General features: G+C 41.5%; 6 protein-coding genes and 1 long non-coding RNA gene across 12 annotated transcripts; 4 read left to right on the forward strand and 3 right to left on the reverse strand.

Moving 5' to 3' along the window:
• Positions 1-35195: 35195 nt before the first annotated feature.
• agtr1b (angiotensin II receptor, type 1b) lies at positions 35196-41341 on the forward strand. Its single transcript, XM_020087343.2, has 2 exons — positions 35196-35570; positions 39661-41341. The coding sequence occupies exon 2, from the start codon at positions 39768-39770 to the stop codon at positions 40854-40856; it is 1089 nt and encodes a 362-aa protein (XP_019942902.1). The 5' UTR covers positions 35196-35570; positions 39661-39767; the 3' UTR covers positions 40857-41341.
• A 534-nt stretch (positions 41342-41875) lies between these two features.
• On the forward strand, positions 41876-47058 carry cpb1 (carboxypeptidase B1 (tissue)). Of its 2 annotated transcripts, none has more exons than XM_020087448.2 (11): positions 41876-41987; positions 42540-42615; positions 42916-43040; positions 43122-43221; positions 43310-43411; positions 43494-43598; positions 43688-43798; positions 43937-44027; positions 44532-44734; positions 46349-46433; positions 46695-47058. In XM_020087448.2, exons 1-11 carry the CDS (start codon positions 41923-41925, stop codon positions 46880-46882), a joined length of 1251 nt encoding a protein of 416 aa, XP_019943007.2. In that variant the 5' UTR covers positions 41876-41922; the 3' UTR covers positions 46883-47058. The 2 variants fall into 2 exon arrangements, with proteins under 2 accessions (XP_019943007.2, XP_069369162.1); XM_069513061.1 differs by having other exon boundaries at positions 41924-41987; positions 42916-43044.
• LOC138405327 (uncharacterized) lies at positions 44617-49123 on the reverse strand. 2 transcript variants are annotated; one of them, XR_011239045.1, is made up of 3 exons: positions 48982-49123; positions 48610-48755; positions 44617-44754 (listed from the first exon to the last, which is right to left on the reverse strand). It is a non-coding gene; the product is annotated as an uncharacterized lncRNA (long non-coding RNA). The 2 variants fall into 2 exon arrangements; XR_011239046.1 differs by having other exon boundaries at positions 48610-48798; positions 48982-49119.
• On the forward strand, positions 49025-60374 carry LOC109629669 (glycogenin-1-like). 2 transcript variants are annotated; one of them, XM_020087446.2, is made up of 8 exons: positions 49025-49158; positions 51700-51835; positions 51941-52115; positions 52203-52365; positions 56940-57066; positions 58218-58434; positions 59303-59341; positions 59560-60374. In XM_020087446.2, exons 1-8 carry the CDS (start codon positions 49152-49154, stop codon positions 59707-59709), a joined length of 1014 nt encoding a protein of 337 aa, XP_019943005.1. In that variant the 5' UTR covers positions 49025-49151; the 3' UTR covers positions 59710-60374. The 2 variants fall into 2 exon arrangements, with proteins under 2 accessions (XP_019943005.1, XP_019943006.1); XM_020087447.2 differs by lacking the exon at positions 59303-59341.
• A 980-nt stretch (positions 60375-61354) lies between these two features.
• Positions 61355-65253, forward strand: bdh1 (3-hydroxybutyrate dehydrogenase, type 1). Its single transcript, XM_020087442.2, has 5 exons — positions 61355-61810; positions 62408-62518; positions 62988-63129; positions 63208-63360; positions 64084-65253. Exons 1-5 carry the CDS (start codon positions 61487-61489, stop codon positions 64548-64550), a joined length of 1197 nt encoding a protein of 398 aa, XP_019943001.2. The 5' UTR covers positions 61355-61486; the 3' UTR covers positions 64551-65253.
• A 1589-nt stretch (positions 65254-66842) lies between these two features.
• nck1b (NCK adaptor protein 1b) lies at positions 66843-94634 on the reverse strand. Of its 3 annotated transcripts, XM_020087444.2 has the most exons (5): positions 94330-94634; positions 83030-83083; positions 82292-82532; positions 70770-71524; positions 66843-70677 (listed from the first exon to the last, which is right to left on the reverse strand). In XM_020087444.2, the coding sequence occupies exons 3-5, from the start codon at positions 82515-82517 to the stop codon at positions 70477-70479; spliced, it is 1182 nt and encodes a 393-aa protein (XP_019943003.1). In that variant the 5' UTR covers positions 82518-82532; positions 83030-83083; positions 94330-94634; the 3' UTR covers positions 66843-70476. The 3 variants fall into 3 exon arrangements, with proteins under 3 accessions (XP_019943003.1, XP_069369163.1, XP_019943004.2); XM_069513062.1 differs by lacking the exon at positions 83030-83083; XM_020087445.2 differs by lacking the exons at positions 82292-82532; positions 83030-83083; positions 94330-94634 and adding an exon at positions 78602-79276.
• Positions 94635-97140: 2506 nt separating this feature from the next.
• On the reverse strand, positions 97141-100673 carry slc35g2b (solute carrier family 35 member G2b). The gene is made up of 2 exons (XM_020087253.2): positions 100258-100673; positions 97141-98899 (listed from the first exon to the last, which is right to left on the reverse strand). The coding sequence occupies exon 2, from the start codon at positions 98870-98872 to the stop codon at positions 97622-97624; it is 1251 nt and encodes a 416-aa protein (XP_019942812.1). The 5' UTR covers positions 98873-98899; positions 100258-100673; the 3' UTR covers positions 97141-97621.
• Positions 100674-120689: the final 20016 nt, after the last annotated feature.

Here is a 120689-nt window from a genome sequence, read left to right on the forward strand (position 1 = left end):
CACCAGGCGGAAAGAGAAAAGGTGACTGACTCATTTATTCCTAAAATAGCCAACAAGCCAGTGAAAAGCCACGGCTTATTCTAAGCATCTGTAAAAACACAAAAATCCTTATGTTTTACTTCCTTTGCCCCCCCCCCCCCCCCCAAAAGATTCAGTGTCAATATTCAGGGTGACTTTAATTGCATCATGCTGAAATGGCTATTTAGCTGCTTTTTACTCATGCAATCCTGCAACTTGAATCAAGGGTTGTGTAAGACATGAGAGGCCTCTACTGGCTGCTGAGGTCCTCACATCTGTCGCATTAGTGGGAAACAAACCACATCCTACACAGGGGACTGTGACATAAGAGGCGTTTGGAGGAAGCAGCTACTGTAAAATAAACAACAGCAACATCTGAAATCTGAGCCCAGCTGTGTGCGGCGTGGTTTATAGGCAGAGAGCTTATTAAAATTCAATGCACACACTCTCTCATGGATATAATCTGAGAAGGGAAAAATTCTTCTTCCTCTCTGTGTTTAAGAGCATGTGTCTAAATCCGTTCAATAAAACAGTCAAAGGCTTCACACTGTTCACTGAACAATAGAAATCGATACCATTAAACACTTCTTTAAGAAACCTTAAGTGTTTCCCAAGAGGCCTTGTCAGTTTCGATGTATCATCTTTTTACAGTCTTTTGTCAATAATACATGGGGAGGATCTTAAATTCTTCATTACATCTCCGAAGCAGAGGTGTCCACACATCTTTTTTTTTTCTTGCATCCCTCCTCTCAAGCGTTTTTGAAGATTCAGGTAACTGATAGATCAATGGACGATATTCTGCAAGGAGCGAGTATACCTTTCATGCAGCGCTAACTTGTTTCTTCCTGCGCCCCGGCTGTCTGGTGCACCGGCCCAATCAGGAGGTTCCAGTAAGAGTCGGCCCGCCCGCCCAACCGACCGCGAGCCCGATGGCTCGCTTCCTGAATGCATTCCAATTCCTTCACAGGCGTATAAGCAATTTTTACAGTAGTTAAGCAGAGGTGGAACTGCTGCACATAATCTCGCTCAGACCGTCTCCACTGTCGGCCCAGTGACAAATCATGTTAAATCCCAGGCTGAGCTCAAGCACAAAGTGGAATAAGCTTTTTTTTATTTTTTTTATATGGCAATAAACACGCGTGTGGGGACAGCGCAAACACTCCTGCGATCAGTGTTATCCATCCTCTCAGTGCAGAGAAACATCGTCTACCCGGCAAGTCACAGCTTGAGGTACTGGATGTTTAATCTGCGTCCCTTTTTTCAAAATGTAACCAAACTGTAACTCATTGCAGAAACAGGATTTACAGTTATGTTGGACTGGATTTCGATCAGTGATGTTATAAGTGATCTCAAGCTATCAGGGGTCATGCTCTGTGTGATGCCCCAGGGTGTCAGCGGGTCAGTTAACTATTAACCAAGTCAGTTTCTTTTTTCTCCTCTATTACCAATTTAACCATTGGTCTCCGTGCCTAACTTGACACTAACTTGACTCTAGGGAGCAGCTTTAATTGTTTAACCTTAAGCTGACCATGACAAAGCAGCCCTGTCCAGCCAAGAGGCTTATTTCCACTACAAATAACAATGTTGCGGTAAGAAAAGCCTTAAAAAACAAACACATGCAAACCCACAATTACATAAAACACAATGATTTGTGGTTTGATGTCTGTGCATCTCTTAATCCATCGATACATGTATTTATCTCACAGGACGCACATCCTGGTTATAATTAGCAACATTTCACACTGATCAGCAATCAGTTAATCGTTTATCAAAACATCAGAAAATAGCAAAAGAAAAAAGTGCAAATGACAGACGTCCTCAAATCGCTTGTTTTATCCAACAAACAGTCCAGATTCAATTTACAATAATATAACAAAGAAAAACATGGTTGCTTCATAACCGACTTGACTGATTATTGATTATCACAACTGCTGTCATTCATTTTCAATAAAGCAATTATTTTAGCTCTGACATTTGACAGCAATCAAATAAGAATAACAGAGAATTTCAAAGCGACTTTAATAAATTAATAGTTGTTAACTTTCTAACCTGGGGTGTTTATGTTATTAATGTTATGTACACCCACAAACTTTGATTTTTTTTCCCTTGTCCACTCCTCAGACTGACTTTTGACGTTTCTCCATGTTGGGGCCCTTTGCGGACCGTGGCATGCATCCCACCCCCAGCCTCATCACCCGTCCTCCCCTTCCCTTCCCTCGGCCCCTGTCCTGTTTGAGCTTCATCAAAGCAAAAGTAGCTCAAGGATTGCTAACGCTTCAGATGGTAGCACTGGTTCTAACAACCCAGAGGTTGAGGAATTCTTTGCAGCAGGCTAAGGTCATTTTTTGCCCCCCACCCCACCTCTTTCTTCATTCTCTCCCCCCTTTCTCTCCCTTCACTTTCTCTCTCCATCTAACCTCCTCTCTTCCCCCAAAATGCTTTTCTCTATTAATCAGAGCTCACAGCTCAAACTGGTCTTCAACTTCCTCCCCAATCCTCACTAAGCCTGTCATTTCTGGCTATTATTTACTTTAATGGGCTTTGGCTGATCCCTGGCGAAGCCTTGGATCTGAGAATAATGCGGCTGAGGGTAGCAGGCCCAGACGCAAGCGCGGGGCTGCCTGTAGATTAGCTATGGCAGATGGGCTTTACAGGGGCTTCCTGTGAGCAGGAGTGTTGATTGAGAGGGCATAATGAGAGAGGTGGTGTCCTCACAATGGACCCAGCCACCTCGCTGCACCTCTTGCGTCCAAACAACCCCCCATTCTCCGAGCCCCTTGGCGCGCTCTCCCTCTCTCGCCATCTCTCCCCCTCCCTCTATCTCCCCCTCTCTCCTCTGTGTGGAAGTCGGGAGTGCAGAAACAAGTACAAAAGCAACTGTAAATAACCATGAATGTTAATCCAGCATTAATTGGTTCCCTCTTAAACTGGGTGTGCACTTTCACAGGCCGGGCTCCTGCGCGGGTCATTAAAGCCATAAACCCCTTCTCATTGTTCACTTAACGAGCTTCTTCTATATTTCAAGAGACAGACTAATAAAATTGACCATGGCTACAGTATCGTGATGACCTCACTTGATCATGTTTTGTCTGGGGGGAGAAAGTGTAAAATCTGTTCTTTAGTGTATGTGTTTTCTCACAGTGCCCCAACATTCTTTAAAAATGCTCCCCAAACTTTCTCTGCACTCACAAGAAACGTGGAAAAAACTGTAGTTCCGTCATTGTTGTCCTGACTTCCTCTCCAACATTGGCCCCTAACTTGCTTCTTTACACACTGTGCTGTTGACACCAGGCCCTGGGCCACACTGGGGCAAACACTGGGGCAAACACTGGGGCAAACACTCTGCAAATGAAGTGTGGAAAACCCTGCAGCAGTCCCCGGGGTCAAGTTTGTGTACAAGAGTTAAAATTTTGTTGCGTCCGACTCTCTCTGTCTCCAGCTCTGGAAGTTTCCACACAAGGGCCACTACACAATCCACAGACTCCAATTATCCCCTTCCTCTGAGCGCCTTAAGCAAGTTTTTCTAAACTCCTTTCACTACGCTCTTGTCAGGCAATGAAAGAAAAACTAACCACCATGTCAAGAGAACTCAGCTGCCTAGCAACAGGGCCACAGTTTAATTCTGATTTGCTTCAGGTTTTGAGTAATGGGAATTGACAATGTTAAGCCAGTCACAAGTGTTGTTTGTCACCTCTGAAATGCAAACAAAAATGCATTGTTTTTTTAAAGTATTGAGCATGATTGATGTTCAGACTCCACAATGGTAACATTCATTTCTCCCCTGTGTTTTTGCCAGGATTGATGTCATATCTTTTCATGGCAAGTTAAAGGTTTTGAAGGGGCATGAAAATGCACAGCTTTTCATCTCGCAGCAGACGGCAGCGCGGCGCATGCATTCCTATAACTGGTGAAGTTTAATGATTCTATTCAGCCTCTGTTCATCTCACCCAGAAATAATTTAATAAGAAACTTTGCCCTTTAGAAGTCTCTGTGTTCTGTCACAATAGTCGTGGGACGGACAAAAAGACAACCTGAATACAACAAAGAGAAAGTCCTGACTAAGAAACTCTTTGATTCCCTTCATCTATTTGTTCAGTGCTTTTTTTCTTTTTGTAGGATTTGTTCTTCGTGACAGACTTTCATGCTAAAATATTTTGATTTGCAGCTTAACGCTTGGTTATGTGAGTGTCAATGACAGGATTTCACATTTTCAGTTTGGATTAGAGCGGAAAAAGTTTAGCCTTGGAAATTTAAAATCTTTGTGAAACGTGTTTTGATTTGCATTTCGAGTTCACACAGAACAGTTTTGTATCGTGGATGAACATTTATTATTTTATCATATACATGTGATTGTAAAGTAAATGATGTATAGGTGAGTGTTTGAAAGATGATTTCTTGTTGTATTTTGTGACTAAGCAGTTTTACTTTATCTGAGCCACAAACATTGTGTCATGTTTAATGGAGTCCAAAAGTCTGAGACCACTTTCCCTTTTTTCTTTTAATGGAAATTAATGGGAATGGGAATATTAGAACTGGGAAACTATTGGGAATACACACTGACTTGCTTTTCTAAAAGTAAATCAATCCAACATTCATACATTTCATTTATATCTTGAAATAATTTGGCCTATCTGTATCTTTAATGTTTTTTTAAGTCATGTTTAATTTATTAAATGTTTTAAATTCAAAGCAATAAAATCACCTTGAAACCCCTAAAATATCAATTTATTATTTCCCTCCTGGAAATGTACACCATTTTGGAGTCGTCTGTGTCCTACCCACACCCTTTTTTCTCTTTTTCTTTTCTTCTGTGCTTGATTGTACGATTTGGAAGCTGGTAATTTCTTCTGCTCCAAGGAGCATTTTTCAAAAGGAGCAAATGACACAATAAGAAAGCCATCCATCACAATGGAAAATTAGTGTTGAAATAAATGGCAGTCTTTGCCTCTCTCCTCTGTGTCCCATGAAGCTTGGATGAATATTGAGGCAGACAGCAGAGAATAGTCAACAATAACCTCAGTGACATCGAAGGGCCAGACAGTGGTACTGGGGGAAGCCCACAGAGAGCCGGAGACTAAATAAACAGTGGCTATGTCAGAGCCCACGTTTCCCCACCTACAACTCCCCCCTCAGACACGTTACTGTTGCAGGTCTCCACAACCGAACCCCTGTGTCCATGCTGTTGTGTTTACGCTGCCGTCTGCGATGGATTGTTGAGCTCAGTCGTTGCTGCAAATAATTTCCTCCCACCCGGTGTTACCACTGGCCTCGGTGATAATGAAACTTCTTATCCTTTAACCAACAAAAGATTTAATTTTCTTAATTGTGGAAAAACCCCACCGCTCACTCTGTGCTTCTCGTCCGTGTTGTCGTTTCAAAGCACGTTTTCAATATGGAAACTGTAATCTCCCACATTTAGATTTTTCTCTTTCATATGCAGCTCAATTCATGTCATACAAAGTGACAGTGGAACGCATGTGATATCAGAGCAGGAGTCATGTATGTGATTTCACAAGCTTGCATCAAAACCGCTTCTATAGTCATTTTGTCCTCAGTGATCTTATCACAACACATGCTTCTGTATTCATCATGTAGCTGCTTTGTTCACACATATAATATTTTGTAAAAAGGGTCTTGTAGTGATCAGTGATGTTACTTGACAAAAAAGGAAATGTGGCGAGATGATGAAATGTTAACAAGCCTGTCATCTCTTACACACACAAAAAAGAAAAAAGTGTTCCATAGATTCATACACAGAACAAATTAAGAGAAGCCTCTGCCGCATCTTTGGTCGTAGCTCATTTATAATCATCAACATGCTGAAATAATCAAGAACTACACCACCACAACAAATAGTGCTTGGTGTGAAAAACATATCTGGTGTCTCTCAGGTTCTGACATTGTCTGAAATGTCTTCCTGCATCCATAACAAATGGCTTTTCGCACTCATGCCATCTGTCCTTAATGAGTCCATTTTCTCTCAGAGCCATTTCCATACTGTATTGTGCATTGCCTTACATGCATTTGCATAATTGTTCAAAGATTTTGCGCCAAAATAGATATGCATGCTGGGAGTGTGAGAGGATGAAGCCGGTGAAGAAAAGAAAGAAAGGGGGAGAAAGAAGGGAAGAGTGAAGATGTTTGTGAAATAATGTGCAGAGAAAATCCATTTTTTCCCTCTAAGCCCCACAGTAACCTAATCAGGGTTTTTTTTTATCTGCTAATCCACATTTAAACTTTAACCTGTAGGGGGGCTCTTTGTGTTAGTTAATGTAAGCATAAAAGCAGAGGCCGGCCTGAATGACTAATCAGATCCATCATACATTGTAAGACTAAATAGCTTTTCCAAAAAAGGAAATCAGAATTAGGGTGACTTCCATCTAAGGAGAAGCAGCGCAAACTTTAAATGAAGACAATGCCCATGTAACAAAATGGTGGAGTGGAATAAATTAAGTGTTCAAAAGGCAACTTCTTAATCAGCTCAGCTGTCTGAGCCACACAGAAGCAGGGATGTCGGGTCATTTCAATGAAGGCATGGAAGGGCAAACCTCAAGATGCAGATGGGCAGCTGCTGGAGCAGGAAATGCAACGGGAAAGGACGGGCATAGGAAGAGAAACAAATGGTGGAAATTTAATTTTAAAAAGTGATGTGAAGGAGGCACCCAGGACGTGCTGCAGCCAAGATGATAAATGACAGTCGTGACAGATGACATATTAGGGTTTTAATATTTCAGTGTATAAAAAGAATTAGAAGTTTGAGCTCGAAGCGGGACGTAAATGAGATCAGCCAACGACAATGGTTGATTCATCGCAGTGTTACATGTATCAGCTGCTGAATTAGACGACCTTTATATTGAACACATGCGCCAGATGAAAAGAAGAGGGGATGTTCAGAAATTTGTTTTTATACTAAGAAAATGTATTTTCTATCAAACTCATCATGTGACCTTATCATACATGCGTTTGTTTCATGTCTGTTTTTACGTCATAAATTACAAATATTCATAAAGGCTCTGAAACAATGCAGTGTTTAACATTAAGGAGTAAATTACCTGTCCCAACTGCTACATGCTAAATGGTGCAATTCACATGAGGGATCAAGATTTTTTTTTTTAAATCTTCGCAGCATTACACATTCGTTGACAGAGTTCATGTTTACTCCTGAGGGACCAGCACTTAAATTTGTTTTCCTTCAATCTTACATTACGTTGCGTCAAGATACCGAATCCTCATCTGCACAGCACTGCCATATGGAGCCTCTGACATAATGTACATATTATTCAAATACACAAAGTGCTGCTAAAGATCTATTTCTCTACCTAAACCAATATAATTTGTGCCTTTTTTGACTGTTCTATCCTTTTGGAATATATTGTGTTGATATCCAAGTAAAACCTGGGCTGGTAATGCTCTTCAATTTTTTTTTCTTCTTTATCCACCATTAACACTAAAATGCCACTCTTAGATTCAAAGCAGAGAGAGGATTAAAAAGAACAGCTTGTCACTTTCCCCTTATCAGTGAATCAAACTATATAATTTTCTCTCCATTAGAGACTGGGACATGCTTCTGTATCAGCATTATCATATCACACAGTAAGGCATGCCGTCAGCCCCATTTCATGAGGCATTTGATTTCCCTTTTTTCTCCCCTTTGCTCCATCTCTGCCTGAAAAGAAAAAAAAAAACTATCCCCTGAATCGTGATAATGATGGAGCCTGTGATTTAACTCACTGTAAAATTACAACAATCTGAAAACTTCTCAGAAAATGTAGGTTTTAGACATTATTTTTGGTAAATTAACAAACTTTAAATCTGCAGGGAGTTACTGCAGAGTTTTACATTTACAAAGGGAGCAGTGTAGGTGTGAAAACAAGTCGTTACTGTTCATTTTCTAAAATTTACAGCAAGAAAACAAAGCCCTGGTCACACAGAGCCATAAGCTGTATGGGACAAACACGATCTTGGGTAATTAGCTCACTCTATGAGAGGGGTTGAAAGCTGGGGGATGCACTGAAGGTGATTATCATTTTCGTTTTAATAAAAGGTAGCTGCTCCCATGGTATGTGTGTGTACAGTCTATTTATGAGACCAAGCGTGCTCCTCGAGCACCAAACACGACCAGGCCACTGCAAGATTGTGCTGTGGTCTCTGTGCAGGAACCTATGCATCCTCGCTTCCTAAGGTCTGGGCACATGAAGGGGCTTACATGTCCTCCGCCTCACTTCTGGTGTTATTGTCTTGTTTCAGCCAAGGTCCCAAAGCTCTTCTGTAGGATCTAACTCCATCTAGTGGCCCTGAGGGCTCTCTTCAGCATGCAAGCCACTCACAACCAGACAACCAATAGCTGTATGCAAACCACTTCACCTCTTAGACACTCTGAACTATTTCAAAAATATGTTAAACCCTTGCAAAAGCAGTCTATACCTCAAATCCAGAGTTCTTTGCATGTTCCAAACCATCATACATTAATCAGTTTCATTTATTTTTACGTGTAAATAAGAGGGGGCACTGTGGTCGTGCTTCTGCAGGACCAGCGTGCCAGAGGCTGGGGGTAATAAAACAGTTTTCAGGGCCAACACTCAAAGCCTAACAATAAAAGAAGGCATCTCAAGGGACATGTAATCTTTGCACATCCTCTAAAGCTCATTATAACCATAATACCACAATAAAGTTGTCTCTGTCACATTAATGTTTTTTTTCAGAAATTCTAATGAAGTTGTCCAGTCCATTTTCATTTAGCAGATTACGATATGTAAAGAAACAATAAGCAAGTCCAAGGCTTTGCAACTGTAATCACACAATTTACCACCACTCTCAGGTCTTATATGACAGGCCAATTTCCACACTTATTAAGCCTCTGACACACTTGAAATAATCGTATTAGCGTTTTTTTGTGAAATTAGCCCAATTTCTGGGAGACGTTCTTGAATCGGCGTAATAGACTCTTATACGTAACTTGTGATGTCTCTATTGCTGCTCAGCACCAGGCAGGGGGTGGAAAGGCCGGTCCTTAGTCAGAGCGATCAGTCAAACCCCAGCCTCTTCTCGGCTCTGCTATGTGCAGCACCTCTTAGTTCCTGTTTTAACATTTCTAATCAAAAGATGTGGTGTTAAATGATTTCATTTGCTCCTGGGAAGAAAAGATATGGAATATTTTAACACGTCTAGTTACTCCATGTGGAGCAGGTCAGAGGCAGAGACCTCCGCTCCTGCTGGAAAACAACTTTCCCTACTTGTTTTTTCACCCGCAACGTTTAACACGCCTGATATCTTTGCCTCGGTGCCACTGGTAAACACTGCCAAAGTAGCAAGCACGAAAGTTGTGGTGTCATAATTCACCACCGCAAAATGAGGCCGCTCACTGGGAGCAGTGGAGAGAAGAAACACAAGGCGCACACTGCTCATCGCCCCCCTCCAGTGAGGAATGCACACACTGCAAACCGGTCTCTAGTACGGGGTACGCCACATCCTGGTACTTTTATCTTTAAACCCTGACCCCTGGCACATCTGGAAACATAGTTGGACGCAAACATGAGGAAGTTCTCTCCTCTCTTTGCTCTGAGTGGTTATGGAAGAGAGGCTTTTAAGTTTTTTCATGCAACACCGTTGACATAGCTTTTCTCATAGCAGGGATGTTTAATGGCTGCACTAGCTATGAACTCTGGGATATTGACTGTTTTTTCGTGGTGAAGTAGGCGAGCATGGGACTCTGAGGTGGTGAGAAAACACTATTGTTGGCCGGGTGGCTTCAGGACTTGGACACAGATAAACATCTCAGCTGGAGCTAGACATCTTTGATGTTTGAGGATGATGATCTGGACACTGAGCTGGAGCCAACGCAAACATGCCAAAGCAGGATATTCTGAAGTAACACAACAGAGACACCTTTTTTTCTTCTCTTTGGACCAACTGTTTCCAATCACATCTTTATTACGTCTTTTGTTACTGAGCCTCAAAGCTGTTTTCTTTTTTTTTGGGATAGGTGGAACCTTCTGATCTTTGTTTTCTGATGTCGGCATTTGTGTTTCGCGGTTTCTTGGAGACAGACTTTGTTTGTGCTCCCTCTGTTTACACGCAGCACATATCGTCATTCTTGTGGAAAATCATCTCTCCTGGTAGTGTTTGAACTGATTGGGCCTCTTTGATCGGCGTGAGTCAGCCTGAGGGTGTCTCAGGGCTATGAAAAATAATCTCTCCCTCCTCTGACCGTCTTTGAAACAAAACAGCAATCAAGTGGAAAACAATTAGAAGAAGAATTACAGGTATTTATCAGCTAATTATCTTAAGAGGATGTGTTAGAAATGTCCACATCCTCATAAGTGCAAGAAAATATTTGTCCACCAGTGTTTAGGGACTTATAAGTGAGGTTATAATTTGATGATCCAAATCGTTCGGCTGAGATTCAACCTCTTAAACTATTATGACTATTGTTGTTTCAATGTTGCTGGGGGACGGGACTTTATGGCCGTAGTCCTTTCTGTTTAGAAGCACTGACATTTCCGATTATATGCCACTGCACCTCTCTTCTTCGTCCAGCTGTTTTCTCCACAGCTGCTTTTTTAATATTCCATATGAGATGAGTATTTCAGAGATAACACAGGTGGAGCAAAGAAAGGGATGACTGCAGACAGAAAGAGTGTTTAGGGATTTTATTTATTTATTATGTTTGAATATGTTCAGTGTAGTTTCAAAGAAAAACTGTATATGTTAAAATCATTTTACACTGATCTTTCACTTTGTCAAGGGAGTTAAGGTCTCTAGGATATAGTTTTCATCCTCAATTGTCCTGACATGAAGAAAAGTCAGATGTTTTTCTTATTTATATATTTGTTCGCAACATCATTTTATTTTATCTAACCTTCTAAGACCTTGAATATGACAAATAAGAAAACTGACTTTTAACTAATCTGTCTGTTGAAAAAAGAAACTTTGAAAACAAAAACCCCCTTCGTGCGAAATAAATGTATTTAATGAGATATGAAATGCTTATAAATGTCTTCTCCATCCACGGTTAATTGCAGCTTGTCACCCTAAAGCATTCAGTGATATATTACACACAGCAGAGAGCTCTTGTTTTCAGTGTATGACTTTTATATCACGTCTATGCTTTGAGCAGTATTTTCACTTGTATACACAGTGTCACTATTGCCTCTTCAGATATGTATATATGTATAATCGTAATAATTATTGCAAGTTTAATAGGTCGGCTGACGTCATTTAGCGCGACAAGACACCCAACAAGCCCGGGGTCGTAGTTTCATAGTTTTGAAGAAAATCAAAGTGAGCGACAGTATAAAAGCTTTTCAACCTTGAGAAAAGTGTGTGTAAGCTGCAAGTAAGGCAGTCGCCTCCGCCATTTACATCAAAATTCACCAATAAAGTCAGCGTGCTGTAAAACAGGCCACATTTTTACATCTGTGGCCCTCGCTGAGCGAGACTTCGCAGGGAAGACCATTTCACACATCTTACCACCCTGTGGTTTCCTGGCTTACAGTCTCAGGGTCTATGTTCCCCACATTTTCCTGTATGCTCTGCCTCGTTAACTCTTACTCAGACCTGATAGTGTGAAACAACATTTTGTTGTTCTTGATTTTTATCCATCAAACTTTGTTTAGTAAACTTTTGCAGAAAGAAAAAAAAGAAGTTATGAGTCATTTTTACTAGTTGATAAAGTGAGAAGAAAAGTATCGACTGCTGCTGAAGTATTTCATTTCGCAAGTGTTTCCTATAAAAGAAAACGCCAAAGTCTGACCTCCCTCTTTCTGTAGATAAGATACAATGCCAGAAAGAGATGGACAGAAAAAGAGATTGAATGTGGCAGAAATAAAAAGATGAGAAGTGCTGACTTCACAGAAACATTTCCTTTTACATTAGACCCGTGCATTCGATCAGTGGGAACAGATCAGCAGTCATCAGAGGCCAGTTTTACGAGGCCAGATGAGATATTCAGTAAAGAGTCTGGGAGGCAACAGATTAGAGGAGGTCACATCATGCTAATGAGAGTCATTATATCACATGATAGCCAAATAAACTAATTGCCAGTTTACTTATGAGACAGTGTGTCCTAAATCAAAAGGTTAATTACATCTGAGACAGAGTCCTTCACTGGAAACTGACCTTTAGATTTTCTGTTTCCTTGCTTTGTCCTCCTTCATCTTTTCTGTGCAAGAGACAAAAGGCCACATCCAGATAGAGTTGCCTGCTTGTTTCTTGATAAGCTTCAGGCACAGACCCTTGCCCATTACTTTGTGTTTTCCCAGGAAGTGCCTGGCTGCGTAATTAGCAAACATCATCAGACAAGACTTGGTGCCACCGAGGACTTTATTTTTCCGGAAGTTTCTGCGCCCCGAAGCTTTCCCCCAGCCACCAAAGAATGTTTGTTCTTCTTGAAATTAGATGGGTTTAATTGCTGCGGAACAACAGCAAAACACCCACCCCCCTCCAAACACACACACACACATGCATAAAAAGTCTAAGATCAGCCTGGCTAATTATGCTAATAGCCAATTGTTCAACCATGGTGATATGTTTACTGAGGGACTTGATGTGTTTCCTTTTGCTTCGTCATAAGCAGCCATACGGGTCCTCTGTGAGATCGCTGCACCTGAAGGCAGGAGGACTATGCCCTCATCCATCCTGCCTAACCCATTACCCTTGGACAGGGAAGAAGATAAATATTGTTGCAGATGCCGAACTCTCTGCAAATGAGATTTTTCAAGCCAGATTTATCAAGCCTTGGCGGGGTGTTTAAGGCTCCAAAACTTGGCCCTCGGCATGATAAAATGGCAGCACATGTTTCTGAATCACCCACCACAGTGTTGTTGCCAAAGGGTTACGATGATACAGTCAACTGCTTTTTTCCTGTTGTGCATCACAGCCTTTGAAGGTCTCATATTCTATTTCCTCAAAGCCGACAGTCTTAGACATCTTAGATGTAGAGGAATATTAAAACTTGTTTTTCCCAAACATTCATGGTGCAATATTTCTTGTTAATAGCATCAAGCGACAATCTTTATACAGTGTAGTCTTCTGCCACATATTTCTACTCCTAGTAGATTTTTTAAAAAGCTTGATTTAACAAAAATGCATTAGCCTCATATCGCTATCATGTGGCAAATCCTTGATATGTAGTGTGTAAAATAAAAGTCATGTTGAATCAAGACACAAATCTGCTTTACCAGTGAATTACACTGTTAATATGTTAAACAGCAATGTATACAAACAGGCAGAGTAAGTGTTCTTGCATGTTTAAGCTCTCAATCATCTCCCATCAGCATTAGAAATCCAGATTTTTTTTAAAGGACACAGTATGTGGCTTCTTCTCACACCCAAACATGCCGAGAAGCTACTGATGGGAAAAATTCACAGGGCCTGCAGTAAAAAGTTGTGTATGCGAACCTGTTGCTGCCGAGCCCTGGTCTTAATGACCCTCCGTGGAGCATCCCATGGTGAAGTGCCATATTTATGTTGGCAATATATGCGAAAGAATTAGGATCATAAAACTCGACGGCCACACAAAAGCTCTCAAGGACCACTGTTTTGTAAGCCGAGGCTTTATTTATGCAACTGCAGGCCGAAGTCAAGTTGTCCGCTTTTTCTCTCGTTCAAAACAATATTTCCTTTGTAGCTGCAATGACTGGGCAAGATTTACAACTCGAAAAAATGTCTTTACTGTTGCTATCGTCACTGAGAAATACTCTTGTTTAGTTTTAGTCATTTTTTTTCAACAGGGTATTGTTTATTTTTGTTTTTTGGCACAGTTGCTGGAATCCAGCCACTTTGCACAGCGAGCGTTTGCAACGTGGCATGTCTCCTGCAGTCTGTCATCACCTAAAAGATGCAATAAGCTGAAAAACATGCCTGAAACATTTGCTGGGTCTATTTTTAGAATCGCGCAAGACTGAATTTCTATTCGCACAAAAATATAAACAAGCTTTTTTTTTTACCATCATCCCATCAAAAATGACTGTGAGTGTTTGTACTGCAGGTTAACCTCTACTGTACGTGAGAAGTGGAAAAATCCACCACTGTACTGAGTAATGATCTCAGCACTCAAGTTCCACCAGTTACTCTCGGCCTCTTGGGTGACCAGTGGTACTTAGGTGTTGAAAATGACAAAGTTCACAGCCAACTAAGCCATATATCATATACACTTTTTCTAGGGGAGGGGGCATTTTGGAAATTCAAACAAGCTTGAGTATACAGTATTTTTATTTCTGCTTGAGCATGGATTCCTGTGCAGCATCAATTAATATGGTTAAAAGACAAAGCATCTTTTTAAGCTTTACAAGATGGTCTGGATGTCATAAGGACGTCACCTGATGATAATTCTGTCAGCACAGGAGGGAGGAATTTCAGGAAAAAACTAAGACTAGGGTCCAAGAATACTGTAACTTTAAACTGGAAAACATTCACTCCCCACCCACCCCATCATCCCCACCTCCAGGGGAGGCTCTAACCAGCAGCGGTGGCAGTAGGGGTTGCTCGTAAAAATAAACACAAAATTCGGGCTGAAGACTTTACCTGCCCTTTGAGCCAGGAGAGGAAATGCAGACGGCTGCTTTTTTACCTCTTTTCCCATCTTCGCTGTGGGTAGGGGAAATAATAACATTAAAAGAATATTATAATGTCAAAACCTGAAATGAAATCGCAGAATAAAAAAATAAAACTTTTACGCACTGGAGACACCCAGGGATGGACACTCAATTAGTGAGCTGGCACGGTGTGTCGCCACAGAGGTGACCTCTGACATCGCATTTCCACCCCAAATCAACACTCAGCTCAGGCCAACAGGGAGCCTGGAGTTTCTGCAAATGAACGATCTGTCAGGAGGCTGTTTATATCCCCTCTCCTGCTCCTTTATTTAACACTCTCGCATTAAAAGGGAAGAGCTTTTTAATTAGCTATGGACTCTCCTATTTTAATCAACTCACAAGCGGAGTCCAGCTGTGACAGCCTTGACAGGCGAAGACTGGTGACGTTCCGACTGCTGACTTTCCTCCCGAAAAAAAAAAAACAGAAGAGGAGAATTTGCAATCTCGAGCGGAAACCACTGTTTAGCGAGATAGATGGGTTTTGAATTAAAGTGTAACAGGCTGTCTCTTTCCAACAAGAAGACTGTTTGTAGTCATTTTTAATTGAGTTTTTTACTTCTTAAATATACACAACTTGTCATACTGTTTCCTCTGCATGAATGTGGAGGTATGCCACTGACTGACTGTCAGACACATCACATACCAAGCCTTTGAAACCATTGCATTCTGCAGGACGTTGTGCCAAAATGTGCAGATTGTAGCACAACTTGCGACATGAATTAACTGGCATCATCAAAATCATGTGCTTAGTCTCCCCTCACTTCGGCCTCAGACTTCCACCGAACTCTTTTGTCCCCGCAGCGACTTTAAACTCTCGAGCAAAAGCACAACAACAGTGAAAACTACAACAGAGGTTCTTGTTTCAGCCATTTGATGTAGCTGCCAGGCAGCCAGTGGGATACTTTGAATTTAATTTCCTCTATTCAAGACGCAGCTTTTATTTACATGACAAGACTGAACAGATTGCATCGGCCTTGGAAAAGATAAATGAAAGGAGGAGAGAAAAAAAAATTGGATAAATTAAAGCAGATATTTGCCAAACAATTTAATGCAATTAAAAAGGCGAGAGCTGTCGAGTATGTTATGTTAGTCCACTCCAACCATCAGTGACTTTTTGATCGTTTATTACACATAGGAGAGTAGCCTACTGCTAAGACTATGATGTGCAATCTGCTCACTTCTCATATTGTCATGCAAATACATTAGCTGAGGAGATGCGTCCCTCCACAGTGCTCTCAGTGGACAGCACTCATTAAACTAATTACACATTGATCCTAAACTGAGTGGAGCATAATGAGGTATGTGATATTCACAAGGAACTTATGCCACTGGGATTGTGCCAGCGAAAATCTGTGATGCCACCGTTACACACCTGCCGGAAACTGACATTTTCACTGAAAATCATAATGTGCTTTTTCGAACCATCAGAGAAACTGGTGTAATCTGCTCTAACTTGTCTGCTAGAGGGGAGAATCCAGAAGCTTACATATTTTGTATATAAAGGTGAAAACATATTGAGGGTTAAAAAATGTAGGCCTTCCCTGCAGTGCCACGGCCACAACAATAACTTTTAAACCCAGCTGAAGATTCCCAGTCAAACTGAAGCTGCCATTACAAGTGTATTTGCTGATAAGGCAGTGTTAAATAAGGTGAGAATACTCAATGGTGCTAAATAACAATTGAAACAGCTTCTTTAGAGTCGATAAAAAGGAGCAAACATGCAATTTGGTGTTCAGTGGGTTTACATCCATGGATCTTACGGTTCTTTACTTAAAAGTAAAAAGAATACAACTAACAAAATGACAAAAACTACATCACACAGACTTTCCTGAATCTTGATTAGGTGCAGAGTGAGTGTCCTGTGCCTCCCTCGCTCCTGGGCTATCAGCGGGATTCTGGACAAGGGGAAGTGACATTTCAGATCGTCTCTCCATCTTATTATAGGTGCGAGACACCAGCAATCATCAGAGACCTGTCATTTTTCAATGGCCACAACCTTTACTTGTCCATTAGCTGGATCTCTTTGGCTAAACAACATTTTGTTTGTGTCCCAAAGTACAGAGACATGTTATTATGACCCATCACTATCAGAGATGCCAGAGGGAATAATATGTTCAACCATTCCAGGAGTCCTCCTCTTCAACCAGCTGGCAGAAGACGAGACAGGCTGGGTGGCTGCACTGTCATCCAGTTGTGTGATACATGGATGCCAAAGGGCCAATGTTCCCACTGCTCTGGTGAATCCAGAGGGTTTAGATGTGGTAATCCACACACAAGGACGGCTGTGTGGCGAACGAGTGATTTATGTTTTAAAGCACACACACGATGCATTTACTGTCCATGTAAATATGAAGGAACTAAGAAAATCCCTCCCTTTCCTCAACACTCAGCGCTCCATTCTTTGTGCGCTCCATGCAACCTCCCAAGAAGCATGAAGAATTAATTCCTTGCTACTTTTATACATTGCTAATAAATTTGTACTGCTATTTTTATTACGCCTCACACTGAGAGGAGCATATCACATTTCATTGGGCAGGGCTGTTTGTTAAAATGTTTTATTCCACTACAAAGTCTCTAATTCTCTGGCATTAGTTCCTGAGCCACCCCGCCTGTTTTCACCCCCCCTCCTCACTTCACTAAATGTATCCAGACTGGCTGTGATGGTGCACACTGGAAGTTTTCCATGCATCATAATTGTTTTGCTAATTTACTATGCTAATTGAGTAATTAATTCGGGAACAGGAGATTAGACGGGGGCAAAAAATACAGAAATAAATAAACAAGTAAAGCGTTGAGTGTTACCGCCGGGGCTACTGTTTTGTTCTGACATTAGGGATGCAAACTGACTCAAACGCGCCAGCATGTTTGCTTCCTTTGCCCAAGGCTAGCTGGTTGATGTGCTTGGTGTGCAGGCTCAGAGTTAGCATCCCTAACTTCTCACCATGGGACTTGCAAACATTCAGCCGCTGACTGCACGCTACGACGCATCAATTGAACTCCAGTGGCGTGGTCAAACCTAATGGTTATCACTGTGTACACTTCCAGTGATTTAGCTGCCACTTTACTGCTGAGCACCTTAAAACTGAACGCATTAAAAGGGTCGTCGTTTGTGTGTCACCATCATTTCAACAATCCCAGTTGTGGAGAAATTTGATGGAGCAGAAAAGTACAGAGTAGCTTAAAGTGTGTGTGTGTGTGTATGTGTGTGTGTGTGTGTGTGTGTGTGTGTGTGTGTGTGTGTGTGTGTGTGTGTGTGTGCCTTCCACGTTCTAACACAAAGAGACTATACAGGCTTGTGTTTCACTACATTGGTAAGAGGATCATATATTTAAGAAAGACAAGGTTATAAATTAAAAACACAATAAAGCTTAATGTCCAACATAACTATGATAAAAAACAAATTTGACTAATCTTTAAAAAAGAAAAGGAACATCCCAGTGGCACAGGTGATTTGCACATCTGCAACACTAAACTCACTCAATCTGGTTCACAAAATCTCCCATGGCAGTGCCTATTATCAAAAAAAATCTAAATGTTGAGTTAAAGTTTATTTTAAGGTAAATTAAGTCACAGTACTTCAGTTCACTGCCGTAGATTCTCTGTCTAGAGTCTCTGAATTGTGTAATAGACTCTTCAGACCACAAGATGGCACTCATCCAATTCACATCTTAAAATGTAATGTCTGCTTTGCTCCATATTGAAGAACAAGCTGCTGAGATACCTTCACGTTAAAGATATTGATTCCCTTATGAGAAGTCTTGTTTTAATTGATATTTACATAGTCAGGCAACTAAATATAGGGGTTTACCTTGTGGCAAATGTTAATGGCGACAATAACCGGACCCATTTGCTGATATCATTCAAGTAACCTGAAGAGATTTTACTGTTTTATGTATTTAATTGAAAATAAATTGCACTAATCTTTAATATGACTACTTTTGAGCATCAGACACCATTTTCTATCATTTTCAAAAGGAAATTTTAGGATTTTGCATTTCTAACTTCACAAAATCAGATCAGTATCAGCATTAAAATCCAGAGCCTATAAGCTGTTCATTCATGTGTCCACCACGGGGCAGAGTTGAGACGTGGGACAGACATTGTGTGCCAAAGAGTGGAGCTGGTTCATTATCACAAATAATTCATCAAAAAAACATCCAAAATGTATACTGTATATTGAACAGGTGAAAAATACACTCTCTCAAGTAAGCTGTATGATTCATATGATCCACACGTGAAAAGGAAAGACGTACACTATAAAAGTCATCCAAATAAAACCGGGCACATTGTCGACAATGTGGAAAATTACCAGCCATGACTGGAACCTATCCAGTGTCCTCGCTCCCACCTATGAAAACAGCACAGAACTCTCTAGGAGCAGTGATTCAGTCGAGAACAGTTTACATCCTCCGCTGTGACATCAGCACAGTCCGGTTACGCAGTTAACAACGTGCCTGGTGACGCCTTTGTTTCTCTGTGTGTCAGCAGGCTCCAGATGAGTGGGCTTAATGGATGTAAAGCTTCTTTAAAAAAAAACAGTATGGCCCTTTCATGTGGCAGACTTAAAGGGCCTCTGGACGATCAGCAGAGTCCTTTTTATGATTGTGTACATGGTCGGAGCAGATGGCCTCACCGAAGGGACATTATGGTACACTGTGTATATCGTGACAGAAATCTAGGGTCACGCAACAGTGTTTGACATTTTGTGACGATACAATTTAAATATTTAGCCTATAGCCATGACAAAGTAACCCTGAAATAGCACATTAATGTACGTTATGAAAAGTGACTCAGTTTACAGAAACGTCCTGTTCATCTACAAGTATGACATCATTTCATATGAAGCCTCACAAAATGGCTTTGAATCACGGTAATGACAACGAATAATCAAGTGAGATGTGTCGCACTGTACATTAGTATTTATTTTCTCTCATCTTCACCTCCTTCCCTTCAATCCTTTAATTCTTCCTTCCCCACTTATCTCCTTTCCTAATCCTTCCTTCTTTCTCCCGTCCCCAGTCCCTTCATTTCTTTCTTCCTCAACGTCTTTAATTCTTTCCTTCCTGAGTTGACTGATGTAATTCTTACTGATTTCCTTCCTCAATTTCTTGCTTCCTTAATACCTTTATGCTGGATACTTCCTTTACTAACTGCCTAGTTCCGTCATAAACCTTCAGATCATGTAACTTGTTTTTGGCTTTATGCAATCACAAGCAGATTAAGGACACATCAAACAAAAATAAAAAGCTTCAGAGATTCCTGAAGTAATTGATCAAACTTAACTTGAGCTTGAGACATTTTTGTAATTCATATTTCGTCATGCAACCTGCTGGAAGCACACAAACTACATCTCCCCTGCCCCCCACTTTTCCTTTGTACAAATTGCGCAACACACATGAGAATCAGGACTGGGAAACTTCCTCTTTCAGGAAGGGGGGGGGGGGCACTTTCTCATGAATGGTTAACATATGACCTTGACTAAATGCAGAGGTTGTGCTAACAAGTGCAGCCGAGTATGGGAAGATGTCTCTCACATGTAACTTCAGCACAATTATTGAAAATTTGGTCAGAGTCATTTGCCTCGAGAAGCGTAAACTACACTTCACATAATGTGAAACAGATGTACAGTAAAAAAAAATAAGCCATGAGATGAAATCACCTGATATGAGCCCATTTTGGTATTGGCTTTCATATTTGCCAATATGAAATCATTTGATGCAAAAATATCTTATGTTAGCATCAGCCTCCAAATATTCAAATTGGTCAGGCTTTGTTTTACACCAATATTCTTTATTGATTATAACTTTTCAATGCAGTCCAACAAGCTGCCCCTCAACAAAGCAGGTCATAAATAAAGTTTGAAAATGGCTGAAGGCTTAAAAACTTTCTAGAAACCTTAACTGATTTGCCTAAAGCTAAGATGTTAAGATGTTAAGAAACCAGGCCTTTGGGAAGTGAAAAAATGAATAAATAATGGATGGAAAAGATTGACATGCAATTGTTAGCCTGGGGCGATTAAATGTACCTGAAGCAGGGGCTACATTTTTAATAACATATCATACAGTAAAAGTAGAACATGCAATACACATTTGTCAATATTAAAATATCACAGTTACCTGCTAAACTTCAGGGTAAAACAAAACTATATATAATTTATGCTGCCATCAGTGGTCGACACTTTTCATTGTCTGCCTTGTTGTAGCTGTTAAAGGCTCTGAGTCATTGCAAATTAATATTAGTGCCGTTGTCCTTTTGCTGATGGAATCAAGCAGACGACAGACAAAAGGCTAACGAGCAGCGTCTGTTGTTGGGGAGGTCAGTGACAAACTAAGCCAAGATATTCGGAAAAGTGAGAAAGCGTGTGTGAAAGAGATAAAGAGACGGGTGTGTATGTCTGTGGTGTGTGTGACGATCTGATCAGTAGAGCAGATGCACTTGGGGATTGATGTACCACCGTGTCTCATGTCCAAATCTATATAGCCCTTTTAATCCAATGAAAAATGAGAAGTGTGCGGTAACTTTGTTAGAAGTGGGTAATGCAGCCAGGGGAAATGGAACAGGGGCCAGATTTGCAGGCCTCCTCCACATTCAGTGTAAGAGCTAACCTGATTTGCACTGTGCTAGCTCTGAAAGCAATATCTCCCTGCATCACCCAAAGCCCATCAAGAGTGATTAAATAAACATGATGGACAGTTTTCTGAAAACCTATTAACTGTGACGTCTGTTTAGTATGCACTTGTGTAAACAAGGAAGACACTATTACTATCACATTTAGGGTTTTACTCTCTCGAAACCTTTTCAAGGCTTAAAATATGAAATGTACAAACTTTACATATACTGAATAATTTGATAGCATGCAGACTATAGAGGAGACTGGAAAAGATGAGGAAAAGATGAGCGGTTTCCTTCAGGTATGACGAAAATTGCATCCATCTGTGGTGCGGCTCCGAGTTGGCTCATGTGGAAACTCGACCTCATCAATCAGTATCACTGCCATCAGTAAGTAATGCTTTTCAAATAACCAGGATGACAGAAGGGGTTTACGCTCCGTGAAACTTTGGGAAATAGATTCAACAGTTTCCTCAGCAAGACTGGTGCATCTCACCAGTCAAACATGGATCATGTGTGCGAGTGTGTGTATTTGTACTCTGTCCAGGGACCATTCCAAGTATATATCTGTAGCAAATTCAGTGTATTATTTCAATTTCGAGTGCGATGATTAATCTGTAGCAATAAAATCTGGAAAAACGTTTCAGCGTTTGACGGTTCTGTATAACTCATCTTAGCTCTGCCACATGCCCAACACAGAATCTTCTTTATTAAAGAAAACAACATAATATTATAATTAAAAGGTTGGTTTCCCCTATGTGAGGCTGTCAGCAGATTTTAATGGTAATAACTGTGTCTATTGAGATATTAAATATTTTAAATGTCTGTTTGGGAAAGAAACTAAAACAAAATTTTGACTCTCAAACAGCAGGGTTATAATAAATAGTCACAGCGTGATAAAAAATAATGTAATATAACGTGGGTGTGAAACAGACTTACTGAGGTTGAAAGATAAGAGCCTATGTAAGCACGGATATTTTTTCCCATTTACATTCACACAAAGGCAGCTATCCTTTGAATACATATGGTTAAATCCAAAATAGATTGTTATCTGTGGTTAAGTTACATCACTGTGGTCAAAAAATAATTTTGTAAAACTGCTTAATGCAAAAAGTTCAATTTACAATTATGATATGCAGCATTTTAGGTGTTAAATTCAGTGGATTTACCAAAGACAAACATTCTTATCTGGTCATGTAATGTTATTCAATTTCCCCCCGAAATATATGGACAAATACATTTTTAAGTATTAATAATGATAATGGTGATAAAGGTGCCATCTCTTCTCATCCAACATTCTTTCATTGTTGACCCTGTGTTAACTTGCACGTGATAAATAAAACTTAAAACCTTGATCATGTCATAACATATCCATTACCCAACTGCACCGTGACCTGCCTATTCACACAGCAAATGTGCTGAGGCCAATGTTTACCTGCACTTAAAAGTCAGTTAAGTTAATTAACAAGAATTAAAGCATTTAACTAATTTCAGATGTAATCATAGGATCAAATAAACCCAATTACTTTTGTTTATTCTAAGGCTGCTGGAGTATATTCCATGAATTTCTGCTTATAAACTATCTGATAACTAGGTGACAGTAAAGATGAAACTAGGTATATTTTTCTCAATTAATCATCTCTTAAATAAAAGGAAATGGTGAAACACAACTATATAAACCCCAAAGCCATGTCTTTTAAAATTGCTCTTATACTAAAATAAGCAAATTTAACAATCCTCCTCTCAAGCTGCAACAAGGGGATTTAAAAACAGAAATAAATGATCCACACACTAAAAGCCTTGCCACCAATATAGTGCAACACAAAGGCTATTTTTACTCATCTGTCCGAGTCGACGACGGGACAGAGTTGCATGCAGAGTGTTGATATGGAGAGTTTCCAACAACAGCCATGTGTCCACTTATCCAGCTCCTCCCGTCTCAGCCGCTCTCCACTCCTCAGTGATTAATTAGTCAAGTGAGTGGAATTAGTCTATCAACAGGCTGAGGGAGAGGATGAAAATATTTACAGAGCTCCCAGGAAGGGATTTCATTAGGAGTTGCCTAATGGCGAGTCGCCTCCTCTCTCTTCATGCCGACACAGAGTGGGACAACTCTGAAACTTGACCCTGAATGTCAAGTGACATGGTAACCATGTTAACAACCATAAAGACAGAGAGAGTAGACAGGCAGAGCACAGGAAACAAGATGCTCATTCACTTGCAGATTTAATCCTGCCATGTGAGAGTCAAACAAAGCAGAGTCAAGCTTGACCGTCACTCAGTAGAGTCCATACCTCCGCAAGGCCCAACGGTGCCCATAGATTCAATCAAGCAGCACCAAATATTACACACTCACAGATATGAGTCCTCTAATTATACCTGATTTTTTATTTTTATCAAGATCAGTTGTTCTAGACATTCTCCAGAGTTTTTCCTGTTGGCCCTCCTAGTACAATGTCCGTAGAATGTCCAGTGAGCCTAAGTTACAATAGAGCAATATACTGTCCTCAAGAGGATAAGAGAATGAGATCAACAGGATACCAGAGCATTTTTGGATTAGACCCTACATCAAAGGCTATGTTCTGTTAACAAAAACATGTGATTACTGAAGCGGAATTCATACATTATTTCATACAATCTCCTGCTGCGTTCTTTATAAGTAAAAGGCAAAGTCCGAATAATGCCTGGACCCAATTGTTATCATGTCGGGATCAGCCACTTTGTCCAGATTCACGCCAAAAATAGCTAATGTCCAATCCTCCGACTAAGTTTCACAGTAAATATTTTCAGTAGCTGCTGAAAAACAAACAAACAAACAAAAACAAACCAACAGACAGGGGTGGAAACAATGGCCGGGCGAAGTTAACAATTATGGAAACACAAAAGCCTAAGAACGTGAGCAGCTTACGTCGAGTATATAGTATATAATATCTGAGGGACCAAAGCACAACCCCACTGAGATGATTCGATTCAAGCTTTCATCTCAAGGGTAAAAACATCAAGCCACACAGTATTGGGAAAAAATTGGTAAGCACCAGTGTTTTGGCTACAGTGTTTCTCGCTTTTCTATATGCTGATTGGCATGAGATACCCCGCTGCTGTGTCATTTCCTCTGGCTCTGCTCCTCCTCCCATCCACTGTAGCTCTCTCAGCGGGGGTTAACTGACCTCACAAACACAACGTACAAGCTTGCATGGGGCAGCTGAATGCTCTGTTATTTTCCCCTGATAATCACAAAGTACATGCTTCTTATGACCAATTTAGGAGCCTGGGATTCCAATCCATAATAACAGCATATAGTATGACAGCTATTTTTCAAGCTGTTGGGTTAGCATCTACGGCTATTAGTCACCTCTGAGTCAAACGATTTGCACAGATAATACAGTATTTTCATGTGCTGGAGTTTAAAAAGGCTTGCCAACAGGCCATTAAGGGTTAATCTAAAACAGAAAAGCAGGGATATTTATGGTGAATCGATAGAAGAAAAAAAACTTTAATGCAACATCTTAAAGGTCCAGTGTGTAAGATTTAGGTGAAAGGGAACTATTGTCAGAAATTTGATGTAGAACAATTCTCATGATGTTTTCACTAGTTCGTTTCATCTAAATTGTATGAATTATAGTTTTCTTTACCCCAGAAAAGGCCCTTTATATTTAAATACTTTATATTTACATCGAGGGGACCCTCTCTACGGTTTTTTTTTTTACATGAGTCCAGACTGGACAAACTAAACACCTTATGAGTTTTTATGACAACTGAAGCTACCACAGGTTCTTTTTCATGTTTGGAAGGAGAGGGTGAGGTGAGGGGTGTTCAGCTGCAACATGCAATTTCAATACTAGACATCACAAAATTCTACACACTGTACCTTTAAGGACTTTATTTATTCAAACACTGTGCGTATATGTGTGCAACATTTCAGTTGGAGTCAATTGTTTCATTCATCGGTCTTGTGTTTCAAAGTTTATGGGTACAAACTGTAAGCATGAGCAGTTATATTTATTTAAACATCTAAAAACATGAAAAACAAAAATGTAACCCCATATGAAATATTCAGGGTTTTTCCTGCAGAATAATAAAAAAATGTCAAATGATTCATTGAGACATAGTCTTTGTAGTGTTCAGGAATACACAATATGCCCGCTATAAAGCTCCAGAATTCCTGCATGCTTTGGTTTGCAATACCACTCTCCTCTATTCACTTCAATTAATAAAATTAACCTTGTACGCCCTTTGTCTTGAGAACATGAAACATGTTCGCCTCCCATAAGATGAAGTACAGGTTCATGTAAAGTATGCATGCATTCAAAACCTACTTATTTTCTCACTGTGGGATTATTTAGATGCTGTTCAATGATCGAACCAGCACTTTGAGGCAGACTGGAACTTAATATTGTTCTTTATGTTAATCCGCAGTTAAATACTTAATATCATGTTTGAATACAGCCAAAATCACTTTTGCATAATGTCACAATGGACCAATTAACATTTGAATTTGGTTTCCATGAAGCAATTTGAACTGAGCACTAAACTTCCTCTCTTACACACAAAGAAAAATACAATAACTTTAATACATTTTGAAACATAGGGAAAGATGTTACCTATTTTTTCTATGATCATAGTTTAGTCTCTAAAATAGCTTTAAAAAAAACTGCAGAGATCGTGAACACAGATTATCTGTGCTAAAGATGCCATGTTGAGGTCCTAGAGGCTGAATTCTTTATTTCTCCCTCCAGATCACAAAGGTGTGGGTGGAGACCAAGAGTCATTAGATGTTCAACTCTGACAGACTTTTGTTCTCTAGGGATTCACGTTCCCTGTTGAACACCCAATTCTAGGCAACCAGGGAATTCATTCCCTGAACAGATTATTTTCATCCCTACTGAAATTATCCCATGCCTACATATTCCTCCAGGACATATTTCACATTACAGGACCTATAAGATGTCCCCTTAAATTAAAAAGAGCATGGAAAAGTAAACTGGAAACCAAATTGGGCTCCTCCTTTCCTGGGACTATGTGCTGATTACGAGACCTTGCATGGTGCCATCCAATAACTGGCACTCCTTCAAAACACAGTCAAAACAAACTGCCCAGACAAGGCCACCTCAGCGGGAAATGCTGGGAACTGAAGGGCAGTCAAAATGTTCAAAACTACTGTCTTCTTACAAGTCAGCAGACAGAACAGAATCACACATCTGCATCTCCATCAAAGTTATTAAGCCGAATCATAAACGCACAGTATTTTATAATGTGCTTCTATCTGCAGACCAGAGCACGAAACAGGACTGGAGAGATCGGCCAGTAGACTGTTCAGAACTGAAGTTCTTGACCTGTTGCTTACTTTAAGGTCAAGTGAACTTGGCGTCCCAGAATATGCGACCAACTTGCAGGAACCTGATGACGAACAGAGAAGAACTGAAGGATGCAAGTTCAGAGCATTCTGAATCTGGTTTTCTAAATATAGAGTTGATATCTGTGCTTATTCCCATGCAGAGCAGGAAAGGAATCAGAATACAATAATACACAAAGGTGTTGTAAAAATGTTTTATTTAGTTATCACTTTATAAAACACAAGGGATAAAGGGACTGAAGATGGATAAATTATGTTTTGTATGATGATAATAGTGTGGAATTTCCCCCTTTCAATGTAGCTTCATTTCATAAGGCTGCTCATAATGATGGGTTCTGAACTGAATAAACCAGAATAATAATAAAAGCTGTGATTTTAAATTTTCATTGTTTTCCTAACTGACAGTATTTCTATAGGATGTCCATGAAGAAGCTACAGCATGCAGCAGTGGGGACTTCAAGCAGAAGAGTTTTTAATATGAGGAAACGGATGAAACATGGTCACACTTCCAAACTTGAGATCGAAGCTATGGAATTAGCCCTATTTTGGAAATATGACTAGAACATCATGAGTATATTTGGGTGGAGAACAGATAAATGCATCTTAAATATTTTGATGAGTTCCTCAACTGGTGTGAAAACTCATCACTAATAAAAATAAGTTTTCAACAAAAAAAAAAAAAACATGTTAAAACAAATACAGTCTGTTTATTTGTTGTACCAGCAGGTTATAGAAGACTGAGCCATTGCCTCCGAACACGTCTGTCATAGACTAATCTGTTTGTTACTACAGAGATGAGGACATGACAAAACATCGCCAGCATGGCGCGAGTCACCCTCTTCCCGCAGGACGGGGGTGTTTATACGGTCTGTAGGGCCCCAGGGCTATTGACTCAGCTGAGCCCAAATTCCCCAGCAGTCCCAGAGAGAAAGTGCATGGCCGGAGGTGGTTTGAGAAGGGACAGTGGGTACAAGCTGTGATACGGTACATAAAGTCTCAGATATATTGAAGCGCAGATGCATCTTAAAAGCAGAAATGTTGTTGTATCAATTTGAATTTACTCCACAGGTCCTCAGTAATGGTCCCCTGCCTGGTTATGAATGTTTTACAAGTGAGGGTCATGGGTGAGAAAGAAAGCTCAATGCTGTTCACATGCTGTTTACATAAGGAAGGCCTGGCTGGGGATAAGAACAGGTTCCAGACCCTTAGTGCAGCCTTGTGCGGATGAAACTTTGTCGTCTTGCACACATCCTGAACTTTACTACAGGAACACAAACATTAACAGCCGAATAGCATACAACCACAGCCTCATAGGGCTTTTTTTTTCAATAATCAATAATCAAAAATGAATTTGAGGTGACAAGATAAGAGCCTTCAACTTGTTGTCATGGAAGAATGAGGTAATTTCATGGGACAAAGTTGACAGCATTTTTTATTCGTTAATTTGCCATCTACGGTGTAAAACACAACCATTTAATGCACACCGCTTCGGATGCTTTGGTGTCCATGATTGTCCACTCAGACTAAGGCTTTTGCGTGCTAGCATCTTCCATTTTTGAGGCTAAACAACGTACAATGAATAATAATTAACACAATAGGTCATGCTGATAGTATCGCCCTCTGCTGGATCATGAGGCAAACTTCTTTAGACACTATGTTCTTCTAAAAAGTTAATTTTGGATTTGCCACCAACACTTTCAGATAGTTTTAAAAAACACTTCTCACTAAACTTAAAAGAAAATATAACCGACGTAATGAAACTGAGCACTTGACTTTAATAACGTGTTAAATAAGGAACTATTAAGGAGGAAAGCACATAAAGGCAAATTTATTTGTTTACACTCTTCCAGCCTGTGTCTGCGATGTCTGAACATAATGACGAATCGCTTTAATAAACAGAATCAAACCTTGAGAGCAGCAGCACTCACTTCCTTGCTTGAAGGCAACACTGCCTCTTCCTCCATTATCTCAGTCTTTAATGCACCTTCGGCTCGACAGATCGTACCTTAAGGAAGCTAAATACGTCTGAACGACAGCTCATTGTCTCATTTAATACAAAGGTCATGCGACTGATAAACCTTCCAGGACCAAGACGAGAGGAAATACAAATGCCCATTACTTTTTCCTTTCTTAATCCACTACAGATCTAATAAAGGGCTTAAAAATATTCACGGGAGAGGTTACACTGAAATGGAGCATGCCTCCCTCAGAGCCTCCCCCCCACCCCTCCAGTATTTTCCCGTCCCTCCCTGTGTGTACATGTATAACTGCAACCTTGGGGAGCTCAGACCAAAACAATGTCACTCTTAGAGGCCTGGTAGAGGCCTTCCCACCACTTTCTCTTGCAATCTTTTAGACACTTCCTGTTTGTATAATAGATTTGTCTTTGACATATCTGTTCTTTTGCCCCGATGGAGAGGATTGCAGCAGCCATATAATTTTACATCTCCGGGGTCGACCCCTGGAGGTCGGTGATTTCCGTGACGCTGAGCAGGAATTGAAATTCAATCAGGCAAAAGGTCAAAGCAAAACTAGAGTGATTACAGGTTGTACACGTATTCCTCGCTCCTTACTGTAACAAACAGGAAAAAATACACAGCTGATGTGACAAAACGTTTTCCGTTCTCTTACTCTTTGTTCACGTTCCCTCTCGTCCTCCCACATAAGTACAGTTTTTTTGAGTGCGGCGGATGCGGACAGCAGTGCTAACAAGGCAGGTCCGTTCAATGTGTGAGATGCAGTAAATATTTTCTGAGCCTTGACTGCACCAGAGGGATGGTGCGAGAGTTGTCCTTGACACCTACACAGCACACTAAGAAAATAAAATGCTTGTTAAAGTCACATTGGACAGGTCCTTTATGGGCCATCACAGGGTGATTTATGTAGGGCTGGATATTTAGGCCTGTCAAGAGGCCCAGAAATTAGTTCTGTACAGATGGATGTTTGTTATGTCTATATGAAGCACGACACAGTGTCCACTGAATAAAATACACGTTCTAAAAAAAAGTGTTCTGGTGGTTTATCTGAGTCCAGTCTCCATTAGCTACAAAAAAGGATATTTAATGAAAAATAATTCTCAGTCATTTAGACTTATAGCCAGATGTACAAAATGGCGTCGTCAGTAAAGACAATCCTAAACATGAGGCTCATATGTTCTGAACACTACTGCAGAAGTTTGTGTGACAGATACAGCTGATAAATAATTAAATTATCATCTATTTTCATGTCTACATGTTGTTGTCCACGTAAAAAGGGTGTGTCAATATATGGTATATATGTTTTGGCATTGATTGATTATTTTTAATATATAAAATAATGTTTCCCCTGTCTTAATGACCTGTGAGGAGAAATGAGGAGTTCTGTACCCAAGTGACAAGACATGGATTCATGAGAATACAGAGTTCATCTCTGGCATCTACACTCTGACCTCATCAATCTCTGCAAGTATTCACCAAGTTCAGCAAAGCAGGGGATGGGGAGCAATGATAATAATAAACATTCCTAGTCACAGCAACACATGGTGTATATGAAAAGCTTCACATAGTTTAGATTAACAACAACATATTTAAGTGAAAAGATGCATAGTGTACACGAACAGCCGCTGCAGGAGACAGTATTCTCTCCGTTTTAGAGTTTGCAAATAATCAGAAAAGCAATGCACAGACAAATCACTTACAAAAGGTTATTCAGCAGCAATAAGAGTGTTTTGACCACCAGGACAAGTATGCAACCAGCCAGTGTTGCAACTGCTTAAACCACAAGCAGGAAATGAGCATGAGAAGAAGAAAAAAGCAAGCTGTCACATTAAGCTGTTTTCAGACATGACCTGAGGAGTCCGGAGAATTGGATATGGGATTTTAACCTCAATCGGACGCTCGGACATTTTGCTTTCACACGTGCACCTCCACCGGAAATAGTGTGGAGACTCTCCGGAGTTCAGCGCGTGTCTGAAAGCAGCTCTCTGCGATACCCAACATTGCAATGAGAGACAAAATGCATTGACATAGTGTCGCAAATTTGTTGAGTGGGAAAATTAATATGAACTTCACCTCAAGACTCGGAGCTCTTACAAACAATAAACACCAGACTTTTTCTATGATCGCACTTTTTCTTTGATCGTTGTTATTATACTCACATTGAAAATAGGCGTCAAGCTGTTCCAATGCCCTAAACACATAAACACAACACAGTTCAACCATGTCCATGTTGTTTTTCCACAGCGTGACTTCAAAACACTTGAACACTTGTAATCAGAACAACGACTTCACAACATGATGAAATGGGAGCATGCAAATGCAAAGGTGCAGCAAGAAACCGTCAGCAAAGCAGCAGCAAAGCAACAACAACAACAACAACAGCAGCAGCAAAGCAACAACAACAACAACAACAACAACAGCAGCAGCAGCAGCAGCAGCAAAGTAGCAGCAGCCAACTCAAACATGAGTGTTCATATATTCCACCAATATGCAGAGCAACAGCATCAAAGCTCAGCCAACAGCAAACTAAAATAAACCAAACCACAAAGACCATGAGCACAAACAGACAGAAGCTGAACGGGAAAGTTCAGCAGCAGCAGCAAAGAAGCACAAACACAAACAGAGCAAAGCCAGAGCAACGAATCACATGTTAGCAAAGCAGCCAGCTCCTTACCGTGGTGAAGCAGGAGCTAACATCGGCGGCTGGAAACGTCCTCCTCCGCTCCGGAGCTCAGGTTGGAAGCCGACGAGAAGAAACCCTCAGTGGAGAAGCAACAGGCATCAGATGTTTCCTGGAGCGACGAGGTGGCGAAGCTGTCAGGAGAGTTAGCTCATGATAGGCTACAAACACACGGGGCCAGCGAACAGCTGTTTGCATCGCCGCTTCCCGTTTCTGTCATGGCGAGAATGGGGGCGGGGCTTAGTTTAAATTTCCCGCCTTACGTAGAAAGGTGCGTTCAAGGTGGGTAGTTTCTTTGTGTGTCGTGAGGCACTGCCAGGTGTGTGTCACATGCGTGAGGGTTTTAGGGCCAAGCTAATGAAATGATGGAGGGAGAACAGGAAGATCATTTCTTTGACAGTGTGTCGAAATGTTTGAGAGTAAAGTCTCCATCTTAAGTCCAAAAGCTTAAGAGTTAAGTAGAAATAGATGGATGGATAGATAGATAGATGGATGGATAGATAGATAGATGGATGGATAGATAGATAGATAGATAGATAGATAGATAGATAGATAGATAGATAGATAGATAGATAGATAGATAGATAGATAGATAGATAGATAGATAGATTGATAGATAGATTGTTTTATTCATCCCCAAAGGGAAATTAGGTCATCATAGCAGTCCGGTATTTGGATACAATAAAAATACAATAGAATACTGAAAATAAAAACAAGAATAAAAACACAGAATAGGACAAGGACACAAGATAAATAAGTAGATAAGGAAATGATGATAAATAGGTCGAAATGTTGAGAATTGAGTCAAACTAAATCATCACAGACTTTTTTAAATCATTATATCGAGAGTAAAGTCAAAATGTTGAAAATAAACTTGAAATTCTCTATAGTTGTCAGTCACTCTTCTATTTGAGTTCGATCGACCTGAGCAACATTATGACTTTATTCTCAAAACTTAAAAAAATCTAATGCCTGACCCTTCTACTCTTCCGTAGCCTAAACTTGCTTCATAGCATTATTTTGTAACCACGTATCAACTTTCTCTGATTTCTTCGCTTGTCTCGGTCTCTTGCGTGTTGTCATTACATTGGATTCCCTGAGCCAGCACGTGTTTTTGTGAAAAATAAATCCCAGTGGATCAATGAAAAAACTTTGGCAATACCTAAAAAGGTAACGTTGAACAGACCTTTTCCCTCTGCATGTAATATAGCCTGTCAAACACAGGTGTATCTAATAACCCTATGAATTGTTTCATGATGTTGAGGTGTTAGCTGGAGCGCAGCCATGGTTAGTGTCATTCCTCTGCAGGTTTCTTTTTTTGCCCTGATTTCCACCGAGAAAAAGTTTCATGTGTGCATTTTGTTTGGGATCAGTGAGGATTCAACAAAGGAAAACTGGGGGAACCCAATTTAAAAAACACGGCAGCCAAATCCTAAACATGTAGTCAGGGTTGCTCTCAAGTTCGCTGTCTTATATGAGGAGAGATCTTTGTGTTTGAAAACACTCTCAGTTTGTGCAACGCTCAATTTTGAAACTAATGAGCAACACGTGAGGGAAAAAAATGTTCCCCCACGTGATGATTTTATTTTAATCAAATTCAGCCTGGCCCCTTGTCACTAGTTAAAATGCAATGGATTCACACACTGGTCTTTTGATGGAAACCATGCAGCACTACAGACTTGTAAACATGTCAAATATATTTATAGGCGTATTAAGATGACACAGCAGTCAGCATTGGTCAGCGGTTTACAATCCGAGCCCCAGACCTCACAGAGTATTGTCTTTCGTCAGCAGGTGGCCGTGTGTCAGTTTGGCATTTTAGAGCCTGTGCTGTCGTGGTGTAAAAGGTGCATCCTTCCCCGCAGTGCTGTGTGCTACCAGTAATTACCCCAGTCATCAATTCATTCAACTACAGCTTAAGTGTTAACACAGCTAATCTCATTACATGAATTTGATTGGCAAGAACATCCCCCACAATCACAGCTCCAGGGTATGAGCACTTGAGATGAGGCCTTGTCCTTTTTCTGGCCTCACTCACCCAGAAATGACGTATTACCCAATACATGATAGATGATCATATCCCTTGGATTCTGCCATCGGATTCCCAAATGTTGCAACACAAACATTCACAAATACTCTTGGAATAGCTATGTATGTGTTTTTTTCAGAGTGAATTATTGAGTTCATTTTCAGGGCATTGAGTTTTTCACTTTGTAACCCAAAACTTGAAATAAACACCACCCATCCATTCTGAACAGGTACAGTCTCAAAGGAAATGTCATTTCCCATCTACCCCCCCTCCCCAGCTTCTTTTTTTAAATTGTCAAAATCTGTTTCTGCTTGTACCTGAGGAGTGTGAATCAATGTTGTAGTGCGGAGTGTTGCAACAACATCCTATCCCTACAGGGAATTATTTGTTTTGTGGAAAACACAGAGGCAAAGCTTGACACATAACTTTCCTCCCTTCCTGAGAAGTCTCATGGCTCAGATATAGATTGTTGATTATTCTTGTGGTGGCGAGAGCGAGGCCGTGCAGATGATATGATACCATACAGATTTTCATTGCTGTGACAGGATATGCAATAAGAAAACATTTGCCTAATGGATGATTCTTATCATTCACAGTAACAGAAGACGTAATGGAGCAGGATCATAATCTCCTGGAGGTGTAAATGGCTCTGTTGCCGTGCAAAGTGAGTTACTCTCCTCCACAACCTGCCCCTCCTGAGCAATGACACGAATAAAGAGTGAGCAGCATGTCATGTATTTTCAGAAAGTTTGCCAGATCTTTGTACCTGTTGCCTTTTGACCCTGTGTGACCTCCGCGAGGCTCAGAGCCACAGACAGCTCGGTAAATGTGATCATTCTCAAAAGACTCGGTCACACCTGACTGAGCAAAAGCCACCAAACAGGACCTCCACTCAGCCTTAAGTGTTTGTTTTTCCTTTCTTTCCTTGTTTGTCTTCATCCCAGGTGATGACTTTCTTCACCGTCAACACTGCAGACACTGAAACTGAGGGGGTTTAGGGGATGACAGCCACGCCGCCTCATCCATCACTATCCATCTCCGTGACAGCTGCAAGAGAGGTGAGGATGTGACCCACTTCTCAACACTGTCAGGACCTTGAGAAAGAAAGAATAGTGAGGGACACGTAACTATAGCACCAAACAGTGTGTGATGGATGTTTGGCGTTTCCAAAAATAGTGATGCCTTCTCATAACAGCTGCTTTACACAACCGCAGAGTGAGCACGCTTCGAATACCTTCCTTTCCTTGTCAATCAAATTCTTTAATCACACATGAGATTGTTGTTTTTAGTAACGTTAAACCGGTCACATTCAGCAGCAAGGGCCTCGGTCACACTTAAATAGTCTGGACAAAGAGAGCTTGACCGTGGGGAGTTGTCAGACACACACACATTCACTCACTCCTAACAATATACATCCACCTTGACAAATGAGTGACAACTGAATCACACACTAGAAATCGGGAAATAAACGAAAAGTCCACGCTCCACCCTCGCAAGCTCCCCTTTGCTTCGCCCCCTGATAGACCCTGATCCAAGCCAAGGGCGAGCTGGAGGCAGCTATTAATACTGTGTGTCGACAGGTCCAATCACAATCAGAGCCTGGACATCCCTTTCATGCTGTGCAGACGACAAGCGACAGGGGACTGTCATGGGATGAGAGATGATACTAGTGGAAGAAGAGGGGTGGTCGAGATAATAAAAGTAAAGTTGCCCAAAGTGCAAGGTGCGAGCGAGTGTGTGTGGTTACTTAAACTGTGTCGCTGAATTAAAAGCACTCAGAGGGTCGTGCAGCACACAGGCCCAGATGTGGCACTTTAATCAGCGTTAACTGTCAAGAGCAGCAATACATTTCTTTGGAAAGAGAGAGTGTATGTGATTAAAAGCAGACATTAAGAGAGAGAGAGGAGAGGACAACACGTACTATTGTGTAAGATCTTGTGTGAGTTTGTTAATGCGTGTGTGAGTGTGTGTGTAGACTCTTGGCCAGAGAGAGTTGGGCTGGGACAATGCGTAGCTGACTCCCTCCACTATAATTCATTCATTATTGTGCATGTGTGTGTGTGTGTGTGTGTGTGTGTGTGTGTGTGTGTGTGTGTGTGTGTGTGTGTGTGTGTGTGTGTGTGGGAGAGAGAGAAAGCGTAGTACGAGTGGGTGGGTGAGTGTGTTTGTGTGTCAGACGGTATTCCTGCTCGTCTCGCTCCACCAGTTAAGTTAAATCAGAGGCGGTCACTGGCACACTGCGGTGGTCTCTCTGTCTCCCTCTGTCTCTCTGCTCCGAGAGCATCAGCAGCCTCCTGGTTCAGCACCACAGGTAAGATCACACATTACTTTATTCTGAGAAATTGAATCTAACCCACTTTAAAAAATACTTGTTCTATTTTAGACATCTCAAAATGTTTCTGTAAATATTTATCTCATAGGTCCTTCGCTCAAAATCACTGATATTATCTCTGGAAGCCACACTTGCATGGAATGAAAGCAAGAAAACTAAATTGCACATTATAGATGCATTCAGCGATTGTCCGCTGCCACCTGTTGTTGCTGTTTGTTCAACTTGTTCAAGTGAAAGTCCTGTGTGTGCAGAGCCTTTAATGCAGCTACTGTAGCTGTGCAGCAGCGATGGGAAAAAGCCCTGGTCTGCTTTGTGCACACTGTATGAAGAGAGGGATGAAGGTCTGAGCGAAAAGTTTTACTCTTACATGACCTGGTCTCATACGGCTACAAATAACTGGATCCACTTCCTGATAAACACTTGCTCTGCGCTCTTTGAAAATCCTCACTGATGAAAAATGTAATCCCCGAGACAGACGGGGAAAATGGGGGAGAGTGAAGAGAGCAGTGGAATAACAGTGATGGGAAAGCTGGAGAAAAGAAATTACATTTTCAGCCTCATCAGTGAGAGAGACTGTTGAAGAAAAGAGAAATGATACGTGATATTAGAGACTGAACATGTTGAGAAAGAGAAGGAAGGAATCACACACCAAGAGTTATTTATGTTTCCCTTATAGGTGCTTCTTTTCTCCACTATTATTTCAATGAGTTGATATATTCTGTTGTTGCTGTTCATTGCATCACAGGAAATGAGGGGAAAGCTTCACACACAGACTCCGCTGCTGTTTGATTGTGCAAGTCACATGAACGTGGAGTTTTGTAAACAGAAAAATGAAGGCATGGTGTCTGAAGCCAATGCTTCCATTAGCTCCTCTCCTGCAGAACACTGTCCCCCTCTCTCTCCATCACACACACACACAGACACACACTTAATACACATGTGTCAAATCTACAGATGTTTAATGAGAAGTGTGTCGTTGCATCGCACTTCTTCCTGTCTCGTATCTTACAGGGAGTCACTTCAGCTAAAGAGTTTTTGAAGTAGAGGAAACTTGACCAACAGCAACTTCACTAAACTGTTGTGGTGCCATTCAATTAAGACGTCTGCAATTTCTTTTAAAAATGCACCAAACTGACAAACTTGTCCTTTGAAAAATATGAACATTACACACATGCCTCTCTGTCCTGCAGAGGAGATAATGAAAATATTGGCTTCAGTAACACACACTTTACACATACAGTATGTGGTGTATCTATGTTTTGTAAATGAGAAGTGTGTTGTTTGGTGCATTTTTAAAAGAAGTTGCAGCTGGTCAAGTTTCCTACAAGCTGCAGTGACTCCGTGTAAGATGAGACAGGAGGAAGTGAGATGTAGGAGGCTACACATGAGGCGCTCTGCACCCTCAGGGTGATATTATACCTCTTCAGGGAGTGAGTGAGAAATTAAGTTTGTTGATGTGGGTAGATAGGTGTTACATTTGTATTCTGGTAATTTGTCAGAAGATACAGGAAACTAAAGGTCCAGTTCAAAGCAGCACTTGTTGCAGAACGCTGTGTTGACCTAAAGGCCTAAAGGAGCGAGTGATCATGAGGCGAGCAGCGGAGCTGGTGTGTTCCCAGTAAGATGAACCTCACTTTATAATGGGCTGATATAAATCATTAACTCCATCAACCAGACGTTTTAGTGGCTTGCTCTCAGGCCAGCCAGATGGTGGTGCTCATGTTGGAGCCGTCAGGTGCTCAGGCCGCAGATAGCTCTGTTGATGGGAACTCAGACTTGTCTTAAACTTTTCTAGATTTAAAAAAAAAAAATTTATGAAATCACAGGAAGTGGCTGTTTTTAAAAACCCCGGAGTGGGATTATAGCTGGAATGTTGCTACTGCAGTGTCACTCAGGACTCGGCCACCGCATGGCTGCAGAAAAACTCCCTGTACTTCCTTCTAGATGTGATCTTATTCATTGTGTTTGCAAACAGCACGGGGCCTCGTCCATTGTCTTGTCCGAGAGGATGCAGCTTGGCTCGCGGACCTTGTGGAGTTACCTTCCTGTTTGTGATCACTCAGGGTTTATGGCTGTCGTTCAGTAATGTGCGAGCTTACCGGACGAAATCACCTGCTTCTGCGTCACCTTCTGCCTGTGCCACCTCACCTTTATTACCGGGCTCACTTACATATATATGCAGCAATAACTTTCAGCTGTGTTTATTTTCACTCACGGCACACATCCAATCGTCTCGAGCATCTCCCTCATGGAAAAATACTAGCGTGCTAAAATGCCAAGCCTTCCAATAATGGTAAAAGGCATGCAGCGTCCATTTTCTGCCATATTTCCATTTGTGGTCACCTGACGTCTTCTATAGCAGAGACATTTTCTCAAATCTTCAAATTACGATATGTGTTTTGTTGCTCTCGTCTGTGGGTTTAAATTTACAGCCACCCACTGTTATAATCATTAAAGAGAGAAAACACACGTACAGCAAATCTTAGCAGTGACATCTGTGTTGGTACTTTACCCATACACCAACTGCACTCTGGCCTGTGCAGGAAACTCTCAGAGATATTTCATTATTGTGTTGCCTTTGGCACCCACACATCTTCCACACTCAACAATCCCCACATCTGCAACCGATACGGCTGTTGCTTTAGTGCAGTGAAGGTTTTTTTTTCTGTTTTAAAGAATTCATCCACTGCAACCTTGTGGAAAATGAGGAGATCTCAGACTTGGAGATAAAATAGTTCTAGTGGAGGGGCTCAGACTGAGTTAATGCCAACCAGAGGACAGCAGGAATGCAGACCGGGACGTTTTTTAAAAGGTATTCATGTAGTCATCAACAGTAGCAGATTTCTACTAAGGGAAAAAGCAACTTTTCAATATTGTCAAAATAAATATATATCTTTCCTATAAGTTGTAGATTATAATTTGACTTTAATGGAAGAGTAACATCCTGATGTTATGATGCCATCTTGTGGCTGGACGCCTCCTTAGCTCAGTCAAAGTGGTGGTTCTATTTCTATTCAAATTAAATAACATCAAATAAAATAAAAAAGAAAATATCCAGCTTCCTATTCTAAAATCTATTCTAAAATCAGCATAATATGTTGTATAATAGGTATGTCCATTTCTGAGCTCCATTATCAAAGCAGGTTTATTTGATCTTAATATGATCACAAAAGTGTTTTAATTTTCAAGTAATTAGTGACTTTGCATCCACAGCAACATTATACATGAGGCTTATGCTAATATTATTACATCAGCCCTGCTAATGATGCTCACTAAGCTGTTCTATTAAAGATAAAGACTCTAAACAAAGGGGAGAATTTCATTCCTTTTTTTTCTCCCCATTTCACATTCAGCTCATACAAATGAACCAAAAACTCACCCTGAGGCAGATTTTCCGCAGCACGCAGGTTTTATTTTCTCACAGAGCAAAGTTTCCACAGAGCCGAATCCCTGCTGTCCTGTTTGTTTAGGTGTGTGCTGATTAGAAGTTCTCATGCTGGGTACAATGTATCTCTGCACACCGAGGGTTTGAAACGTGACATGTCTTTTTACAGTGACTGGAGCCTCAACCCGTTCTTTCGCTTTCCTCCCTGCTCCCTCAGTACCTCAGTGTTTAATGGCGTTGTTATCCAAGCTCTCGCTTTGCCATGCAGCCTTCATTAACGCAGGTCATAACACGAGGCATAAACGTTCTCCTTCCGGGTGCTGACAGTCCAGCCAGATGGACGGACCATTTGATAAAACACTGTACAATTTTACTGTTGCCGTTCATTAGCCAGAGAGACGATTTAAAGAAGATGGCAGCGTGCAGTCTGTCTGAATAATGACGCTTCAAAGTGCATTTTTGGAATATTGAATAACATGCAACATCTGTTTTTCATGGCTTCTTATTTTACAGAAATAACATAAAGCGTCAGGATGGCTCTAATGTGCAGGTCTTTAATGAGCTGGTGTAGGACGAGCACTTTCATGGGTGCTCGTGTGGATTAGCGTTTATGGGCCATGCCAGCGGTAACGACTGCTCCTCTCCTAGACTGCCTGTGACATTTTTGTTGTGTTTCTTTTATAGGACTCGCTGAGGCCCTCGCCCAAGGCCTGTATCAGTCACCACAGATGCACCCTGCTGACACGTCCCTCTGTTTAAAAAGTTCCAGGATCTGGCACTAAAAAGGGAAAATGCAGAATATAACTGCAGGAGCGAAGGACTGGATAGAGTTGGATTGTGGTATGTCTGGAAACCACAAATTTCTTTACACCCTGATACCCATTGTCTATGGCTGTAACTTTGTCATCGGCATTGTCGGAAACAGCATGGTGGTGGCCGTCATCTACTGTTACATGAAGCTCAAGACCGTGGCCAACATATTTGTCCTCAACCTTGCGGTTTCTGACCTCACCTTCCTCATCACTCTGCCCATGTGGGCCACCTTTGCCGCCAGGGGCTATCAGTGGCCTTTTGGAGGATTCCTGTGCAAGGCCAGTTCCGGGCTGGTGATCTTTAACCTCTACACCAGCATCTTCTTCCTCACAGTGCTCAGCATCGACCGGTACCTTGCCATTGTGCACCCAATGCGATCACGCAGGTTCCGCACTGTGGTGTACGCACGTATAACCTGCGTAGTGATCTGGCTCTTTGCCTTTGTGCTCAGCTTGCCCACAGCTCTTACCAGGGATGTCTACAACATCACGAGCCTTAACACTACAGTGTGTGCCATTCTGCATGGGAATAATGAAACCATGAGGTTCAAGGAGCTCCTGCTCACCATCAGCCTCATGAAAAGCTTGCTGGGCTTCCTGGTGCCCTTCATCATCATCATCACCTGCTACTGCCTCATTGGCCGTGCGCTGAAAGCGGTGAGACACATCCAGAAAAGCTCCCGTTCAAGGGACGACGAGGTCCTGCGCATGCTCGCCGCAGCTGTCCTGGCCTTCTTCCTGTGCTGGGTGCCCCATCAGGTGTTCCACTTCATGCAGGTGCTCACCCAGCTGATGATGGAGAAGGATTGTGCCCTCTTGGAAATCATTGACACAGCCATGCCCTTCACTATCTGCATCGCCTACTTCAACAGCTGCGTCAACCCTATCGTGTACGGCTTCGTGGGGCACAACTTTCGCAAGAACTTACTGCGGCTGTTGCGCTGCTCTCCAGGGGGACCCACTGGGCCTCATCCGAGCATCAGCTCCAAGATGAGCGCCCTGTCCTTCCGTGCCTCAGAGGCGCTGAGTCTTACAGCCAAAAGTAAGGCCTCCTCTGACGTTAAGTGAATAAAAAAAAAAAAAACGAAAGAGGGTGGAGACATTCCATGTTTTTAAAACCCCCAACTGTATTAACAAGCACTGAACTATGGAGAATGTCTGTAAAGTTGTAATCTTTCCCCTCTTACTACGTCACCACGAACACTTATCACATCCACGCAGGCGAACATTTCTGTCAGTGTCACAAAGAAGAAAAAAAAAACAGGAATTGGGCACACAGAGAATTTCCCTGCTAGAAAAAACACCTATAGAATCTATAGATGATTACAGTTTGCTTTCACCATTATTTATATATAAGATGTGTATGTACTGCAGGATTTCATTACCATTATACCTTGAGGATACAGTGCCGTAACATATTGTGCAGTGATAATCATTCTGTGTGCTCCTCAGGTCCTCAAACTATCGGACAAGTTATCATGTGCTCACCACTCGTGCGTGTTCTGCCATCAGTTGTGTACAATGAACAATTGGAACTATGTAGCAATCCATGATGTAAAATCGTCCCTGCTGTTAACATATTCGACAACTTGTGCCTATATGTTAAATAGTCCTGTCAAATCATGAGCTCTGAGTGAAAATGTATGAGTGTTTATAACTCCCTGTAATGCTGTTTCCATGTAACACACAGTATGAATAAGAGTGACACACACACACACACACACACACACACACACACACACACTCCATGTTGGGTAATCAATGTTAATATCTATGGTGGTTGTATTTGTCATATTTAAACATGTTGATATTTTTTTTCTACTCTGTAAGTGTACAGTTTGTGAATATATATGAATGAAATAAAAAAATATGACAAAAGTCCTGATTCTTTAATGAAATAGCTTTGGATCCACGTTTTCCCGAAGCACCTCTCAGATAAATTAATCATTGACTATGCATCATGCAGGACCCCCCCCCCCCTTTTCCTCCACCTAACACCTAAAAATAACAGGTGCACATTATGGGGGGGAGGGTGTATGACACATTGCTGCATCCCAGATGGGGATTGGTGGATGGGAGACAGGTCAGGGGGTTATAAGAGCCGTCCAGGGACCAGATCAGTCTCACTGACAACATGAAGGTCCTCCTGCTCTTTGGATTGGTGGCTGTTGCCCTGTGTGACAACGCTCGCTTCGAGGGGTAAACTTTGAAAACTGCAATTCATTCTCTTATGTGAATCTATGACTGTAATACTGTGTTTCACAGTAATGTGGCTAGACTATATTAAAGCCAGCATTCACATTCAGTGCAATTACTTAATTCATTTAAATTGTGTAAACGTTAATATTTGTGCACACTGGTATTTAACATGTAACATTGGTCCCATCAGCTGAGAGGAGGCCTTCCAAGAAAGACTGTAGCTGTAATTTTTTTTACTCCAATTCACAAACACTTATTTATGGAAGTTCAGAGGTGGAATTTAGCATTTTAAAAATAAAGCAAATAAGAGTTATTAGGCTTATAAAAATGGTGCAGGGGTGTGACTCAGACTTTTGTGTATAGATAAAACCAAAAACCTCTGCTGCAGTGTCATTAAATAATTGAATTAATCAATCAATCCATTTCCCTCTTCCCACATTTTTACAGGTTTTTGGCTCACAGTATTTTCATAGTATCATTTTACTATTACCTGTAGTATAAACCATCATTTCTGTGTCTTCTATTTGTGATCTTTGTGTTGTTATTCACCAGGGAGAAGGTCTTCCGTCTGAAGCCTGTGTTTGACGAGCATGTGACGCTCATTAGGGACCTGGCTAACAGCATCGAGGTACCTGCCATGCTTTCACACACTCACCCCCAACCCAAACAGCTGCTATCCTCACTCACTGCAGGGGTTTCACTGATCTCCTAATGGTGGAAGGGGCGAAACTGGACCTTCATTCTCCTAATTTACTCAATGAATGATTTTAAATTTCGTGCATGCTTAGATCAAATGATTAATCTGGTATTTTGACATTTAATATGTCTTTCAGTTTGTGAAATGAGAGGCTGAGGTGACGTGTTTGGATTCCATAGCCCATAGAGTGTTGCAATGTGTTCAAGTGTTTGACTTCGGCGCCATCTGCAGGTCGACTTCTGGAGGCCCGAGAGCTCTCAACTGGTGACAATCGATATTGATGTGGACATCCGTGTGCCCGCCATCTACCTGGATATGGTTTACACCCTTCTGCAGCAGAGTGACATGGAGCACGAGTAGGTCACAGGACAAAGATCCAAAAGATGCATCTAGGTTTTACACATAAAGTTAAAAATAAATTTTTAATCCCTCATCAGGGTCCTTATTGAGGATCTGCAGTCTGCTGTTGATGCTGAGGCTGATCTGAAGCCCTCTCCCAGAGCCCACAGCTACACCAAGTACAACAACTTGGACAAAGTATAAAGCACAAACATTATCAGCCAAAATCTCGACCCGTGATTGTTTGGTTTTATTCATATCTCTTATTTGTCTCGCTTAATTTCAGGTCCAGTCGTGGATCGCCTCTATTTCCTCCTCCAACCCCGATCTCATCAGCAAGCAGGTGATCGGAAACACCTACGAGGGACGTCCCATGACCGTTCTCAAGGTATTTGAGGCATCACGTGATTAATGTTTCTAATTTTCTGTGTAATTGCATCTAATGCATGTTTCGTGATTGTGTTTAACAGCTTGGGAAAAAGTCTAGCTCCACGAAGCCCGCTATCTTCATGGACTGTGGCATTCACGCTAGAGAGTGGATCTCTCCTGCTTTCTGCCAGTGGTTTGTCAAGGAGGTAAGGAAGACACGTGGATGGACATGGCAAGCATTTATCCAGATGCTTCCTCTGATTACAACACAAACCTTTTCCACAATCCTCCCCAGGCTCTGTCCACCTATGGCAGTGATTCTCAGATGACCAGCCTGCTCAACCAGATGGATGTCTTTGTCCTGCCTGTCTTCAATATTGATGGCTATGACTTCACCCACAAGAGCGTATGTTCCAATTGCAAGCGTATATATATATTTATAGTCCAACCCAACAGAGACTGTTCTGTATTGTTTTCTTAGAGAATCAGTTGATTTGTTCAATGCAAGTCTGAAATTAGTATTTTATCCACTTGGTAACTTTAGAACAGGATGTGGAGGAAAACTCGTTCCAGGAAATCTGGATCCAGCTGCATTGGAGCCGATCCCAACAGGAACTTCGACGCTGGCTGGTGCTGTAAGTGTAACATATACAAAGCTATATCTCACAAGGGAGTGTTGCACTTACATAAAGTGGGAGTGCTACATTTCCTAAAATTCAATTCGGTTGCATCTTTGACTTGAATGGTACTCAGTGGAATGGTCTGCTTAAATTCAATCATGCTGCAACAGATTACACATACTAAAATCCCTAAAATCAAGATCCATGAATTATTTCCAAAGAAAATGGTGAAAATGCCATGTTAAAGAAAGTGTTAAAAAAGTCCTGGATCAGTTCCCTGTTCCAGATCTGCACCAAAATTGAACGGATTCTTTTCTGGCTGATTTCACATCCTTCCGCCAAGTTTCACATAATCTTGCTTGCAAACAAACAAACAAGCCAAACAACAAAAAAATGTTGCTTTCTGTTATAAATGTATCGTCTCAACCAGAAACTGTGAGAAACCTGACGACAGCACAATGACAGATTTTCTCAGACTTTGACATTTACTCTTTTGCAACGATGCCTTTTTAATTTCAGCAATGGGGGCCTCAGACAACCCCTGCAGCGACACCTTCTGCGGTTACACTCCTGAGTCCGAGATCGAGGTCAAGAACGTTGCCGACTTCATCCGCAGGAACAGGTCCATCATCAAGGCCTACCTCACCGTCCACTCCTACTCCCAGCTGCTGCTCTTCCCCTACTCCTACACCTACCAGCTGGCAGCGGACCACAGCGAGCTGGTACGTCACTAACGTACTGACTGTGTTAACAGACAAACCTGGTCAGTCACAATGACCATATAATTATTCTTCATGGCTGTGTCACATGCATAACTATAGTGAGCAGCTATACACAGCCGTGCTGGAAGTGTTTACATCTGGAATAATAAGAACAGATTTACAGCATCACACACGTGTATTACATTTCTGATGAATCTACATCCTCATATTGTATAACCAAAATATAAGTAAGATTATGTCTACATCCTTGTTTATTAACTAATATTATATATATTAATACTAATAATATTAATACATTTAATTTGAATAGCACTGTAGACAATTTTCAGACAAAAAATAATAAAATCAAATAACTATATATATATAAAAAATCACATATTGAAATAACAGATTCTTGAATGCAATAAGAACAGTTTCACTGCGTTGGGTATATCAAATTTTAGATTAATCTGCCTCCTCATTTGTATAAACATAAAATATTAAGCACTAATATATATATATAACATTATGTCTACATCATTTGTTTGTTTACTAATATTATATAATATATACTAATAAAAGTAGTATTGTATAGCACTCCTAACAATGCTCAGACACTTTACATAGAATTAAAAAATAGGCAAAAGCAAATAACTATATAAATATATATGAAATACTAATAATCACACATTGAAATATAAGAGTCATGTCATAAAGCATTTGTGAAATGAAGAACTTTGTAACTGTGTTTTGAAAATTGGTATATAATTAATTAAAGTATATTCTTATCAAAATTATTGACATAAATGAATTAAATAAATTAGACGCAGAATTAAAAGCATTGGAAGTGTCTTTATCATAGGACACATGTGCATCTTGATTTAAAAAATATCAGCTTATCAAAACGTTCTTATTTCAATCATATAACTAACACCTCCCAGCACCAAGGTGTTTCCAAAAGCTGAAGCAGGAATTCAGCCCATTATGACTCTTATCTAAAGGACACACTTAGCTGCTGCAAATCATTTACAACCCTGCTCTCATGTCTCATTCTCATGGCTCTTTTACCTCTCACTGGGGTGTCCGCGGGGCTGCGTAGTTAACACTCACCCCCCTGCTCCGGCTCTCTCACACCAACTCAGGCATGATCACATGTCTCTGCCCCCCTCTATTATTCCAATTACTCACTGGTTATTTTATTCTCTCTGTCCTTATGCATCACAGAATACAACAAAAAAAACAAAAAGAACTCTGGGGATACGTCATAACTCATCTGTCCATCCAGAAATATCATTTCCTGCTCGTGCATTTCTCTGAGGGTTTAATTTCCTGCTGGAACTCGCTGAAGCTGTTTACTCCTTTGCTTCAATATCAGCAAACATGTTTTGTTTGAAGCGGAGCAATGCACGGCGAAAGCTGCTGTTGCTCAACTCATTACACGCAGGTGTTCTGCTTGGTCTGGTATGAGCAGCATCTGATAGTCCCTCACTTTAGATATTGCTGGGTAACTGTTAGGGGCCAGTAAATTCAGAAGTACAATTCTGCGGTATATATATATATGAATATATCTCGGTTTTATATGTTCAAAAACCTGGGGGTTGGTTTTGATATTTGTGTTTTCTGTCTGTGTCGTAGATGAAGGTTGCTGAGGGAGCCTCTGCTGCCCTGCGTAGTCTGTACGGCACCACCTACACCAGTGGACCTGGTGCCACAACCATCTGTAAGTACAACTGCATTGCTCTCCTTAGGGAAATATTGTATTGAAAAGAACCTTGATGGTCTATTTTCACTTCTGCTATTATGCATTCTGATGTGTTCATACACGCACCCTTTGTTGCCTCAAAGGAAATCAGGAGTCAAGGCAATTTCCAGCAAACAAAGGATTTTTTACCCCCCAATTTGCATAAAAATGCACCCAGACTGACCCAAGTCATCAGCATATCCCACTCTGAATAATCCCTCTCTGCTTGTCTGCCCTCAGACCCTGCTGCTGGAGGCTCCGACGACTGGGCTTATGATCTGGGAGTGAAATATTCGTACACCTTCGAGTTGCGTGACACTGGTCGTTATGGCTTCCTGCTGCCCGAGTCTCAGATCAAGCCCACATGTGAGGAGACCATGCTGGCCGTCAAGTACATCGCCGCCTACGTGCAGAAGAACCTCTATTAGAGAGCAGAACTGCCAGGACCCCTGCCAACTCAGCTCCTCTGTACCAGCCCCATCCAAGCTCTCAGCCAATCTCGAGCCCGTATCCATGGATACGGCCACCACCCGCCATGTTTCCTTGCTGTGCTTGACAGAATGTCAAGATGAGTGCAAACAATAAAATCAATGATCCATCCCCACATGCTGAATCTAATTTTTTCATGTGTATATGACAGCGTAGTGTCTGGTGGAGTGAGTATGAAAATATGCAACAAAACAATGAAAGTTACACCTCATCACAAACAGGCCAGAAAACTGCTCTGCTGCATTCATCGAAAATTATAATAATTCACTTATTTCATGGTTTGGGAAATCATAGTGAGCCACTGAATTTTAACCAAGCAGTGGGGCCCTACAACTTTCAACGTCGAAGATTTAAACGAGTCAATGCTTTGAGAAACAAAAGATTCCCACAATTTACTGTATCAGCCCCTTTGAACCCCGGTGATCCCTCTTGTTCAGCTGGCTCGGTTCCAGTAGTGGATGCTGGCTGGGCGGGGGATCAGCCTTTAAGGATTGTGGTCCAGCAGCACAGTGTGTGACGACCACAGAGCACGCATTGGCAGCGTATCCACTCTACCAAGCATCTGCTTGAGTGGAGAAAATAAAAGAGCCAAGGATCAGCGGGGAGTTTAACTGCAGTGGCACAGAGTCGTGTGGCAGAAGGTAGAAAGGTAAAGTCTTTAGGACAAATGCAACTCTGTAAAATTTAGAAAGCTTTAACAATTAACAATCTTTAAAATTCAGCAGAGATGAATGTTTTTGGGGAATGTTCAAACAATCATTAATTATACACCTAAAGTAACCAAAACAGAATGAACCTTGTAAACAAATGAAAGTAACACTATAAATATCATGTTCAGTTTCTGCCAAGAGATCCTCATAAGTCCTTCACACTGGACCTTAACCCTCATGTCCATTCATTCATCCATTATCTATGACACTTGTCCTTGACCTGAGTGTCACGAGGGGAGCTGGAGCCAGTCCCAGCTGACATAGGTCAAGAGGGGGAGGTTCACCGTGGACAGGTCGCCAGCCTATCACAGGACCAACAGAGACAAACAACCATTCATGCTCACTCTCACACCTACAGTCATTTTAGAGTCTTGGCTTAACCTAACCTCAGTCTGCATGTCTCTGGACTGTGGGAGAGAGCTGGGGAAAGTCCACACAGAGAGGCCTCACCCAAGGGATCGAACTGGGAACCTTCTTGCTGTAAGACTACGTTTTAAAGTTTGAATTCAAACATAAACACTGTAGGACATAGTTTGTCCCCTCTGCTCTGGTTTAGACCTGTGTCCAAAAGCGACGCTACACTACTTGAGCTAACCTGCTGGTTTGTATTTGCACCACGAGATGGCGCCAAAGTGCCAGATGTAAATTAAGGAACATCTTGTTCCGAATGCCAGGGCCTCATTGCAGCATCACAGAACAGAGTTGAATAAAAAGGCATATATTGTCATTGCACGGCTGTACAACGAAATTCAGCATGTCTCCTTCAGTGTTACACACAATATATACAAAACACACAACGCAATCAGAATGCATTGCAAGTCTACAGTTAAAAAACAGGGATGGACATAAACAATAAATGCACATATGTATATTAAGAGTACTTATAAAAGTTGTGTAATTCTACGAACAGTATATTGTATTGAGACCAAGATGTTGCACAGTATTTTTGCACTAACCCAGAGATGAGTGACTTGAATGAGGTAAATTCAGTTCTTTGATGGCATCATCATCATCATCATCATCATCATCATCATCATCACCATCATCCTCATCCTCCTCTCTGTATTGACATCTTGAGTGAAGATGTGACCAGGCAGGGCAGCTGCATGGCAGATGATGAAAGGTCAAGGCTGCATGCAGATGTCCTGGGATTGTTATATATTTTTTTAAATATTTATCCCACTTATAAACAAAATATAACTATACAAAATAATAAAAAGCATGTTGACAATCAAAAGCTAATTTTTCTAATATATCTTTGTATACTTGTGAATAGTTGAACTCTCTGAACTGCTTGTGTGTCCGTGTGCGTGTGTGTGCAGACTCACGCCAGGGGTAGGTGGGTGTGTGGAGGCGGTCACGTGACGCTGCGTCTTGCTGCTGTCACCCTGGTATAAATCACCTCGGTGAATCTATTCAGCCCTTCTCTCCACGCCGAACTGCTGCGTCCCGTCCGGGCTACAAAGTAGCTTCGACTCCTTCCTCTTCTTCTGCAGTCATGGCTGGTACGTAACATTCTAATATTCCAACATTTGGAACCTTCTGCTCTGCGCTGTCCCGTCTTCAAAGAGGAGCTGCTCACGCGCTGAAACGTGTTGCCTTTGAAGTTTTTGGAAAGTCTCGCTGACTTATAATAATCTATATGAGGTTAATATTGTGAAAAAGGTCGTTGTAGCCGGTTGCTCTGACTCAATGTGTGTGTGTTGGGTAACAGTGTTTGCGCAGCAGCAGCCTCCTCTGGTGTGCAGAGACTCACACTCTAGTCAAGTACATTCTGTCTCCATCTGTGTTTTCCTCTCTGTCATATTCACCACACAACCTAAACTCATGAAGGTGTCAGCCATGTCTGAAATATGATGACCACGTATGAAAAATGACAGTGGAACTTGTCATTTGACTTCCACTTGGTCTTTTTGTCAGACTTTTGTCATATGAGCCATGTCTACCTGTTAACTCTGTACTTGACCTTAGGTAGAGAGCCTACTGAATGTCACCATTCTCCATAAGTCAACTCCCACTTGCGGTATAATCTTACAGGGAATTGTCCCCTCAAGTCAAAATGGAAGGGGGACATTTGCAGCCTGTACTGTCAACTCACTGAGCCATGGCTGTGGTTGAAGTGATCGCCTGCCGTCTTTAAAGCAACACTATGTCCCTTTTTAACTTTTAAATAGCTGCTTCAAGTTCAGTTTGATGATTCACAAACTTCGAAGAGGCAGAATGCTGCTGCTTTGATTCCCACTCCTTACCCTTAATGTCTGTTCATGTTAGTGTGAGGGGGTGTGGTCTCCTGCAAGAAGTGTGTGGACTCATTAATGCGTAGCTCTAGATGCGTATACAGAAAAAAGACGGAGGCGGCTGTCCGAACTCTGCGGTTTATATGTCCGCATTTGTGCACGTCTTCTGAAAGGTTTTGGATACAGAGGAAACCGAGCAGTACCCCCTGAAATAGTAGGGGGCACTGTAGCCAATAGTTCAAGCGAGACGATTAATGGACCCGAGAAAGAAATTTCAACAATGGTGGAACTTTATGAGGAGAGACTTTTTGAGTTGAAACTTCAGGGACAAACTCTCTTTTTCCTCTAAGCGATACACGACAACCTCTAGACTCTAAACTCTTAGCTGCCCTCTTGTGGAAGTCTTGCTTAACAACCACGCCACCCTAAAGGCACTTGGAGGTACATGTATGTGGGCAGTGACAGTTACATCTTTTGAAACACATGTATTTTTTTTTTCTTACGTAAAGCATAAATGAGCCATATAACAATAACTGATATACATGAAAACCACTTAATCGCTCGGACGAAGAACCCAACAGAACTGAGCACCAGGTGTGGCTGCAGAGGGCGCTGTTGCTCAGTAAAAGTCGCATAGTGTTGCTTGGAAGTTATTCCTGTGTTTCATGCAGGAATACTACAGCACAGATTGTACCAATGGAAGAAGGGGGCGTGAGGGAGAGTAGGTGTGGCAGCAGTGGGAGAGAACATGTTCTCCTGGCAGCTCTGGTGGCTCCAATTTACAGAAACATCAAGCTCTTGAACATTTTGTACATTTGTTGTGTAGTTTATTTGTCCATTGAGTCACAAGGTTTTGATGTACAACTCATGTTGGCCCGAGTCACACGGCCTCCCCCAGCAGCCACTCTGATGTCATCATTGAGTTTAAATGTCCTCTCACAGGCAAGTCGTTGTTCAGAGACGGGACCTGGAAGGTAGCTGACAGATTTTCCCTCCTGCCGAGTACAGAGCAGGCTTCACACTGCAAATAAAATTCACTTTAATGAGACATTAAGTCTGTTTCACAGTACTTAACTATTACTTTTCTTAAAGCAAGTGAGAAATCCCCTTGTGAGGCCAAAACTTATCGCTTGTGGAAATAAAGTTTTTTTTTTAAAGCAGTTAAAGTGACAGTTGTCTTTAAGCATGTGAATTGATTGGAACTAAGTAATTAAGTTGCAGGTTGTTTCAACTGCAGAAGATGCACACAGAGCCATTTATATTCCTAAAGAGGGAGCAAAAGAGATTGCTGCTTTGGGCTGATTTAACTGTTTATGTTCATTAATCCTGCAGATAATTTGGCAAACATGGAAAATGTGACGTCATGCCAACACATTTTCTGCACTGTCACGATTTAAAACATGCATGTCCAACTTTAAGTTTTCAAATGGTCAAAGAACAGCGGTTACTGGTTTGAGATCTTTATGTAACTTATCTGACCTGGAGCTCACAACATTATTCGACATACGTATCGTACTTTTGCACTAAAACATATTTCTGGAATATTTTCATATTTGTATGATATTTCTAAGGGAAGTAGTCGGATTATATTTAATTAGGACAAAAACATGACGGAGACTTTCCATCAAACACATTCTTTAAATAACTGAATGCATGTATCTAAACTTTCGGTCTTTTCTCTTCTGTAGTAAAAAAAATTTGCAGCACACAACAAAACAAGTAACTGATTATGATGTCCCCCCTACGCAAGAGTGTGCGAGTTTAGATTCACTCGCACTAAACTTCCCTCCTTCTTCTTTTTCTTTGCAGACCAAGCTTTTGTGACGTTAGCCACCAATGACAACTACGCTCGGGGAGCCATGGTTCTGGGCAAGTCCCTGCGCAACCACAACACATCCAAGAAGCTGGTGGCGCTCATTGGTCCACAAGTGTCCGAGCCGTGCCAGTAAGTAACCTTATTCCCCACCATTGAACATTTCTGAAGCAGACAGGCAGCTCCCCCGTCATGTTGTCCAGCTGCACTTGTTCATTCAGTGTTGCGAATCATCAGGTCCGTGCTGAAGAGGCTCTACGATGAGGTGAGGGTGGTGGACTTGCTGGAAAGCGGCGACACAGCTCACCTGGCCATGATGAAGAGGCCTGACCTGGGCGTCACCTTCACCAAACTCCACTGCTGGACCCTCACACATTACTCCAAATGTGTTTTCATGGACGCAGACACACTGGTGAGATGAAATCAGATTTTTTCACTCCAAGATGCTGTACAGTATATTATTGTTCTACTCGAACATTTATTTGTTTCTGCGTCCCAGGTGCTTTCGAATATAGATGAACTGTTTGACAGAGAAGAACTGTCAGCTTCTCCTGACCCCGGATGGCCTGACTGCTTTAACTCCGGTGTGTTCGTCTTTTGTCCTTCGATGGAGACTCACGGCAAACTGCTTCAGTACTGTACAGAACACGGCAGCTTTGACGGTAAGCCGGGAGGGACCCACTTACTTATCAAACTCGCTGCTTTTTGTGTGTGTTCATAGTTTTGTTTTAGTCAATCTAATTTAATTGTCAAGTGAAATGTTCAATTTATTTTCCCAGCTGTTCAGGCGTCCGCAGCTATCTCAGGAAGGCCTGGAAGGAATTTCATTACATCTTGTACAAACGTCCACTTTAACTCAAAGATGAACCGAAGTAGAATATGATGGTCAAAGGTCAAACGAAAACAATTTTTGGCCATGACCTGTGAATAGTAGTACAACCACAACCTGCTAATTCTGGTGCCAGTCACTTTTTCCAACAAACAAACGATTTGAAATGAAACGCTGACTTCAGAGATCATTACAGTTTGAATATGAATAAAACGTGAGGATGAATTAAATTTAGGGTTTTAGATTTTCAGTGGGATAAATCAATGACACCACTTTGGCTTTTAATTTTTCCTTTTTTTATATAAAACATTAAATTGAGAATGGATAATAGTTAATAATAACTATTTAATGTGGCCATACTTTATTGAAAGACATTCATTGATTTGGGTTAGATAAGAAAATCAATAAGAAAAGAAAAACCTGCAACTCTCAGTGAAACAAAACGCTTGTTTTTATATTCTAACAGTATTTGTATGAAGACGAGATGTATAGAGAACTTATACTTCTACTACACTAAGTTTCCCATCTACTGGCTGTAGCTCCATATTTAATAGACTGATGAGAATATCATCAATCTTCTTATTTAACTCTCAGAAGCGAATAAACCAACATCCCTAAATATTCCCTAACTTCTCCTTTTAGTCAACAGACGTATTGGTTGTTCTTACTGATCTATACGTGCTGGTATTAGATACGATTTATTCGTGTCCTTTACAAGTTTCCCTCAAAAGACATCACCGAATGCATTACAAGAAAGAATTTGACATGTCAAGGGTTTGTGGTTTACCGCTCAGCTGAGTTTGGATGTCACTGGTCTTTTTTCAGTCGTACTCAAACATTTTGGCTTTGAACTGTTTGGACTAACACTCGGCTCTTGGTAACGTGATGTTAAACTGAGCGTGTTTATCTTTCGCTGTAAGTAATGTCTTTGTTGAGCCCGGTGTGCGGACACAAGGTCCTCCTGTCACACACCGTCTGGCCGAGTTATTCTCAGGGGCTCGATGGGGTGGGGGTTAAATTTGAGAGGGCCTGTTTTGCCCCGAGCGCTGGTTGACATTCAGCAGCTCCTCTCGTTGAGGCACGCTGCAACTGTAACTGAATCGTTGTCGTTGTTCTGCTTCCATGTCGGGTCTGGTCTCTGCTGAGCGGCTCTTGTTCAGACCAGTGGCTGAAAAGATTATTGGTCCACATTTCTTAAGAGCACGTGTTTCTTCTTCCCTGCAGGTTTACTGACTTTTGCTTTTGAGGAACTAAATTACATAAAAACCTGAATCAGCCATTAGCATTTAAAAAAAAAATGGCACTATGGACTTCTGCCAAGGCCCAACTGTCCCCTTATGGAACCACATTTAAATTCACTAGATCCATATTTTTAATTGTATCTGCACCAAATTGCTCACACTCATAAATATCAATTGCCTGAATTATCTGCTTGTTAGGTGTGACATAATTTTTTCCAGCTGAGCAGAAGCACGCATGACTCGACTCATTTGTGCCCAGCTTAGTCTAACTAGCAAATGTCATCGTACACAGGCAAAAGAAAACGTTTGTTTCGTGTGGTATTCAATCAATTTCACCATCTGAGATCCAAAATTACAGCAAGTGACTCAGCGACATCTTGAAACCAATAGAACTTGGACATGGACATCACACATCGTGACATAAAATCAAGGAAAATGTTGTAAATGCCATATTTGCAATGTTAAAGAAAGTGAAAAAAAAAATCCTGGATCCTCTCTCTGATCTGGATTCGCACCAAAATTGCATCGGTTCTTCTCAAACCCGTATCACATCCTTCCACCAAATATCGTGATAATCCCTCCTGTAGTTTTTGTATAATCTTGCTCACAACCAAACATACGAACAGAGTTTAAAACATAACCTCCCTGGCAGGGGGAAAAATCATTGCACTACCATGACATACACTCATGGTAACCTTTTGAACCAGCTCAAGTATACAGTAAGATAAGTCTAAGAATGACCAGAATGCATCATGCTTATTATTTGATCATCTAAAAACCAGCCTTGAATCTGCTTAAAAAATCTGGCATGTGAGTTTCCTCTGGGTGTTTCGACCTCATATATCCCACAGAAGGAAGCAGCTGCAGAACAAACGATACAAAACTTCCAGTAAAAGCTTGAAAAGCCGGGGCTTGTCCTTTTAAAAAAATCAAATGACAAGCTGTTCTCCCCTTGTGATGCTGTGAAAGAGATTCCATCCGGGAGAATTGGTTAAAAAACCAATTAGTTTGCTGACGAGCGGCCAAACGCTTTCAAGCTCCGACTCATTCTGTCTGCAACAAGCGTTTGTTGGCAGGAGCTTCTCCGTCACAGTCACATCCACAGACAAGATGTTATTGTCTTAATTCTTCCAGGTCTACAACAACTCATGTCTTTTTATTGTTTATTTCTTAATATTGAATATTCCAGTGTGACACCAGTGTCTGTAAGCCTGATGGTATTCTAATAAGTAAAGCTGTCTTATTTATAGCCAGGGACGTTTTTTTCCTGCGCGCTGGAGCATGAGTTGACTAGCTTTGACCTTTAGCATTTCAGTCCCGCTCTGCTATAAGGAAACATGATGTACACATGCACCTCTCTCTCGTCTTGTAGGTCATGAAGGAAACTGTAAAATACTGAAAGACGACAGGAAAATACTTTTTCTGCATCTGTGCTTCCTCTGTTGTCCGTTGCCAAAACATGCTGGCAGAGTTAGATGCACATTCTTGCCGAGCTCTGCTCATCCCCTCAAAATGAAAGATACTCGCTTCCACGTGAAGTCTAGAAACCCCCCGGTGGAGGTCGCGGGTTTCGGCCATGTGTGTTATTTTAAACTGCAGCAGTCTGTGGGTTTCCAGGCACAGGGCAGTCCTGTCCTCGTCAGGAGCTACATCTGAAGGTCTATAAATGGCTGAAATCTCGGCTTGTGCCAGTGACAGTCCGAAGACTTACTGTATGGTTTGTGTGTAAAGCAATTCGGTAGGAATCAGTTTGTGGTTATTAAGCTTGCGTCAGGTTTTCAGACTTCATAACTGGTTGGGTCAGCTGCAGATTTGATGATGTAACAGATGCTCGAGAAAAAAAAAATTCAGTTCTTTCTACTCGAGGTTTCACTGAGCTACTCGACAGCAAACGTCTTCCCACACCCCAAATTGTGTTTACATAATCCACCCCCTTGATGAGGTCCACTTCTGCACCAGTCAAACTGAACTAAGCGGTGCATCCCTCCAATCAGATCTCAAATACTGGAGGCAACTCAAGCGCAAACTTTTTAGAACAAGCCTGAGGGCTTAACGATAATTCACATCACCAGCACAAAGAGAGATGGCATTTTTTAAATACTTATGTCTAGTTGTGTTATTTGAACTTGACTGGTCATCAATAGAGCTAGGTATCATGTGAAATTTGTACCAGTGCAGATTTGTGCGTTTCAGTGCAGATACCGAAATACACAAGGAGACAAACTCAAACTGAAGCACAGGACATTTGTGCAGCAACAATAAATCAGGGTGCAGAACAGTTTGGAGCACGAGCTGTTTGAGAGAGGAGAGGGGGTTTTGAGAGAAAGACCTGGATGTGAAATGAAAAAAACAATTCTCTCTAAATCAAAGACCATGCTCTTAAAATTTAGAAAAAGAAACTCAAGACTTGTTTGGCCTGATCTCAGCTGCTCTCTTCTCCTGATGAACGTAGACCAACGTGAGCAGAAGGATTCATGAAGCTGTCAGATGTGTGCATATCATTTGACTGCACTCAGCTTTTCCTGTTTCACCGAAACCAACCAACAGTTTCTCACTTCATCTCCACACTAATAATACAAATCAACTCCAGATACAAGCTCACCTAATCTTCTAACTTGACATTTACACTTCATAGTAAATGCCCATTCCTGAAAATCTTTTAAAATAAATGCCCTTCAGAGGAAATTTCCCAACATGCATCTCACAGTTCTGTTCACTTTCATCCTGCACATTTACAAGCTTCACCTGCGGCCCTATATCTGATTGATTGACCGGTTCAATATTTAAAACAAATCAAAGCTATTTGAAAAGATGGAGATGTCACCATATAAACATTCAGTTTGATGTAAAATAGTTTTTACAATCCATGTAAAGATGATGGACTGTAAACACTCACTGAAAGATAGATAAATTATTCTAGAGTTCACGTGGATGCATGATTTTTCTGAAACTTCAGGTTTGTACCAACTTGTATAAAAAGTACAAAGTTATAAAGCGCATTTGTTGATATTTTACTACCAAGGACAGATTGAATGGACAGATTAACTATGTAGAGGGATGCATTATGGGTCAGGGTAGAACCCATTCAGTTTTGGGGCAGATCCAAGAATAATGATGAAAAAGTTTCCTCATAGTTCAGTTTTTTTTCCCTCCATCTCTGTTGCAGGTGGAGATCAGGGTGTTTTAAACGGCTTCTTCAACACTTGGGCAACAGCTGACATTTCGAAACACCTCCCCTTCATCTACAACCTCAGCAGCATAGCCATCTACACGTACCTTCCAGCCTTCAAACAGTAAGTGTCTGCCAAGGTCGTGCTGTTCTGTGACGTTCACAGCGTAGACAGATGTAGGTGTGATTTCGAAAGTTTTATTTTGGTGCGTTTCTACTTGCACAACACAATTGTATTATACTCCGGCAGAGAGACACCGAGCCAAGGTGGAAGCCGACACTCGATCACATGAGCGTGTAGTGACATCAGGTTACGAGCGAGATGAGCAGTGAGATTCCAGCAGCTCTGCCCGAGAGTCTCCCGGCAGGCCGTCGTCTCTGGGTTGGATATCCACCCTGAGCTCCCAACAGCTGATACCAAACCCAAAAATAGAGCGGTTTATTTAAAGACCTTTTATGTTGGCCTCTCAGACCCGTCATTGTGCATTGCGTCTTAAGCTCCCCCTCCTCCTCCTGCCTCTGTGCGTCTGAACTGCTCTATGTGTCGAAACATTCCTCATCAACAGGCTCAAGTTTGGCATTTCCTGGCAACCGAATCAGAGCGACATGATAATAAACATGTATTCAGTTGTTGGTAGGTGTTGGTACTCAGAGGACAAGTTTATTTATGTACGTGATAAAAAGATTTTCACATCTGTTGTTGTCTAATACCTCCACAATAACAACAACGTTCTCCAGTACTTATATAGATAAAAACGAATCTTCTAAATGTCTTGACAACGAGACCTATTTCATATTCTGTTGACTGTGTATTTACAATATCCAAAAAAATGTTTCCAGCAATGTTCAGACCCAGAGAAATTCCATTCAAAGTAACGGTACATTTCAATATTGTCGCCTTTTAATTGCATCATATCCACTTTCCCTGTGGTCTCTCGCTCTCTCTCTCATTATATTGTTAATTACAGACACACAGTAAGAAGCGGTTCATCACTGACAGAGCCAGTAACTGTAAAATCTTAGAACATGTATGAAACCACCAAACAGCATTTGTATCGGAACGATTCCGTGATTCTTCCACTGTGTTTTGTTAATTTTCTTATGAAGAGCCCCCTGGTGGGCGAAGTTGCATACTGTACATAATGTGTTGTAATCCTGCACAAAACACAGGCCTCAGACAATCTCATGATTCTAAACCACGTAAAAACTTAAAGACGTGTTGTTATTAAAATGATTTCACATTGGAATCCTCATTTACTGTATTTCTCCCTCCAGATATGGTGGCAATGCCAAGGTGGTCCATTTTCTGGGGAAGACCAAACCGTGGAGTTACACATTTGACACCAAAGCCAAAAAGATCACGGGGAGTGTGCACGAGGACACCGCACATCCCACCTTCCTCCTGGACTGGTGGACCCTGTTCTCCAGCGCCGTGGTGCCGATGCTGCACGAGCAGTACGGAGAGCAGCCTTTTCACTCCGGATGTGTGGAGGTAATTAAACGCAGGTTTTACTGCTTCAGTTCAATTACACCACGAACATTACGATCAATCACTTTATCTGATAAGTAAAGAGCAATCTTTTTTTTTTGCTAGATTTTCCATTTAAAGCAACACTTTTTTAACCTTCGCCCGCCCTCCTCCCCCTGAACTGTTCTTGCTCTACATTACTTTGTTGACGGGGTACGATCTCCTGTGAGGAATGTGTAACGGACTGTGGATCGGTTTCAAAGACTTCAAAGTCGTTTATCTCCATAATTCAGCAAGAAACTTTTAAAATATGAGGAATTCAAAGCAGTTTGGTTTATTTGTTACAGCAGCAGCTCCTCTGGTTCAGGAAAACAGGGATTATGGTGTAATATCCACTGTTCAGTTGTTTCAGTAGAGTGGGCCAAGAGATCAGTGGGCTTTGTTTTTTCTCTACATAAAAAACGCTTCATCATTCAGATATGGAGCCCAACAGAGTGAGTCACCGTGTGTGGCTGCAGAGGGCGCTGTTGCTTAGTAAAAGTTTCTTTAAGAAAACTTCACCATAGCTTAAAAATATTGACAAAGTCTTCGTCAAGTATGGAAACTTTGACCCAATGAATCTTTCTGATTTCCTGTGTAACTTTACTTTTCACACAGTGCAACTTTATTGACCATCGACTTTGACCAACATTTCTAGCTTGTTTAGCTCTATAGGAAATGAAGGGATTGCTCTAAAACATATCTTTATAAAGTTATTGTTCGGTTTTCATATAATCCCTTGTTTTTTGTTGTCACATTTGTTCTTTCCACCTTCATTTATTTCACTTTTTACCATTTTGTTCTGGTTCTGGATGATATACATATTTTCTGTCTTTCTATTTATGTCAAAAAGTTCCAGTATTGTGACATTCTCACTTTTGAGAGCGAACAGGTACGGAGATAGTGATTCTATGCTTTTTATAGCTTAGCGGTCAATAACGGTTTGTTGGCACCTGGTTTAACGCTACTGCTCCCGTTCCTCTAAAAGCTGAAGCTTCTGCGTGTGTTCGCCTGCAGCCATTAATGTAGAAAAGCTACGTATGGCAAATTCAGCACTTAACAAACTTAACTCTTTTTCGTGTATGATTTTTTTTTAATATTTCTGCACAGGATGAAACCTTGTCCTCACACGAACAAGAGCCACAGCTCCACATGTCCTCAGAGGAGCGCAAGGAGAAGTGGGAGCAAGGTCAGGCAGACTACATGGGAATGGACTCATTTGACAATATCAAAAGGAAGCTGGATAGTTTCCTCAAATGAAGAGCAGGGAGATCAACGGAGCACTCGCAGTTTAACACACTCACCACGTCTTTGCAAGAAAATACTCGGCACGTTTTTCCTTCCTGCCCGTTTCCAGAAGAAAATGAGTCGAGTCTCTCTCTTCACCAGCAAAACCTTCAACGCCATTTAAATATTATGAAGGGCTTTAATTATCTATGCAAGACTCATTATTGAGTTGACCCTGTCACAGGGATCTGTTGTGCTGCACTGGAAGAATCTGAAAAAACAATACTAACATGAACTCACTTTTTCTAGGTATTTTGATAAAAGCACTTTTCTTTTTATCTGAGTGTCCTTTTTTAATAAAGGGAGATGACGACAATAAAGAGTTGAACTGGAACTCATGTATCTGTGTTACTGAGCACTTACATGTACATTCTTCTTTCTTTTTCTTTTACGACTGCCATCTAACATCCCCTGATTTAAATCTTAAACATGTTTACAGCGCTTCTAAAGGCCGTAGTGTGGTCCTGTAGTCGCCATAGATACGCAGCAGATCCTCAGTGCCTTCGTGTCTCGCGCTCTCTGCTGCCATCATCCTGTCTGTGTTTGACTTTTTAACTGTCTTTGAGTGTAACTTTGTCCGGGATGTTGACTGTACCACAAACACTCTACACCTGGAAACATTAAAAACATGAAACGTTGTGGACTTGTTCAGGTGGTTTTTCTCCTACATGTGAGTTCACTGGGGTATATTCATTGATACTTGTGAGTAGAGTTAGGTTTTAATGATTTAGAAGCACATATTTAACATATTTCCTGTGCATACTCATCAAGCCCTTTGACCATATTACTGCATTCAATGATTGCTCAGTAAATCATGTACAGAGCTCAAGAGTGAGGTCACAGTTTTAGGAGCAGCTCTGTCAGCGCGAACATTACCAGCATTTACAAATTGTTTTAAAATGAGCTCATTCTCTTAAATGGTAAATGAGTGCAGGGTTAACAGTAGTCCTTTCTTTTTACCAGTGTCTATATTTTCGTTTGTATTCGAATGCAGTCAATATATTACAACTAATTATAACTAACTAGCTAGTAGATTATGTCCATACTGAAACCCTGCCATGGTTTAAAGAGGACAGTTCCTCTCAAATTCAAAAGTGGCTGCAACTATGTCTTTACAGCTCACACCCCCCGCCCCCTCCTTTTTTCATTTCTTTTCAACTCATAACTTACACACACAAGTTCAATCAACATGTACAGATCTGATCACATTTTCAAATAGTCAACACAACGAGTACCTGCAAGTTTACCTTTTGAAAACTCATACAATCGAGTTCAAAATCTAAAACTTGTCAGAGCTCTTTGAGTTAAAGGGAAGAAGTAAGTGGACATAACTAAATAAGGCTGCAATGTTTTACAGTGTGTGTGTGACAAAGACACACAATGGCTATTTAACAAAAATGCATTTCTACCAAAATGGTGTCAACTTTTCTCCCTTTCTCTCTTCAGCACATCTCAAAACTAAATGAGGATGTGGAGCTCGGCGTCTGTGATGTATACGAGTGGTTCCTCACTTACACTGCCACACAAACAAGCAGTTGTGTTACTAAAACTAAAACGTTGTGTTGCCAAACATGCCATGCAATCTCAAAAAATCTGTGGTTTTAGACACATACAATAATAAGAAACTTTATTTGTACAGCAAGAGAGTTCACAAAGTGGTTTGACAGAAAAGAAAAGTAAATGCAATGTGAAAAGAAGTCCAGACAACTTTGAGGGCGTGTTCAAATTGAATAAACATAAATGTCACGTGATGAGTGGAACACAGAAAAACGTTAATATTGCAACACATGACTCGAGGTGCCACGCCCCCTCGGTTCTGCAGCCGAGCGTCCTCGGACGTAAACACACCACAAGACCCAAGATGGCGCCTCAGCCGGTGTTCCGCGCGGCCCTGCTCGTGCTGCTCTCGGTGTTCCTCACCGTGCTGCTCGGGGTCGGGCTCCCGGCGCTGCTCAACGGGCTCACGCGGCTGGTCGGTTTACCGCAGACCAGCGTCACCGAGTGTGTGGTGGGTCTGTACTTCGTCTTCGTGCTGTCGATCGCGACGCCTCGGATCCCCAGAGGAGTGGAGGAGGTGCAGTACCAGCATCACCATCGTCACGGCTCCGTTTCTCCTTCTTCACAGAACAATAACACAGCTTCAGTTCAACATGTCATAAAACTAACAGGAGTAATTACTGAGTACCAGTCTTATAAATACTGCTGTTCTATAACTTTACTACATGATTTACTTCCTCAGGTTGTATTAACACGGTCATATACAGTATATCCTGTAATGCAATGATTTACTATTATGTAAAGATAATATGTTTAATACATTAAATCAGGATCTGGTTTTCAACATACACGGAATTTGCTCTGGGATGTTTTGAATAATATAACAATTATTACTAGTGTGTAGTGAAAGATGTGTATTTCACATATTCTCTGTACTTTTATTCAATTCTGTTTTTTATTTTCTCTTTTATTTGATTCTATTTTTCTCACGTGTTCTTTTGTCTGCCTCATCACACACTGTAATAAGTAAATTATCTTCAGAACTAAGTATTGTAGTACAAATCCCGTTTATATGTATTTAACACTGACACTGTGTAAGTTTTTTCCATTCTTCTCTTCTGTGTTTTTTCTGTTTCTCTGTGTTTGATATGTTTTAATGTTTCCGTCTCTGCAGGCGAACGGTAAAGCCGTGTTCATCACAGGCTGTGACAGTGGATTTGGTCACTCGCTCGCCAAACATCTGCACAGGCTGGGCTTCACCGTCTTCGCTGGATGTTTCCTGAAGGTACGACAGAAACATTTACAACTTATATTCCTGGATCACCAGCCTCAAAACTGCAAGAGAGCAAAAACACTACCAGGAGGGTTGTAGTCATTGTTTTCCTGAGAGGTCATGGATTTGTTTTGGAGGCGGTTCTCTGTGGTGCTGTTGAAGTGCATCACAATAAAAACCTTTAGTTGGCACTGACTGATAGGACATGGTTCTAAAAAAGATTAACTTTTTAATGTGATGCTAATTTATGAAACAGCACCACAAACTCCTTTTTCTAACATAATATTGTTGGATCAGTAACACTGAAACTCAATTTTCGTTGTAGAACTTGTTGCAGGATTCTTGTATTTGACTGTATCCTTTGTTAGTAGATTAAGAGGGTTAATACCTCCCTGTGCATTCAAATGCATTTTTCACATCTTAAATGACGTTACTTGTAAACGGGATTTGGTGGAACGGAGAAGCTGTGTCCCCTTTGCAGGATGAAGATGGGGAAGGAGCGAAGGAGCTTGAGGAATTTCACTCCGATCGCATGAAGGTCGTCCAGCTGGACGTGTGCAGCGAGGAGCAGGTGAACCAGGCTGTTGAATTTATCAAAGAGAACCTGGAGGATTCTGAAAGAGGTAAACAACTGTCAATGGTTTAAGGATTAATTTTCGCTCCCTCGCAGATTTAATCCTGTGTCACTGTTCCTGACCCAGGTCTGTGGGCCGTGGTGAACAACGCCGGGGTGTCAACCTTCGGAGAGGTGGAGTTTACCTCCGTGGACACCTACAAGCAGGTGTCAGAGGTCAACCTGTGGGGAACCATCAGGGTCACCAAAGCTGTTCTGCCGTTAATCCGCAGGGCCAAAGGTCGGTGGCCCGGAGAACCTCACATCAATCTCACAAGTTGAATAATGTCCAAAACTGCAGGAAACATACACTTATTTTGTACAATGGATTATAAACATTGTTCGGATTCCTGTTTGAAAGAAAACTAAGTTGCGTCCCGTGAGTTCAGTGAAGAATGTTAACAATGCAAACAAGCCTGATGTTGAGGGACAAGTTTTCAGTCCTTCATAATAATAATACTACTTTTTATTCACTGTATATTATAGTTCCTTTGAGAAGCAGTTTCTTAACAAGAAATATAATATACAGTAAATTAATTGTCTGATAAAAAGTAAAAAAGATTACAATTTGAATCAGACAAACCAGGAGGCATAAAATGAATGTCTGTCAAAAACCTGTGTTTTCAGTTGACATGTAATAATGTTTGTGAATTGAAGTTTATCCCAAAGTGTAGACGCAAAAACAACGAAGATAATAATTAAAAAAGAATTCTGGCCTCAGCAAATGTTTAGTGAAATAGTTTGTGAAGCTGAGAAAAGCTCCAGTGTGTTGTTTTTAGGTCGTAAGACTGTTGAACTCTGGACCTGAAGGTTTAACAGACCCCGAGGATCTGGAGCAGCAGTTAAAACCTGTTCAAAAACAAACTGTACCTGTGGTGCTGCATTAACTGTCAAATGTCATCATTCATCCTAAATTGATCCAGTTTGATCCCAGTGAAATACAATGTGTCTCCTGCTTTTACAGGTCGTGTGGTGAACCTGGCCAGCATGTACGGCAGGATGGGAAATGTCATGCGGTCTCCCTACTGCGTGTCTAAATATGGCGTGGAGGCCTTTTCTGACTGCCTGCGCTATGAGATGAAAACCTGGGGAGTCAAAGTTTCCATCATTGAACCCGGAAACTTCATCGTGGCCACCGGCATCCTGACCCGCGACATCGTGGCCAGCACGGCCGACAAGCTGTGGAGCGAGGCCCCGTCCAGCGTGAAGGACGACTACGGGAAGGCCCACTTCGAGAAACACATGGCTCAGATGCGCTCTTACTGCAGCAGCGGACTGAAGGACGTGGCCCCCGTCTTGGACGACATCACCGACGCCATCATGTCCAAACACCCGTACGCGCGTTACACTCCGTCAGAGCCACACTGGTGGATCAGAGTGCAGCTAATGACCCACCTGCCCACCGCCGTGTCCGACCTGCTCTACTTCTGAAGGAGAGGTCGCTCCTGTGTTTCCTGTCTGTCATGTCCTCAGATCACATATCACAGCTGATTCTCAAACCATGTAGCAAGACTCTGATCAAGATCTACAGACTCTGCTGTCTATTCATCAGCACTTTAAATCATTCACCGATCAAGCCTTAAAACAAAATGTTTTAAACTCTGAGATTGCACTTTTGTACATGTTACAAATACTACAGATTTATCTATGCAGATACATTCAGAGATAAGTAGTAACTACTTGATGTCACACACTTACGTACATTTGCTCGAATGTTTTCTTTCTAAAAACAAATACTTCTCTCCTATCTTTTATTTTTCCTGCTTCTTGTTTTTGTTTGGCCTCATGGGAATCTTCTGGTGGAGCAGCTGAGAAGGCCTCCGCTGTTCTGTTGTGTCTGTGGCCGGAACAAACCAAGGTCAGCTACTGTAACAGTGTGTGGTGAGATTTGGCTCCACTCGCCACCCAGTGATGTAACGGCAACACAAGCCCACTTTGTCTCACATGCTCCACTCGATCCTGGACAGTTTGTTTGACAGATGTGATTAATGAACATGCGTAATTCTTCTTGGCGGGAATTATTTTGTATTTCAAATATCATGTATCAATCAATAGAGCATTTTATTTTTGGGATGATCTTAATCCTAGTTTCACTTTTCAATTAATGATTTGAAATAAAGTGACCAGATTATAACAGTGTGATTTGCTCATGGGTGGTGCCAGAAAATGTAATGATGCATTTACCCACTAGGTGGCGCAAACGCACCACGATCCCAGCCTGCCCCTGCGGTCTCCCTGTAGAAATCATCTGCTGCAGGTCAGAGGATGTTAATGTCCCAATTTAAGCTGCATTATAAACACATTAGAGCACAGACATTAAAACACACTCAGTTTTCATACAGTGAGGACTTGGAGATAATTTAACTCAGGTTACTTTGAAAATTCTCTAGATCTGGATTATTATTTGGATCTGCACAATTCACACACTCATAGATATCAGTTCCCTAAATGTTTCCATTCCACCAAGATCCATGAATCTTTGAGAAATCAACGATAATCTTGCAACGTTTAAGATATAAAAAAAAATCCTGCTTGTTCCCCCTGATCTGGATCCACACACCAAAACTGAGCAGCTTCTTCCCTGACCCACATCACATCCTTCCACTAAATTTCATGGGAATCTCTCCAGTATTTTTTTGTGTAATTCTGCCAACAAACAGACAAACGCTGAGGAAAACATGAGCTCTTTGGTGGAGGCACCTAGCACAGAGCCATATTTCACATCATCAACATCTATGAATTATTCTCTTGGAAATTTGCGGATTGCGTCCTTGGCCAGACCCAAAACTTTTATGAGTTCCTTCCTGACACACGTCCAATTCTTCCACCAAGTTTAGTGGAAATCCAAACAAACAAACGGGTGAATGCCAGGAGCGTGGGAACATTTCTGAGGAGGCCAATCGAGACCAGACCTTTAATCTGTCTTTAAAAAAAAACTGAATGTATCTTTGTAATTATTTACAGACACTTTCGACACGGACACACACACACACACACACTTACCAATTCAAGTGTGATTAAAGTAAATAAGCATTCATCCATTCTTCAGAAGAAATGTAAGTATCGAACAACAACAAACCCACTGTGCCCACATTCCTTGTCAAAAAGCACTCTCTCGTCTTCCATGCAGACGGAGTGGTCAATAACCAGGCTGTAGCATTTCCCAGAGGTCTTTGGCTCGTCCACAACAACCAAACTATTAAACAACAAATTAGGTGTCAATCAAATTTGATCTTGAATAGTCCATATTCACAAATCACAATTTGTCTCATTGAGCTTAACAAGGTCTGACAGCCTCTGTTCTTAATCCTCGACAAGAACTATAAAAAAAACGACCTAAAATAAGATGTAGAAACCTGAGATTCACAAGTGAGAGATTTTATCTCCCAGGACCGACACAAGTGAAAATGATGCCGCATGTATCAAAGCACGTCAACAACATATTTATACAACAAATACATTAGAGAGAAAAGACTGACGGAGAGTAGCAATTACAATTGTAATGATAGAGGTATTGTCAATAATGGTAGTTTGAGTGTAGACATCGTTTATCTAAGCATTCTGGTTGTGATCATAATCCACCATGAGTCTGGAAAAACAGCCCAGCTTCTCTTGGCCTCTGGAAAAAGTAAAATTTGAAAGAGTTAAATTCTGTGTTCGTCCACTGTCATTAACAGTTCTCATCTCAAACTATTTACACAAAGATAAAAACAGCAGCCATGATGATTTTCATGTGGTTTATTATGTCTTTTGAACACTCTAATAAACTCTTCTAAATCATTACACCTGAACACATCTCCCCTTTTCATAAGAACAGTATTTAAGAGCATGACATTTTTTAATTTTTCACAGCACTGCCTTGATCATTCCACAGCATGGATCTGTTTTTCCATCACTCTCTCTCTTGCTCATAAACAACGATCAAAGCTTTGTGAGACAAAGAACACCATAGAAATGGAAGCAGCACAAAAGCACCAAAGTTAAAACACGGGCCGTTTGTCGTCAACATTATCAAGAAATCGATACGACAACACGTCAGGCTTTGTTTTGTCACAAGTTCCTGCTGCAACTCTGGTGAAAAATGAGTTGAGAGAAGAGATCTCTTGATAATATCCATCACAACTGACGCCCATGTGTTTTTGAAGCAGATTTAAAACCATGTCTGTACAGCTACGAGGCTCTGCTCATGCGGCCTTCTTTGTAAAATGAAAAAAGATCCCAGTTTATCATAACATTATCTATGCAGGGAGATACTGTGGATTTGTATTTGTATATCAAGTAACACATTTAAGGATCAATGATCTGTCTTTTTACATATTTAAGTGGCTTAACTGCAAAAGTGAATGTCTTACACTTACAGACATTAAAAACCGTTTCCTTGGAAACCCTGACATACTGTATGTGACACCGTTACGATGAGGTGCTCGCACATGAGATCCGGGTCATGGTTACATCACACCTGGGGTTATTGTTTCTGAGTGAACGTCAGCATGTTTCCAAACTGTACATGAAGTTTTTACTGGATGAGATCAGCTACGTTAAGGTCACTTGAAACTACACACAGGATCAACTAATGGGCTTTTTGACGCATGACAAAAAAAAAGACTTAAATAAAAAGTTAGACAATGACATTATCAGCGAGCGCTAAATAAGGAAATAACCTTTTCGGTCAGGATGATCAGACTCGACTGATGCACATGCAAAGCTTGAACCAAATAGCACGCAGCGGTGACAAGGGGGAAGAACTGGATGAAGGAGAAAAAAAGAAAAAGGGCACTAAACCTTTGGTTGACAGAAAGCTGTGAAGGCACATTAAAAAATTCCGTCCTTAATCCTTCAAATTGGGGCACGTTGCGTTGGCGTTTGTCACTTTAATGCTGCGTGACGTCGCAGATTCTGCAGAGATCAGAGTCAGGGAGGGAATTTCACCCCCCTCCCCCCAAAAATCAAATAAATAAAATTAAAATGAGGTTGCTGACGGCAGTGGATCACTCCAACTACTGCAGGCAAACACCGTCTCTCAGGAAGTGTCAGCAACATGGCACCGATACAGCAGCAGCAGCAGCAGCCAGGGATTGGGTGTAGTAAATGACATGTAATAGGATTCTTGTAACCCAAATACTTTATCTGGCGACTGGAAACGAAACGAGGGGAACAGGCACAAATATCCTACATATGTTGAAATCATGGTCGTATGTGAAAGTGGAATAGGTCTTTAGAGATAAATGACCTTAAATTAACAACAAAAAAAAAAAAAATCAGTCAAGTCGTGTGATAAACAATCCTGTGATTTACACGTAAAGAGGCATGACGTTAGAAATCTGCTGTGTTCATGTTGGAATGTTGCTTTTCTTCATGTATAAAACTGTTGCAGTTGTATTAAGGGTTTGTCGAGCGCTGGAGGTGTAAAATTAGACGTTGTCATTTCAAGCCATCGTGAATCAAACTGACAGGTTATTGTTTCTTTTTATAACTCATCTTTTACAGCTTTAAAAAAAAAGTGTCATCCTACAGCTCTTGTATGAAAAGCTCCGTCAATCACCTGGAGGATGGAGAGAGAGGAAAATAAGGTTTACACCCATGTCTTCTTCTGTCCCGCGTGGCATCGCTGGATTGAGTCGACCTTAAAACTTCTAAATCTTTTATTCTCTTCAGATACATCAGCGTTGGGCTCCGTCCATTTCCCCCACCCGAGTACGACTGGGAGCAGTATTCCAGATACTCATCTCCAGTGGAACGGATTCTCCGAAGTCTCCTCCCTGGATCCTAATTCAGTTTTTTCCTTTTCCTTTTTGGGTTCATTTTTCCATTCGTCCTCTGTGAAATCCCTCTCGTTCCCTACTTTCTGTGCTCGAGTCCAACAGGCCACAGCTGGAGAGCTCATCATCGCAGGCACCATGATCATCATCATCATATTCGTCGTCCTCTTCGTCGCCATAGTCTCCCTGAGCCCACTGCTAGAGCTGCGTCCGTGAAGAGCCACTCAGCTTTGATTGCAGGCACTGGTACGAGATGCTCCTTCAACATTCAAACACTTCTTGGTCCATTTTTCACTCGACACACTCCCGCTCACTGAAGACTGTACTGTAAATACAAGTCATGTGTTGTGTAGACAGACTTTTTACTGGTTAAAAACAAACTGCGTACCCAGACTCCAACTTTACAGAGCCCAGATAAACGCATTTAAACCAGTTCACTTCTGGCAGCACTTTGTCGTGAGGAGTTGTTTTCTGAAATCCTTTGTGGCTGCTGAGGGAAGAGGGCGTCTCTTAGCTTCATGTATATAGTCTGCAGCCGCACAAACACGACCCATGGGTGACCTTTCTCACTCCCTCCAGTGATCACCAATTCCAGATCAGTGACATCATCCTCTGGACTTGTGCTCCGTTTCCCCTCCCGGCTCCACAGAAGTGGTCAGCGTACAGGGGGAAGGGGGGGGAGGGGTCGGCACGAGGCGACTATGAGGGGGAATACTTTACAACCCTTCACACACATGGATGAACTCAGTCAATATCTCCCAGTGAAGGTGTGAGGACGTGATTCTGTCTGCATGCAACGTCGTGGCCGCCTCTGGTAACATTCACATGATACGGATACAGCAATATGTGAGACAAGCAGTTCTGTAGAGGGACAGTCGACAATATAGTTTGACTTTGCAGATGCAGAGTGTGATGTTCCAATCGCTGCAACCATAGAATTGTGTCAATAAATATATTTTGGTCACTTAATTTTTATTCATAATTTGCATTTAGCAGAAGTTGAGGATCGGTGCGTCCACAACCGTTAAGACAGCCAACACAAAGACGAGTGGAGATGTAGAACCTCTGTGGGATCGATTCTGAATCTGCTGAAACAAACAAAAAAAGAAAGAAAAAAGCCTCATACGGTCCGTTGTTGTTTTGTGTTGGATATAGTTTTTTAAAAAATCATCACATTTAAAAAAAGAAACTGTTAAAAGATTATATATTATCGACAAAAACAAAAAAAGGAAACTAAATGCAACTAATAGATACCAAGGTGGAAATACATGGCATTGCCTATGACCTAACACATCTGGATAATTTAAAATAGGTGACCAAGAGGTCTGTAGTCAACTCCCAGGAGTCCATAGTCTTTTCTCTCTTGTCTCCACTCCTCCAGTTCTCAGAGTCTCTCCCATGCTTTTAACTTCCATGCCTTCTCTTGGAATGCTCACAAATCGGGCATTGAAGTCCTGACGATGTGTTAAGTCCTCAGGCTTGGAGTTTAAATGTTAGTGTGTGTTCTGCTGTGAGTATCGGTATGTATATATACTGTATGGATGCAGTTAATGTGTGGAGGTGTGTGTCTGTGTGAGTGTGTGTGTAGCACAGAGGGATCAGGAGGCTGCCAAGGCCTTGACCAGGTACAGTTTGTCTCCCTGCTCACTGGTGAAGATGGGGGCTTTTTTGTAGTGTTCAACAAGCTCCTCCATAGAGTTGAACTTGCGCTGTCCGATGCAGTAAAGGTTTTCCTTCAGCTGCACTTTGAAATGCTTGTTCTTGCTCTGAGCCTTCAGGGAGATGGAGAAGTCATTTGGCTGTGAAAAGAAAAAGAAGAACACGATTATTATCTGTGTTCAGACACTTTCAAAGCCGCTGCAAGCGGCAGAAGAAATCAGTTGCTACTGACCGATGACTCGCTGTCTCGGATGAGGAAGTCTCCCTCCGTTCCCCTCTGGTTGAGCGCCACCTCCGCCTGATGTCGCGTCACCTTTCCGTAGTACCACTCCTTCCCTGCGAAGCGCCCGCTGCCTGAAGGCGAGATGTAGTCACAGTCAGGTGTGGGCGGCCCGGCGAGCCCCGCTGTAGGTTTATTGGCGGTGGAGTCCAGCACAGTGACGTAGTTCTTAGGCACCAAGCCAAGCTGTCCGTCTGCTTTGCGGCACTTCCACCACTCCGGGTCGTTCTCCGGCTTCTCCACGACCTCCATCACCTCGCCCTTCTCAAAGTTCAGCTCCTCGTCGTTGTCTGAGCTGAAGGGGTAGAGCGCCTGGACTGTGTGCAGCACCCTGTTCCCGTTTGTGGTGCTGTTCACCACGGCTGCCAGCTTCTCCGTTAGCGATCCCACCGGGTCACCAGGTCCACCCATTCCACCTCCCCCAGCTGTCCCATCCATGTCCTCCGTCACGTAGTTGGACGGAAACCAACCCGAACGTCCATTGTAGCTGCCGCGCCACCACCCGTCGCTGCACTTCTCCATCACTATCACCCGTGTGCCTTTCACAAGAGTCAGCTCGTCCTCACGCTCAGCTGTGTAGCTGAACTTGACCAGGGCAGGCAGGTTGAGGTCGTAGAGCCGCTCGCCATTATCTGCATACATGTCTGTGTCAGCGTTGGACGCTGTGTCTCTCATCCCTCCTTTTCTGCTCTTCACCTTCCCAATTCCTACACAAAAAAAATAATCAAGCAACGTGTGAGAATCTTCACTGAAATAGCGTCCGGTGAATTAGGTCAGAAACCTAACTACAAAGCACCTCACATATTGAATTGGCATACAGATGGGCCTCTGGGTAATTTTGTAAATTAAAATTTAAAAGTCGTATTTTTAATACGAAACAAGCCCTCAGAATTCCAGTTTTCATCTCCTCTCATTGATGTGGAACAAGTCTCAACAGAAAAACAAAAAACACACTGAAAATTTAAGGGAGGAGGGGAAAAAAACCCAGACAAATACCAAGCAGCGATAATAAGCATTAGGGTTTGTAGAGGGCGGCAGGGTTGGTAAGCAGGGCTAAATATCCTTCCCTTTCCACATTACAGTGCCCTAACCCCCCACATTCCACATCCAAATACATTCTTGGGGATTAGGCCTGGCTGTGGAGGAAACAAAAGTAATGGTTGAAAAAAAATATTTGAGTGGGATGAAAACTTGTTTTGGCACGAGGCTACAACAAATCCTGTGGAAAATAAGAAATTTGATTCACTATTGAAATTAATTACCAGCTACACTTGCCTTGAACTCTGCGGGCAAGAAGCTGCAGTCACATTTGATTGCAGCTAATCACATTGCACTAATCACCACGGCTGCCCTGAATCTGCAGCTGGACACCGGCCTCCATCTGGTTTCTACCAACGCTCATTCTAGCCCTCATTCCTCCTCCATCGCCTCACTGAGCAGGAGCATATTTATCAAGAGTTTATCAGCTGTAGCTACATGTGAGCCACTCACACAGGTACTACTGACAGGCAAGTCAGCTTCTATGTGGATGGTAGGTTGACACTCCATGGCACCATCTCTAAGCTGAAGGGGTATTACCAGGCCTTCTGGCCTTTTCCCTGCATTACGGAGCCTGGAGCCCGAGCTCTGGCAGGCCTGTGGTCATCGTCTTAACTGGTCAAGAATTTCAACTTGGCAGCCTGGCATGCAAACAGTTGTGTGAAACAAATGTGAGGCTACCAGAGGAGAGGACGCAGTGGTGAGATCACGGCTTGAGAACAGCTCTAATACTCTCAGCCTGAAATATCTACACATTACTTTCTCCTGTGGAAACAAGCAACAAAGGTTTCTGCAGGTTTAAACAAGTTCAATTTAAGACTTCTTAAGATGATAATAAAATTAAAGACCTACATGTATGTCAAGCACAAAAGATGTATTACAAATTTGCATCCCGCCAAAACATTTCTCCTGCACAACGGATGTGGCTTTAAATTAAAGCATGATTACGACCTAAACATATTTATTTATTATTTTTACATTAGGTTTTGTAAGGCCTGTAGTGACTGCAAGCAACAGTCAACCATTTTGCTAGATCTTGCAAAACTATTATGACATTACTGTTATCACCACAAGCCTCTGGTCTCACTGATGATGCAAGCAAACCAGACTGAAGCTGGTACAAGTCAGACACTGATACCAGACAGCGAGCAGGGCAAAGCAGTGGTTCTATTTATGATTACGTTAGCAAGGCTTTTAAGTCGAATAATCAAAAAGTCAGCAGGGTGAAATTATACACAGAGGCAGGGTGTAGTCCTCAGGACAGTGCAGGGAGGATGATGAGTGTGTGTGTGTGTGTTTGTTTTCTGTCGTGAAATATGACTAATGTGTCACAACGCCACACTGGATCTGTTTCACCACAGATAAATTGTTACTGAAAAGTGTCCTTGACTCAGGGAGTGCAGACAAATTTCATGGTAGTGCTTGTGTCTAACGTCAAATTGCTTCCAGGTAGACCCTGTTATTAGTCACAGCACTGTACATAACTACAGAGTGCAGACAGGGTGTTAAGAGCTGATGTCTGTGGGTCTAGTTATGCCTCTGTGCAACCTTAATACCTCCTTAAAGGGAGAACGATATGAGAAAAACATCTGTAAATTTACATATAAATATAAATCTTTAGCATTAACAATTACAAATACAAATTCAGAAACCAACAAAACCTGGCTGTGAAGTTTCTTTTGGCTATAGATGATACAAAAATGACTCAAACTGTCTTTAGATCCACAAAAGATAAAACATCACATGTGCATGTTGGCGGAGAGAAACTGCATGTGCAGGTGCAAGCCCCCAGGATGTGACTCGTGTACAGTAGAAAATGACCTAGATAGCTGAAGGTTAGAGGTCAACCCTGCAGTTTATTCCAGCTCCAACTGAAAATGGAGACAACAGGTTGTGTTTTATCATGTAACTCTGATCTTATCAGCATCCACTGTTCACATTTTATTTGCTGCTTCCTGCTCCAGTCACACGAAAGCTTAGATTAAACCAGCACAGAGACTGTAACCACTGCATTTGACTAGATGCTCAATCTAAACCAACGGTAATAAAGTTGGGATTTGCCTGTGCAGCTTTAGGTAGATGACAGCAAGAGAAGATAACGGCTTGTTTTTGAGGGCATCAGCTTCTCTGAGGGCCCATCACTCCAGCTGTTGTGGGTTAATTGCTGAGAATTCACTTGTGTGGCAGAGTAGAAGAACGGTGAGTTAGAGCTTCGTTTTACGATTCAGCAGTGGCTCTTATCTCACCGGGCCATCACACCAAAGACACAAGCTTGGAGTGGGGCCACTGTTTGTAGCTGGACACAGCTGTTCAACCGACGGTAAAGGGATTCCTTGATATTGTGCCAGGTTTGTGAGTTCAGTGACGCTGAACTTAGGGAGCAACCTTTGGATCTTTAAACATGCTGACCTCTATATGACATGTCCAGTAGCCTTTAGGTATTGACAGGAAGCTGTGTGTTTGACTAGACTTCTGGCATAAGAGGAGCAGTGCACCTGTGATGTGTGTACAATGGCAAAACCAATATTAAACTTGAAGGTCACACACATCCACCAAGGCAAACAATGGCAATGTAAACATCATCTCCTTGGTGAAGAAAAAATGAAGTTTGTAGAAAATCCTCTGCTATAGATGCGCTTGGGGTCAGCATTTCTAAATGTAGCTGGACCTATTTTAGTTTGAAAACTGTGGAGACATCCTAACCCTTGCTGATTAGGTCTTTGCAGTCATGACGTAGCCTTTGCTGATTTGTCAGACTTTTATCACATGACCCCCTTCCAGGAGAAAAGAACCAGCATTAGCCTCAGCTACCAGTGTTGTAGAATGCGACACGGACCATAAATTGCTGACCCCGTTTTATTTACCAGCTGTTGTGCAGCTTTACAATAAGCAACTGCTTACATGTGCAGTCGACAAGCTATCATTTGACCAATTCCCGTTTACACTGGCACGCGCATGCCGGGTGTGTGTGAGTGGTCACATGATAAGCATTTTTATGAGGGTTAGTATAGATGGGGATTAAAACTGAAATGGAGCCGAAAAGCTTGTGGACAGACATCACTGTAGTATAGATGTAATGTAACTTGAGCTACTCAACACAGCTGAAGACCATACAAGTATTTTTTAAACCTTAAGAAATACCACATCATTTAGAGAAATGAATGGAGAGATACATGTTGTATTGATCTTTGTCTTGACAAAAGCATGAAAAAAGACTGCTTCTGATTTAAAAGCACTCTGACAATGACTGAGCAGTCTGAGGTCAAGCACCTCAGACAGGACAAAGCTGTTGTGACTAAGACATCGCTGATTGTTATGAGGGCTGAGGCAGTCTCCATCTTACGGTACTGTCCAGACAAGCCACCTTTACCACAACATGACCGTAGATTGAGCTACTTCTGTGCCCAAATACAGTGTCAGGAAAAGGGAAGTAAACGTAAAGGATAGAGGACCTAAAAATACACGCCATTTAGACCCCACCCTCAAAAGCTCCCTCATCTCCTCCCTGGCTGAGGGAAGCACAGTCTCCACCATATGGGCTCCATCCACCTGAAGTTCGGCCTAAATACAACCAACTGCATGAGGTTTACGTGAGTATATGCAGATGTGGCAGCTTACTGCTTCCTCTGAAAAACACGAAGCACGTCGCTACTCAGCTGTAAGAGCTACAAGACAGGAAGAGACATTGAAATGTACCGTGCACTGGAAATTTCTCTCTTTCTACGTCACATGCTTTTTCCTGTGTATTTCCTGAGAAGGAAATCGTGTCACTTCAGATGTTAGTTAATCACAGCGAACAATGCTGAAGACCTTAAGATGTACACATTTAACCCCTTCCAGAAAAAACAACTTTGATTATAGATGAGGCACAGGAGGAGAAGAAGAGGAAAGTGCTGGGGAGTTTGTTCAGCTACCAGTGACAGACAGGAACTGTTTTTTTCCTTTTACTCTGGCCTCCTCATGCTGGCTGGCTGTCCATTGTCTGCTAGGGCCCTCTCGACCCCTCGGCTTCCCTCCATTCCAGGGCCCTTCCTTTGTGGACGACAACACCCCGCGTCAGGCTGTCTGACAGTGCCTGAACATCCCCCTACTTGAACACATCACTGGAACATGTTCAGCAGCAGTTGCCAGCTAACAAAGAAAAACCTCAACATTTCACCACCAAACAACACGTCACTATCATAAACAAGTCATCTAAATTATGAGCATATTACGTCACGCTGTCACTTGTGTAACCTCAAATGGTCTTGAATGAGACTTGCACATTAAACATAATGATACCATATCCTGTCAGAGTGATTCAAGCACACTAAAGCGAACATACACACCAGTGAAGTAGGTGATGGTAGGATGGTACTAAAGCTTTAATCAAGCTGCTAACAGGGCTGACTTATGCCGCTGCACAGGAAACAGACTTGAACCTAACTTCAATTATCTGAGTCATCAGTAATCAGTCTCTGTGATGGAGTCAGTAGAAACTATCCTGGTAGTAAAACAAACAGGTTTATCATGGTATTGATGCATGTGTACCTGTGCATCACTGTAGCAACAGTGGAATGATTAGCTCACTGCCAAAGTCCAGCTTCACTATTTCAAAGAAATACAAGTGTCTTTGTAATGACGGTAAATGAATTTCCCTTTTGACCCACTTTTCCTTAACCTCTAATCTGGTGACCCAAATTTCAAGCAAACCTGAAAATGGTTGTGAGTCTTTAAGTTAATACCTCGGTTTTGTACCTTTAAAGAGCCTTGTTTTTATAACTTTACTAATGTAATCAAGCAGTGAAGCAATGTGTGTCATGTTGCTGATATTTTTCATTCTGCAGTTATTAAGAACATAAAAAATAATTTAAAAAAATACCCAGGTGTTATTAGACCAAACACAAGCTGTTGTAACAGAAGGATACTACTTTAAGATGGCTACTAAAGATATTAAAATCTGGCAATGAGTCCAATAATCAATTATTACCTATTGTTGATGATGCAATAATCATGTAAATAAATGGGAATATTTTCAGTTTTTTATGACCATATACTGAATATTCTTAGATTTTTCCTCAAACAAACAAGATTTTAAGATGTGACCAGAGAACTCTGCGATCTTAGTGATATTTGCCGTCATTTTGCTGACTGTTGTATCTATTCATAGAGAAGTTAATCTCGACATTAAGACAAGACAAGTAGAGCAGTAGTGTGAATGTTTCTATGGCTGGCTAAACTTTAACAAGCCCAGACCACTGTTCTCTTCCTCTTGAGCACTTTGTAACAGCAGAAAAGAGATTTAGAAAAACAACATCTTAGGCCTAAATAATGTTGACAACTGTCCTCATTATGATTATGTCTTTTTGCTTCTCTGGTCAGGGAACATTAGGCATTGGTTTGGAGAAAAGAAGTGGGAGTTGGAAAAGAGGGAGCGAGGGACAGAGACTGCCAGAAGGTCCAACTGACGGACCCCCACACAATGATTCAACTTCCTCCCGACTTCTCCTCCCGACTTCTCACTTCCTCTCTGGCCTGCACTCCTCCACAGCTCGGGGAGAAATGTGGCTCAAATTAGAGTTTCCGCTCACTGGGGATGCTGAGAAACAGGATAACAGAGGGAGGGGAAAAGGGAGAGCGAGAGATAGAGGAGACTAGTGGCGCTCAGTTTACACAAGTGAAAAGTTTGTAAACTCATCTCTGTGTTCTTGTCACTCTCTGGATCCTCTTGACTGCAAACAGGCCAGTCGGTGGATCCACACACACACACACACACACACACACACACACACACACACACACACACACACACACACACACACATACACAAGCAGGGAAGACAGACAGAGGCAGGACATAACACTCAACAGTTACAAGGTGAGATTACAGCATGGGTGTGCGCCAGGGCATTTTGAAAAAGTGTGGCGGCGTGACTGTAAAGTATCTGCAGCCCACAGAGCTGCCTGGGTAATGACATTCCTCTGATAACCGAGCGAGGTGCAGGAGATGGGAGCCCAGGTCCCATCAATCAGCAGAGACCCCTTCCTCCTCACAGCACAATGACTACAGTGTTCTACATGAGCACCCCGTGTCCCTTCAACTGTAGCTCATGACTGGAGGTGGTGGTGTTGGGGGGGTGGCGACCCTCCCAGAGTGAGCGAGATCGCCCTGAGGGTAGAATAAAGGAAAACAGACTTTGGCTACGACTTGATATATTCCTAAACAGGGTGGAGACAGGGTCTTCAAGTATGATAAAGTAATCCACTGAGTTGCAGCCCTCTAGCTGGGACAAAATGCTAGAAAAAAATGAAGTGGGATTACTATGTGTATGAGTGTGTGTGTCTAAAAGAAAGAGACAGAGGAGGTTTGCTGAGTCAATTACAGGCTTCTGCTCAGCAGAAGGCTTTTCAAAAGCATATCCACCCAGTCTTTGCAGCCGCTCACACAGACACAGCCCCAAAAGCTGTTAAGACACCCTCTCCCTGTCTCTGCCAGCACAACATGTTAGTACAAAACTTAAGTTTCCGCCTGCTCTGTATATGACACATCATTTAGCTAACTTTAAACTGAAACCGACCAACGACCAAAGCGAAAAGAGAATCAGAAAAGGAAGCTAAAAAACACCCCACACTCCAAGAACTGCTCCAGCACAGCACACAGAGACAAGAACCGCTCAAACTTCACACAAAAGCTCTTTTCACCATTTCAAAAACAACACACAAATCTGTCAAGTCACTACAGAAGACGAGGAAAGATGAAAAACTCACGAAAGAAATGTTTGAATAGGTTAGCCATGTCCATTTTGGGCTTCGCTGCTCTCTCCCTCTCTCTGTGTCTTTCCCGGCCCCTGCTCTCTTCCCACTGCAGCTGTAGAGTTATTCCACTGGAACACCCAGAGAGCTGGGCGGACAACAGAGCGGGGCAACCCACTCCCTTGACCATGTGGTCACGCTTAGCCAATGAGAGAGCGAGATAGAGAGGCCTCCAGTCCAGCTCTAGAAGGCAGAGTACAGAGGCCTCATGGAGAGGGAAAGAAGAAGGGAGGAGGAGGGGGGAGTTGAAGCTTAGACTTGAGAGAAAAGAGAGAAAGAAAAGAGGTGAAAAAAGATAGAAAGGGGAAAAGAGGTATTTTAAAAGAATTAAGTGTCAAGCTGATAGTTGGAAAGGGTGCTGGTTTTTTTTGAGAAAAAAAAGAACAGAAAAAAAAGGATCTGTTGCAAAGGCTGAGTGAGTCAGTGAGTGCTCGGCGTCACATGACTGCAGTTGTTTGTAGAGACACACTCATAACTTTACAACAAACCCGGGGAACATGAGTCGTCAAACACAGAAACGCACCATCACACGCACAGCAACCATCTGCAGACAGATCATACCCTCACACATTCTTTCTAACGATGACACCATTCCACACCCAGTAACAGCCTTGTTTAAAAAAAAAAAAAAGAAAGGGGAAGAGGGATACATTTTTTTCCTCCCACATAAAGCATATGTCAGTGTGGTCATCAGGCCGCTGCTCCGACTCCTCTCCTACATATATGTTCAAGAAAAACACAACCACCCACAATCTCCCTGTTAAAAATCTCCTAAATCTACTTATCAATCATAAACACCAAGACATGAAGGTGAAGTATTTACAAGCGCTCTATGATTTCATTAGTGTTTAACAAGGTTCAGGTAACTAATGTTTTACATTAGTGTGCGTTTTATTGGATATGTGTTAGTGAGTGAGACCTGAGCCAGTGTGTTTTTATGTGTGTCATTCATGCAGCTGTTCACCTGAGGTTATTTGGCCAATGGATAGAGTGACAGGTGGGATGGTAGTGGGCGGCTCATGGCAGTGGTGCATGACCACACATGCTCGTAACGCAAACCCACACACACACACACACACCTAACGGGTGGACACACACGCTCATATATGCTCACACAGACACGGAAACAGACGGAGCCTTCTGTCTATACTCAGTGTATGTGAAGACAGACAAAAGAGACAAAACAAAGCAGTACCACTGAGAGTCCAGTGTAGCCAATTGTTTAAGCAAGACGCTCATAGGACATGAGGAAAAATTATCGACAATGGCAGAACTTTTGAGAAAAGACTTTGCGAGTTGGTAAGAAAGAACATGGACAAACAGTCGCTTTGACCTATTAACAAATACATTGTCACAACCCCCTCCACCATCTCAATGTTTGTAGTTGTCAGAAACTGTCGACTCTGCGCTTCTCAATAGTGGATATATTGTTTAACACCCATGCCAATGTAATGGACGCATGGTAGTTTGTGGGCTTGACGGTTACTTCGTTTTAAAAGGACGCATCTCTTTCCTTTGAACAACCAGTGTAAATGAGCAAAAAAAAACTTGACGTGGAGCAGGTAAACTATTTATGTGCTTGAGTCAAGATAAATATCAAAAGTTTTGTTAATCAAAGTCTTTTTTCTCAGAGACACAAAGTGCTGTCTATAAAAACCATCAAGAGACCTCTTCCGGTTTTTCGTCAGGGTGTTTCTACACACAGTACAGCCTGTATGTCACCACAACATTAACACAAACACTTACAAAAAACACTGCAGCTTACAGGAAGACTCATAACCCGTGGCCAACAGATAAGTGTTTCGTAAACACTGCGTCTATGTGATACAGTTATAAATTCATGAAACACTTCTGGTAAGCAATACTCTGAGGGGGGAAAGCCACCATGGGGTCCAAGACTTTCTGGCAGAGGTCATTCTTTGTGTGTCACTATCTCCACATTAAAGATGCGTGAAGGAGAGGAGACTTAGGCTGCATTAGGACAAGCACTGAACTCTGCAGATCCTCCATATTTTCCCTAAAGGAGGCGCATGTGTGAACACAAGTGTCAGAGTGAGAGGCTCTGCAGTCTTTCTCCGCATGGCCTCCTAGTATAAAGTCAGTGGAAATCCAGGAGAAGTCAATGTGAAATCAGTCAATATTAAAATCAGCACGGGATCCCCCGCTGGATTCACTGCGAGCGAGAAGGGGGTGATGATGAAGCTTCTAACATGTGACAGATGCAAAAAAAAAAGAAGCAGTGACACACACGTAGAAGACACAGACGAAGATGTTAGGAGAGTTTGCGATGATAATAGTCAACACGGTGTCTGTGTTGTAAAGACAATCATGTGATCTCTGCAGCAGAGTTAATACGTCACTTCCTGCCTGCTGTTGTCGTGTTGTGCAGAGAACCTCCCACTGTGTTGTGAATGTGTGAAAGGAAAACTCTGGATAATTTCCATAGCAAATTCTCTGGATTTTACCCACAGGTCATGTTTTATAACGGTTTTAGTATTTTAACCTGTCTCACAAGTGTGGTCTGATATGTTGCAATGTTGTTTTCAATGGGCCCTTAAACAGCAGATGCTGGTTTTGGCTTTATAGTCAAGCTTTACAGAAAAGTTCAAACTAAAACAAAACGACAGTAACTAGAAGTACAACATTCGTATCACAACCAGAACAAACCGTATGTGAAACAGGTCAACACAATCATGACTCTCAATATCATCTAGCCATTTTTAGTCTGCCTCAAGTCTTCACGGTGGCAAATGCTGAGCAACCTTTAACCTCATCTAATGAGTATCTGAGCCAAACAAACATGGCATTAGTATAAAAGCAAACATTGCTTTTCCATCCTGCCCTTGCTTCAGACACTTACATCATGCAGGATCTCTATATTTTATTCAAATACGAAAGAAATGATCAAACTAAGAAATAACAGGCAAATTGAACACCAAGCTGTCTGGCTGGATGCCAGTGGTCAGAGAGAGTATCCCAAATGATCATGAGTCTGTCATCAAGAAGAATCGCACTAAGACAAATTGTAACCTTGGCTTACATACACAGTTACGTGTGACTCGCTTCTGGCGTTACAAAGCCCTCGTCAAATGGCAGTGCCCAGAAATATTACTGTTGTGTTGACAGGGGAGACAACACCTGTGCCGCAACAATTCCAGTCATGATATAATGAGCAGGAGTAAATCCTCTTACACACAAACAGAGAGTGAAGGTATTTAGATTTGCTGACATAAAACAGATAAGCTCGTTTTCGTAAGTGCCACAAGTTGCAAACTAAAATTTGTGTTAAAAAATCATATCCAGAAAGTATGTGTTTGTCTTACCTGAAAAAATGCTTTGTGGTAAAACACCAGCCGACATGAAACACTAAACTGTAGACACTCCTGTCAGACACTAAATGTTCAAGTGCACTGTGAGGAAAAAAAGTGGCTGACAGTGTTCAACCAATCAGTCATCAGCCTGAGACCATCTTCCTGTACAATGCATTGAAATACCACAACTATGTGGTCAACAACAATCGAAAGTAGAGCAGGTAAAAAAGATTTTTTTTTTCTTATGAAGTAAAGTTGGCCTGGATTATAGAGGATATGAAAATGTCTTGGGAGGGGTATCAACAAGTAGAACAGATTTTTTTTTTTTTTTTACCAAGTGTATCTTTGAGGTTCTTGACAATCGACGCTTTTCTGGCACTGTTTTTTCTCTCCACGTAGTTGGACGGCACAAAGCCTGTTTTGTTGGTGGCATTTCGAACCCTCCACCAGGACTTGGAGTCATCGAGGAGCCACAGTCGCTCGTTTTTCTTGATGTCCAACTCCTGGTCCTGCTGGGCCATGTAGTCAAACTTGGCGATGACAATCACCTCTTCCGTCATCTTGCAATAGGTTCACTGATAGAGAGCAAAAGAGAAGATGAGAAAAGTTAATATTTTGTATGATAGACAATTTCAAGTTATTGATCAGTAAAAGTTTCTACTCCACAGTGAAATCCTGGCCATTGTTTCAGACTGTAAAGATAGACATGATGACCCAAAACTGAAGTCAAAGTGTCTCAATCGCCACGCGTGGTACTGCTCTATTATAAACCCTGCATCCTCCATGTTAGTGAATGGGACAAACTAAAAGGTTCTCAGAGATGGTATCTGTTATTTTATGCAGACCTCGCTACCATGCCTCCACATCATGTACACCACATGCGGACTCTGGCCCCTAACATGACTAAGAAATTAACTTAACTATGTATTATTACTACTGTGCAGATCCTCTCTGTCTGCACAGCCTTCTTACACAATTTATTATTTAGCTGTGCAGTTTGTTTCAACTATAATGATTAGGAAAGAAACACAAAAAGTAAATTTAGAAACTGTTTGGAAATAGACAGCTTTACCTGCACTGCATCAAAGCTGAGAACTTCCAAGGGCTCTGATACGTCTCTGCTGACCTAGAAACAGAGCACAAACAAAGCAGAGGAATTAGAGATTGATTCTGCTCAAAAGTTTTCTCAATATTTCTTAACACATAGAAGTCTGTATTGTTTTTCTGTCTTAACTGTTAACACAGCCTGGCCACTGACTATGTAGTAATGTCTTAAGTGTAGGCTACAGACAGTGTTGTCCAAATATAATACAGCTAGGCCAGAACGTTGATGAAATGCCAGCTTCTGCTTCCATAGTTTATTCTCTGCAGATACAATCTCCCTCCACCACCAATTGTATTCTTGAAATAACAGATATAAATGACTATTCTTCTCAGTCTTCAAAACTGAAGGCTGCCAGAGAGTAGAGCGCTAATCTCTCAGAATCGACATTCTTCATGAATTTACAGACGGATGATTTCCTCTAAGGAGCAGTCCAACGATTGTCAATTGTGTGAGGCATCAAACATGAACCTAGGAGATGGGAAGATGGCAGAGATTACTTGATAAGGGAAGTAAAAAAAATGTGCGCTGTGCGTCAGCAGGGTGGAATGCGTCACAGAGTGGATGTCACAGAGTAAGGCTCTCGCTGAACACTAATGATGGAGGATATTATCTTATATTTAGCTATGGCCTTTAAATATATCCTTAGTGAGCAGTCTATATGCAAATGCTGTGATTGTGTGAATTACATGAAGAATGACTCCACTGCTGCAGTGCTGCTATTTTCTCGAAGTTCCCTCGGCTAAAATTATGACTTGGGAGTACTGTGAACCACAAGCATAACTTATTCATGTTCAACAATGAGCACATTCACTACAGCTGGTCTTATGACCCATGTAGCTATCAGCACAGTCAGGCTTTGCTTGGGTTAATACTGCAGATTCGCAGTGAGGGAGGGAGTTTGTGAGGCTCCACTGAAGCTGCTGCTGAGCTGCTCTGATGTCATGGGAGTGGATGGAGTTTCACCTTTCCCCCCCCCTGACTGAGTTTAGGGACCAGACACTGACCTCATTGATTGAGCCCTCTTGGTTTTTTTTTATTTGAAGCAGCAGCGTCTAAGTTTCAGCTGCAGCTGGCCTTGAGATAGGCCCACAACCTGATCTTAGGCAAACATGGGGAGGATAGGGAGGTCAACGTCTCAGCAGCACCAAGAGCAGTGGAATAAACAATACATGAGTATTAAGTTGAGAGCTGGTGGTTCTTCCCTTCATAAAACAAATCAATACAGAGGATGACACAGCCACATCTCATCTCACCATTTATGGATAAGAGCAAAGATTGTATATAAAGATGGACGACATGACAGCTCATCAAAAGTGAAAATAAATCTTGATATCCTCCGGATGGCTGGCCCTGGTATGAGTCATAAACCTCACCTCCTCGATGTTAGTGGAACCAAAGCACACGTTAAATAAATTCTCAAAAATGTTTCTTGTCATTTTAGGCAGATCATTTTCCCATAAATCTAGATTAAATTATCTATTTGACGGTATAAAAATGGGATCAAACATCATGATTGAAAGCTGAGATGGACAAGCATGTGAATCTGGGGGACTTTGATGCTAGTGCAGAGTCTCTGGCTCCAGAGACTCTGCAGTTGCCAGCACATATCTAGGATTGTATGGAGGAAGTTGAAACCATGAAAAGTGTAGGTCCCAAAGCTAAGATGTAATTCCCCACGAGGGGTGCTGTTGACTTAACTTACCACAAAAAACATCAGGGTGTAAATTGTGGTTTTATCTCATGGCATGTCATTGCCTGCTCCTTTTCCAGCTCTAATTAAATTAATGAACACTAGGAGGCATGTTAGGGAGCGGCACACAAAAACAAAGAGCTGATTTACTCTCCTTGAGTGCTGCCTCTTCCACCAAGACAAAGGCAACAATCCCTCCACTCCCTGGGCTGGTCTGTATAACTGTCTGCCAAAGAGGCTGAGAAGTGAGGATATGTGCTCGGTCTCCATTTACAACATCCCTCCCTGATAATTATTTTTTTTCCCAACTCTCTATTCTACCCAACATGACAGAATCATCAGTGAAGGGCCTGTCCCTTTCCCACTTTCCCAGCTACCTACCATTTTCAGAGAACACATTGCATCTCGGGCTCACTTCCTTTAATTGCTGTCATCCCCCATGTCTAGGGTGGCTCACCACTAAGTGCACATTAACACTGCGGTGACTTATGACAGTGCAGATGTGAGGGGAGGATCAAAAAGTTAGGCGACAGATGCTCGGAGCTAATCACGCAGCTGCAGACTGAGCCAAGGCCGCTCGCCACTCCAAAGCCCTAAACGCAAGGTCAGACAGGTCAAACGGCTCAAATGGTGTCACATTCACGTCCACTGTGGGTCTCCGTTTACCCTGCAGCCTGGCAGAATTAACAGGTAGCCCAATCCATCAGCACTGCCACCGCACACGATGGTGTTCAAGAATAGTCTAAAATAGAATAGTAAAGAAAATCTGCGCAACATATCTGTTGTGATCCATGTCGTCACTTTTTCCCCATGAAACTTAATTCACATACGTTTAATTAGAATTGCAGACCGATGCCAATTTGGTAACATATGTCACAGATGTCACAATGTCATGAATCATTTCTCATATTGATGTTTTGAAGAAGTTACTCCACTTCTGAAAATAACATAGCTACCAAACATAAACACAAAACACAAAAACAGGATCTGCATGTATGAGCTGTGTGGTTGTCCACAAGAGCAACCAGCCTGCGGGGAATGGTTGACAGGTGGTCAAATCTGGTGGCCAGTGGTAACGACAGTGTTTCCCACCTCACTGAGGCCGATACTCCTCGAGTTGTTTCTCCCTTGCAATATTTAAAACTGACAGAAAAGCTACATAAAGACCATCCTGTCCATTCTTACAAATAAGTATTAAATTGAACAAAAACTGAAGGCAATTCAAGGCAGTGGATTCTGTAGTTGCTTCACAATAAGAGATTTCCAGTTAGGTACAATCAGTGTACCAGCAAGAAATTGTCCCTTTTGTGTTAATACTGTTTAAACAGCATCTGACTTTGTTGAAGCTCTCATAACACTGCAAAATAATAACAGTATTGTGTGATAACAGTTAATGTTATTTAGCAAAAAAAACATATTTTAAATTTTTTGTTAAATTGTCATTGAAAAACGTGCATACAATTATCAAGACCTCCAGAAAGTTTGCTGAGATCATTACTGATCTGAAGTGGCATTAAATCAATGTGATAAGCCATTTGTCTGATTAACAGGTCAAAACCAGAAGACATTTTAATCAACAGTGATATAAATCAGAGAAAAAGCAACAAACCCTTACAATTGATAAAGTGGAACTGGAAAATATTTGGCATTTTGCTAAAAGTCTGAACAAAACAATGAATAGTTTTGGATGTGATTTGTGTAAAAATAAACATGTTTGTTTGTTGATAATAATACTGTGAGACAAATTAGTGGTGAGCATATTTGTGTCTCTAAATAGTCCTATATATAAATAGATAGAACTGTAAACTACTAAGTACCAAAATGATAATGTGGGTCCGTCTTATCTCCTGCCATAGCAGCAGCTGTGGCCCAGTGATAGGTCAACCAGTGTAACAATCAGTAACCCACTCGTGTTCTCAAGAGTGTCAACACTGATCACAAATGTTTCCCATCAGCAGATGACCACACATCCTTATCTACGACTGTTCTCTAAACTAGTTAGTGATTTTATAGTTAGATTTCAGCTAATACACTTCCACTAGTTCATAAATTTCACAGAAGCAACTCTGCAACACTGTCGAAACCACAACAACTGCGGATCAGTGGTTTAACAGAGATGCATGAGTGCAACTTTGCGAGTTCTGTTACTATGAAACAACAGTGACATGAGTTCACCACATCCTGCAGTGTACAGCTGCTGCCACAATCCCTTGTGTATCTGCAGGAAAAGAAAACACATACATGTACGATCTTGTCCAAGAGCACACCCAGTGGTCTATCTGGTAATACATGAAACAGGGACACTATACTAGAGATATGCATGAGAAGGAAGGATGTGGAACAGTATTTTTTTAATTTAGTATTATTTTTAACGAAGATGCTTGTTAATGGCCCTGATTTTATTCACCAGACTGACATAAGAGGTTGTTAACAATTAAATCACAACAACTGGATACTGTATAACCTAAACAAACATGTCTCTTCACATTGAGAGCAAATAATGTATCGCTGCTCAGCAGGATTGCTGAGGCACTGAGACAGCAACAGCATGAGCTCACAGAGGCAGACAGAGTAACCTAATCCCTGTGACAGCCTGCTAAAATCACAGGGCTCTGCTGCCTTCTGGAATGTGCTCTGTATGCTCGCTGCTCGCTCAGCCCCTCTGGCTATGCTGCACTTCCTCCAGCTTACACCAAAACGTACATTTTAGCCTTGGGTCAGGACTGCTCTGCTAAACGGACAGTGCCGGACGGCGACCGGCGAATACTCGCTTGTGCTCTTTTTTTTTTCTCTCCACATCGAATTGCGGTAACTAAAAACCATGAGACTGCATCTCACCCCAGCTGTCCTAGATTCTCTCAAAACAAAACAGCAGCATAGCAGCAAAGGGTCATGGGAGACTTGGCAGGCCAGCTGTGAGACAGGAAATGTGGACACAAAGGTGACCGGATGATGGGAAAGTGATGCAATCTGACGGAGTGCAGGCTCGACCTATGAGTCCAGATAACTTATCTTTTCTTTGCATTGATGCATGTAATGCATCTCATTTAAGAGACAAGAAATCATGGCTGGGATTAATGTTAACTTAAACAATGGCATTGCAGGAGGAATACAGACTTTTTCTAGAACCATATTAAAACTTAATCAAGGACTGAGGGGCCTCTGCTGTTTGGGCTGTACATATAGGCTCATGACTGTGTGAAAGCAGTTGGTTATCCACCCCTCGGGATCACCCTCAGTAGATGGAAATGGCCTAAAATAGACCATGGCTCATGTCCTTTGAGAATTGCCAGAGATTTTCTCTCATAGCAACAACCAACACCAAAAGTTTCAGGCCTCCTTTTAGGCCAACTTCACATCAAACGGTTTCCTTTTTGTGAGATGTGTACACAAATGTCACAGTTTGAAATACATGCAGACCAATTTAGACACTAAATGCAAAGTACTCACAGTACAGATAACATATTCCAAAAAGACAAAAGTATTATTTATGAACCTCAGTGGGACCTAATCTAGAAAAATATGCATCACTTAATACCTCTTTTCCTCTTTGAGAGCTAAGTGCAATTAACTTCAGTTTACAAATCTGCAGGGTGGATTTAAAGGTTGTGCACCCACACATAATCGGAGGATATTCATGACTCACTATAAATAATCATGAAACTGCTCACTTTACACATAAAGCAAATAAACAAACGTAACTGAAATGGGTTTTCACTTCCCCATTTTCACCCCCTAGTACATTATGGCTGCATATTCTCACATTTCACAGGCCTGGAGCTAAATGTTACTGTCAGGCCCACAGAGAGAGATAATACTGATGAACTCAGTTCCAAAAATGCCACACAAGTGCGTTTTTTTGTATGAAAGAGATGCAAAACAGTATGAAGTGGCTGACAATATTCTCTTTTTGGCAAAAATGCGACTAATAAATGTCTTATTTAGTCCTCTGAAGATTGGTATCTCTGTAGAAAAAGTTATGTTTTTAGTTTATAAAAGCAAACTAAAGTTGTGCATTTGTGGCTTTGTATCTGTCATTTTTCTGACACATTTTAATCTTGGGTTATCTAGTTGTTTGTGGTGTTTTAGTCATTGGGTATGCACTTGCACAAAAAAATCTGCTATAGTGTTTTAATCATGGGTTTGTTAAAGTTTTGTATAATACAAATTAACTATTCATAGATACGTATTAATACAATACGTATCTATGGTCAAGAGGTCATTTTATTTTAGGTTGCCTTTTTGATGTTTTTATACAGCTAACTGGCTCATTTGCAGTATTCTGTCTGTTGATTGATGCACACTGTCTCTATCAAATAAAGAATACATTAATTATAAACAGAATAACAACACATATGCCCATCATTCACTGTACATAAACAGTACAGTATTAAATATTATATAAAGTAATGGTGTAGAGGCAAACATTTGGAAGTGTGAGACTAACTCAACATGAAAGGGATCCTCACATCTTAATCATACATGACAGAACATTACATAACCAAATTGCATGTAAAGAGCCTACAACGCTCTGATGTATTACTGCATAAAGAATTTCAAGAACAAACTGAGCATAAGCCAAACACAATAAACCAATTAGCACCTTGGAATTGCATGAGGCTGTACATCTTCTCTGTAAACAGATACCAACCCGAACATAATACGTCTGTGCAAAAATGAATCCATTTCCTCAGACCACACCTACATCAGTAGAGCCAACACATCCACACCCTGCTGTTGGCAGTTGTTGTCCTTGATCTCCTGCTTGCTTACAGTTATCAGGTCTGATGGCCACATCCAAGCAATATGGGATCAACAGCAAAATAAACCATCATGTTACCTCACTAAGTCTCGGAACTACAGGGGTTTTCCCAGTGACTAATCCAAGTTTACAGAGCAGAAGCATTCCTAACATCCAGTACTACAGTATGATAGAGTTGTGGTTTGGTCCTGTGTGTTGTCAGGCAACTTAAAATCTATTAGCTGCATTAAGAAGTCAGTAAAACAGATGATTGCGCACAATGCCCTGGTAGCTGTATTCCCCGTGGCAACTGCACTCTTCTGGAACAAGTTACTGTTGCAGTCAAAATATCAGATCATTTGTAAACCGCAAGATAATAATTCCAGACAGCCAGTGCCAGAGCAATGAAATGGATACACCATCTGAGAATCCGTACATCCTGGCAAATATGAGCCCAAGGGTGCTGTCACAATAGGACTAAACAAGCAACTTGGGACATTCGTCTGGGAGAACCACGTGTTTGGACTTGTCTATGAGCATTTCGAGTGCAGGAGGCATTCCAGATTGCACGGTGATGCCACAAAAATCTGGGGTCAGTGCAAATCAGCAACAAGAAAGACAAACTCTCACCTCTGTGTGACCTGAGTTAGACATCATACACATATTTTAAGCAACGGGACTGTTCTAAATTTTCTTGTAGAATTTTACCTAAATCCTTGAAGTGCACCGGGAGAACATTTCAACTTTGGCACCCCCAAGTGATAGTGTCAAACATGACATTGGCCGATGAGATGCATGTTGTTAACCACTGCAAAGGACAAAACCAGTTACAGCGATGTGAATGGGACAGAGGATTAACTAAACCAGTCACTTTCACGAAACCAGTTTTATGAAGATGGTTGCAGTTTTCAAAATGACTTTAAAGGCACTATAATGAGATAAAAAAATACAGATTTCTATTAATCTATTTGACGTTGATTTTGAAATGAACAGTTGGGTGGACAAATATATTATAAAGGCAAATTTTAGCCCAAATCTTTTGATCCTGACTCCCATATTCCCATAATGGATTCAGGTATTTCAAAAACTTTGATCAGTTGCAGAGTTGAATTACCAACATGACTGCTATCAGCCATGGGTGGATGCAAATACCCAAACGCCTATATCAATAGGTTTGTGAAAGGCTCATATATGCTATATATGACATATATAGCAACCAACTGATTAGTCGGTTAGGCTCTAATTGTATGAGGCTCCCATTTAAAGGTTTTGTAGGTTTTTGAATGTTCTTCAAATGTAACCAACGACACTGATGACAGGACCACAGACTCAAAGACTTAGCTTAGATTTTTATACAGTTTCCATTAAAAAGTATCAAGAGAAAACAGGCAGGGATCAGACAGCGAGAGAAAGTGGTCAGATCAGAAGAATGAGTGAAGCCTCAGGGCCAAGAACCACCTACAGACCACCAATTTCATGTCATTTCAGATTCTAAAAAATATTCATACGGTACAGTTTCACTGTGTGAGCCTGTGGCCAACAATGTGGTGAAGTGAAGTAGACTCGTCGGCTACACCTACTGTTGGTTTAACAAATTCACACTGGATATCTAGAAGTGGGCAGACTAAATATAGCTTCAGTGAATCACAGTGCAAGACCTCTTCACAAGTCTTTTCATCAACATTTCTAAGAACATATTTTGAAACTATTGCTTCTTTTGGGCAATGGATACAAAACAACTTCTGTCATCACAATGACCGCTGTGATTTCAAGTGCATGCATCCTCATTTTTATTTCTGCCAAACCCACACAAAAAAAACCCCTGAACCACAATGAGCTAATAAAGGAGAACACCACTTCTACGAAAGTAGTATCTCTCAATCTATATGAGAAATATTTATCATTTGAATCCTCACAGACGTAGGGAGGACATTCGTCAAACTTTATACCAGTAACTTTGCCTTTGCACGCATTAATAGTTTAACCTGGCTTCATAGACCAGGTCTGCTTGATTCTGATAACAGAACATTTAAGAAGAAAAAAAAAAGGAGTGCTTATTCTTTTTCTGCCCCTTGTTGCTCGTGCTATTTGCACCTTGATAACAAGTTCCTTTTCCAACAGGTGACCTGAGTCAAGATATAAAAAGTACCTTTGTCGATGACTGTTCCAATACGAATACATGCTTGGGCAGTCAAATGCAAACGTGTAAGACAGAAACAGTAAAAAATAAAATCATGACAGAAAATGAGGAAATGGAAAAGAGCTTAAGCAATAATTGAGATGAGGGAGATAACAAGAGAGGTTAAGAGAGAGAAATTGCAGAAGCAAATTCCCCTTGTTTCTCAACTACATTAGAAACCTAAAGCTGATTAGACTCCCACGGTTGTCATTTGACCAGGAACATTTTCAGCCATATTAGTTTTTTGGCCATCATGAAAATGCACAGTTGGTATTTTCCTCTAGGCTGTGGGGACAGATTTGGCTGCTGGAGGCCACTGGTAGCCTTAGCCAGGCACTGTCTTCTACAAAAAGGAGCTCATCACTGCATATATTCATGAGATTACACTTTCAAAACATCCAGATGGGTTGCTATTAGAGTGAATCCAAGTCAACAGGAGCTAGGAATGGAACACGGATGACAAGTAAATAGGGCTACAGGGGCTAGAGTTAGGAATCCTGAATGTGAACTTATGCAATTTTCCTCCATAGGTCTCCCAATGGACATGTTCACCTCTTTGGCCTTGGAGTTCGAGAGATATATGACATCAGCCTTCAAGGAAATCATGCAGGAAAGCAGGTTTCCACCATTTCCCTTCCTTCAAACTGTGGCTACCCTCTCTCCAACTCCCACTGAGTGGAGAGCTACAGCGAACCAAATGTCTCTCTCCCCCTCTCACCTCCCTGAAGCCTTAATGAGAGACTGTGAAGAGGTCTTTCAGTGTGACAATAATTACAGAAACTGTACTATTCAGCAGCTGCAAAAGACCCCCCTTTGGAAAGACACACACATGCTACACCTCTTAAAATCATTCCGATCTAACTAAGAACCCATTTTAATTTAAGAGCTGGGAGATATAACACTCAAATCATAGACATCTAACAACTTTCAAGCTTTGTAACAGGTTTCACAAAAATAAGCCACAAGAGCTGACAAACAGGTATACAGATTTCCCACCCATTGTGATGCTGAAGGATGACATTTACTCAGGCTTTGGTTGTGTAAGGTAGAAACAATATTAGGAGATAAACAGAGGGTGCAAAATATCACAAACCTGTCCAAGAAAAACAGAAATGATGTCACTTGCACAGTAAGTTTGTCTGCTTACTGCTTTCTATAGATTGAGGAGAGTATATAGATATTGGTTTCTCTACTTCTGAGCAGATTTGTTTTCCTTTGTTTTATATCACCACAACAGAATATAGTCTGTTACAGTTATGTTTGGCTCTAGAAAGAAAAATAAGACATCTGCAGACATATTTAGTCTCTGTAATGTGAACACTGATGTTGACGGCTACTGATTTGCCCCATCGGATAAACCATACATCTGACGACATATATATTCTCTGTGTTAATTGACGTCGACTACTTCTGTAAGGCAAATTAAGAACATGGTAAAAACGACTATGAAGGTGATAGGCAAAAAAAGGACCATCCTTCCCATCAGACTATCTAGGAAGGTTCTGTGGTCAAACCCGTCACACATTCTGGTCTATGAATTTGACCGGTTACCTTCTGATGTAACGTAGCTTATACATGTTGATATTGCCATGTATCTCAATAACCTTTGCACTTTCTTTCATTTTACACTCTAGTTTTCAGGCTTTAATGTTTGTTATTGTGTTTTTCATCTGTTATGCGTTAGGATTTTTCAGGTGCAATATTCAACTCACTTACGCGATATGTCCTTGTGTACTGTTTTTAGTTGTACTGTTCTGCAGCTGCTGTAGCACTTTGGCCCAAGAAAAATTGCCCCATGGGGACAATACATTTAATTTGATTTGATTAGAAATTGCCCCTACGGATAATGAAAAAAGTCCATCCATCATCCTGAGTTCAAGGTGGATGGATAGCTTCATAGGACATTTTACAGACTAAATTAATTGTATAATGCAATGACTTGGTAAAAACCAATGATGAAAATGATCTCTAATGCCAGTGCATCAACTAAAGGTGATATTAGTGTGCAGGCCAGACGTGATGGACTGAACACAATCACCATTTTCGTTTCTTTAACACCATAAGAAATCACAAGTTGATGTGAGGGGATGACTACATCATGACTGAGACCAAACTGGATCCAATCAGTGCAACAGCTCCCACCACTAACCCAGGCTTTGGTCAAATTAAAAAGCATCAGTAAATACATTGTGGCTGCAGTCGAACAGAAGACAGCGTTTTTAAACCACTGAGGCGTCCTCTCCATTTTCAACCTCGGATAGAAAATCGTTAACGTGGAGCACAGCTCGACGGGAAGCGAAGCCACATTTTAAAGCTATGCAGCAGTTTTAATTTGAGCTTCTTTTCTTTTTTTTCCCACCTTCTGACTTGACAGCGTGTCAGGCTACCGAACTTAGCCACCGTGAACCTGAATAATAAAAAAAAAACGCTTTCCACGGTTACAAACATGTCGGGTCACTAACCGTTACCCGGCCGGGGAGCAGTGTGGTGTTGGCACGGACACAGACGGGTTTTGTCTGGGTTCACAGTTAGCTGCTAGCCCCTGGAGCTTTAACGTTAACGGGTGAATTGGAGGTTAGCAGGAGCTAGCCTGTAGCTGTGGTTGGGGGACGGTGGGTAGCTTCGGTGGCAGCTCACATTCAGTCACACAGTCTTACCTGCTAGCTGCTGCTCCTGCCGCTGCTCCTGCTGCTCCTGCTGGTGGCCGCCACCTCTTCTTTCTCCCCCCGTGGGAAATATTCAACGTGTAAAGGCGTCACGCAAACACACGAACGGCTCCTGGAGTCTGAGTCTAGCAGACGGTTAATTTTCCATCCCGACACGCTAGCCTAGCTCGATGCGACGCTGTGCCCCGGTGGAATAGCATTTCTGTGCCACAGCATGTCACTGCTCGGCGGCGCAGCTAGGCTAACGAGCTAGCTAGTGGCAGCAGCTACACAAGCTGTTGCGACTCCAGCGCCCTCCCCGCTCGCGTCCGATTGGCCGCAGCGGGACCAGACTCTCCTCTGATTGGACGGCGGCGATGTCAGTCGATCACACTGCAGCTGCTGATGTTTCATGCTGTGAAGAGTCAAGATTACAACTGAGTGTGAGAGGAGAGACAGATTTATTATTATTTAGACAAGTTAATCAATACAGCACATGCAGAACATGCAGGGCTGCAGCACAAGAATGACATACATGTTAAAAGTTCATTTAAAAAACACCCTATATTCATATTTTATGTAGTACTCAAATACTGCAACTTTGCACACTTGTCTCTTATTATACGTTTTCATCTCTTGCATGTAGTCTCTTGTTTATAGACTTATTCATTGTTCTATTATATGTAGTACCTTGCTGTGTATTTTAGTACTTTATTGTGTCTCATTTACTTGGTAAATGTACAGTTTTCAGAACATTTTATGATTATTACATTCTAATTTGAGTCATTTTAAGTCTTCATATCTGTTATATTGCTTCTTCTCTCTATATGCAATGCCCTTGATATGCTGTTACCCAATCATTTCCCAATTTGGGATCAATAAAGTACATATATATCCATCTATCTATCTATCTATCTATGAATAATCAAAATCCTGATGCAATAAATTAACTTACATGTTTGTTATATTAATGTATTACTTATTGTGCACATAATAGACATATTCCTTCATTTTTTTATACTCTATTTTTATTTTTATTTCCTATTTTATTCTATTTCATACCTTCACTTGTTCTGTTGTCTGCCTAGTTTGACTATGAATCTGATGATGTAACATTTTAATGTCTTATCTCATCTTAATTTGTCTCAGAATCAGCCATCCGAAATCAAAGTTGCATTCTCAGCTTCTTACACACTGAGTGGCACAATGTGGGACTGAGTGAGCAAATGCCTCATGCTGTATAATTTAGAACAAATTAAATGACTTAATATTTTTAATGGAAAATAAATGTAAGGGAAGAGGTGATAACTAGGAACCTGTAGACAAGCATACACAACACATACATGATGAATATTGGCTGCAGCTGATTACTTTTTGTGTAACTCTGTGCTTAAGAGCATATAGACTCAAATGATAAACAGGGAAAAATCTAGAATAAATGAAAGTCTAGTTATCCTGGTGTTTACGAGTTTTGTGAAAATGCCCTGTCATCTGCACCATGAAAAACACACACACACATAACTGATCATCAGATTCCATTCTGGCCCCTCCTGGGAAACGATGCTCGGTCTAATAAACATGTTTGTGGTGAAGAGAATGAGAGATGCAGAGTAATTTGGAAGGTTGTGCAGCTCTCTGCAGGATGCAGTCTGTTTCCTGCTCAACCAGATGGGCCTCTACATCATATTCTGCACCTAAAACCTTGTCACAATATTATATAATGCAACACGTGCAGTGGAGGGTAAACCTACTTTATCTCTGTTTATTTACCTTCATATTTTGAAAAATAAACTTTAATCTTTAAAAATAAACATGGCTAACAGACAGAAAATGTTTCTGAAATAAAAGACTGGTTCAGATGATTATTGGTTTATGATGGTGGTTCTTCACCTGTTGGTCTGATTGAAGCTCATAGCTTACTCATCATTTTATTTCACTACAAATGATTATTTTATTGCAGCGGCACATATTTTAATGAATGTGGTTAAAACCACAAGTCTGATTACTTCCTTTTTGTGTGTAAGTGTGTTAAACAGTCTGTGTGCTTTCAGCTTATTGGTCAAATAATGTATGTCTGTGTCTGATACTAAATTAAAGGGGTTTGGATGATGTGTGTTATATCATGTGTTCAAATCTGTTGCAAAATAAAATCAGATGTTTATTATTAATCACTGGATACACCACTAATTACCTCCATGATTTAATGTAATAAAACTTATTTTTCGAGCTCCAGCCTCAGAGCAAGTGGTTTGTGAATGCCACCTGCTGGGCTGTTGTTGCAACATACATGTTGTGTCACTTCTGAACATGCAACATGTCCTCTCCCATCCACTCTGCATCATCATTTTGTTCTCATTTCATACCATCACTGTTGCTTTGCCTCAGGGAAGCTGCAGACACGGACTGCACCAACCACAGAGAAAATTAAATGTTGCTGGTGAGCCGCTGAGATGTCCGCTACAGAAAGAGCACATGGTCTCATGCTATTAAAGGAGGCTTTAATTCAATACAGTGCACATGCCTCTGGCCATTAGCTTGATATGCGTCTGAAAGCAAACAGAGGAAGCGTGCAGGGAAGTAATCACTGGTGTTAAGTATCAACCAGCTGCTGGGGTCATGATGTAAGGAAGAGGCAATGAGAAAAACACTGAAAAAGGTGCATTTTGTGCACAAAGCATCAGGAGAAAAAAGTACAGATTGCTTGTTTTCCTCTGAACAGATATTTGATCTCCCAGAATCTTGAAGAATCCACTCGTTAATGGATATATAGTTTGTAATGAGAATTTGTAATTTGTAATTGAGGAAAACAAAATCAACACCAGATGTTTTAAGAAAAGTGGGTGGTATTTATTTTTATTCTTTCAATCCTTGTACGTAGTATGATAGATTTCTGGGCTGACATTTACACAGTGTGACAAGTGTGGCAGCGTGACAAGAGAGGGATACAACGTACCCCGTTGATGTCATGATTGTAAAAGGTGTATATCAATAGAACAATGTCCGTATGCCACTCACAAGACCAGATATCATATGATTTCAAACATAAATGGAACTGATTCCTCTTTTTTTTGCTGACATTTTGGTCTGTGACACAATTTGACATCAGTATCAGTATCATTATAGGGAAATGGTCACCATATTATGTTTGTCTTTTATTTCACACACAAATATTAAGACATTAGTTACACAACTGGCACTCTTCCGACTACACAACAATACAAAATCATCAGAATCAAGAACCAGACATTCTTTAAATTGCACAACCAAGCAACATTGTAAACAAACAGACTTTACATATGGAAACTCATTTGATGGGCGAGTCCAGGATCTCTTGATAATCTTGCCGAACGGCCCTGGTCACCCTGTACAGCTTGACTCCTGTTAGGGTGAACACGCTGATCATGATGACCAGGCCTCCAATGACGTCGTAGACAGATGGGATCATCCTCAGGACAATGAGCTGGAGGAACATGGCAACCACGATCTCGAGGTGCTGCACGGTGCTGACTAAGGCTGGATGAAACCTGTTTAGAGCATAGTATACTCCCAAGAACGCCACAGTGGAGCAGATACAGATCCCAATTAAATAGCCCCAGGTCTCCCCATCTAAAGGAATGATGGGCTCCTGCATGATAAACATGGTGGAGGCGCCCCACACTGTGCCCGTCCAGCCGAAGGTAAAGAGTGCTGTCCACATGCTGACGCGCTCCTTAATGGCTCTGTAGACGATCATAGAGAGGGCAGCTGTCAAACCGGCCATCACTGTCATTGTGTAGCCAAAGGCCTCCTTCCAAAAACCCAGCCTGGACTTCTCCTCATCTGCTACGTTTGGCACCATGACCAGACACAGACCAAACACGCTGCCCACCACCGTGACCACATCTGTGTAGCCCAGCCTCTCATCCAGGAGCAGGAAGGCCAGTATTGCACTGAAGACTGTGGTAGAGGCACGCCACATGAGTGTGCCATTACTCGGTGGTACTATGGCAAAAGAGGTGTAGGCGCAGGTGATGGAGATAACGTTGCAGATGCCATAGAAGAAGAGACGCAGGCGGTAGCCCTTAGGGCCAAAGGGGGCCTCGTGGTAGTAGAAGACCACCAGGATGGACAGCACTTGGATCACAGAGCGGATGAAGAGCAGCTCGAGGGAGGGCACTTTAGAGCGGTCGGCTGCCAAACGAGTAATCAGTGCCACACAACCGTGAGCCACGGCGGCCCCAAATAAGGCCATCCAGGTCACCCTGGAGGCTAACACATTCGCCTCGCCGAAGCTCGCCAGCTGACCCCCGACCCCCTTGTCTTTTTGCACACTTGGCTGCTTAGGTGGGGTCTCCATGGTCCCAAAGAAAGTCCTGCCACCTTTGCTGTCTGAGACAAGTCTCTTGTCCACGTTAGCCTCTGCGAAGGCGCCAAATTCCTCAAAAGAGGGTGCATCATCATACCCTTCATCACCAGGCTGGGGCAAATGAGTGGTATATTTCACTGTCACTGTGTTTGGGTGAATCTTAACCCTCTTTTTGGATCCGTACTGGAGCGAAGATGCTGATACATCCATGTTTCTTCAGGGTTCAGAAGGTGTAGTCTGAAAAATGAAATTCAAATCATTAAAGTGTGATCGTAAAGTATACACATGCTGTCAAAATCACACACATGCATGAACACAAATAAAGCACACATCTACACGCACACGTGTTTTGAACCTGACTTTCATTAACAACGTTACGCTGCAAAGCCATGAAACAAGACTGGCGTTTGCTGTAGCTCACAACTTCTCTTAAGTCTAAGTGTGTAGCTTAGTGGAGGATGTTTTGTGTTTCGTGATTCTCAAATAACTCGTCGTCAGTGTTGCTGGTGCAAGGTAGGCCCTTCATTTCCAACAGGCACTGTAGGTTAGACTATTTGAACTATGTGTTGAGTGGTCAGATTTATGGCAGGCCTCACTGGTCTCTCAAAAATGGTCCAACTATCATTGAACTGCTAAATATATATATGCTCCCTTGTATAGTATTTTGTAGTTTAATTTTGATACATTTACAATCAGAGTATTTGATAAGTTATCTTAAAATACATTTGGATGTATATCTTTGCCCATCCCTGCACACACGTATATATATATATACCCTATGAGCTCATATAAGCCAGGCAGCAAACATTGTGAGGCTGATGCAGTGTGATGGGGATGAAATTACATAACAGAAAAAAACACAGAGGGGATGATACATGAATGTGGGCCACTCATGAGCTGAATGGAGCTGCACATCATCAAATAGCAAAAAAAAAAATCCTTCGTGAAAGAGTTAAATGCATTGAATAGTTTTAATGGTTCCTTCAGCCACGTGATATTTATGACGTTTCGATTTTTAATGGGATTTGGTTTAAATACGCTATTGCACAATATCCATAAAACTAAATGAATTCCAATAAAATAAAGATGAAAACCAATCCATGTACATAATAACATCTTTACTGTTATTACTTAGTATTTTAAATATATTTTTTATATCTCCTTCAGTCAGATTCATTTTGTCAATCCCATTATTCAAAGCCTTAATCAAAACCACAAGGGGGCAGATAGAGACACGTATTCGCCCTCTCTCCTCTTGCACGCGGTTACTCCTCGTTTTGGGCACATTATTATTTTAACCCGATTATTCACAATAAACGACGTTAATGAGAGTATGAAATAAAAACGTCAATAAAAAAATTGCATGTGTATATGAGAGAAGAAGCTTAGAGCCTTTAAAAAATGATTAAGATACAAATCTTTTGCAAATAAAAAAATATTTTCAAGGATGCACGAAGACTGAAAATAAAGAATAAAGCCAGTAGTTTAGTTTAGGTTATAAAAATGAACACATCTTTAGGAGGGTCCTGTTAAAGGCGTTTGCATTGTGCCTGAGTGCAGTTAAATATGAGCCATAATGTGAATACACGTCTTACCTTTTCTTCTTTAAACAGTCCCTGTTGATGCATGAACTCGGGTTCGTGTCATAAACAAAGATCTCGTTCTTGATCCCTACAATTGGTCAACTGCAATGTCTCCATCTTCCCCCCTCGAGTGGAGCGACTCCTGAAGATGCGTAATTTCTCCTCCAAGCTGTCGACGGACGCTGCTCCTGCTCCTGCTTCAGCAGCTCAAGAGGCTGAAGCTGCTGCTGCTGCTGCTGATAAAGATGAAGATGATGATGAAGAAGAAGAAGAAGAAGAAGAAGAAGCCGGGGAGAGTAGCAACTGTCACTGTCACAGCCAGTGGTTTCTCCTCCTGCTCCTCCTGCTCCTCCTCCCCAGGATCGCTTCCCACCTAGACTCATACTTCGTCATCTCTCAGAAGGGGAAAATGGATGTGCGTCGGGTTGTCGCCTTCATCCTCAACATCCTCCTCCTCATCGAGTTAATAGAAGATTTGATTTCCCAGTCTGAATAAATTACAGTGCATGAGAGGAAGAGGAAGGTCGCAATTGAAAACATGTTTTAGTTTAATTGTGCTTTATATGTCGTAAACATACAGTTTCATTATGGTACATTTCTGATTTATTAAGATGGCTGCACCGCATTTGATTAGCCCGTGCACACTAATAGATGATGAGTGGACTTGCTCATTTACTTGGGGTCACAGCTTGAAGTAAATGGGATTCCCATAATCCTCTGTGGGATTCTCTCAGTTGCATCAACACCACTCTCATGAGGGTTATTCTCTGTCCAACTCATTTCACTACATGGTTCTCTCTTTCCTGAGAACAATGAATTAATCCGCCTTCTTGAAATCACTTTCACATATTGATCTATTGTGCACAATGGAAGGCAAATATATCAACAAGGCTGCTGATGTAAACCAGCTGCAAACACAAGTAGAGTAAAAGTGTGTGTGCGCGTGTCTGTAAATTGACTAAAGACCGGCATAAATTAAATAAATTTATAGCTGTTTCAAGATGGGGGGGAAGTTGAAGGTACTTAAATTAAATTGTTGAGTTTACCCCCCGGGCAATGCAACAGGAACCTCAGTGGGTAATGTAGATGACTCTGCCTCTGCTTCTGTACCATTACTGTGATTTGAATTGGTAAATAAAGGAGATTTGTAATGCTGTAGCAATTAACACAGGATCAACATTTACTTTTCACTGTTCAACATATATCTGACAGCAAGGAAGATGAACTTTAAGAGGTATAATTGGGCAATTAGGTCTGGAAGAAATGCAAATGCATGGTGAGCAGGTCAACTTTACATGGAAAATGTAATGTTAATAGAAAAACCCGAGCACGGTCTTCTTATCTAATGCTCATGAATACAGTAAAATCTGTATAATTGTTAAATTAGATTTTTGGGGAAATACAGACGCGTATTGCTGCAATGCAGAAAGAAGAAAGAAAACAATCACTATCATGTTATTGTTGTATTTTGATAATTAATTGTTCAAACATAACACATTTGTCATAAAAAGTAAATTTGGTGCTTTAACATAAAATGTTTTATGTTTTAACTATGTCAGTTATCACATTATAATAACATTTCAGGTGATAGTGCACAGCAATATGCTCATCGGGAGGACTGACTTGGCGGTGTATGAATCCGTAATGTGAGGATCCAATCTCTGTGCTACAGGAAGAAGTCAAGGGAACAGAATAAGAAAAAAACACCATAAACTTCAAACTGCTTCACAGCTCATTGAACCACATTGAAAAAATGTGCATAATGGCACCATAAGAAATTCATGGAGTGCTCTCATGATTGAAGAAATAACTGCAGAAGAAGAGCTGAAGTGGGCGAAATGTGGTAGATTTTTTATTCTCTCACTTAACAAGGAATCTGCTCTATTAAACATCTCCAGGGACAGTGAAATGCATTAAGGGTTCCATAATCCTGACTACACTCATTTTGAGGCTCCACTTGCAAATGCTAATCTTAAGATAAAAGCATATTGATCGTACTGCATGGTCAGCTTGTATAGAAAGTAGACAGAAACCTGACAAAACCTGAAATCTTTTACCTAAGTACACATATACCACATATTGTCTGATCTTGGAGTATAGAAGAAATGACTGTGATTTTTATTAGATTCAGTGATGGCTAAGCTATAATTCCTTACCTGACTCTTTGACCATTACCTTTCCCCGATAAGATTATGGATATTGTATAAAGAATGAGAGCCTTGAGCTGCGTTTTTTTTATTGATCACCTTCTTTTTTTCATTATTTGTCTGGTCCCCCTAAAAACTGTCACAATGGCTAATTTATTTCTCGTCTGGGGCTCAGGCTACCTGACATTGATTAATCAGTTATATATGGAAATATTTAATTATGCAGCACCTGGCAAACTACCCCTCCCTATTTCGGAAGATTGCCTGACAGGCTAAGAGAGCAATTTAAGGAATTGGAGAGAAGAGAAGGTGAGACCAGGCTTGTCCCTGGTCAGAGCAAATAAAGTCGAATAAATGGAAGATGGTGGCTTAAATAGGCAATTTGTACATGGTGGTGAGAGAATGGACAAGGCTCTTGGTTTGATCTCCCTAAGGGCTGAGAATACCACAGTGAATATGACTGGAGAACTCACATTTTGACCTGCAAAACCATAATTTGCAAGCATAAATCCAACATATAATATTTATGAATTTAATAAGAAATGTGAGAGATTTATTTAAGAGTATTCCTCACATTTCTGTAAATGATTCAAGGATCATTCACGAAAAGCTGAAGGCTGTCGAGGCCAAGCCAAACTTTTTTCCGGCTACCTGCGACTAATGTTCTCAGAATTGCTCATCCCCACTGGCAAGCTACCAGCGCCACCAAATCAAATAATGAAGCATACACCCATGAATCATGAATGAGCCAACACTTAAGTTTGTTCTATAACAAGTGTTCTTAATAATGAATGAGGAGAAGAGGGATCCCAAACAGAAGCTTCCTGTCTTCTTTTGTTTTGACTAAAAAAGCAAACAGGAGGAGACGTAATTGATTCCATCCATCATATCAGCAAGGTGTAAATATATACCTGATCAAACACATTAGTTATGAACATGTTAAATTATAGATCAGATAATACAGGATATACACAACTAAGTTAAGAGTTAATTGACCATTTGTCTCATTCATTTAAATCTTACAAGACAATGATAATCAAGCACATGCTGTAAATCCATCATTGCTCTGTCAAATCAAGACACTTTTGTGTGATCAAAGTACATTTAAATCATATTGACATGGCAAAAGATGTTTTATAATCTAATTTAATTATCATGCTCACACATCTGAGAATTTTCCTCCCAACACTTCCAGAAATACCATCCAGTTGGACTATGACAAGCTTGACAGGAGCGAGACAGCAGTTCCCCGCATGTTCAAACATAATTTCCACACTCCTGATCAAACATACACCTAGGAGACGATTGGTGTTAACACATTTTTTCGCTTACTGTATTATCAGTTCCTCAGAGGCTCAGTATAATTGGATCCCACTGCTATTAGAGCGGTAATTTCTTTCTTTCTTGAGACTTCACTGTGAGAACCCCCCATAACTCAGTGGTCATTTATTTCTAGGTGAACGTCGAGTCACAGCACCATTTGGGAAGAACTTCATGTGCACTGTCATCACTTTCCTGCAGCAAACTTTGAGGCTGTACCTTGAGACACTGACGAGCACGATTGAGTCTGGGCAGCAGATGGGCCACTTTAAAACCATCTTCATTTCTTTTCTGTGGGTTATTGGCCTTGTGTCTAATGTAGGTTGAAAACCCCATAAGTCACAATAATGTGAAAAATCTATTTTTAAGTTACAAACATATTTACAATTAGGGTAAGCTGAGGTTTTCTTTAAGGTTAGCATTACTGATATAGGTATAGTTTTTGTTTTACATGTTTGGATGTATGCAAATAGTAATACATTTGCTTTACTTTGGATACTTTTGAGGAAAATATAAGAAAGAAAGGAATTAAATATAAGAAAGTTTGCTTTACATTAGCTAGTTTAGCAGTTAGCCTCCTCAGAAACTGCAAGCTGCAAACCTTATATTAGAATATTGTGAATTTCTTGTTGTACATTATGGTGCTACAATGCCTGAGGAAGCAGAACATGTAGTTAGCTAGATATTAGCTAGTTAAGCTGATAGCACGGTAACAATTTGGCTACAAGCTAACAAACGTCTTTTACTGTGTATACAGGATAATCTATTTTTTTTAATTTTTGCGTCAGTGTGACACTATAAGGGAATTTCTTCACCCATTGGGGAATAAAGTATAAGAACCCCCCTCATCCTTTTAATCCATTTAATACCACCTGAATGCTTAACAGGATTCATTTTTCAAGTTGAGAAGGGTCCTGACAGCAGCCCAGAGAGAAATGCTTTCAACAAACTCAATTGCTGTTCACATATTGTCCATCTGTCAGCCTTATTACACATTTTCATCCTCTGGAAAGCTTTAAAGATTACTTTACTGGCATGTTGGGAATTCGTTCTATACCTGCAAGTGGTTTAATTTCACACAATTTAAAAGTAAGATTATAATGTTCCAGTCCATTGCACCCATGGGAAGCAAATATGGGGAAATACTTTGACATGCAGGCTTGAGATATGCCAAACTATCGCTTAATGAACCTGATGGACGACACTTTGTATGAGAAGGTGTAACACCTTGCCTTTGCTGTCAACACCTTCACTAGAGATCTGAATGATTCGAGATGTCAGGCTCAGTGACATTTCGAGGTGAGATGGAAAGGTTTAGAACGACAGTGAGCTGTATTGTCTGTTGTCGTGAGTGAGCTCGACGAACCTGACTCTACATCTGGAAAAGCATCATTTGAGAGACAGAGTGGATGAGACGTCTTCAGGTTTCAACATGGATAGACACAGTCAAGTCAAGCATATGACTGAGTAACCATGGGTACTGCATCTTTTCGCTCTACAGGATCTTTACCTTCTTATTCTGGAAAGTCTTATTTCGGGTTTCAGGAGATAAACTACTTCATCGCAGAGAAAAAGTATCCCTGAGTATAGACTGTCGAAGAACACTTGGATTTCGTCCTCTACTCTATCTTAAAATAACATCAGAAAGACCATCTGGAACATCCAGTTTAGCCCCGGGTGGTATAACCTTGCATCAGTCTGTGATTAAACCTTGGCCATTTCTGGTTTTCATTAGCTTTGTGCCTCAACCTCTTCAGATTTCTGCCACCGACCAGCCCGCAAGGCCTGATACAGCAGCTTTTGTTAGGGTGAGAGTCTGTGTTCTGTTCTATTATAAATGTGATGTGTTTGACTGTGTCTCATGAGTATGCCCTTTTCTTTTCAGCCCATTAAAATGTTAAATCTCCTCTGATCCCTATTCACAAATGTCCTGCTCAATTTGCTAGATTTGAAACGATGCAAATGTCTTGGTGGATCATTACTCTCCCATGAACGTTGTTTTACTGAAAACTCTCTCTGTTCTCTGGCGTGGTTTGAAACGAGATAGATGTTAATATTGTAGCCAGTTTTAAAACAACAGTGTGTTTTGCTGTCACCACAGTGCAGCAGCCTCCAAAAGCACGTTTCAATATCAAGATGCATTCATCATGCCGTTATGGAGAGAGCAGAGGCTGCTCCAGTAAAATTATGAGGCGCAAAATGAACCAAACTGTGCCTGAATAAATCACACCCTCGCTGTGTGAGAGAGCACTGCAGGCCGGAGTCGCTGCAGAAACACAGAACAATCACAACACCAATCAAAGTGTTTATTACAGTAGGTGCTGCAGTGCGATGGCGTAAAATAACACCTGCAGCTCAAACTCCATGCATCTACATCAATAGGGGTGTTGATCACAGCGATGTCTGATGCTAAAGAAAGGACGTATCTGTTTAAATGAACTCAGATACCAGAAGAAACATGTACACTGTGTAAAAAAATCTTTGAGATCTGATCCTAAAAGTTTATGAGGAATCATAAAGATTTACAGCAACTCTTTGTCTACAGTATGGTGGCCTTGAAGTGCGCAATCACAGAACACAACGACTGATCACAAAACATGACGGCAAATAAGAAAACACAACAAATCACAAAATGCAACAGCAAAACCCGACAGCAAACAAGAAACACAATGATAAATCACAAAAGATGACAACAAATCAAAAAACATGTCCTATCACAAAACACAAAAACAAATCACAAAACAGACCGGATCATAAATCATAGCAACCAATAAGAAGACAAAAGCAAATAAGAAAACACAACTGCAACGCAAAATACTGCAACAAGATAAAACAAATCACAAAACCTGTTTTGTCAGCATTTTCAAAGATATGGACAATCCATCCATCCCCCCAGCATCAAGCCTTGTCGATATCAGGTCCCTTTTCTGCTGTTGTGCATTTTTCTTACATTTTATACCAAGTAATTAATCAAAAATTCATTGGCAAATGAATCAGTTAAGAGAATAATTATCACTATCAGCCTGATTACACTATTGACATATCAGATGCTTTACATATGATTAACACTCCGTCCGTTTGGCCCCTGTTCTCCTTCTGATTGCAAATGTTGTTCTGTTAAAACGCTGCACACACATATTCATTTGACAAACAGAGAAAATGATGCATATGCAAACACATTTGACGAGAACACTTTGTATACCAGACAGTAGCCAGTTCTGTGGTTACAGACATTTTGGAAAGTGGTTTAAACTGAACTGTTTCTGTTTGGATGGAGACAATGTCGACCTGTAGATTATTCGTAGCTACTATATTTCTTCCATTGAAAACCTTTTGTTCAGAGATGTACCAAGTCAGTAACAAAGGTCACATAGAGCCAGGGGACATAACCTCTTCATGACCCTGGAGGCTGGTTGAGTTCTACTCAATTTCTTATATTTAAAATGATTTAAATAAAACTCAGTTTGCCTGTGAGCAGGAATCTGTGTTTTTTGCTCTGCCAATGAGGTTATGCTTTCACCCCGGTCTGTTTGTTGTTTTGTTTGTCAGCAGGATTACGCAAAAACGACTTCCCACAAAACTTGGTGGAAAGATGGGACATGAGCAAACAAAGATCCCATAAATGTTTCACCAATCTGGACAAAGGGGCGTTTTTGACATTTTTAACCAATCTCCCAGGGAATCATTCTTGGATCTCGACAGAAAAAAATCTGACATATTCAAAGGATTGTTATGTGTGTGTGCAATGTGGTGCAGCTTGATTCAATATATTTGGGGGACTGTTGGGCCTTAGCAGAGGTGTGAGCAGAAAAAAACAGCAGTATCACTACTCTACAGTCCTTGTACAAAGCTATGAAAAAGCAAGATGGATCAATTGACTGCTCTGTTTTACACCTCAGCTGTCTCACAGGGAGTCCACTGAGGCGAGCAGCTCCACCGCAGAGGGCCTGAATAAAATCTATCTCAAACAGCAGCGAATGGAAATCAGATTGACTGCTGCACCTGCGAATAAATGTGTCCTTGAAAGTCCTTTGTGGAGTCAATAGTGTGCTACACAACAAGCTGTCCAAGGATCAGATGCATTCATCATAGTGCCTGATGTGGCTCCTGCTTGGGCAGCAGAGAGGGCAGAGGATGTTGTGACATGTGACGACTTCTTTCCCAAACCGGCACCGTCACCGCTCTGACAGCACTGTGATACACACCAGCAATTCTGGGCAAGATTATCAGATGAGCACCATCCATTATTTGGTGGAGAATTATTCACTGTCTGCATCACAACAACGTTGTCTGAAGATAGAGTAGTGCGAGTCTGGGCGGTCGCAGCCAATGGTGATTTATTGGGGGGATTACAGATGCACCCAAGTGAAACAGAGACCCTGTCTGTCTGTGTTTCTCTCTCATTGACTCCCATAAAATGAGAATATATGTTGATGTAGCTCAGACTTTAAAGACAAGAAGTTTTATGAGGAGAGAAAAGCCAGGCCTGGATTATCAATGTTTTCGAGCATTGGCTTGATTTAAATGACAAGCCACTGATGACCCAATGATAATGAGAAAAATATAGAATGGCACCAGACCTGTTCTTTGAATGTCAATCAAAACAACTCTATTAGCTCCAATTTCACAGGCAATTTGTCTTTCAAGATACAATTGAGTGAGTGCTGTAGTATGACATTTCCTTATTAACCCTGACTACATCCATCAGCACTGCCTGATTTTTCTATGCTACACCCAGAGATCCTCCTTGAAATGCTCATCATCGTGCTCTGTCACTACATCAGACCGCGAGTCGCAGCGGTTTGGTTTGATTTGAGGCTGAAGGGAACATTTTCTTCAAACACGTACTGTTGCTAGATAACACAGAATATTGATTTGAGCAGTCGGGTCGCCCAGTTACATTTTATCTCTGCACACACAGTTGCCATGACATTACACCCGCTGCCAAGCTAATTTTGTATTAGTCCTGTAAAGGTTGACGAGAATCAGATAATGAGAATGAGGAGAGGAGGTAAAGGATGTGAGATAATAGAGACAGAATTGACAGTGTTTGCATTGTGACATCTGGTTGGTCGGGGATGTTAATATTACAACTTGGTATAATGACGTGCAGCCATAAATGTCATCAGTGGGTCAAACTGAAACAATTTATAACAACACAGAATCGATGCATTTCAATCAGCGGATAATGTCATGAGAGGAAGGACATAAATCATACTGAGTAAATGTTGGCAGATAATACCAGAGGCTTCATGCACACAGCACAAGGAAATTCAGTTTGATAAAGTTTCAGTTTAAGACTCTTGAAAGAGCATAACTGTTAATAATAAATTTAAGGAGACTAAAAATAGGTGAGTTTCAACATCCTCCTCATGTCTAATTGACTTCCTGCTGGTTGTTGGGGGATTTGAAACTGCTCTTTGAAATAGAGGTGTCACAGGAAGGATTTTATCAATATCTGCACATTAAATGGACACTGGAGTTCTCTGGTAATGCATTTCTCCCCTCACAGGCTTACTACCAGCCACTGAAGGTCCACCCCCATAGTTTGCAACTGCTCCCACACCTCAGCCTCTGAGATGTTGTAGAAAACCTTAACGACCCGAAGAACAAGCTATAGCCGTTATTGACCGTCTACCTCTCTTGGTGGCTATTATCTTTACTGCCGTGTTACCAGATGGAGCCGGTCAGCTTTGGCACAAAGCGACCTCATACACCTCCTTCGTGTGAACAGATGGACCATGAGGAGATGGGTGATATCATACGGAGTTAGGATGGACACAATGCAGAGGGGGGGAATTTGCAACTCAGCAGTACAATAACAAAAAGAGAAAATTGCCTTTTTAGAAAACGACTGATAAGATTAGGCCACATCCTGAGGATAACAGGAAATATCATCCCACTGGACTGTCAACCTGACTCCTGTGCTGGACACGGACAAATCAGCCTGAGAGGTCTGAGTTTGAGTTCCTACTCCTACAAATGTATCTACCGACTTCATGGAGAAGCAGCTGCCTGTTAGTATAGTGGCAGCCTTTCACAAACTGAGCATGTACTGGTCAAATCAAAGAAATAAACGTAACCAAAAGAGAAGTAGTTGCCCGACATCACACAATAATGGTGGCACCCATGGAGGCATAAATCATTTGTAATCCATCAACTGAAAGGCAACGTGTATGTTTGTCCATATTCAATTATAATAATGTATACCATCATATAATAAAACCTGTGTGCAAATATGACATCGATATTGTAATGTTGATGGTAAGGACATATAGTCTGTATTGCAAGAGGGCTGCACTGCTGACAGGTCCTCCAAGTTTTTAATTTACATTTATACAACACAATAGGTTAGATGGGGAGATTTACTGTGTAGCAGTAGCAAAGGGGATATCAAGAATAGAAACATCTGTAAAAGTTATTAATAAGAAAACATGCAATATAAACACTGGGAAATGTTTGGTGCATGTGGTCAATAGGAGCAGTGCTGCACAGTCCTAATGTTTTATGACTGACATGTCCCTTGGTTTTGGGTGTTTCTCCAGTCAGACAGTTAGGAGTTGCTTTTAGCCTTCGGAAGCTCTGGCCCCAGATGGATCGTTTACCAGAGATAACTTCAGTCTTTAAACTGCATCTCGAATTCAAATAAATCCCTATTATTTGCTACTTCCTCCAGTTTTTTTTTAATGCTTGCTTACAGGCTTTGTTTCCTCGCCACATGATAGTTTGTGGTCTTGAAAGTGTGGATGAGATTCTTCCCACTCACTCTGATAAAAGCTGCTACTGGATGAACACTAGACTCTCCGAGCATCCTGCCTGGAGTACTGTCCGCCTGATGCCGCTATCACCGAGAGAGTGATTTTTAAATATTCACTGATGCATATGCAAATAAGAATTTTCAGGACTTTCACACAGCCAGAAGGAAAACCCCAGGAAGAAAGATGGTTTCTGAAGTTACTGTGTCTACTGTTTGTGAAAGGATCTGTTGATTTATACTGCACTTCATCCAAAATGGCCTCATTAGAGAGGATTCTTCCCTGGCAGAGACGTTTCTCCTCACTCACAAAGACGTGCTGGGCTTCACTGAAGAGGTGTTTTGAAGTAGTGCCTGCTCTCATTCCTGGCACACCTCCTTTTAGAACCATGAAGCGACCTGAGAACATGGTAAATTAAGACAGATCTACTTCCTACCAATTGTTATCATCCTGTTTTTCTGTCTCCCGCTCTCTCTGGGTCTGGCCTGGGAGAACCTATTTATGCAGCCAGGCAGCTGTCAACAGGACAGGCTGGCAGACCACAGAGGAGCCTGAAATGCAAAATGCTATTTCTGGGACTCTGCAGAATAACAAAAACTGAGGCTCAGGAGAGAATAAGACGTGCTTCATGCTGAACAGCACAGACGCAGAGTGGATGTGTAATCAGGTCATGCTGCTGTTTTTTGATTTCACCAACAAGCACCTCTGTTGTGCCATTTCATTTCAGTTGACTATTTTCTATAATTTTCTCTTGTGCCCTAGTTTTCAGTTTGGCTTTTATCAAAGAAACATATTGAAAAGGGAAACGGGAGAGAGTGTGTATATATGTGTGTGTGTTTGTTTGTGAGAGAGATAGGAAAAGGGAGGGAGAGTGAGAACGAGAGCAAAAAGAGGGGCATGGCAAAGGGAGAACTGATAGATAGTCATGACAAAATGAGGTATGAGTCATGCTGAAGTGTGACGTAGATGAACGGGGGTCAGGTAAGCAGCACCCGTGTCATTGTGATCACAGACCCAGAGGCTGCAGGAAGGCAGAGAGTGGACTACATGAGCTGAGAAATCCAAAGGGGAGAGATTCTGGATCGATCACCACAGTAACTGTCAGTGTTATGTCATTTATATGGAACATGTTTACTGTGTGTTTGATGTGGCCTATGACAGTTTACTCATTGAAGAATCACTGGTGCATTTTCTTGCAACACTATACAGAAAATAAAATGTTCTATACGATCAAAAGTTAGATAAAAACCTTTTGACATTGGAGCTTTTACATTACAATATGAACAAACGTTTGTGGACACCCATTACCTCAGACTATTCAAATGTGAATAGACGTAAAAGATGTGTGTTTGAGAGAATAAATAAGTAATGATAATAATATCTCACTCTGCAGTCCCTCCTCAGCTCATATGGAGCATTTGTGTATCTCTCAGCTCGTTGTTTTGGTTTCACAGCTCAAAACTTTACCGTTCCCTCAGATTTCCAGCAGCTGCAGCAAAAACTATGATAAACCCACTGTACGCTCTATACATTCACAATACCAGCACCAGATGGCTGACACAAAGAGTTAATGACTAATAAATGCAATTGAGTGTTTAACAACTCAAGAGCCAGACATTTCCCCACAGTCAGGTTGTGAAATCTCATGGAAAAGCTTCCCAAAAGAATGGTGGCATATTAAATCCTGTGGTTTTGGAATTAAGGGTATAATAAACATTTGTCTGTATCATTTTAATGTCTCTTCATAGTTTTGAGAATAAATCTCATTAATATAAAGCCTGAAATAACTTATAACCCCATCTTTTTATGGAAAATACAAAACGTGCAGTAGACCTCAGAGAAATCGCCTCCGCTCAGTCATAATCACTTTTATACATTTATACATTTTCATCCTTCCTCTCCCTCAGGGATGATAGAGAAGAAGTGAAGAGGTAGAATAAATGATTGTAGCTGACTCACATACTGGTTTAGAGGTACTGACTCACAGGCTAAGAACTAAGAAGATTATAACCCCTCGTTCCTCAGGGTAGAGATAATTGTTGTGTTTAAATTTTCAGCAATATCAGACACTAATGGATCAGAGCGTAGTACATATGCTCACATTAACACTTTTCTCTTGACGTCTTTTGTTTTTTCAGGAATCCAAATATCTAGAAAGAGGAAAATAAGAGCAATTACTTTAGATATCATGTAAATGTTTAATAACCGGGTTTGGACTCATGACAGGATATTCTTGTTCCTAGAAAGACAAATATACTTGCTCAGTGTTTGGTAATATAAAACTCCAGGGTCTGTGGAAAAAGCATCACCTCTCACTGCATTTCTAAAAGCAGCATGTTCATAATGTTTATCTTCGGATGCATCAGATACAAAAAGCTGCTCCTGAAGATGAGGAGTGGGAAATGTTACTCATGAAGTGAAATATAATTCAATGAGAATAAATAATGAAAATATCGGACGTTTATCTCTTTGATTTGGTTCAGTTATCACGGCACATTCTTACCTTTTGTGTTTTATTAACTTCTTCACTGATCCGCTGATATAGATTATCTCATGTCTGTGTCTGTGTTTGCGTGCGTCCCTGGCGGTGAGCAAACATTACAGTCATTTTATTATTAAATCAGCAGGAAAGATAAAAGCCTCATTTGCCCACGTTGATTGGTAAATGGAGATAAAAGCCCCTGACAGGAGTCTGAGAGCAACATTACGAGAGAAGACAAATCCAATCATGACACAATTTACATTAGTTCATAGATCATAGACTTTAGACATTACAATTTTCAACAACTCTGTTTGGTTGCTGTGGGTAAAGATGAAATATGGAAAACAACAAACAGTTCAGTTGAATTACAAAGAGCTTTGATACTCTCTGTTCTCGTTCTCAGTTCATCAAATGACTTTGATAAAAAAGCATCATTTATTAGGTGAATAAAAGCCAAATGTTTTGAGTTTTAATATGAAAGAGACTGTCTCTTTGTGTATGTAATATACTATTTAAACTCTTTTCAGTGGAACACAACTCCGAAGGCACCCATTCATTATCATATTTAGACAGAAATACACTTGGGCCTTGACACCACCCTCATCTCTATATTTTAAGAGACATATTCAGGTTCATATTTTTAATTTGGGTTATTAGATGAAAATGGTCACAGGGAAGAGGGCGAACATCTGTCTACATCTGTCCAAATGTAACAAAATCCTCCTATTAGCTCCTCTAAAGCTCACTCAACAATAGTTTACACATTGTTTGTTTGACTCACACTGAGAAACATGCAGAAGTAAAGCTACTGCCGTCTTCCTAAGGCCATTACTTGGATGCAAATGGTTCTCAATATATTTTGATCAATCGATTGATTCTGACTGGAGCGCAGAGGTCGCTGCTGGGTCGCCAGAAGAGGGGGGGGGGGGGCAGTAACCACAGTGCAGTTGCAAATGTGGTCAGGGATGGGATTGGAAATGTGAAGAAATGTGATTGGAACACAGCATATACAGGTTGATACTGACATGGAAGCCATCTTTACATTTTTCGAGGGTTTGGTTTGATAAACTACAGCATTTTGATTTCTGTATTTGTAGGCGGAGATTAACAGAGGAATGGAGGTTTGGTTTTTAAGGGAAGAGGAGAGTGAACCTCTGTTATTCAACCAGTTTCCATGGCAGACAGAGGAAAGCTGATTTGTGCTAATCCACTCCTTTGTCAGGGTGGTGAAAGTGGTTCATCAGTGTTGCCTGAATTTGAACATAACAGATGGTCCTTGACAGAGGTATGAACTTATCACAAAGCTGTAGCTGCCACAGAAGGTTACATTAACTAAGCTGTACACACGAGTGCAGATTTTCCTTTTCTCGTCTCGCGCTGGAATTGCACGCTGCCTGAAATGTCATGAAGGCCCGGGGAAATGACAGTGGAGGAGAAGAGCAGAATCAGCAGCTGCTGGGGCGCTAACTTCAGGGCACACTGCTCCAGTCACGCCTACATGATGAGCAACATTATGGTGTAACCGGGAGAAGAGCTTTAACCACATGTCCCTGCACACTAGGAACAACAATATATCCAGCCCTGCCCCTCTGCCAGCGCTGCTGTTTGGGAGCACTGTGCACTTTGTTGCTATAGTTCTGTGTAACTGGCTGCTCAAATATGAACTGATAGATCAACACAAGCATCGCAGGAATGGAAAATACGCAGAGGAGGCTGACCGAAATGGGAAATTAAAAGACAGAGGCAATTTCATGAATTTTCCAGCATCTTTCTGCACCCTGCAATTATCTCCCTCGTGGTAATTTGCAGTTGCCATGGAGACAGAGACAATATAATCAATTAAAGCACACGTGTTGGTGTTGGTTGAGACAAAAAAAAGGTTAACGGAGTAAAGGCAGAACATATTGTTTCTATCACCCCGAAAATAACCATTGTTATACTCTTAAAGATATAATATGCAACAACTCTTCATTAAAATGTCTATAAACAACCAGAACTGTGTGTTGGGTTGAATAAAGCATCGTTGGTTCATGCAGGACACGGAGTCATGTGCTCGGCTGTCATAAGCTGTCAGCTACTGACTGGTTTATGGGTGCTCGTCAGTCACTCACCAATCACAGATCATTCTCTCAACATAGCCGTCCCTTTAAATATGATCTCCTCCTCACTGATCCCTGCTCAGCTACACTGCCACTCACAGCCTGCTGCTGGCAACTTGCTTCCACCCCCCCAGCCTCCACCTTTTAGCACTGGGTCCAAACATGGTTGTGATAAAAGGGATTAATCTTCAACAAATGTATCTACGCCCACTGGGGGGTTTTGCACGTGTTCCCTGTTTTATATTAGCATGCTGTGTGGCTAATCCGTGCCAAGCATAAGTGTATGTGTTTTGTACAGACAAAATGTTTCCAGCAATGTTCAAACCCAGAGAAATCCACAATTTTATCCAGGGCCACAGGACGTTCCCCTTCAATTGAGTCATATCTGCTTTACTCGTGGCTTTTCCTGTCTTTGCTTTAAGTTCTGGGGCAAAGATGTATGACGAGGGAAAAGCACTCTGCAGTCGGCTGTTTTTTCCTTCCACTGTTTTTACTTCCTTTATGCATAACATAAATAAACTGTAATACGTAACGTGCGTTGAACATGTCAGGAAAATGTACATCAGCACTGATGGTGACGACAGTTACTAATTTAAAAGGTGACATAAAAATGTTTTTGTTCAGTGTTACATCAGCAAGAAGAGCTTGTCCAAGTTTCCTGCCTGAACTTACGACAAACAGGAAGATAATGATTAATTTAATGCAAAGACATTAATTAACCTCTGCCACACGTGATGGAGCTGTGTCCACTGAGGTGAAGTGAGTGCAGGGAACACAATGTACAGAGGAGAAAGTGAAGTGCTCCTTCCTTTGCCTTTTGTCGTCATCTACACTGTTGTGCGTCTGCAGGCGGAGCTGGAAAACCGAGCACATCACAGCCACCACTGACGGTGGACAGCAGATGACCACAGTGGAAAGTTGCCATCAGCGGTTTGATTGCCTCCCACACACCCACACACACATCCAGATGCATGTACGCAATGCTGCCTCCAGCTCCTGGGTCTGATGGACCAGTGTTGACAGAAGGAGCCGCTGATGACTCACCACCCGATAAGTGATGGGCCAGCCTCCTCTGAGTCACCTGAGTGTTCTGATCCCCATATATCACAGTAACAGCAGCCACAGGTGGAGGCAGTGGAGCAGCCCTGCCACCTGCCTCTCCTCTGTTTGCCTCTCACTAGATAAATAAAGTCTTCATTTCACGTGTTAGCTTTGCACTAAAACAGGACCGCCACGCCTGCTGTGGTCGTCCTCCAGGGATACAATGAAACCTGCCCTCTGCAAAGTCTGCCCATTCATACAATCACAGTAATTATGAGAGATGATTAATGCCAACCACTGATAGGTAAACTCTAACAGTAATTAATGACTCGCACAACAAATAGCCCCTGATTCGAAGCTGCATTTAAGTGCACATTAGCAACACAGGAAAAATTGGAAAGCTCTTGACCGAGGCCAGGTCGTTTAAAAGCAGGAGGAAGAGGAGCCCCCCCGCCACTCATCTGCAAAGTAATTACCCAAAAACACGGGAATCTCAAGGGGAGGGGGGGTGTTTATGCATCTCAGCCGTTGTTGGGGAATGTTGGTCTGGACGGATCTGATAAGGGCATATTTTCTCTTTGGTACACATGCAGGACATATTCCACTCACGCACATGCACACACGTGCACTTTTCCACCAGGTTAGGTTTATCATGGCCACTGTTGTTGACATTGGCTCCCTTGTGTGTCCCCTCTCAATTTTCACCCCCTCCTCAATCTGTCTGCGTATTATTGCACTCTCTCTCTCTCTCCATGTCCACGGGCTCAGGTTTTGTCAAAATAATGTGTACACACGGCTGCAGCACCGAGGCACAGCGGCGAAAGGTACCTCGGATATTTACACAGACGTCAGTCATGTGAAACTCTGAAATTAGGTTTTCGAAGTACTCAGCCTTTGGAATTGACACAGCAAATTCACGGTCCTGCAGTGAGATTATCAATCATAGTCAGTGTGAAGCTGTGGTGATTACATTCAATATACAGTTGGTGTCGACTAGATTAAGAATATATTCCTCCAAGAAACAAGTAAGAATGTTGCACATTGAATCAATGCGGATTTCTTTATTCCAGACTTTCAAACAGAGACAGACACATTATTTTTCACAACCTCTCATCCATCACAGCTCCTCAGAATAATTTTTTCATCTGTCTGCAGCAACACTAATCACCCCCCCTCCCCCCCTCCCTGGTGCCACGAGATGGCTCCTCCATTTTGCTCTGAAAAACTGACACAGTTCATTCCCCTCCACCTTACTGGCAGTGCCACCACCATGCAGAAACGCACCTCTTCAGGGTAGAGAGCCTGTTTTTCTGGGCTTGACACAGACGAGAGCTGAGTGACGCACATGCTGTGTTGTCAAATTCATGGTTGTCATTTGTTCATGAAGGAACACACACACACACACACACACACACACACACACACACACACACACACACACACACACACACACACACACACACACACACACACACACACACACACACACACACACACACAAAGCCTACGCCATGCACATCTGAGCCAAAACTGATTGAAGGAGCTGCAATTGGAAATAAGTGCTGAAGCTGTAAGTGGAAGATAAATTATGTGACGGAGGGAAATGGCACACATGTATTCAGGATTCTGGACCAGCATGCACTGTGAACAAGATGTGACCAGTATTTAAATTTCAAGATTTTTAGGAGTTTGATGGTGCCTTGGAACACTGAGAGCAAAACTGGGATTTATGCAAATAAGAGAGCATAACAATGTCTGTAGCAGTGCAGCTGAAATGTTTGGACACTGCAGAACACTTATGAGAACACTGTGTCCTGCTACTGTTCCACAGCCTTACCTGATAATGACCATGATGACGAATGCAGTGTTTCATGCTTTATGAGTCCTTCAGTGAGTAGCATGCTATGTCGTGTGCTTGTTCATACATGTCGAGGGAGGAAGGCCAATAATCCAAGCATGCATTGCCCTGTGGGGTGATGGTTAACTGGTAATGAGGTTAACTCTAAGAGACAATTCCCTGTTGGGACGGCAAATATGTTACAGACACAGGAAAACAGCAGGGGACGGTGCTGGGTCATGTTTCTCCATCCACACATATTGAGCCGAACCTTTATCCTTTATCGCGTTTGCTGCTTCTCACAAAAGGGGCTTCAGATCATATTCAGATAAAGTAAGAAAGAAAACACGGCACTTGAAACTTGTAAATAGAGAAAATGATACTGACACAAACCCGCTCTCCTTGTTTTGTTTTTGTTCTGCTGATGATGACAGCAGCCTTGCAGCGGTCACGCCACATCACTTCAACGAGACGCCTCCAGGATGCAGAAAACCCTGGTTCCAGATAATTTGAAAAAACTCAAAACTCCCTGCACCTCCTTCCTGTGGTAAGAAAATGATTATAAAAGCTGAGGACATGATGGTAAGTTCAAGAAATTACCCAGTTTTTCTTTCAGGTTAAGGCTGTTAGAGGTGACGCCAAAGTAGCAGATGGGTGCAGACTTGACATCAGCAGGGTCATCGTGACAGTGGAACAATGTGTGCCGTCTTGTGTGGCGAGCACCTCACCCCTGCTGAATGGCAATTACTGTAGGAGCTAAAGCAGGGCACACACATTTAACCTCCTTATTCACTGCTGCAGCTAATTTATCATATCTCCCGCTTCATTTTCACCAGGATATGTGAAACTCGAAAAAGATTTAATTTATTTTTTAGTGCTTTTGCTGCCAGATCAGAGAGCAGGACAAAGATCTCAGATAAGGGTGTCGCTAACAGTTCTCAAACACAATCCCGATACCAAGCCAGGCTTTAAGCCTAAATGTCCTCTGGACCTGCGTTCGCATCTGGATCACAGCGGACATTTAGGATAAAAACATGTTGTAAATGACTGTAATGAATCTGTCACCATTTACTTTAATTGTATTAGATTTGGCTGCACGGCTGTTTAGCCCTGAAACACCAAAAGTATCTTGTGGACTCAAACACTTCACCCACCCCTCCATCGGCATAGTGGTGAGTAGATGAGTGAATTTTCATTTTTGGGTGAACTATCCCTTTAAAGTTTCACTCCCCACCAATAGTATCTTCCCGAGGTTGGTTTTCTAACAAGGCTGCACATTATTCCCCTCGTGTATCACAGCGTGTGCTGAAGTGTATAATTTCACATCAAAACCATTATAAACTGGAACATTTGAGGTACAAATAGAAGCAAATCTACAACCAGTCGGTAATGAGGAGATGAAAACAATTTTCTAATGAATCCCGGCCCCTCGGAGTGACAGTCCTCTTGCATGAATGAACGTAATTATGGCATGTTCATTGGTGGTCTGACACAGACAGGCACTTTCGAAGATTACTCTCAGGCTTTGGCGTGTGTACTGCAAAGAACACAGCATGATGCTTGTATGCAAATACAGCTTCCAGCACTTCCAAATAAAAATAGGCCGATGTTCAGCGAGATGTCAGCGATCAGGGTGGAAAGGCGACAGAGACAGAAAATAGTGCTCTGGAAGTGTGATGAGGATTTGTGCTCACACGTCTGAACAGAAAAGTGGATGTTTATGGCGTTTTGTCTCACTCCTGCTACACGTCACATAATGACTTCATTTAATTTCACTTCTCTTGAGCAACGTGCACATTCACATCAGCCAAAAGATAAAAAGCATAGTGTGACGACTGCAGGTCAATTCTCTCTTCTGCCTTGTCTCTATACCTTTTTCATCCTTCCCCTTCACCCATTCCTTCCCTCTTTCTTTCTCTGTAGATATTCTATTTCACAAACGGTCATGCCACAACGACAGGCTGAGGCAAAGGCCACTATGCTGGTGCCTGTGAGCCGAGCTTCTCCGAGGGGGTTGATATAAAGCTAAGATGACATGAGGGTTCAGCTGCGTCACACTATACTTTGAAACGTTCCCAGAAAAGGGAGAAAATGAAGGCAGGACAAGTTTTTTCAGAGGTGGCCTCCTTTACATTTCACCCCATGGCTCCTCCTGCCACGCAGCTGCTAGCTTTTGCCTCAGGCGTGCTTCTTCTTCTAAAAAAAATAATAATAATGCCATAAACCTAACATGGAGGCACTGAGAGGGAAGATTCACCCTGAGGTCACGGAATGAAAACCACAGACACCTTCAAAGTCTGTGCTGAGAAGGTGCAGAGTTAACAAGGTTATTATTTTACGGAAATTTCAACATCTCTCCTCAGTGCGTGGGCAGAGTCAAGACTCCTGAGCTGCTCCATATTCATCTCAGAAATATAATCCTCAGTTAACACACACACAGGTGTGCCAGGGGAAAGCTTCCTTACGAACACCACTGACTCTCTACTGGATAAAGACAAATCCATCTCCCTCTCGTGTTTCTTCCCCCGCTCGGTCTTTTCATTCCCTCGCTGCCCATCCCCCTCTTCAACTGAGCGCCCTGGTAAATAATTGAGGCATATTCCCTCTCCACTACTGTAGCCTCCATTCTCAGTTTTTCTCTTTTTTTTGGTGCATTTTTTGAGTCTCACCAATATTTTGTTATTATTCTCATGTAAAATGTGCAAAGGGATAAATGAAACATGCTGTGTGTCGCCTATGAATCTGAACAAAAGGATTCTCAGG

Source organism: Paralichthys olivaceus, chromosome 17 (genome assembly GCF_024713975.1).
Source record: "Paralichthys olivaceus isolate ysfri-2021 chromosome 17, ASM2471397v2, whole genome shotgun sequence".
NCBI classification, from domain to species: Eukaryota; Metazoa; Chordata; class Actinopteri; order Pleuronectiformes; family Paralichthyidae; genus Paralichthys; species Paralichthys olivaceus.

Bases quoted from the DNA above. Each gene is read 5' to 3' on its own strand.
- bdh1 (XM_020087442.2), top strand. From the start codon at position 61,487: ATGAGTGGAACACAGAAAAACGTTAATATTGCAACACATGACTCGAGG. The intron at 63,130-63,207 runs GTAAACAACTGT...TTCCTGACCCAG, and splicing joins CCTGGAGGATTCTGAAAGAG to GTCTGTGGGCCGTGGTGAAC. The intron at 63,361-64,083 runs GTCGGTGGCCCG...CTGCTTTTACAG, and splicing joins GTTAATCCGCAGGGCCAAAG to GTCGTGTGGTGAACCTGGCC.
- nck1b (XM_069513062.1), bottom strand. From the start codon at position 82,517: ATGACGGAAGAGGTGATTGTCATCGCCAAGTTTGACTACATGGCCCAG. The intron at 71,525-82,291 runs GTAAAAAAAAAA...TTTTTTGTGTAG, and splicing joins GAACCTCAAAGATACACTTG to GAATTGGGAAGGTGAAGAGC. The intron at 70,678-70,769 runs GTCAGTAGCAAC...TTCTTTTCACAG, and splicing joins TCCGAGACAGCGAGTCATCG to CCAAATGACTTCTCCATCTC.
- agtr1b (XM_020087343.2), top strand. From the start codon at position 39,768: ATGCAGAATATAACTGCAGGAGCGAAGGACTGGATAGAGTTGGATTGT.
- LOC109629669 (XM_020087446.2), top strand. The intron at 52,116-52,202 runs GTGAGATGAAAT...TCTGCGTCCCAG, and splicing joins TCATGGACGCAGACACACTG to GTGCTTTCGAATATAGATGA. The intron at 58,435-59,302 runs GTAATTAAACGC...TATGTCAAAAAG, and splicing joins TTCACTCCGGATGTGTGGAG to TTCCAGTATTGTGACATTCT.
- cpb1 (XM_020087448.2), top strand. From the start codon at position 41,923: ATGAAGGTCCTCCTGCTCTTTGGATTGGTGGCTGTTGCCCTGTGTGAC. The intron at 43,222-43,309 runs GTATAAAGCACA...GCTTAATTTCAG, and splicing joins AGTACAACAACTTGGACAAA to GTCCAGTCGTGGATCGCCTC. The intron at 44,028-44,531 runs GTAAGTGTAACA...TTTTAATTTCAG, and splicing joins CTTCGACGCTGGCTGGTGCT to CAATGGGGGCCTCAGACAAC.
- slc35g2b (XM_020087253.2), bottom strand. From the start codon at position 98,872: ATGGATGTATCAGCATCTTCGCTCCAGTACGGATCCAAAAAGAGGGTT.